Consider the following 131,073-nt stretch of genomic DNA (forward strand, 5'->3'; position numbering starts at 1 on the left):
GCAATCTGTCTCCTGCCTTCTCCACTCGAGGTTACACAGGATGAGCTGTGCTTTCTGTTCAATTCAACTCCAGACCAAGATATAACAGTACAAGCAAATTACGTTAAAACTGAAATTCCGGAAAAGGAGCCTAGAGCAGCAGTCACAGGGGGAGAAGCTCCTTTCAACCATCTCCTCCCCGCCTCCATGGCTGGACTGTGGCCGCCCCTCACATTCTAAACTGAGGTGCAGACTTGGGTGCCTAAAGGCCACTTGCAGGACACCTCCCTGCTCCCCACCTTGGCTGATGGCAACTCCAGCCTTCCAGTAGCTCAGGCCAGAACCTGGGAGTCCCATTCACTTTCTTCCACATCCCATCAGCAAGTCATAGGGACCCCTTACGGCCTCACTGCTGCTTGGACAGTCACGGTGCCTGTCCATCCACTGGGGCATCTGCCATCTCTCCCATCGTGAAGGAAACAAGATCTGACGAGGAAGACTTAGGGAACACGGTGGAGACCCCACCCACAGGACACCCCAGGAAGGCTCAATCCAAGGCTCGGGGCCCCGGGGTTACTGTGGTTTTCGGAAGCTGATCAGGAGCACAGGGAGAGCCAAGAGGAGGCACCGATGCAGGCAGCGCAGGCCCCCGGACATCCCGGGACTTAGCACAGAGCCCAACCCACCCGTTCCCTAGCCTCAGCCTACCCGAGGGGCTGTGTCTACAGCAGGAAACCCAGGGCCACACGCTGTCCAACAATGGCCCGTGACCCACCTGAGCCTCCAGGTTTTGTGACCAGGCCCCTTCCCTGGGGGGTGGACCGGAAGCACCACACGTGGGAAGGACTGGTCGCACTCGGGACTAGACAAGTCTCTACCTTTATTGGCCAGCAGGCTATTTAAGGGGGATGAAGCGGGAGGAGTGGGTGGCCCCAATGCCGGGCCGGCCGTGCTTCACAGGCTTGTAGGTGATGGAGAACTCGCCTAGGTAGTGGCCGATCATCTCAGGCTGAGGAGGAAGGGAGCAGGGTGGTCAGGTGGGCGTGGGTGGCCACGCCCCGCCCACCCCGGCCCAGCACAGCCCACACGCACCTTGATTTCCACCTGGTTGAAAGTCTTGCCATTGTAGACGCCCACCATGCTGCCCACCATCTCGGGCAGGATGATCATGTCGCGCAGGTGCGTCTTCACCACCTCCGGCTTCTCCATGGGCGGCGCCTCCTTCTTGGCCTTGCGCAGCCGCTTCAGTAGCGAGTGCTGCTTCCTCCGGAGGCCGCGGTTCAGCCGCCGCCGCTGCCGCGCGCTGTATAGCTGCATCAGCTGCTCACTGCAGGCACAGCGCACAGAGCGGGAGGCCTGAGACCCGGCTCACCCCCACCGCCCGCCCACTGACACGCCCGCTTCCCGTAGGGCCCCCAAAGCAACACTCGCAGCCCGGCCAGGGCCCACGGCACCCGCGCCGAATGTTCGGGATAAAGCCCTCCGGTTCAAGAACCGCCTCCCCGCCCCCCGCTGTCTACGAACAAGGAAGCCGAGTCAGGAAAAGAGGTAGCTCAGGTGAGGCGGCGGAGCCGCCGAACTTCACGGGCAAACTGCTCTGCCCCGAAGGCCTCAAAAACCCAGGAGCGGGGCCACCCTGAGAAACCCACAGCCAACGAGGACCCTGTGCTGTGCCCCCAGGAAGCCGGCCCCCTCCGAACCAGACCCGCGTACACCTCCAGGAAAAAAGGCGTCCCTGGCTGTCCGCAAGCCTCTCTCCCCATCTGGGGGCCAGGTCGTCGCACCCACCCTGCCTAAAAGCTTCCAGCTCCTCCAACCAAACCTTAGACCAGGGATCGGCAAACTCCCGCCCACGTACCAAATCCCAGCCTGCAGCTGCCCGATCTCAAGAGGCTCGCGAGCTAGGACAGCATTTACATTTCCGAGTGGACGAAAACACGTCCAAAGAGGACGCGTAGAAATCCTTTTAAATTCGATCCTCAACGTCTCCACGTGGAGTTTTATCCGCACGCAGCCCCGCCCTCTCCTTTACACACGGTCTACGGCCGCAGCCGCAGATCAGGCTGCAGCCCCCAGCCCTCGGGCACCCCCGCCGCCGCCATCCCCCTCCCCTGCCCGGCCGCCACTTACTAGGACATGTCCAGCAGCTGGTCGAGGTCCACGCCGCGGTAGGTGAACTTGCGGAAGGTCCGCTTCTTCTTCTGCTCCACTTCCGCCTGCGCGGGCCGGGATACTGGTGAGCGGGGACCCCGAGACCCATCTCCCAGCCTGCGGCGGCATAACCGGGCCCGCGGCTCCCGCCGAGAAACGTGCGGCCCTCCCGGGCACGGAAGCCCACGGGGCGCACCACCTCGGGCCCGTCCTGGGGCGGCCCGGGGCTACGGGGGCTCGGCTGGGACAAGCGGGCCGACACAGGCCTTCCCTGCCCCGGGTCGTTCCGACACCCAGCAGGCCCGCCCCGCGCCCCCATGTCCGGAGGCGGTTCCAGAGGCCTGCAGGAGGCTGCCGCAGCCGCGCGGCCTGACCCCGGCCTCCACTGCGCGGCCAGAGCTCGGATGGCGCCGGATGGGCCCGGAACAGACACACTAACCGTGACACTCACCATCTGGTCGGGTCTTCAGAAAGGATCGTCCTTTCTGCGCCTGCGCAGTTATCTCGCGGCCTCTCACGTGCCCCGCCCCCGGGCTGCGCGCGCGCGCGCTTCCGCTTTCCCAACGGAGGACGCGCGCCCTCTGCTGTCCGGAGGCCAGAGTGCTGGCTGCGAGGAATAAAGGAGCCTCTGCCAACCTTGGGTGCTCGGACCCCTCAGGCTGGAGCCGGCCGCCTAGTATTTGGGAGCCCCTTCCTCAACTGGGGGACGTGAGACGCGTCGCCGCCCGTTTTGGAAACTCATATTCGTGCTCCTTAATCTCCATAATGAAATCCACGTAAAAAAGTGTTTATGGAGTGCCTGTTTGCAGTAAGCGCGCTGTCTGGGTTCGGGACTGGCCCTCCCCTAGGGAGCTCGCGTCCCAGCGGGCGAGACAGACCCGTAAGAAACAAGGTCATACAGATATCTTATCCAAAAGGAAACTCGGGGGGTTGGGACACAGGCTTTGCACAGATGGTCAGAAACGGCTTCCCTGATAGGGACCAGCCAGCCTTTAACAGACGAACTTATATCGATATAAAGTAACAACTGCAACATTGCAGTGCTAGGTTTGCAACACATAACATGTGATATGCCTAACAAGAAGAGCAAGGACGGGCCGAGGGATGAGAGCTATATAGGAGTACGCTTCCAATAGTCACTGGAACAAGTGTCCATCTGAAGGCAATTCTGGTACATTAAGTTGTATGTGGTACCATGTGGCCCAGCAGTCCCACTCCTGCGTGCATACCCCAAAGAACTGAAAGCAGGGACTCCAACAGATTTGCACACCCATGTTCACAGCAGCATGATTCACAGTAGCCAAAAGGTGGAAACAACCCAAGTGTCCATCCATGAATGAGGGATAAACACAATGAGGTCCACCCACACAGTGAAATATAATTGAGCCTTAAAAAGGAAGGAAATTTTGACACATGCTACAATGTGGATGGAACTTGAGGACATCAGTGAGAGAATCCAGACACAGAAGGACAAAATACTGTATATTCCCACCCATGTGAGGTCCCCAGAGGACCCAAATCCATAGAGGCAGGAAGTAGATGGTGGGGGTCAGGGGCTAGGAGAGGAGGATGGGGAGTTAAGAGTTTCAGTTTGGGAAGAGAAAGTTCTGGAGATGGATGCGGGGGCGGGGATGGTTGCACAACAATGTGCATGTACTTAAGGCCACTGAGCTGTGCACTTAACAAGTAGTTTAAAATGGCCAATCTTGTATTTTTTTAATTTTTTTTTTTTGGCTGCGTGGCATGTGGATCTTAGTTCCCTGACCAGGGATCAAACCTGTGCCCCCTGCAGTGAAAGTGTGGAGTCTTAGCCACTGGACCACCAGGGAAGTTCCCTACCAATCTTATATTTTGTCACAGTAAAAAGCAACCCAACAGATGTGTGTGGTAAACTATAGAACAACCCCTAAAAAACTCAAAAAGCACGATGAAAAAAATTAAAAGAATTAATTTTCTAGCTACACTAGAAAATAGTCACTGAATGCAAAAGAAAGCCGTAACAGAGGCATACAAGAACAAAAAGACGTGATACATAGAAAACAGTTAAACATTTGGCAGGAGTAAGCCCCATGAATAGAGGATGCAATCAGCCCTGCAGGGAGACTGAGGTCCTGGAAGAGGGAGTGAATGTGCAAAGGCCCTGAGGTAGGAATGAGAAGATAAAACAAGAGAAAAGGCCAATGCCCTCCCCTCCCCCCGCCACATGACTCCACCGCGCCTCACTCAGTTTGCCCTCACTCAGTTTGCGTGTGGGGCACGAGGTGATTGTCTCCGGCCCCCTACCGACCAAGTGGCTTTGGGGGGAGCTGGGGCTGGCCTGGAGGGGACGGGAAGTCTGAGCCCTCCTCAGCCATTTCCACAACGGGGCGGGGCGGGAGGGGCAGTAACCAATTAGGCTTCACGCGAAGGAGGGGACGTCCCTCCGTGCCCCAGTGGGGTACAATCACTGTGTTTGGGACTGCAGGAAGTGTCAATCAGGGTGTGAAGGTGCGAAGCGGGCTTGCCCAAGTTTACGGAGGCAAACGTGGTCCTGGGAGCTCCTGGCTGGCTGGAAGCCCCTTAAATGATTGCACGGCACCCTTTGGCCAAGAGACTGTAATTTTGCAGAGAATTCATCTTGCTGATGTAAGGAGCTAACTTTTAACAATGCAACGACACGCGGTGGGGACTGGAGGGTGCGGGCACGAGGCCCCCCACTCTGCCTGACCCTGCTGCTTCTGTGAACCGGAGGGATGGGAGGAGGAGGGGTGCAGTCTTGGAGGGTCGTCTTGGGTCTGGGGGAGAAGATGCCCGTTTCACTGGCTTTCTGGGCTGAGCCAAGCTTCCCTTTCCCCGCAAAGTGCACTGGGCTGGGGCTCTCCGGCTGTCTAGTTCACCGCATTCTCAAGCCTGGCACACTGGAGCCATCCAGGATTTATGTTCTGAAATCTTGTTTTTATGACAACGGAACGGCCCCGTCACTTCACGTGGCAGAGGAGACTCTGCAGGTGGGAACTCGTCCCACCCCGCCTCCCTGGCCCCCAGGTTCCCTCTGCATCTCTGGGATCCCCCTTGGCTAGGACTCGAGCTGCTCCACTGCCCAGGCCTGGCCCTGCCTCTGGGGCCCTGTGAACAACAGCTGGGCCCCACCAAGTGCCCACCATGACGACCTTCAGCTCCCTGAGCTGCACCCCACCGGCCCTGAACTGGGGGTGCCGACAGCCCCAACCCATGTCCACGGCCCACTTCATGGAAAGATGAGCGGCCCGCCCAAGGCCACAGTCCAGGTGTCACTCCCGCAGGGGCGGGGGTGGCCTGGCCAGCCCCACCCACGTGTGTGCAGGCGTCTCTTCCTCGGAGCCCGGCAAGTGGCCTCTGAACCCTGGGACCCAGGGTCCCTCACAGTGCGTCTGCAGCTCTGACCAGGCCCCCCACCACCACCAGACCAGATCCCCCAAAGCCCCAGACCTGCCGAAGAGGGCCCGGGCTCCCCACACGGAAAGGGGCTCCTCTAAGCAGAGGGAATAACAGACACAGCGTGGGTTTCTAATCCAAACGCACTTTCTTTATTCAAACCGGTCAGCGGGGACGCCCTAAAGCCCCAAGCGCGGGAGATGGGCTGGCCCGGCCTCCTCCTGGTCCTTGACGCCAGAGCGGACGCAGGCGAGCGCGGCCCCACGGCGCACCTGCAGACATGGCCAGGCACGCCAGTCGACAAAAGCAAAGAATAAACAAAAAACAAAACACACTCAGTAGATTTCTTCTTTAAGCTCCCAGAGTTTCTGGACCAACGAGTCCCAACCCTCAAAGCCAGGAGTGAGGGACTAAAAACGCCCCTCACCTCCACCAGTGCCGACAGAAACCCTGTTTTAAATTAAAAAATAAGCGAGTATACATTGTAGAAAATTTCTCTTAAAAATCTCACAATTTGTAAATGTATATTTTTTTCTTTAACATAAAAGTTTACAATATACGGTAAAATAAAGGCTCAGGAAAATAATTGCAAAAAAAAGGAAGAAAAAGAAACCTGAAGTTTTGAATTAAAGCTGAAGAATTTTTTTAACCCTGTTGTTGAACCAGTGACTTTTTTATTGAGCTGATGGGTTAGAGAAATAATACGTTTAAAAACTTCGGTCCAGATGCCCACAGCCACCGCCAGAAGCCCCCCACGCTCCAGTTGGTATTTTCCCCAAGTTTGTGATTGTCACGAGTTCACAAGTTTGAATCCTGGCCTCAGCCGCCCGACATCCTCAAGGTGCTGCGGCTAGCGTCGGTAGGGGTGGAATCCTTGTACGTTGTGGTTCTGACCGCGTCCAAAGCCACTTCCGCCGGCGGGGGGACCCCCCGAGCCGGGCACCGAGGGGCCCCCATAGGAGGGGGGCTGCTGGCTGGGGTCTGAGAAGCCCTGTCCGAAGCCCGCCAAGTCCTGTCCGTAACCTGCGGGGAAGGGCTCAGTGAGTTGGGACCACTTCCGCTCCCACTGGCACCCACGACCAGGGCCCTGCGCGGGGCAAGGCATGGACCCGGAGGGTGGAGGGCCCACCTGGGGGCCTCGGCAGGACCCTGGGCAGCTGTCTTGCACAGAAAGAAAAGCAGCTCTGAGACCCCTCGGACCCCTCGTCTGTCCCGTCTGCTCTCAGCCCCTTTCCCCACTCACTGCCCTGCCCTCACGGCTGGAGAGGCCCTTGAGCCTGGAGACACAGATGATCTGGCCTGCCTTGGTGGACCACAGGCTTCTAGAAAGTTTGTCCTCAGGTGGACCACAGGGTGGACCACAGGGTGGACTCAGCACAGATTTCAGGATGGGAGGAAACGTGGCAGGCCAGCCTGAGGTACAGGTGCAGAGCTTGGCCCTGACGGTGCTGCCTGCACAGCCCCTCCAGGTTGGGCCGTCCCTCCTCCAAGCAGGAGCAGACCCACACCATGCGCGGCGGAGGGGCCGTCCCGGGGGCCCAGACGCCCACCGTGCTGCCCCATGGAAGGAGAGCTCGGGGCTAGCGGGGCGGTGGCCGGACGAGATCCTTGCCCCGGCAAGGGCCCGTCCCCGAGGGCACCGCCGAGTCCACCCCCGCCCAGGATGGCAGAGGAGGCGACATCGTGGCCCGGGCGCAGGCAGTGGGGACCGTGGAGGAGGAGGCGCCACCTACCTAGGCCACATCACTGCTCAGCCTGACCATAAGAGTGTAAACAAAGTGAGGGCCGAAGCCTGGCGGCTCTGGAGAAGAGGTACCCAGGCCTGGCAAGAGACGAGACCAGGCTGACTGCCCCAGGCGGCCTCGGCAGAGGAGCAGGGGCGGGGAGGGGCACACGCGCTGTCGCTCGCACACCCCCACCGGGGGCCGGCGACCCCACACCCGCCACCACCGCCACGTCCTGCTCCGGGTGAGGTGAGAACCCACATGCTCAGGGACCGCGGCCGGGCAAGGCCCCCAGGGGAACAAGAGCGTGCGGTGTAGGGGTGCTGGGGGCGTCTGTTCAGCGCCAGCAGAGCCCCAGGCCCACCCTGTCCCCACAGGAGCTCCTCTGATGGGTGCGGACCCCGGGCTCCAGCATCCACCTGGCAAGCACCCTTGGGGACACACAATGTTGACGTCGCACGGCCCTCACACCCGCCCTGCGCCCTACAAACCCAGACACCCAAGGCGGCAGGGCCCACCGGGGCGCCCCCAGGCACAAGGCCCCGGACGTCTGCCAGCCGCGGATGCTCCTCCGCGCCAGCGCCCTGGCTGAGACCCCAGAAACCAAGCGCCTGCATAAGGCCCGCTCGAGCCTGGGTCTCTTGAGCTCTCCCCGCGGCGCGTGGATGTGGGGAGCGAGGCACTCACCGTACTGACTGTACGGGAAGTCGGGCTGCGCCGACGGCGGTTTGCTCATGTCCGGAGCGGCCTGAGACGGAGGCGGCGGGAAGGCCAGAGGTGCAGCCCCCGGAGTGGCCGGTGGTGGGGGAACCCCTGGGGGGGCGAACTGATCCGGTGGGGGAGGTGGAGGCCCGTAGCCAAAACCTGCAGGCAGACAGGAAAGACAAACACAGACGCGGTGCTCACCCTCAGGAAGCCGCCCAGACCACCTCCACCCAGCAGCCAGGCCTCGAGGACGCCCACAGGCCGGGCCCACAGCCGAGGAAACGACCCCCACCGGGCAGAGCCCGACCAGCGGCCAGCCTGGCAGCACACGCCTAGCCGGGCGGGGCCGCAGCCCGGGTGGCCTTGGGAAGGCGGGAAGTTGTGAGCCGTCCATGAAGGGCGCCCCGCTCTTCCTCATCAGAAATGAAACTGGCCGGGGGCTGGGCCGGGAGCAGGCGCCCCTCCTGTAAGGACACGCGGTCATCAGGTGGCCCGCAGGCCCTGGTCCGGGCTACAGGGCTGCACTGCCCGGTCCCGGGTCCCGGGTCCCTGGCCACAGGGGGCCGCTGAGCACGCCGCCCCAAGGAACACGAGGGAAGGAAGGCAGAAGACACTTCCTGCCGGCCGAACGATACACTCAGGTGGCTGCTTGTCGGCCCTACAGGATCAGGTGAGGCACTTCTCTTTCCTGATGGACACACGGTCACCACGTGTGGCCACACCCCCTCTACCCACGGTGCTGGGGGACGGAAGGCCCGCCCCAGCCCTCCAGGGGCGCCTCTTCAATTACAGCTGGGCACAAAGCAAGTGAATCAAGTCCCCTCAAGTGAAGCACGGAGAGCAGGTCCCTAGGGATCAAGGTGAGCAAGAGGGTGGGGGAGGGAGAGGGTCTCTGTGTCCGACAGGGCCCGCGGCCACTTACTGAACTGCGGGGGCGCGCCGTAGCCCTGGGGGAAGCCCTGGGGAGGGGGGAACCCTCCAGGAGGGGTAGACACGATGTAAGAGGTGAAGGGTGGAGGCGGCGGGGGGGCTCCTCTTCCTGCGGGGGGCGGTCCGTAGCCACCTGGAACACAGAGAGCAGGATGAGGGCGGGCAGAAGCCCCCAGCCCCATCCACCAGTTTCACACCCTGTTCTCTCCATCTCCTCCCAACAGGGACTCACCGATCGCCTGTCCTGCTGGCACCCACATCCCTGCAGGGAAAACAGAGAGGGGTGGGTGCTGCGTCAGCGCCATGGCGTGGACTGGGGACCCCCGCCCCCCGCGGGACCTGGTGTCCTGACGCATCACGGGTGCAGGGGAGACGTCAGAGGGGAGCCTTCCTTGGGTCGCACGGCCCCAGCCCTTCCAAGCAGCCCCTCGGTCGGGAGGGCGGGGACGCCCACAGAGCAGGGACTCAGTCGCATGTGTGGGACTCAGGCTGGGAGGCAGGAAGCCAGGGCGGCCTCCGGCCAAGCGCTGGTTCTTCCCCTGCTTGTGGGTGTGAGGGCATCTGGTCTCACTAGATGGTCCCCTACAGCCGTGGCTTGTTTTGCAATAAAAACCATTCTAAAAGCCAGCCCTGGAGAGACCAGGAATAAAGCCTGGAGCCATGCAGAAACAGTCTATGAGCTTGGGGGCGCCCGGTGCCCTTCCCTGGACAGTGTTCCTTCCCTAGGTTTCTAAAAGGAATGGAGGCTCCTGGATCCTGGCTCGGGGCCCCTGGCCACCCCAAGCCTCCCCGCAAAGCTGTCCGTAAAAGCTCTGCCAGCCCCACACGGAGGGCCCACAGCCCAGGGAGCTGGAATAGACCCAAAGGGCTCAAGAGGCAGGACACCATGCTTCCTCCCCGCTGGGTGGAAACCCCACTCTCCCCAGAGCCTCCGACCAGAGCCTGCGAGACAGTCAGCCACGTCCATCTCCCACTCCGGCCTCGTGGCACCTGCCCTTGGAGACACATCTCCGACCTCCGCCGGAGGCACCAGCCCAGCACTCCCAGCGCCCGTGGGCGGCAGACGGGACAGACCCACCCAGCCCTGGACAGGGAGGGGCCCTGGCGCAGTTCCGGCCCCCACAGCCCGCACGCGTGGCAGTGGGCGCGTCCCAGCTGTGGATGGGCCCGTCGGGAGGGACGCCAGCCTTACCTTGCGGGCCATACCCCTGCTGCCACGTGGGCGGGGGCTGACCTGCCCAGCCGTTGGCGGCACTGGGCACGACCCGGCTGCCCCACTGGCTGGCCCCCGGCTGGCCTGGCGCTTGGCTTTTGCTGTCCCGTGGCTCGGCCCGTTTAACTTCCACCTAGACAAATCGAGCTCTGGTTTAGGGAGATGCTGAGGGTCTCAGACCCCCTTCCCTTCAGACACACCCTCAGATAACTTACAACTACACTTAGCATCTTATTATGACTTAAAACTAAATACTTAACTATAAACCTTATTTAGGCCAGTAACTTTTTTTCTTAAAAAAGTTTTTAAAATTCTTTTGTCTAAAAAATGTTTCTCAGGTACAACAGATCCAACTGTAAGTCACATGAAGCCCCACCCACTGCAGAGCAGGGCTGAGGGCCAAGAGTCCGCAGAGAGTTCTGTGCGTGACAGGGGCCTTTCAGTCAAGTTAAGGGGCAGTGTCAACCCAGGGTCACGCAGGTCAGGCTCAGGCCAACCATCGTGGCCCTCCTCTTGGCCCCGCTGGCCAGCTGTGCAGGCCCTCTCCAAAGCCCCCGCCCTGCCTTCGCCCTTCAGCTCATACCTGAGAAACACAGTTGGTTTACTTAGGTTTTTTATTTAAAATGTCTAATGGAAGATAAAGACTTACCTTCCCCAGGCTAACGCTTAAAGAATCTCAATTAACTCAAAATAATGTCAGAGGGAATGGATGTGATAAGAGAATCTTACATTACATCTAACAAAAAAAGTAAACAAACATGCAATAAAATGGACATTTGAATCAGTAAGCAATCTTCATACTGTGTTAGGTCAGCAGCCCAGGACCCTTCCGCTTTTGGACGTGCCAGGAGCCACAGCATGTGGAGGGTGGGACAAGGGGACCGAGGTACCCATCCCACCAGGCCTAGCCCCGCCTACACAGCCTTTCCAATGTGGGCCGACTGACAGCAAGGACCCCCGATTCCAGGGCTGCGTTAGCATTCTAGAATCCCCAGTTATTCTTGTTTGTAGGATAAATTTTAGCAAGGAGAAAGAGACAATGAATTCACTTGGAGTTGTCCTTGGGGTCTCACAGCCTGGTGCGCCAAGCATCCTGTATTCAGAATCCCATCAATTCTGCCTAAAGGCATTCCTGGGAGAGGACAGACAGGCGGGGGACAGAGGCACAAAGATGCCACCTTCCGATGCCCCGAGGATGCTCCATGGACAGGAACAAAATCCCCAGTAGCTCAGGGCGGTGCGAAAGCAGGACCAGAGGACCCATTTCAAAGAACTCAGATTAATGAGTCTTCACACTTTCCTTAAGGGAATTTGGTTCCTGCTTACAAAGCAAAGCAGCCCTGTGATCTAAGAAGTATATATATTCTTTTAGTCTTCCTATTCTGCCCTTAGCTTTTAATTACAAGTGGGCCCCAGCCCTTCGAGACAGGGCTGGAGCTGGACTCTGCCCCTGGGAGCAGATCCGTGCACTGAGCGGGCCTCTCTGTCCCTGAAGGAGGACCTCACTTCTCCCCAGTTGTAAACGCCACAGGACCTTAAAACATGGGACACGGGCTCTTCTGAACGTGTGTTCATAACAGCGCACACCCTTGGAATCTGCAAGCTAACCTTAAACTAGAAGCATCAATGAACGTCTCAAACTGAGAGCATGACTGTGTCTCCTGCACAGTCAGGTTCGCGTGGAACTGAGTCAGCCGCCCATCTGTAAAGCGAAGGGGCGGGGGGGGGGGTACCCCTGGGGCCAGACTCCCTCCACGTCTCAGCCGACGCAGGGCTCCGGCAGAAGGGCTGGGCTTGCCGAGGGGACGAGGACAAGCCGAGGGCCTGGGAGGGGCGGCAGCCTGGGCGACTGCACAGCCCCCCACCAGCTACTCAGGTGAGAGCCGAGTTCTCAGCAAGCTCAGGGCCGGAAAATGAGGGGTCGGGCCACCTCCCGAGAGGCTCCCTCCGTGGCAGCAACACAGTATGAAGATGAAACACCAGAGGTCACTTGACTGCATGGAGTTAAGAACTATCAGGAGCATGTGGCCGGTACCGAGTTCACAGTAAGTGACCCAATTTGAAAACCAATCCTTCAGGATGTTTACGTTGCCTTCAGTTTTACACGGAACCTGTTCTCAAAGGTTCACGGCCCGGCACTTTACGGGCCGGCGTGGGACAGGAGGGGAGGGGAGGGGACACACATCTGAAGGAGTGGTCACTGAAACCAAGCCTGAGGCAACCCGTGACTTCACTGGACGCCAGCCTGCCCGCCCCGCCGGCCGCCCCCCAGGGGCTCTAGAGCCAGGGGCTCCCAGAACCGGGTCCGACCCCCAGCTGGGGGTCCTGGGATGACTAGCCCGGCCCTCCTCCTGTCAAGGGATTTCCTCTCCAGTGAAATCCCTAGGTTGCCTAAGACTTAGTTTGGTCTTAAGGTAAAATAAAACTACAACTACACACTTTTTTGCCCATGATGTCGTGAAAATGCATGTTGACAGCCTGGTCCACTGATTGTTCGTCCTCGAAAGTAATAAATCCAAAACCTAGCCAACGACGAAGAGTGAATCAAGGTAGCAGGGTGTTGTGACACAAAACAGGATGATGAACAGTATTAGGGACGGGCCGAGGGATCGACCGAGGGTTTCAGCGAAGCAAGTGTGCGAGGCTGTGGGGCATGAGCACGTCTCAGCCCAGACGCCGCCTCCTCCACAGAGATGACCTTGGAATCACAGGGGCGCATCTTAGCAGCAGCCCGGACAGCAGGGCGGTGAGGGCCCGGCTGGCGGGCAGCCCCAGGTGTGTCGTGGGTGCGCTTCTGCTTTTCTGAAACCCAGGGTCCTCCCCCTCGGCTGGCAGTCGCTTTGCAGCTAGTGCTGACAGCAGCCGTACATTGTTCTAGCGCCTTAACAGAGGTACGTCTCTACCAGTTAGAGCCTCGCCAAGCTTGCCCAACGCTGTTGGGTAAGCCCGAGGAGTCCTGCCAAGGTAACGTACGTATGTATACAGGTGTCTATCTATACGTAGCTGCATAAATACACAGAGATACAGGCCACAGTGGGTTCCAGCAGGTCAAACACTGCTGTCGGCAGCAAGAGCAAGAGGCACCATGTCATCAAAAGGACAATTTCAAAGGGAAAAACAATTTAGCGTTTCCCAAACACAAGAAAGTGCAGTATAAACGAAGTTTGCTGGTCTGGTGAGCGCGGCTGCCTGGCTAGCGTGGAGTGTCCAGCCCTCAGGCTGCTGCTCTGGCTCCCCAGGGCCCATCTGCGCTGAGCACTACAGGCCCCCCACGGCAGCCAGCTGCCGGAAGACCCCGAACAACAAAGGACAGGCCAGGGGAAGGGCCAGGGCCCAGAAGGGGCGGAAGATGGGTGTGGGGGGAGGGGCACGGAGCACCGTGGGAGGTGGATGCAGGGGGTGGGGGCAGCCCCTGGCGGCAGGGGAGGGAGCGCCCAGGAAGGAGGCCTCTCGAGCTGAGCAAAGAAGGATGCGGGAGCACAGCTGTGTGGACCGTGTGGAAAGACTCCTGGCAGAACTGTGGTGGGAGAAGGATGGAGGAGGGAAGGCAGCTCAGAACGGTAGGCGGCAGCCTCTCCGGGAGGCCCGTCCTCTCCGCACACGCGCCTGCCTGAGCGTGACACACGCACACAGGACCTGCACACGGCGTGGGGAGGAACTGTGAACAGACCGGAGGAGACAGGCCGCAGTGGCGGGCACGCGGGAGGGCATGAGGGAGCAAAGGCAGCGGCTGAGGTGTGTGGGGACTGAGCCCCGGGGCGGGGATGGGGAGCCTCAGATGGACCAAGGGACAGGGAGGGAGGGAGGGAGGGAGCGAGGGAGGGAGGCTTCGGAGAAGACTCAGGAAGGAGAGAAAGTAGGGACGAGCTCTCGGGGAGCCCGCTGACCAACTGCTGGCTCTGGCTCGGCTCCCACCCTCCACCCGCCTAGCACTGGGGGCCGCGCAGGGACTCGCCAAGCCCCACGGCGGAGGATGATGGCAGGAGCTACATGGGAACAGGGCCGAGGGGCGAGCCCCGAACACTCTCCCACAGCCCCTCCTGCCCAGACCCCGCGCCGGCCGCCTGGCGCCCCCGGGCCCGGGCTGAGGACCACAGGCGGCCCACGGGGTGACTAAGAGCAGCCTCGGGACCCCCGCGTCCCAAGGCGTCCCAAGATCGGAGGCAAATGGTGGAACACAACATGGGTGATGAACGGCATGTGAGAAAGTGAACGTTTTCTCCAAGTGCAGGAGTGTCTGAAGCCACAGGGCTCGCGGTCCTTAGAGTGCAAGAGGCGGTGAGTCGTGGGGAAGGAGCCCCGGGGCAGGGCTTCTAGGGACGCGTCTGTCTGTCAAGAGGCGACATCACCGCTGAGGAAGCGGAACAGAAACACACTGAAACTTCGTTTACACCCCACTGGAGCAAAGCCCGCTCCCTCCTCTGACTGCGGGACTGGCCTGTACCTGTGTGATATAATTTAGCACCTGGAGAAGAGAAATCTAAAGAGATATCGTTAATCACAAACAATTCACAGAGAGAAAAGGAAAAACAACTTACTTAACATTACTGTACTTTACTATGAAACACTTAAGTATGTCACTAAGCATGTACGTCTACATTAAAATTAAGACTAAAACTTAACAGCTTAATCGACATGAAGTGAGGATACGTTACTTAATCATGGAGGAAGAGGAGGATGAGGTTCAAATGGCAAACTATTCTCCAGCATGGCGGGCGCATGCTGTGGGCGGCGCCGGCCACGCTTGGATGCCTCGAGGGGCTGGGCAGGGGCCGCGGGGCCTGGCGCACCTAGCTCACAAGGCCGGCCCAAAAGCGGTTCAGGAACCAAAACAGGGACAGAGGCAGGGACAAATAGCAGCAGCCAGGGGGAAAAAAAAAAAAAGAAAGAAAAACAAAGGGCATGGAAATTGGGCGCCCAGTGTCCCAGCCCCGCAAACCACAGTGGACGTGCAGGTGGCGGCGGGGGAGGCTGATGCGGGCGCGCTGGGGCGGCTCCTTGCCCTCCTCCCACCCGCCCCGCCGACTTAGGGGACTTACGGAAAAAAGAACAAGAAAAGAAAAAAAAGCATGGGATGGATCAAGGGAACTCCACGTTCAAGCCGAGCTGGGGCAGACCTAGCCTGACGACATGAAATGAGACTCCTGACTTCGCTGGAGTGAACTTAAAACAGGAGACGGTCGTAATTGAGCAAGTTCACAATTTAAAAGAAAGACTAATCTTTCAGGACACCCTTAAAAACATAAACCATGTTGAAATTCATGCCAAGTTGTAAAAACTTCAAAAGAACGAGCTTAAAAAAAAAAAAAAAAAAAAAAGGTTGTACCGCCTGCCCTTGGGAAGCAGACAGGCTGGGGCTGCGTGGGAAGGGACTTCAGTCTCCAAACCACCCTCTCCTGAGGCAAGGCTCGCTACAACCACCACCTAATTGTGAGATAGTTTGCCATCTGAGGGGAAGGCCAGGGACAAACTCCATCTCTTTTACCTCGAGGCCTCTGCTTTTCCGCGTCGTAGATCATGACCACTTCCGTGACCTGGAAGGGAGATGGGCGTCTGAGGGCCCAGGTCTGCAGGTGGCACAGGCACATCTGCCTACAACACTCCCGGCCCCCGCTGCCTGGGACTGCCTGCCGAGTGCAGGAAGTTCCGAGGCAAAAGGCCGGCTTCCTGGGCTCTGAGACCCATGGGGCCGAGAGCAGGCCGAGGGGTGCTCACGGGGCAGGGTAGGTGGCGGGTCACCAGGGGCCCAGGCCCCACGCTCCAGTGGGGAGACGAGAGCCAGGACCTCCCAACCGGGATCAGAGTCCCCGGCCTGGCTGGGCCACCACGTTCCCTTCCTCGTCCACTCCGCACAAGTTCCTGCCAGGCCCTGGGTACAAACAGGTACCACCAGGCAAGCACGCTGCAGCCGGGGCACGCGTGGCCGGTGGAAGCCTGGGGGGACTTCGTGTCTCTGCTTCGGATGAGGGGACAGCCTCCCAGCCCACTGGCCCCCTAAGCCCTGCCTGTGTCCTGTCTGCCCCGCTAGAACTCAGCTCCCCAAAGTTTTTTAGCCTCTTCCAGAAAACAAACCCACCCGCCCCCCATCCTAGGGGAGGGGGCGGAAGCCTCACCCAAGCCCAGCCCCTTCTTCCTGACACCATCTAGCGCTTTCCACCACAGTGGCTACAACCGACCCGAGGGCCTTCCAGGAGGTCAGTCTGCCCCATTTACAGTAAGTCCTCTCCTGGGATGGTAACTGGCCACGCAGGGAATGGATGGGGCTTTGGTCTGCTTTGTGCCAGGCTCAGCCTCCCCAGGACACAGGGCTGCGCCACTCCCGCCCTGACCGACCTGCTGCTGGCGCGGGGAGAACTCACCACTCCGAATTTCTTGAAGTATTCCCTGAGCTCTGTCTCACCACAATTGTGAGGAATTCCACCGACAAATATCTTATTTGATTTACTGTTATCACTCCTGGGTCCTTTCTGCTGTTTCAAGGAGGAGAAGATGGTTAGTTCACGTGGGGAAACTTCCTAACACTCCCCGCTATTGTGCACGGTGTGGCCTCTGAAGGTCAGACCAGAACCCCAGGAGCCCAGTGAGTCCAGAAAACCGCAACGGCCGCTGTACGAATGAACGCGTCCACCCGCCGACAGAGGATGGGGCGCCCCAAGCACGCCCACCCATGGCGCCTGCCAGCTCTGCGGTGTGGAACCCAGGGCTTTAGGAGAGGAGAACGAGTACCAGGGTGGCCTGCACAAACCAAACTGGCAGACCAGGCTCGCTTCCAGGGGCAGTGTGTAAGCTGGTGACGCACAGACGGTGGAAAGCTCTGGTAACTGAGGCTCAGTTGCCACCTCTTCCGCCTTCTGGTCTGGACCCCGCTCTCTGTGGACACCCCGCGCTGCCACCCCCCAGACACCAGCAGCTGGGGACGCAGAGGCTGCACTTTTGGGCGTGGGGGCAGGGTGCCAGCGGCAGGGGCAGGCACAGAGGTGGGTACACATACGGCCGGCCTCCGCAGCCACGGGTTCTGTGTCCTTGGATTCCACCAACCGTGGATCAAAAATATTCAGAAAAAAAAATTCCACAAAGTTCCACAAAGCAAAACTTGAATTTGCCGCACACCAGCCAACTATTTACACTGTATCAGGTATCATGAGTCATCCAGAGATGGTTTAAAGTGCACAGGAGGACGTGCGTAGGTTACAGGCCATTTTACATAGGGGACTTAAGCGTCTGTGGATTCTGGTCACCTCGGGGGTCCTGGAAGCAGTCCCCGCAGATCCCACCGAGGGACGGCTGTGTAGATCACTGATGCTGACCACTGATGAATCTGGGCAGTGTTTTATTTAGGTGTTCACTGTACCACTCTTTTTCTGTATTTGATATTTCCTAACAGAAAGCGGGAAAAATACGCCCTTGGTCTGAGGCCCCTGATGGAAATGCAGGTGCCCAGGCCCCAGCCCCGCACAGCCCCCAGCAGGGCTTTCCTCGAGGACAGGGCACTCTGGGTGACGGCTGGCCTGGTGCCGGGGGGCACACGCGGCTCAGAGTCCCAAGGTGGGTTCTGAACTCAGCAGGCCTCCTCCCTGGAGAGGAGCAGTCAGCAGAGCACTGAGCGGTGGGGGGCCAGGAGCAGTCGGCGCGGATACAACGGAAGGTTCCTAACGACAGATGGCTGTGAGCCGTCGTTTGCAAGGTAGACTAATAAGAAACTTCTCGGCTACGAGATAAAAAACTTCCAACACCGAATCGAGCCGAGCCGTTCTCAGCTGCTCAACCTCATGCTGGAAGCCCTCCTGCTGCTCAGTCTGAGTGAGCAAGGACCCAGGTCGGAGACACGGCTCCCCTCGCATCAGCGGCTGCGGGACACCCAGCAGGAGCCCCCAACCCCTTACCCAGCCTTCCTTCGGCCGCGTCCTCTCCGGCTGCATCCCCCGAGGCGTACAGGGCTTTGGGTCGATCTGTTGGAAGTTTCAAAGGAGCAGTGGTGAACAGGAGGCTTGCTTCCCCCAGAGAGAAGGTGTGAGCAGCAGGGCCAGGGGCACAGGGCCCATCAGGTGGCCCGGGCCGCATCCTGGCCCAGCGCCCAGTCTAAGCTCAGAGCCTTAACCCTTCAAACCAACCCCACGGGAAAGCAGTCCTCGACACACACACACACCACAGCTTGGGCACAGAGGCACGCCCAGGAACCACACACAACAAGACAGAGAGTTTTCTTCGGGGACCAGCACTCACGTTTCGACCATCGAGGGTGTGTGGTCTGCTGGCCAGCACTGTGCCCACGCAGTTTGGGTCTTTGAATTTGACGAACCCAAAGCCTCGAGACTGGTTGGTTGTCTTGTCTTTCATGATCACGCAGTCCACAACCTCTCCATACTGGGAAAAGTAGCTGCGCAGTGTCTCTGCTCAAAGATCGAGACATACGCACATGCACAGCAGGGCATTAGGCAGGTCACACACTCCCAGCCCATCAGCCTGACCTGTAAAGTGTGCAGCTAGGAACCTTTAAACTGGCTGATCCACTGACATGGGGGCAGCGGAGAGGGTGAAGGACGGGGCGCCAGGGAAGGGAAGGTGCACCCCATCTCCGCGGGAAGAAAAAAGGCCACAGCTAAGTAGGCAGAGCCAGCGGATCCCTAGCCCTCCTGGCTCCACCTCCACACGCCAACAGCCTCTGCCTTCAGAGCTGGCCACCCTCCCCGACTGTGACCATGACCATGACCATGAAGCATCAGGACGAGATCAAGTTCCAAAGCCCACGATCATTCACCTCTGCCCCCATCAACTCCTGATCAAGTGCCCCTTCCCAGAAACCAAGACAATAAATAAGTCAGGAATTAAAGACAATTCACACAATCCAAAGACCGAGGTCCATTCGCACCTACCTTGGGTGGTGCTCCAGTCAAGACCGCCCACGAAGAGCTTCCTGCAATGCAACGAGAAAACATTCAGGGTCAAGAGGGTTCTGCCCTGGGAACTCCCCGGTGATCCAGTGGTTAGGACTCGGCGCTCACTGTCGTGGCCTGGGTTCAAGCCCTGGACAGGGAACTAAGATCCCGCAGGCTGCATGGCACAGCGCCCCCCGCAAAAAAAGAGGGTTCTGCCCAAGATGCCGACCATCTGGCCTACCCTAAGGTGGTAACCCGGGGCATGGCCGTGGCCCAGCCTCATCAGTCAAAGGCATGAAAGAGGCCTCCAAGATCTGCCCACGGGGCTGGAGTGAGTTAGAACATCCCAAGTCGCATGTACACGCTGACCTCAACCACAGTAAGAAAAGAGAGATCGACGGCACCCCCTACCGTGCCAGTTTGGGAGCAGGATCACGGGGCAGCTTCCCAACTGCTCAGCAAACACCAAAGGTTTCCAAGTCCAGAGCTGAGATCCCACGCAACAAACTCGGACGACAGCGGGGATGAGGGCTTTAGGACAAAGCTGGGATATGCAGCACGTGGTCACAAGTAAGGACCCACAAATCACTGGGGAGGTCCCTGGAGCTCAGACGTGGCAGGGTGGCCCGGGCTGTCCTTTTGGACAGGTGCCCTAGAATGTTTGAGAGGAAAACTTCCGGTGGTCTCCCTGCCTAGTGTCCACATAGTCCCGGGGCGGGTCCAGACCCAGGAACCTTCCACTGCCCGCCACTTTCAGGCTGGCTGGGCCTAAGTGAACGGAGAGGTGCCCTGTGCTGCAGGCTCCCAACCCGATCCGGGGCAGGTGTGATAGGGCAGGCAGGGGACGGGGCTCTCCATCCCACCTGCTGCCATGGGGAAAGGAATGACACCGTCACCCTCGGAAGAGCACCCAGGCACTGTCCCCATCCACAGCCAACCCCACCTTGCTTGGCGTGAAGACAAAACAGCCCCCCGAGGCTGAGCGCGCTGAGCCTCCGAGCGCCCGAAAACCGGCAGCTGGGATGCAAGGACAGACCCTTGCAGGGCAGTGGCCCTAGCCGCACTCAGGGGTCCCTCCCACTGCGGCTTTCTGCCTGGGGGAGAGAAACTCAGTGTGGAAGAAACAATTTCCCCACCCCAGACAGGTGGCCCCTGCCATCCTCAACATGCCCCCGTCCCCCGACACAGAGCGCGTTTCTGGATCGGGAGGCCAGCTCACACCCGGGCCTCGTGACCTTCCTGTCCTGTCCCCTACGCATCCCTGCGAGGTCAGACCAGGCTCCTCCTGCCTCCCAGAGACCCTGGGGAGTACAGCCCGCAGCTGTGCCCCACTGCCCCAGGGCCTGGCACCCAGGCAGGCAATGACCGAAGGGCCCTGAGGCTGGCAATGGACCGCCTCTGTGCCCAGGCGTTGGGCACAAGCACAAACGGGTTTGCTGTGGAAAAGCAGCTTGAAGAAACAAAGGAGCTGGAGCATTCTCAAAAAACCTGAGACAAACGCCAACTCACTTAGAGGAATACCCACCTCTGTTTAGCCTGCATGTGATCAGGACAGGAAGGTTGTCAGCCAGTCCCTCCAAGCAACCCAACCCCCATGCCGCTGAGGAGGAAGGAACTGGTCTGACCAGTCCAGGTTCCAGCCCTCATTTAAATTTCAAAATCAGACGTTAAGGGGAAAAGAGAGAGAAAGGCCATCACCTGTGCAAATTGACAAAACCGGAATCTGCCCTGTGTATTAGATGATGATATGGTGTTGATATGTGCTTCCTGATTTTATCACTGTGCTGTATTTAGAAAACGTTTCTGTTCTTGGAAAACAGGACACACAGGAGCGTCCAGAGGCGCACAGGGCTGGAACGTGGCATGGAAAGCATGCAGTGGGGCCGGCGTGAGGAGATCGTGGCGACTGTGCCCCCGTTCCTGCCACTGCTCTGTGAGTCCCAAGTTATATGAACTAGGAGGCGAAAGCTGCTCACCCCTGAGAAGATGCCAGGAGCACAGCTGGCACAGGAGAGAGCTCTTTGTGACCGGAGACCCCATGCCAACGCTGTGCTGGGTGCTTTATATATTTCCTTTCCTCCTGCTCCCTGTCTGCAGATGGAAGTTCCGGAAGGCCCAGGGAGACCTCGCTGACTCGCGGTGGCAGGGACTCGGGGGCTCTAGGCAGACTTGGCGCCATCGCCGGTATCACAGCCAACACACCTGCACAGGGCGCCGGGCTCTGCCCACCCTGCTGCTGTCGTGGGGTGGCCCAGACAGACTTGCTTGGCACCAGATGACCTCAGGCCTTTCTGGGCGTTTACACACAACTCAGCAGATGAAGGGTCAGCTGACCCTGCGTGGCAGTCTCTCTCCAGCCCTTCCCTGCTATGAAGGGTGCCAGAGTCATCACTCAGCTGAAGCTGGAAACTGGGGGGCCCTCCCACAGACCCCACCCTGCCCCCAGGGGACCTCCTGGCTCTGTCACACCCTTCCATCCCTGGAGACCCGAGAAGAGGTCTGCAGTCAGCGCTGGCTGCCGGGGTATGCACCCCAACTGCCGGGATGGGATCGCTGCCTTCCTCCAGGAAGGGGTTTGGCACAAGTGACCAGGTGCTGGGGTCTGGGAAACACTCACCCTCTTCCGGCTGCTGAATGGAAACCTGCTCTGGATGACTCCCCTGTCCTTGCTCTGGGTACTTTAGGGCAACTGTGTGGTATGTACACCAGAAAGTCAGGCTCCGGTGGCTTCCCCGGCCCAGGCTGCCCATGGCAGGCACCACATGCTGCGCCCAGGAGGACAGGGGGCCAAGGCCAGGACCCCTCACACGGTCCGGCAGGCGGCCCTCTCCTCGACAGCCTGTGTTCACGCCTTTCTGCAGCCAGGGAGCCACCCCACTTCCAGCCCTTCTGCTGTGACAGACTGGACACCCCAAAGACAGTGGTCGGGGCAGGGATCTCACTCCGCAGGCTGGGCTTCCCTCCACCGGCCGGTGAGATCACCTCTCACAAACTATGGGGCCGCACAACACATGGAAAGCCTGGGTTGACCTTCGCTGAGCACGTGGGAGGCACGCCAGCTCCCAACCACACCACAGCCCACCAACCCCCGCTGGCCGGAGCCCCCCAGACAGCGACCTCCGCCGAAACACAGCCGCGCTCCCCTGCAGGGGTGCCCCCAATTCTAGCCTGGCCACCCTGGGAGTGATCTTGACCGAGTCCCCTGACCCTTCTAAGCCTCGGTGTGCCCTGCCAAGGGAGGAGTCAGAGCTGAAGCTACAGAGGTCCAGCGCAACCCAGGGCAGGGGTTCTGAGGAGGGGCCCCGCACAGAGGGCAGCACGCCACCAAGTCCAGGTGCTGGGCCCACTGCAACGGCCAGAACCAGAAGGGAGTCAAGCGGAGCAGCCCCCAGCATCACAGCCAACTGTACAGGCGTCCAAACAGCCCTGGGACACACGTCCTAACCCACGGAAGCGAGTGGCATGGACACACTGGGAACCAGGCCTCAAAGAGCAAATGCTCCCAAACAGGGGTCTCACCTGGACAATCCTGCCCCCAGGGGACACTGGACCACGTCTGGGGACATCTGTGGCTTCTGGCATCGAGGGGGTGGGGGCCAGGGATGCTGTTCCACACCCTGCAGAGCCCAAGACAGCTCCAAAATGCAAGAGAGAAGCCCCAGAGAAAAGGCCCTCCACCCCCACCCCTACAGGGCAGGACACCTCTTGCCCCACCACACAGCGGCCCCCCGAAAGGGTGCTCACGCCCACAGGCCTCAGGAATCTCGGCCCTGCATGCTCCCGGTCTACACCCACGGGGCCAGCCAGAGCTCAACGGAAGGCTCTCTGCGTTCAAAGCCTCCACAAGTAGCCATTCCAGAAAGAGCCACGCCCATGAGGGACCCACAGGCTCCACCCCAGGACCCCTCCAGTGCTAAGTCACCTGAGCCCTCATGTGCCCCCCTCATCACCCACCTCCCGCGTTTCTGTCCTGAGCAGCCGTGCCCACACCTCTCTCCAGAGACCCAGTGCTGCTTTCCCTCCCCTCCCCCAGGTCCCTCCTCGCCCTGGGACCCTCCCTTCCCTTCAGTCACATCCAAGGGTCCCTGTCTCACCAGCCCGGGGGAACGCCAGCAGAACCACATCTGCCAGATAAAACCCCCCTCAAACTCCTCTCCGGCTCCATGACACATCAGCCCCCAGAACCTCAGTCCGGGGACCCCTCTTAAGCTGACTCTCCAAGGCCACGGAGGAGACCGGGACACAACCCTGACCGCTCCCCGGCCCTCAGCAAGGTGAGCACCTGTCCCGCTGGGCGGCCCAGGAGGGAGGACATCTGCTCGCCCGTGGCACCTGGCTCCACGAGGCCACACGTGACACCTGCTGCTCCTATTGGACCTCTGCCCTCAAGACCCGCCCCGGCTCTGCTCGGGCCACTGTGACAGCCAAGATGACGAAAACATGAACTAAAAGCCGTGGCCTCACCAGCCCCTGTACAGTCCAGACGCAGGGAAGCTTTGCCTTCAAAGGCTCAAACTCAAAAGTGCAGATCCCCGATGGGGCGGCACCCCAGGCATCCACCCACTTCCTGAGGACGCAGGTACCCTCGACAGTGGAGCCGCCCCTCTGGCCTGGGAGCCGCTCGGGAGGGGCTGACCAGACACCAAAGCGAAGGAGGTCTGAGGGGAGGGTGGGTGTCGTCAGCGATCAGTGAGACTGTCACATCCCCATAACATAACTACCACATGGTCTGAGCATGACGCACACTCCCACACGGTGACCACCCCAAGTGGGCAACGGTGGTCCCCCCCCACGGGAAACTCCAAGAGGGCCCATCACCAGGGAGCCGGATGAGGTCACGAGCACTGAACTAGAACAGCCACACAGATAAGGAAGTCAAGGTGGACCCGGACTTCCAACAGCAATCGGAAACAAGCCTCCCACAGCAAACAGAAACTGACCAATGCTTTGGGGCAAAGCAATAAAGTTTCTGGGACACCTGACATCTACAACTTTAGAACTCAGGTAACCTGGGTGCATTCACCAGGGTGGCGAGGGGAACGCGGCCAGGCAGGTCCCTGATCCTGATCCTGGTTCTGCTACTTGCTCTGCAGCCTCCCCAAGCTGCCTATGGGTCTGGGGTGGGTCTGCGGTGCCAAGGGTGGGACCCTTCAGACCCAGCCTTGGATCCTTGCTCCACCATCTCCCAGGGGTTGGTACAAGCTGTAGGGGTGAACCGCCAGGGACCCCTGTCTGGCCGTCTCCTCGAGAGCACACCGAGGGGCAGGCCTCTTGGATCTGGAGGCTCCCTGCCTTCCCAGGCGAGAGAAAAGGCAGCCCAGGCCTAAAGAAGTCAGCCTCTTGGCCGCAGAAGGCTTGGCTCTCAGGAAAAGAGGCCCATGTGGCTGTGGAAGACCTGCTGCCGCTCCCTCAGGTCCTGCCCCTTTCGCCGCAACTTTCTTGCTGCCCACATCCTAGTTTCCCAGCGGAAGCGCTGCAACTTTTCACTTACCCGACACACAGCTCAGACTTCCAGTGCCTGTACGTCTTTCCTAAACAAAGCAGGCTAGGAGCTACACGCCTTCTTTCTGGTCCTCTAAATGCTGTGGGGTTCTGGAGGGGGGAGCCCACAAAACACACTTTATGTCCTATGGTGTAACGTGCTGCTGGAACCTGGCAGGGGCTCAGTGAGGCCAGCCACCCACCAGCCAACAATGACTTACTCACCAAATCAAGCGTTTTGTAAACACCACATCTGTTCAACACTAAGTGCACGGAGAAATGTACACAAGGCCTCGGAAACCCAGCCCAGGCTGTTTTGCCATCTCCGCAAAAAGAATTTAACTGTAAAATTACGCTGATGCTGTAGAAACCAGTCTCTGCAAAGAAAACTAGACCAAACCCCTAGACTAGGGCAGAATGGGATTTCCTAGCTCCTGTGGGATCACTCTCCTCTCCAGCTCGTTTAGCATTAGGCAAGATTATAATTAAAAGGGAAACTTAGCTATAACAAACCTTCTCTCACTAACAGTTGCACCAAGGAGAAAGACCTCAGGAGCAAGCCTGTCTGTCCACCTCCCAAGTTTTTCTTTCTCTTTATCTTAAACCCGCCCATGGGGGTTAGGTGGGGGCTGAGCAGGAAGGGGCTCCAGCAACATAAAAACAACAGTTGCAGACACCCCATCAGGTGGCGCGGAGGCGCTGAGATGGTGGACACTGCGGGGTGCGCTGCTTGCAGACCGGGGACGGCCCCCCATGACCTTGGCCCTCGGGCCTTCGGTTTGCGAAACTACACTTGGGGAGGAGAGTAGATGGTGGAGTGGGCACTCGCTGAGTCCCGAGTGGGATAAGCTGGGCGGCGGCAGAACTGGAACCCCCCCCACCGACCGGGCCGCCACGTGCGCTGACCCGCCAAGTTCGTACACGGGCTGGGGGCTCCCTGGACCCCACAGGTTCCTGTTCGAGGTCCCCGAGGAAAAGCACGAGCACGGGGACGGTTCCGCCCCCCCCCCCGCCCAGCGAGAAATCCAGGCGCGGGGGCAGACAGGGTGCCCCGGACCCCCCCACACCCCGGGTTCCCGATAGAGGGTCTCCCTGCGGTAAACTCCGGCTCGGCGGCGGGGTCTCCCCCAGTCAGGAAACAGCAGGGACCCCCAGGTGAGGCTCGGGGTTCCTGGCCAGGAAGCGACGGGGCGTCCGGACCTCCAGGACTCCCCGGATCCCCCGGTGGAGGTTCGGGGTCCCCGACCACGAGGCGGTGGGACACCCGGACCTCCAGGACTCCCCGGATCCCCCCGTTGAGGCTCGGGGTCCCCGGCCACGAGACGGCGAGGCGCCCGGACCCACAGAACTCCCCGGACCCCCGGTTCCCGCTCGGGGTCCCCGGCCACGAGGCGGCGGGGCGTTCGGACCCCCAGGTCCCCCCAGGGGCCCCCGGTCCATCGCGCCCCCGGGCTCCCGGCCGCCGGCTCGGCACGGCCCCGCGGCGTGACCTTGACGGGCCGGGCGGGTCTGGGCGGGGGCCGGCCGAGGCGGCGGCGCGGGCCGGCGCGTCCTCACCCGATCTCGTCGGCGCCCGAGTTGTTCATGGCGGCGGCGGCGGCGGCGAAGGCGCTCGGCGTCCGGGCCCCCTGGCTCGCTCCCGCCTCCGGAAGGTCACTGGCCCCGGCGCCCTCCCCACAGCCGCGGCCCGGATCTGCGCAACGGCGGCGGCCGCGCTGCCTCCTCCCCTCAGCGCCAACGGTCACCGCGCGTCCCCGCGCCCGCGCCGCCGCCCTGCGCTCGCCCGGGCGCGCTCCCGCACGGGGCCTCCGGGGGCGGAGCCAGGGGTGCGCCCCGTGTGCGTGCGTGCGTGCGTGCGGCGGGGCCTGCGCCGCCGCCGCTAGGCCGCCGCGCGTCGGCCTTCCTCCTCGGCGACTACAAGCGCCGCCGCGGGGCACGTTGGGAAGTGGAGTCCCGCGCGCCGGCGCCGGCCCCGCCCCGAGGAGGAGAGCGCTCGGATCGAGCCGCGTGCGTGCGCGTGCTGCGAGCGTGCGTGCGTGCGCGGCGGCGCGGGGCGCGTGCGCGGCCGGGCGCTCGGGGCTAGGCACCGCGGGGCGCAGGCGCGGCTGCGGCTTCCTTGTTCAGTCTCGAGTGCGGGGCGGGGCCACGCATGGGGTCAGCCGTGGGAAGAGGCCACGCCCGCACCCCGCCGGGCCGCGGGACGCTTCGGGGCCACGTTCAGTTCCTGCGCCTCGACTGCTCCCGCTGCCCCCAGAAGACGATACCGACGGTCAGAGAGGCTCATTCACCTGCCCAAGGTCACTTAAGGGAAGAACTGGAATCAAATCCAACAGTTGGCTGTAGATGCAATGATTATGAAAACACATTGAGTCCCTGCCATGTGCCAAGGATTGTCCTGCCCTCATTTGTCCACACCGGTGGTTTTCACCCAGGGTGATTCAGCCTCCTTCTCCCCTCGGGGGACAATGAGCCATGTCTGGAGATGCGGTTTTGGTTGTCACCACCGGAGGTGGGTGCTACTGGCATCTAGTGGGTGGAGGCTGGGGATGCTGCTAAATATCCTACAATGGGCAGGACGGTCCCTCCAGCAAAGAATAATCTGCCCAACACGTCAACACGGAAGGTGGAGAAACCCAGGTCTACACGGACCATAATAAAAGCTGACCTGAATGATGTTGTCAGATGGTGGTTTGTGCTGCGTGGTGACTTTCCACTCACTTTCTCAGCCTCTTGGTGGCCTGACAATATAACTGATTCACCATAAAATGAAACAAATGTGAGGAATCAAGGAACCAGGTCACAGGCAAACAGTATAACATAAAACATTTAAAATACACCTCACTTTGGCCACTTTACAGTTTGCAAAGCACATTGGCATCATCAGATCCACCAGAGGAGAGTAACTTATTAGTCCCCATTCACAGGTGAGAAGCAGAGGCTCAGCAGAGGGGAAAGGAGTGGCCTCAGGTGGCATTGGGCAGGTGTTCTGTCTTCCCCCTGGGGGCTCTGTGAAGTTTCTCTGGTCGGAAGAAAGCAGTAACACTTGCGGGGGGTGGGGGGGCTGGCTCCCCACTGGGGGGGGCGGGGGAGCACGGCCCAAGTGCTCAGTCAGACAGACACGCCCTAGGTTGCTCACACTTCACTATTAGAAGAGCAGAAAATTGGAAGCAACCCCCATGTCCATCCACTGGTGACAGGATAAATAAACCACGAAGGGCGTGAATGACATGCACAGGATGTGGTCAAATGAAGGAAGGCAGACACAAACTGTTAAAAAGAAAATACTTTTAGGGCTTCCTGGTGGTGCAGTGGTTGAGAGTCCGCCTGCCGATGCAGGGTACACGGGTTCGTGCCCCAAGTCCGGTAAGATCCCACATGCCGCGGAGCGGCTGGGCCCGTGAGCCATGGCCGCTGAGCCTGCGCGTCTGGAGCCTGTGCTCCGCAACGGGAGAGGCCACAACAGTGAGAGGCCCGCGTACCGCAAAAAAGAAAGAAAGAAAGAAAGAAAATACTTTCAAAAATACAGACACCTACCAGGGCTAAAACAACAAGCAGCTATGTACCTGCCACTGAAACAAACACATGTTATTAGCGTTTTTGTCACGTTTGCTTCAGATCTTTTTAAAAAAATGAACTTGACGGTTTGCTTTTCCCTCCTCCCCGTTCACTTCCTTCCTCCCACCCCAGGGCAAACGGTGGGACAAAAACGGGTATGTGCACACTTTCCTGAATTTACTCCTAACGTGGGTTCAGGCATACCCAATACACAGAATATAGTTTTGGCTCTTTTTTTCATTGTGGTAAAATACACGTAACATACAAGTTATCGTATCCCTTTATAAATGCACAGCTTGGTGGCATTAAGCACATTCACATTGCTGTGCAACCATCCCCACCATCATCTCCAGAACTTTCTCATCTTCCCAAACTGAAACTTGGGAAGTTTCAGTTTGACTCCCCAGCCCCTCCCCCAGCCCCTGGCCCCCACCATCTACTTCCTGCCTCTGTGGATGTGACTCCTCCAGGGACCCCCTGTGAGTGGAATCAGACAGTATTTGTCATTTTTCATCTAGTTGATTTCACTGAGCATCGTGTTCTCAAGGTCCATGCACGTTGTAGCGAGTATCAGTGCTTCACCCCTTTTCATGGCTGAGTGATGGTCCCCTGCGTGGAGGGGCCACATAGCGTTTATTCATCATCTGTTGATAGACACTTTGGTTGTTTCTACCCTTTGACTATTGTGCATAATACTGCTAAGAACGTGGATGTACAAATAAATGCCCATTTGGTCCCTTTTACTTTAAAACATAACTACATGTAACACTGTATACACAGAAAACATACAGCTATGTGGACATTGCCTGGTAGAGGGGAGACCTGGGCAGAGGGTAGGGATCATGGGGACCTTGTTCTGTCATTGCTGCCATGTGACTTGTAATTATGTCATGTACTTATTACTTATTCTTGTCCATCCCCCCAGTAGGCTATGAGCTCCAGAGGAGTCAGGGCTGGGCCCCCTGAGGTGAGGAATTCAGTATGTGCTGAATAAATGGGTGACTTTCACTTCCCAGGAAAGAGCTGCGGGCTGCTCTGTAAGGGGGGCTGACAAGCTTTCTGCTCAGGGCCACACAGTAAATATGTTTGGCTTTGCCAGCCTTCAGGTCTCTGTGGCAATGACTCTGTGCTGTTGTAAATTGGAAAGTGCCAGAGTCCATATGTTAACAAGTGGTCCTGACTATAAACTTTATTTACAGACATGCCAGTGTGACTGTTGTATAATTTTCACGTGTCTGGAAATAGTCTTTTGATGTTTTTCAACCATTTAAAAATGTAAAAAGCAGGACTTCCCTGGTGGCCCAGTGGTTAAGACTTCCTGCTTCCCCTGCAGGAGACATGGGTTCAATCCCTGGTCAGGGAACTAAGATCCCACAAGCCTCGCAGCATGGCCAATAAATAAATAAATAAATAAAAATGTAAAAAACATTCTTAGCTCACAGGCTGTATCAAAACCACAGAAGGGGGCTTCCCTGGTGGCGCGGTGGTTGAGAGTCCGCCTGCCGATGCAGGGGACACGGGTTCGTGTCCCGGTCCAGGAAGATCCCACATGCCGTGGAGCGGCTGGGCCCGTGAGCCATGGCCGCTGAGCCTGCGCGTCCGGAGCCTCTGCTCCGCACCGGGAGAGGCCACAACACTGAGAGGCCCGTGTACCGAAAAAAAAAAAAAAAAAAAAAAACACAGAAGGGGGATGTGACCTGCAGGCCAGAGTTTGCCAACTCTATAATGTTAGAATGTTTTGATCAACTGTGTCCCTTTTCTAATCAGAAAATAAATATTTTCCTTCTTTTAAAACATCTTTTAAGACTGTGGTCTGGAGTCAGGCACACCCCTGTTCCCATCCCCTCTGCCACCGATTTGCTGTGTGTCCTTGAGAAAGCCAGCTTCCCTCTCTGAGTCCGGGTCTGCAAACTGCAGATAACAGCAGCACACGCACGCTAGACTCTCTTGAGAAAAGTGGACACAATGAATGACCACGTGTCGGTAATTCATTTGAAGACATCAGCTGGGCAAGAGTGGTCACTCCATTGAGAGAAGAGGACCCCAGCCAAGGCTGGAACAGAGACCCCTTGGCTGAGTCGCCAGCCAGATTGTGCCATGCCATCAGCCACTCTTGGAGATAGAGTCCAGGCTGCATGTAGGTGACCACTGGGAGGTGGCAGCTTGGCCAGACATGGGCGGTTCCTTATTTCCTGGGCACCAAAGCTGCAGGAAAGGATCCCAGTTGACCACCGCCTCGGCTTCCTCTTAGTGTCTGTGTGGGCAGTAGCCTCTGAGACTGACCCCTACTTCTTGATATTCATAGCCTCCTGGGATTCCCTACCCTTGTGTACCTGGCTTCTAACCTGTAGGATAATACGGCCAGGGTGAGGGGATGTCCTTCTGTGATCAGATGGCAAACGGTCTGACTTCCGTCTTGCTAGAAGCAAGTTGTCACTTCAGGGAGCCCCACATGGCCAGGGACTGAATGGAGTCAACAGCCAGTGAACAAGCCTGGAAGCGGATGCCTTCCCCAGCTCTGGGCGACACCTTGACTGCAGCCTTGCCAGAGGTTGTGAAACACAGGACCCGGCTAGGCTAAGCTGCACCTGGATTCCTGACCCACCGAAAAATGATAAACATGTGTTGCTTTAAGTGGCTACATTTGGGGCAATTTGTTACATAGCAGTAGCTAATGAATACAGCCTGCCTTCTGTCTCCGGCCGGGCATTCCAGGGCATTGTTTGAGTTGGGTGCCAGTAGTGAGTGCCACCTGTTTACGTGGGTGGCCCAACGATACTGGCATAAGGATGCCTGCAAAGCCCCCGCCACAGTAACCAGGACAGCTGTAAGGAAACTAGACAACACAAATTCACATGGGCTCACGAATTCAGCGTGAGCCCAGCCCTGGTGCCTGGTGACATCTACTCATCCTGCCTCCGCCTGAGGGTCTCATGGAATCCGTGCTGTCCCATCCAGACCACATTAGACCCAATGTGCCCTCAGGAGTCATCAAGCATTTTCTGTGTGCCAGACGGGTCGGACAGACGATATAACCATGAAGAAATACCTTCCCTGAGCGAAATACCAAAGAGAGGTACTGAGAGATGAAACAGTTTCAAATGGGCCATAAGCAGCCTGGGGGGACCCGGGGGGCCTCCCAGAGGAGGTGTGGGCTCGGGCATGAAGCAGAAAGAGAAGGAGACCAGGCCAGGAGAGAGGGGAAGCTGTCCAGGCAGAGGGGAGAGCGTGTGCAAAGGCCCAGGGGCAGCAGGGACACAGGAGCTCTGCAGGGAGTGGGAAGGGCCACGGGGAGGACTCTGGAGCCACGTTAAGGCTGTGAGCAGCCATCCAGAGGTGGACGCAGAAGGGCAGGGCTGCCTGGGTTCAAACTCTGTGACCTCAGCCTCTCGGGGCCTCAGTTTCCCCACGTGTTCACTGGGATGTGCAAAACACTTGGCCCAGATGGGGTGTTCCAGGCTCACAGCCGGTGGCCCCGTGTGCAGATAGATGGGAAGGGGAAGTCATGTTTCAGAACCTAGAGGAAACCCCAGCTTACCTTGGGGGCTGGTCTCAGCGTGGCCGGCAGAGGACAGAGCTGACCCCCAGGACTGCCCTGGGGCAAGGCTTTAAGGGTGGGCGCTGCAGGGCTGCCCCGCCTGCCGTCATGGGCTGGAGGGCCCGGGGACCGCTGGGGTGGGCATTTCAGTCCCAGCACTGGAGGCCCCTGTGCGCTAAGCCCCTCATCAGGCCCCGCCCCTGGGGTCTGAGGTGACCTGGGAGAGCGAGGTGAGCTCAGGAAAGGGGAGAGGCAGCCCCGCACAGGAGTCAGAGTGGGGTTCATCAGGGGTTCCCACACCCCACCCTCCCGGCCATGAGATTACCCGTTTTGCCTCTGGAGCCTCAGTTTCCCCACCTGTAAAATAAGGACGATAGAAGAAACCACTGCAGCGCCTCTGAAGATTAAGTGATTGTATTTATTTATTCTATTTATTTTGGCCGCGCCATGCAGCTTGTGGCATCTTAGATGCCGCACCCGCGTCCTGGGCGGTAAAAGCGCAGCGTCCTAACCACTGGACCGCCAGGGAATTCCCTAAGTGATTTTATATACTTAAGGCACTTCCAACCGTGTCTGGAAAATCCTTAGACCCTCACACCCCGGCAAGGAGGGGGCTATTGACGCGGTGGTGACAGACAAGGAAACCGAGGCAGGAAAGCGACTGGGTGAGGACTCCGAGGGCTCGCTGCTCTGGTGCCGAGTCCGCCCGCCAGGCGCTGGCGGCCCGGGAGGCGGGGGCGTCGCGGGGGTCCGGGAGTCAGTGGAGGCCGCCTTCCCCGCCGCGGCCGCTAGGGGCCGCGCGGGCCACTGGGCAGTGCAGTCGCGCCCCGCCCCCGCCCCGCCTCCCGTCCGCCCCCTGCCCAGAAGGCCCTGCAGGGACGCGGCCGTTCCCCTCCCCAGCTCCCGGGGCGCGCCGTCCAGCCCGCAGCATGAGCGCCCCCGCCGCGACCCCTATCTTCGCACCCGGAGAGAACTGCAGCTCCGCGTGGCGGGCGGCGCCCGCAGCTTACGACGCGTCGGACACGCACCTGCAGATCCTGGGCAAGCCGGTGATGGAGCGCTGGGAGACCCCGTACATGCACGCGCTGGCGGCCGCCGCCGCCTCCAGAGGTAGCCCCCGCCGGGCGCGCGGGGTCGACCGAGGCCGGGGCCGCTGGGACCCGGCGCCCGCCCGCTCTCCAGCGACGTGGCGGAACCTCTGCGCTCCTCTCTTTCCTCGCCTGGAAAACGGGGCCGCTCGCGAGGGCAGCGGGGTAGTCCTGGGGCGTTGCGGGCGCCCTGAGTTCCGGGAACCCTCTCTCCGGGGAGCACCGAGGCCCCGACCCCGGCAAGGGGTCGGGGTGGGCCGGGGGATGGGTTCTCAGCCGCGGAACTCAGCCGCCGGACCCCACCCGAGGTCGAGGACAGGGGAGTGGCGGCCTGGCGAGGTGCTGCCCAGGCCCACGTGGGTAATGCTCCTGCCCAGGAGTCGCGGGAGGCCCTGCCCTGGCTAAGAATAGCTCTGGTAACGCTGAGGCCTGGAGACAGCTGTCGGGGGTGGCCCTGCACCTGGTGTCAGAGCCCGCGGGGTGCCGAGGGCTCCCCACGACCCCCAGAGGCCGGGTGCACCAGCTCTGGGCCTGTGTTCCCATCTGGCAAATGGACACAGCCAGTGTCCCTGCATGGTTAGGGCGTTTCTCCCCTCCTCTTTGACCCAAAGGGGTTCGACCCCCGCCCCTCACTGTTCCAGGTCTGGGCCTTGAATCCTGGTCCTCCCTTGCCCTTACTTAGTAGACTTCATTGTTTGTTGTGGGGGGGGGGCAGGGGACGCTGCCCAAATCAGGAGATAAGCGCCCTCAGTGCAAACAGCATGGGCCGGGGCTCAAAGTCCAGGGTCTGCCCTGCCCCGTGGGCCAGACCAGAGCCGCTGTCTGTGGCCTCCCCGGCAGGCCACCCTCTCTGGCTACTGGCCCCGGGCCCACGCTGTTCCCTCTCAGGGCTGCTGTGTTCTGTCCCACCCCCCACCTTTGCTCTGCAACCTGTCGCTCCTAGTAGCAGTCGTTTCTCTCTGCCAAGGCCCCGCCCCCGCGCCCCCTCCTCCAGCTAGCCTCCCCAGCCCCACCCAGTGTGTAAGGCGTGGGCTCTCTGTCTGCCCAGGGGGCCGGGTGTTGGAGGTGGGCTTTGGCATGGCCATCGCAGCTACGAAGGTGCAGGAGGCCCCCATCGACGAGCACTGGGTCATCGAGTGCAATGAGGGCGTCTTCCAGCGGCTCCAGGACTGGGCCCCGCGGCAGCCACACAAGGTGCCTGCCTCTGCCCGAGGTCCCGCTCCTCACGCTCCTTAGGGGGAAGACCCTGCCCACGGAGTGGGCTGGGGACCTGGGGTGGCCGCAGACTTGGGGGAGGTGGTCTTCTCTCTTGGGAGTTCCTCTGCCCCCTCCCTTGCAACAGGTGGAGAAGTCTTGGGCCCCCTTTGACCCTCAGCCTTATCTTTCTTTCTCCCCTGCACCAAGGTGGTTCCCTTGAAAGGCCTGTGGGAGGAGGTGGCACCCACCCTGCCAGACAGTCACTTCGATGGTGAGGGGCTCTGGGCACTGGGCGGGGGGCCTCTGCCTGGTTTGCCAGCCCCTCCTTTGCCTGCTTCTGAGGCACACATGCCTTGATGTGTCACTGGGGTGGCAGAGCCCGGGGGGCAGGCACAGACACACATACAGGAGCCTGGCACTCAGGTGCGTGGACATCTCAAGAACGACCGGATGGGACACAATTCGTAGGGGCAGCTGCAGCATAGCGAACTCTGGGTTCCCAGCCGCCTCAACTTGCAGCCAGGGTCCTGACCACGTGGCTTCTGTCCTCCCGAGCAGGGATCCTGTACGACACGTACCCGCTGTCTGAGGAGACCTGGCACACGCACCAGTTCAACTTCATTCGGGTAGGATCGCTTGCGGTGGGACGGGGTCTGCCAGCCCTAAGGTGGGGGTCAGCCCAGTGGGTGCGCCTGCTGTCCCCACAGGAGGCACCTCTCCTTCCGGCGTTCGTCTGGCCTGGCGGGAGGCCCGCTGGGAACGCCTCTGCCCATCCCCACCCCCTCCTGACCACTGTCCCCCCAACCCCGGCCAGGACCATGCCTTCCGCCTGCTGAAGCCAGGGGGCATCCTTACCTACTGCAACCTCACCTCCTGGGGGAAGCTGATGAAGTCCAAGTACTCGGACATCACCACCATGTTCGAGGTACTGCAGCCTGGGCACTCCCTGCCCCGCCCCACACCCCACCCCTGGCAGCAACTTTGGGTGGGGAGGCAGATGGGGTCACCTGAGACCTGGGGAGGGCCCCTTGCCTCTGGCCCTGGGGGCTCATCTCTTGGGTGGACTCTGAGCCTCCACTTGTAAGTCAGGAGAGGTTTCTCCCTAGCTCAAGGACCTTAGATGGCTCCCAAGTGCCCTCAGGATACAGGGATTCAGCCCAAGGTCCCCAGCGGCATCCCCTTACTCTGCCCTTGTCCACTCAGGGTGCATCTTTATGGGTCTAGCCACCCCTTGTCTTGGGCCTTTGCCCACTCGGTTCCCTCTGCCTGCGAGGACGTGTGGGTGAGCAGCCTGGTGATACCCCATGACAGCCAGGAAGCTGTGTGTGGACACCTGGAGATTCCCACCCAGACCTGGGCTCCAGCATTTTCTTAGCAGCCCCGCCCTGCCCCCAAGGGCCTTGGCACTTGTAGGGGTGGCTGGCAGGGTGCCTCCTGAGGCCCCAGGGCCCTGGAGGTGACTCGGCACCTCCCTCTGGCCAGGAGACACAGGTGCCAGCCCTGCTGGAAGCAGGCTTCCGGCCGGAGAACATCCACACACAGGTCATGGAGCTGGTCCCACCGGCCGACTGCCGCTATTACGCCTTCCCGCAGATGATCACGCCCCTGGTCACCAAGCACTGAGCCCACTGGGCCCACCGGCTCAGCTGCCCACGCCACCCTGGGGGCTCTGGGCTTCAGGAACCCCTAACCCCCAAGACCCCTACTGAGCGCCTTCGTGGCCGGGAGTGCAGGCTCTGGCCCCTCAGCCCTGGTCCAGACCCACACCAGCCACATGACATCAACAAGCTTCCCTAACCTTCTCTGCAAGGGGACGGCCACTACCTTCCTACCATAGTCCTGAGAATGAAATAAACACTAACACTGGGTTTAGCCAATCAGCACGAGGACACAAACGTGTGCTTGCTTTACTCTTCCTGCCCCTCCAGAAAAGAGTGAAAGGAAAGAAACCTGTTAAATTGACCACCACCGAGGCAGTGGCTCTACCACTCCAAAGTTTCTGATCCTGCCTCTGAGCCCCCCGCTGTGCCCCCTGAAGACATTGCCAATTAGTCACACATGGCCCCTCCCTCCCGCCCGCCCTCTGGTGGGCAGCTGGGGTCCCCAGAGGAGGTGGAACTAGGTCAGGACCTCATAGCAGGTGGCAGCCCCAAGGCCCAGACCCTCTGGTCCCACCCAGTCAGGCTGCACCACGATGCCTCGCTCTGAGTCGACGCCCCTCCAGCCCCGGCACAGGGACACCATGGATCTGTCTGCCCTGGACCCTGGTGCCCAGCTGGTCGCCGCGGTGTCGTCTGCTTCACCCCGACCCGCTCTTGGACGTGTCCACTCCCCTCCTTCGTGGGTGGGGCCTCCCACTGGGCCACGCTGGGCCCGGCTGTCCACTCCAGGGGCCTCGGCATCTCCATGCACAAGAGACAGGCCTGACCCCGCCCACCTCCCAGGCCCCCACCCCGGCCCCCACACCACGTGGAGCAGGGCAGCCAGGCGGATTTATGGGCTTTATTGACCGCCTCTGGGGGAACGGCGCAGACGCCGCAGGGCGGCCAGGCGGCGGCACTACCTGCGGTACCAGATCTGGAGCCTCTTCTCGCGCTTGATCTTCTTCTGCAGCTGCAGGATGCCATAGAGCAGGGCCTCGGCTGTGGGCGGGCAGCCTGGGGGGCGGGTGGCACCTCAGTCTTCCTGCCCTTCCCCCTCCCCTCCGCTCTGCTCCAGGTGGGGGCAACCAGGCCACTTCCCAGGATGGGGAGGGGCAAGACAGGGCTCTGCACCAAGAGAGCTGGGGGGCTTGGCCCATCACGGGAAAGGAGCCAGAGAGGGGCAGGGTGGGCAGCTGCTGATCCCAGGGCCGACCTCCCAGCCAGGATGAGGGAGGCCTGGGCTACCCCTCCCAGGCCGAGCTGCCCTGGCCCTGGCCCTCCCGCCACGTGACCCGGCTCGGTACCCGGGAGGACAATGTGGGCTGCCTGCCAACCCCCAGGCCACGCCAGCGTCCGGTGAGGACCCTTGGAAAGGAATGGGGGCAGACTCTTCAGACTGGGAGACCCTCCAGAGACAGCGAGGGGGAAAGGCTGCGGTGTCACTCTTATTCTTGGACCCAAATCTGCTTATTCTTAAAAGGGGGCAAGCTGTCTCAGTGGGGCTGTGGGGGTTCTGTGAATCGGGTGAGGGCCGCGTGGACGCCACCTGGGGGCTCACCTGGGACGTAGATGTCCACGGGCACAATACGGTCGCAGCCTCGCACCACAGAGTAGGAGTAGTGGTAGTAGCCACCTCCGTTGGCGCAGCTGGTGGGGAGGGGAGCGCCAGCCGTGAGAGTCTCTCCAGCGACCCCGGCCTCCATCCCTCCTCACAGCCCCCAACCCGCACCCCCTTCCAACCTCAAGCAGGTGCCAGGCGGTCAGGAAAAGGGCAAGACTGGGACACAAGTCACAGGAAAGACAGCGGCCACCTGAGACCTTCCGTGGGACCGGGTAGGACAGAAACAAACGGTGGGACTATGAACAGATGACCCTCAGTGAGAGAAGCCAGATGTGAAAGGACACAGCGTGTGATTCCATTGATGGGCAACGTCCAGAACAGGCCAGTCCACAGACAGAGAGTGGGTTCCTGGTTGTCAGGGGCTGGGGGAGGGGGTGGGGAGTGACTGCTGATGGGGACAGGGCTTCTATTGGGGTGATGGAATGCTCTGGAATTAGATAGAGGTGATGCTTACACAACACTAAGAATGCATTAAAATCCACAAAATTGTACGTTTTGAAAGGGTGAACTTTGTAGTATGTGAACTCTGCCTCAACCAAAAAAGCCAGGTGACTAAATGGCTTTTAATGATATGGAGAAATGAGGTGCTGGCTAGACGGTGAGGAGGCTGCAACGCCCCCCCGAGCAGGACGTCCTTCCTGTGGTCATAACACAGAGAAACAGAATGAAACTGGACAGGCTGTTGGGGTGGGGGAGCGACTGTAACAGGACAGAAGGGGACGTCCTGGACAACCCCGATCAGAAAGCAGCACAGAAACGAGACTGGAAGAGACAAGCCAGCGTGTCACCGGCGTGTCTGCTGCTGGAGCCCCCGCCCCGCCGGGCACTCACCTCCCCATAGACACGACGTAGCGAGGCTCTGGCATCTGGTCATAGACCTGGAAGAGACAGGGGTCTGCGTGCAGCTCAAGCCTGGGCGGGGGGGGGTTGGGGGAGGGGGAGGGGAGGGGGCTTGATGGTGAGGCCCACCTTGCGGAGCGCGGGGGCCATCTTGTTGGTGAGCGTCCCAGCCACGATCATCACGTCGGACTGGCGGGGGCTGGCGCGGAAGACCACGCCGAAGCGGTCCATGTCGTAGCGCGGCGCTGCCATATGCATCATCTCCACGGCGCAGCAGGCCAGGCCAAAGGTCATGGGCCACAGGGAGCTCTGCAGGGCGGGCAGTCAGTCCGTAAGTGGACGAGTGGCCCACTGTGTTTAAAGAAATCGGACGATTTCACATAGAAAAATCTGTTTCTAGCCTTTTCTGGGCCCTGCCCACAGCAACCATGTGACCTCCAGACCCCGAAGGCCGCCCTGGACACTGGTCATCGGCCTGAGCCTGATGCCCCAGCCCAGGACTATGTGACAGGAGGGCCAATTGAGTTAGGCCCATGGGTCTACACTTCCCAGCAGCCACATTACCAAAAGGTAAAACAGACAAAAATAAAACCAAGTGCAATTAGCTTTAATAATATAGTCCACATAACCCAGCATATCCTAAATCCCGGCCTCCAACATGGGCACTTGCTGCTCTGAGTGCCCAGTGGCCACACACGGCACAGGTCTAGACCCCGGGGCTCAGCACCCTGGAGGGTCTTGTTCCCAACACCGCCTGGACTCAAAGTGCCAATTCCTCCAGGAAGCCCTCCTGGTTGCCCTCTGACTTCTCTCCATCCTTTGGTGCCCGATATCACCCCTGCCCCCACCTACAAGCTGTTCTCCACCAGAGCTTTCTCTGCTTGTCTGTGTCCAGTCTGGGATCTGGCCAAGGTCCCTGCTGCCCTGTGGATGTCCTAATTCAGGTGACAGGGCTCGGGTCACACAGCAGGCAAGGGCTGCCCAACACGGCAGGGCCATGACTCCACAGCACACGGCCACAGCGACCATCGCCGCCCTGGAGCTGTGGGCCTGGAGGGACACTCGCTGTGGACTCGCTGGTCACACACAGACACCAGGACAGCACCAGCCCGCCCGTCAATGGGGGATTGTTACCCAGCTGGGCGCCCCGAGAGCACTGAAAGGAACCACTGTCCTGGGACAGAGGACACATGTCCGGGGGGAGACACGGACAAGCACGTGAGCAAGCAGACTGTCCCACGGCGAACGTGGGGGTGGGGTGGGGGATTAGGATATTTGCTGAGAAGGAACTACTGTTTCCATCGTGTATTTCCAGTTAAAAACATGGGTTTTACGTTAAGAGAGAAAAGAGAGGAATGAACAGAAAATGGAAGGAGAAGAACAGGAAGGAGGTGGCTCATCTTCTCTGGGGACCGATGCGGGGGGCAGGGAGCACCGAGGGAAGTCAGGCCAGGAACTGCTGGGGGCAGGGCAGGGGTCCTGAGACAGAATCAAAGCCACAGGTCCCCACACGGAGGGGCCCTGGGGGAGTCCGGCCCACTCCATAGCCATGGGAGTGTGGCTGAGCAGCCAGAGGGGGCCCCACGGACGCAGACGAGGAGGGGCTCACCCGGCGGGCCCAGTTGATGAGGTCGTCCAGCTTGGCCACCACATACTCGCCCCGGCTGCTGGGAAGGGCGGCGGATTTGGGGACCACGGCTCCGGCCTGGGACACGGCGGGGTGGGTGCTGGGCACGGGACACAAAGCAAGGGGAGGCATCAGCCAGGCAGGTATCCTGGCCGGGCCCAGCCCACAGCAGCCTCTCCGAGGGCAGGACAAAGCCGTGGTCACGGCGGGTCCCCAGAGCAGCACTGGGAGTAGCCGTGAGGCCAGGTCTGCAGCATCCCTGCGCCCGGGCCTGGGGCAGGACATGCCTGCTCAACAACGGAGTGAAAGATGGTGTGGACGGGCCTCCACCGCCTCACTGAGGCCCAGCAGGACCCTGTCCTCTCGGGACTGTCTCCCCATCTGGAAAACAGGCTCGGCCGACACACTCTTTAGCGAGAGCCCTCCTGGTCTGGAGTTGTGCAGCCATTGGCCTGCGCGCACAGGAGCGGGCTGGGCAGAACTCTGAGGGCAGGGACCCCCTCACATACCCCGCTGGGTGGTGGGAGTGCCCCGGAGTTGCCACAGGCTGCTGCTGTGCTGGGGTAGGGGGATGTGGAGACTTCAGGGTGTGTGGGCTCCCGGGAAGGCCGACCTCACCTGCTCGGGCTGTCAGCAGCCAAGCTGGGATGGACCCCGCGCACCTGCAGAGCTGCGCCCACGCCAGAGCTGCGGGGAGACAGACTGCCCATGACTAGCAGCCCAGGGCGCCCCAACACGCTGTGACAGGGTTACCCCGGGGCCAGGATGGGGAAACTGACCAGGGGGTCTAACCCAGCCCACTGCCGGCTTTTGTAAATAAAGTTTTATTGACACATAACCACACCTATTCACTTCCTTGGTGTCTGGGACTGTTTTTACAGAGGCAGAGCCAAAAACGTTTACCATTTGGCCCTTTAAGGAAAAAAAAAAATCTGCTGATCCCTGGTCTAGAGAGTGCCTGGTTTTCATTTGATACTTCCCTCATTCTCCCCGTCTTCCCTTTGCTTTGCAGTGAGTGTGTATTTTATCTGTAGGAAAAAGGCCGTATCAAAACAAACTCAGCCCAAATCTGAGGGCCTGGCAGCCACCTGCCTTCCTGCCCCAAGGAGGCCTACACGGGGCTGCCATCAGAGCAAACGTGCTGAATGCCTTTCGTGCGCCAGGTAGCGACTGGGCTCTGAGGGTACTAGGGCAGGCAGACGTGGGGCTGGATGCCAGGCGGCCCCTGGCCTGGTGCTGATGGAGGGCCCGCCCGGATCTGAGGCCCCCTGACAGCCCCCTCTGAGCCCCTCCCTGCCAGGGCCTCACTGCGGGGTGTCAGGATCAGAGATGCAGACACACAGGCAGGCAGGCAGGCAGGCACTCACCGAAGAGCAAGGATCCCACGGAGCAGGCCAGGAGCTGCAGAAAGAACCACAGGGTGGGGGCAGTGAGTTGTGGCAGCACCAGAGGCCACGAACAGCCCAGACGGTCCAGCCTCCAGGTGTTTGCCCATCAGGCCCCCCACGTGGTGCACCCGCCCTCTCACCCTCAGTCTATCTACATTCCATTTAACAATTGATAAAGAGCAATCTTTCAGGGGAATTCCCTGGTGGTCCGGTGGTTAGGACTCCACGCTTCCACTGCAGGGGGCCCGGGTTCGATCCCTGGTCGGGGAGCTAAGATCCCGCAAACCGCAAGGTGTAGCCAAAAAAAAAAACCAGTGATCTTTCAGAATGTGAACCAGACAGTGTCATTCCCCTGCTTCCAACCCCACACTCCACGTCAGAGCCACCTTCCCTTTCCTCAGGAATGTCAGTGTCCCTCCTGTCTCAGAGCCTTTGCACTTGCTGTCCCCTCTGCCTGGAGCACCACTCTCGTGGGGCAGCTTTCAGCTCAAATGCCTGGGTCTACACTAGCTCCGCAGGCCCTCTAGATCCTGTCACTCTGTTCTAACTCTATCCACATGTCCTCCTGTGGCGCCTGCCTCCCCCTGATGCTAGGGCTTCCCTGGGTTCCCCAGTGTCTGTCTCGGCCTTGGCTCAGCCTGACAGGCTGTCAACAAACCCATAGACATCAGCGAGGCTCCAAGCCCTGGGCTGGGAGTTCCGGGGTTTCAGAGGCTGGGCAAGGAGTCCAGGCCAACGGCCCAGCCCCGGATTCTTGTGCAAGCTGTTCCTCTCTGAGCCTCAGCTCCCCCATCTGAAAATGTAGGGCTTTGGGTAATCTCACAGCACAGTAAATGCCCTTCACCTCCAAGGTGAGGGGATTCCAGCCTCTGGACCAGACATTCTTAGCAAGGGGCCGCTGGTGAGGATTCAGCAGACCAGTGAGCTTGCACGGGAAAGAAAAATACCCTCTCTATTGTCACCAACGTCTTACTGAAAATTGGCCTTTCCTTAAAATCTGAGTATAGCCAAAACCACACCAGTATTAGCGAGACCTAGGCTTTTCAACAACAGAAATGACAGTGGTTTCCTAACCCCGACATAGAGGCTGCAGCCAACCCTGTGTAAAGGAACGTGTCCACTTCTCACTCCTTCAAAGTCACAGCAGTAGGCAGATCTGCCACTAAACCTCGGCTTTCCAGGCATGAATAATGAAGCACCCGGGCTGCGAACTGACCCCCGGTTCCCAGACAGAATCCTGGCAACTGTCAGTATAACCGCTTTTCTTTGCAACCCTGTGAATCCATCCTATGCGTTTAATCGCTAATCGGAGGAAAGGTCCGCGGAGCAGCCAGGGTTTGGACGCCTTCTCTGCGGGTGACCGTCCCCTTCCCGGGGTGGCAGGGTGCCCCGGGGTCGCGTCCCTGCCCGGACAGGCCGCGTGACCACCAGCGGTTCCAGCCGCTCTCTGAGCCTCAGTTTCCTCGGATGTCGGGGCTGCTGCCCCCTCGCCGCCTCCTCCCGGAAACTTCAAGGGCAGCATCCCGGGCCGAGCCTGGGTCCCTCCGGCTCCCGCCCCGGCCCCCTCCGAGGCTGGGAGTCTGCGTCGCCCTCGGCATCCGCTTCCCCATGCGGCCGGGCGGAAAGGCGCCCGGAGCGACCCAAGCCCCGACCCCGCTCCCGCCCTCGGCCCCGCCGCCCCGACCTGCTCACCCGCCAGCGCCGCCATCTTGGCCTCGGCCTTCAGACAACCTCTATGGTCCGTCCTCTTCAGAGCTCCGGGTCCCCGGGGCCGTCGCCCAAAGTGCCTCGGCTCGTGCTCGGAAACCGGAACTCGGGCGGGGACGTTCCGCCTCTGTGGAATCCCCAGCACCGCGCGCCGCCGGACGCCCCACGCGGGATAGAAGGATACGGAGGTGCGCGGGGAGGGTCGTGGCAAAAGAAGGCGAGCCGTCCCCTCTCTTCTTAGCCGGGGAAGGAAAAGCGAAAGCACGTCCCTGGGTGGGCTCGAACCACCAACCTTTCGGTTAACAGCCGAACGCGCTAACCGATTGCGCCACAGAGACGGTGCTAAGGCCTGCTTCCAGGCGCCACCCTACGAGGCATGCGCGGCCCGCAGGGGCGGCCCGAGCTGCGCCTTCACGCAAGCGGCTCAGCGTGGGGCGGAGTCGGGGGTGGGGGCAACCCCCTGCTGCGCAGCCGAAATAGCTCAGTTGGGAGAGCGTTAGACTGAAGATCTAAAGGTCCCTGGTTCGATCCCGGGTTTCGGCAGACGTTTTGGTGCCCCCAGCGAACAGCGTTCTGTTTTGCTCCAAGCTGATCCAGCTTCTCCCAGCACTTTTACCCAGAATGTGTCGGTTTTGACCTTTCCTCCCCAGAATACTCTCCATTCTTCAGATGAGGAGCTGGGCTGCTGGCTCATGCCAATGCGGGAGGGCTTAGAACAAGGCCTCATCCCCATCCACCCCGGTCCACCCCCAAAACTATGATCCCAGCCCGAATGACCCCCTTTTACAATATTTTTTAAGTGGCAGGATCAGAACGAATGTAATTGTCAAAAGAAACACTACTGAATACCAAAAGGGAGTTTGCAGAGACACCTTCTGCTCGGATGTCGTTTAACTGTGACAGTCCTGCTGGGTACCTATTCTGCCCATTTTACAATACATATGGGGAAACTGAGGTTCCCCCGTTCCCAACGGGGGAACGCAGGTGAGGAGCAGGGCTGGCTCCTGGCGAGGGAGGACCACCCCAGGTGTGTCCTGGAGCCCGACTGCGCGGTCGCGGGAAGGGGAGGCGGGGCGCCGGTAGGTGTCACCATCCCGGTGGTGACACACAGGAGAAAAGAGAGGAGCTGGGCCGAGGGCTGGGTCTGTTGGGAATCCTACACCTCCTTGCCCTCAGTTCCCACAGCTGGCCAGGCTGTGGAGCTGGAATTTTTTAATTAAAATAAACCTTGTACTTCTAAATAGTTTGATTCAAAGAAAAGTTGCAAACCTAGTACCAGAGTTCGCTGTACTCATCACCCAGTCTCTCCTGCTGCTAACATTTTACACTGACGTTAACAATTCATGACCCAATGTATATACATCGCCAGCTCATGTCCAGGCATTATTCAGGCTCCTGTTTTCTCCTAACGTTCCTTGTCCTGTGAGCCAGGCACCTGGGAGCCGAGCCCCCAGCCTCGCTCGAGCCTTCAGACACCTGACTGCGACCTCCTGAGACCACAACCCAGTCAAGAGAGAATGTTGCTTCCAGCCGCCAGGGGCCGGTACACTGCTAAGGCAGGGATGGATAACTAATACAGGAGGGGCCATCGGCTGTCAGGGTGATGGATTGGATGGGGAGCGGGGGGGGGGGGGGTGGGGGGTGGGGTGGGGGTGGGGTGGGGTGGATAGGGGAGGTAAGAGCCTGCATCAGGAAACTGGGACTGTCAAGGGCAAGCCCTGAAACGGAGAAGCAGGTCTGACAGGGCAGGGAGTTAACAGAGGGTTCACCATAATTCCAGGAACACTGAGGGTGAGGGGGTGAGGGCAGATGGGTAGGTGGGGAGGAGGTGGGGGGGGGAGAGGAGGGGGAGCCAGGGCTGGAGGAGATGGGGAGCAGGACCTGGAAGGGACGGAGCAGGGGCAGGAGGATGGGGGGTGCAGGGGCTGAGAGGGGAGCCGGGACAGGAAAGCCTGGCCATAGAAGCCATGCATTGGGGGGAGGGCCACTGACCACACTGCATAGACGTGCCTGTCTGATTTGAGATTCTGTGTGTGTGTGCATCCCTCGTCTTAATCAGCTTCCTAGATAAATGATAGACTTAAAGAGGTGCTCAAGTGAACACAAGGAGAACTCCTCCTTCCAGGAAGTGGTTTTGTTGATGCACTGCTCCTCACACCGGGGGGTCTGATCGTCCCCTCATGCCATCTGGGCTGGAGCGAGAAAGGTACAGCGACTGTAGGACAAGCATCGCAGGGTCTGGGGTCAGGGGTCTGGCTGAAAAAGGTTCAGGAAGGGTGGCTGTGAGTGGTGGGAGGTGACCGGGGCAGGGGTGGACGCCTGGGGAGGGGACGGGACACAGTGGGGGAGCAGGGTGGCCGTGCAGAAGTGTGGGCTGCTGAGACGCCAGCTGGCCGGAGCCCAGACAGCTGAGGGGGGACACCGGGTGAGGGTGGGTGCAGGAAAGCTGGGGCTGTGGTGGACGGGGGTGCAGGAGGCCACGGGCCGGCCGGTGGGGGCCCTGGCTGCACCCCGTGTTGTGCTGGGTCTCTCTTCTTGATGCAGAAGCAGCCCAGTGCGCTGGCTTCCCGGGGGCCAGGGCCACCTCACTGCTCCTCCTGGAACATTCCTCACTTGGTCGGCTGGCTCTGCCTTCCTAACTACTACCCAGCGCCAATTTGGGGCATCAACAGACGCCCACCCAGCACTGCCTGCCCCAGTGGCCCTGGGACAAAGTTTCAAGACGAACAAAAACATAATACAGTGGGAGTGAGGAACTGAAGACACCTGCTGGGGCACAGGACCGGGATGGGGCTGGGCGCCGAGCAGCGGAAGCCTCCAGCACTTCTGGTCAGCACCCGGCACACCTGAAACACCGGCTCGGCTGGGCTGACATGGGACCCGCCCCCCCAGCCAGGCTGGGGAAGGAGCCTCCAGAAGCAGCCATCGGGGACAGCGTGGCCGGCCCGAGTGCCCGAGGTGGGCTGCGCGTGGGGCCCAGGAAAGAACAGGCAGGGCTGCAAAACGGCATTTAATTCCAGTCTGAATAGTTCAATTCCACAACCAGAGCTCAGAACACAGATATATAAAAATACTTCACGATAACGGAATAGTCCACGTGGATGCCTCACCCACAAGAGCACCCTGTTCTCCATCCTGACCCACTTCAAGGAGGCTTGCTGTCTACACCTTTCTAGAAGGGAGCGAGGCCACGGTGGAGATGCTAGCGGGGCCATTCTCCCAAGCCTGGCCCACACGGGATGCCCCTCCGACCGCCCTGGGGGGCAGCTCAGCGGGACCTCCAGGGCCGTGTCTGCACCTCTGCTTGGGTTTCAGCAAAACCAGCAGAGACACCACACGCAGGTCCCCGCAGTGATCTCTGCACCTCCTTCCCGCAGGGACCCAGCCTCCCGTCAGGATCAGGGCCCGTGTCCCCGGCGCCTGCGAGAATCTCTCCCCAACTGTCCTCTGCAGCGGCCGCTCGCTGGCCGGTGCCGGCTTCAGGGAGGACTGGCCGAGCTCAGATGCCGCGGCGCAGCCATCATGGTGGGGACTTGGCTGTTTCCTTCCACAGGCAGCCTCGCGTCAGCTTAGAATAAATAATCCACCGTGTGTCGCTTTAAACCAGAACAGAATTTCTGTGACCACGTCAAGGACCGGGCCTTCACACAACTCTCTCCAAAGGTGGGGGGGGGGCCCTGAGCCTGGAACCCTCAGGCATCGGGGGACCCATCTGTGCTTCGGGCTTCCAGACAAAGGACTGGTTTCCACTGGTGCCGGGCCGCGACCCCACGGCCCAGGCCCAGGCCGTGCACACAATGACCTTGGCCGGGCTGGGGGGCGCAGCAGCCCGGTGGGATCGTCACAGCTATCTGGGCAGTTGGCTGTGCGGTGACAAGGCCGGGCGGGGAAACCCACATGGAGGCCGGGCGGAAAGAGGCTGGAAAGACTGCCGGTCCGTCTGCTCTCCTGCACGAGTCCCAGCAGAGGCTAGAGCACGGGAAAGCAGTGGCTCTCGGGTCCTGCCTCTTACAAACACGGGTTTGCCTCAAAAACACGTAACAGAGGCACAGCAAACTCAGGAGCCGTCATAAGAGGAGCCACACACAGGAGGGAAACAAACGGAAAAATACACTGATGTTGCGGGAGCCGTACGTTCGTATCAGAGTCTTTAAAGCTCCTGTTTAATGTTGGGTACAGTGCTTTTCAACACAAAACACAAACGTGCACCTTCTGTGAACCTACACGGTACAGTCACAGGTAATGACGTAAAGTTAAAAAAAAAAAAATGCCTCTGTCCTTTCAAACCCTTTCAGTAGCTGTACCTTCCACAAGAGCCAGGAAAACAGAGGCAGCAGCCGTCAGGAAGGCCAACGGCCCGCCTGTGCTCCAGAGCGCAGGGCCTTGCCTCCACCGGCCTCAGCTTCGCCGGCTCCTTTCTTCCAGGAGCTGCGTATCAAATATTTCTTTTTCCCTGCAAAACCAAAAGGAGATCACTTCGTTTTAGTCAGCAATTCCCTCTCCCAAGGCAAGAGAAATCAAAGAAAAATAAACAAATGGGATCCTAACCAAACTTATAAGCCCTTGCACAGCAAAGGAAACCATCAACCTATGGACTGGGAGAAAATATTTACAAATGATGTGACTGAAGAGGGCTTGATTTCCTAAATATACAAACAGCTCATACAACTCAATAACAGAAAACAAACAACCCAATCGAAAAACGGGAAGACCTAAATCCAAATTTCCCCAAAGACATACAGATGGCCAACAGGCACGTGAAAAGATGCTCAACATCACTAATTATTACAGAAATGCAAACCAAAACTACAGTGAGGTATCACTCACACTGGTCGGAATGGCCATTGTTATGAAGACGACAAGTAACGGGGGATTTCCCTGGTAGCGCAGTGGTTAAGATTCCGTGCTCCCAATGCAGGGGGTATCACCTGATCCCTGGTCAGGGAACTAGATCCCACATGCATGCCACAACTAAGACCCGGTACAACCAAATAAATATTAAAAAAAAAAGAAGTCTACAAATAACAAATGCTGGAGAGGATGTGGAGAAGAGGGAACCCTCCACCCTCCTCCTACACTGTTGGTGGGAATGTTAAGTTGGTGCAGCCAGTATGGAAAACAGTACGGAGATGCCTCAAAAAAGTAAAAACAGAATTACCATATGATCCAGCAATCCCACTCCTGGCATATACCCAGACAAAACTCTAATTCGAAAAGACAGGTACTTCCCTAGCGGTCCAGTGGTTAGGACTTCACCTTCCAATGCAGGGGGTGTGGGTTCCGTCCCTGGTCAGGGAGCTAAGATCCCACATGCATCATGGCCAAAAAAACAAAACACAAAACAGAAGCAATACTGTAACAAATTTAATGAAGACTTTAAAAATGGTCCACATCAAAAAAATCTTTAAAAAAAAAAAGAACAGATACATGCACCCCAACATGCATTGCGGCACTCTTCACAACAGCCAAGACATGGAAACAACCTAAATGTCCATCGATGAATAGATAAAGAAGATGTGGTACACATATACAATAGAATACTACTCAGCCATAAAAAAGAACAAAATAATGCCATTTGCAGCAACACAGCTGGACCTAGAGATTATCATACTAAGTGAATTATTGTAGTTTTTTTTTTGCCACGCCACACAGCTTGTGGGATCTTAGTTCCCCAACCAGGGATGGAACCTGGCTGCGGCAGTGAGAGCACCAACTCCTAACCACTGGACCGCCAGGGAAATCCCCATACTAAGTGAAGTAAATCAGGCAGAAAAGGAGAAATACCATACGACGTCACTTATATGTGGAATCTAAAATATGACACAAATGAACTTCTTTACAAAACAGACACAGACTCACAGACATAAACAAACTTATGGTTGCCAAAGGGGAAGGGTGGGAAGGGATAAAGTGGGAGTTTGAGATTAACAGATGCACGCTGGTATATATAAAAAAGATGAACATCAAGGATTTACTATATAGCACAGGGAGCTATACTCCGTATCTTGTAACAAACTGTAGTGAAAAAAATCTAAAAAAAAGAACACAGACACACACACGTGTACACATGTAACTGAGTCACTTTGCCGTACACCTGAAAGTAACATAATATTGTAAATCAATTATACTTCAATTAAAAACAAACAAACAGGGCTTCCCTGGTGCACAGTGGTTGAGAGTCCGCCTGCCGATGCAGGGGACACGGGTTCGTGCCCCGGTCCGGGAAGATCCCACATGTCGCGGAGCGGCTGGGCCCGTGAGCCATGGCCGCTGAGCCTGCGCGTCCGGAGCCTGTGCTCCGCGACGGGAGAGGCCACAACAGTGAGAGGCCCGTGTACCGCTAAAAACAAACAAACAAAAAAACCAACCAAACAAAAAAAAAAAAAACCATAAACAGAGAAGTGAGTGTTTCATAGGGACCAAGTTTCAGTTTGGGAAGATGAGAAAGTTCTGGAAATGATGGTGGGGATGGTTGCCCGACAGTGTCAATGTGCTCAATGCCACTGAGCTGTGCGCTTAAAAGGGTTAAGACGTTGAATTTTACGTTATGGGTATTTCACCACAATGAAGAAAAATAAACTACAAAGAAAAATTGGTGAAACAGCAAATTGTCCTTTAAAATGGCTATCTGTTAACAAAAAATTACATGATCAGTTAGTTGACTGGCTGCCCCTCTCAGGATCAACAAGGAATATGATCCTGAGGGGGACGACCCAAAGGTAAACGGAACACAGCAGCCTAAGAACCCCAAGAGGAGACCCAAACCCTGTCGTGGTGCCGAGGCTCGATGGTTTGTGCACAAGAACCTAAACGCAACTACGGTGTGAAAAGAAGCGGGAGGTGGATGCACCAGGACAGACCCACTGCCCGACTGACACCCGGCCCAAGGGACCCCTGGCTGCCCAGGCTCGGCGCCTGAGGCGGCAGGGCGCGGCCGGGGCACAGCCCATGGCCCTCCATAGGCATCTGGGGCGCCTGCAGCCGGTTGAGGCTGCGGGAAACTCAGGACGCCCTCCGACCGGCAGCCCGAGCGGGAGGGTGGTGCCAGCTGGAGATGGGCCGCTCAGACCTCACTCTCCCGGGAGCACCGTCTCTTTACCGGGTGTGCAGGGCAGCCGCTGAGGCTGGGGACAGTCTGTACCACGAGACCCTAGTTGAGTCTTCAGCCTGTCACCGCCACGCGGCCCCGCCTGCTCCCAGCGAGGCCTGGCAGCCCGCCCAGAGACAGGATTAGGGGCTCCAGACCGCCAGTCCAGGGCGCTAACCACAGCAACGTGAGAGGAACATCTTGATCACCGCATTCTTCCCGCCAGCCAGGGACGTCCGGGCAGCGGCTGCTGCTTAATCTCACTGTTTCCTCAAATAGCCGTGGCATCGAGGCAACGGGGAAGAACGCTGGGGAGGCAAACATCAGCCCCACGAAGGACGCAGGGCGTGGCGGGCCCAGCTCTGCCCGCTCGGACCAGGGCCCCTCAGCCCAGCCACCGCAGCCACCGGCGCGTGGAGACGAAGCCCTTCGGGACGCAGCGCGGCCTGCCTACCGGTAGCTGAGTGAAGGTCCTCGTATGTACTTCTCCTCAGCCGTCTTGTAGTCCACAGCATCCACAGCGGCAATCGCGCAGATGATGGCCTGCAAGAGGGCAGCACACGTCAGGCTCGGGCCAGGCCCGGCGGCTCGCACGGAGCTTGGAGGAGGCCGCGTGGGCGGGTGGTCCAGCCACGCCCCGGCCGCCAGGGCCCTCCCAGCTCAACACTCGTGCAGTCTGCAAAATCTCTGCTCCTGGTGTTTCCTAATTAAATCTACAATGCTCTCTTTTGGATGAGACGAAACTTCATGTCACTAAAAGCAGCGAAAGGCAGAACCTGGGGACTTCCCTAGCGGTCCAGTGGTTAGGACTCCATGCTTTCACTGCCAGGCCTGGGTTCAATCCCTGGTTGGGAAACTAATAAGATCCCACAGGCCGTGTGGTGTGGCCATAAAAAAAGAAAAAAAAAGGAAAAAAACAAGAAAACACAAAGAAGTAATCTGAATATACAATAGATGTCTGATATCAAAAGATCACTGTTACTTTTTGGAGTGAAATCATAGTATCGTAGCTATTTATTTTTGAAGAGTTCCTCTGGTTCAGAGCAGGGTCTCTCTCCCCTCGGCACAGCTGACACAGGGGCCGTCCGGGACTGTGGAGCAGCATCCTGGTCCCCACCCACAGGATGGCAGAAGCCCCCCACTCGTGACGACCAGAGACAACCCCAGACATCCCCCAGTGTCCCCAGGGGGCAGGATCACCTTTTGTAGAGACACACATGAAAGTATGCACGGATAAAAAACAATCCAGAAGGAGGGACTAGAGGTGCAAGTGGAGCAAGGCCACACTATTCCAGCTGGTGACGGACACGTGAGGGTTCACGGCGCTACTTAATTTTTCTTAACGTATTTGAAACCTCCACAACGATAAAGCTCAACACTTTAGAGCCTGGTGACATTTTCCCACACATTCATTCATGGCCAGCAGCATCCTCCCTGAACTGAAGAACGGCCGAGGGGCCGTGCACCAGCTCCTCGACCGCCCGCGCCCCAGCTGAAGCGCGTTCGCAAAGCTTAAGCTCCCCTTCCCCTAGGCCAGGGACCAGCCGAGGGGCCCAGGCCGCAGCACCCAGCCCACAGCACCTCGGGGAGACGGCTCAGGCGGCACCGCCCCGGGAAGGCTTCTGGAGAACGATGCCCAGGCCCCGGCACCCCAGGGTGCCGCAGGGTCCGCCGGCGCTCACCTCGGGCAGAAGCACGTCCAGGACGAAGCGGATGCCGTCCGCGTGCCCGCGTGCCAGCAGCCTGCTGCCCGCCTCCTGGTACACCCCCTGCAGGTACTTCACCACCAGGTCCAGCTGCTCCTCGTCCTCCAGGTAGGTCTCCACACAGGTCACGTACTGACCCGAGCTCAGGAACGTCTTTAGCCACCTGGACGGCTTCCTGTTCTTCAGGATGGCCCGCAGGTGCCTCTCGGCACCCCGCGCCTTCACGATGTACTCCACCAGCTTCTGGTTGGCCCGGTCCCGGGCGGCCCGCGAGCGATCAGGGAGCACCTTCCTGCAGGCCGGCCTCCTGCCCCGCGGGTTCCCTGCCAAGGCCTCCTCGGGGCCCACCCCGCTCAGCGGGGGAAACCTGGTCCCCTGGACGTCCCGCTGGATGGACTTGCGGACGGGGGAGCCTGCGGAGGAAGCGCACTCCCGTGACTGGGCGCCCTCGGCTGTGCCGGGACGGTCCCCGAGGGCTCTCCCCCCAGTAGGACCCCCGCCCCTCGTCCCAGCTCTGCCCTCCACCCTGCTTCAGCGGCACCCTGCAGAGAACAGTGACAGGAGGGCAGGGAAAGGGCCACGCAGATGCCCCGGCGCCAGGCGGGTGACCTGGGCGCTGGCGGCAGGTGTGGGTGTGCAGCCGCCCTCCCGGCCCCACGGCAGAGGGAAGCAAGGGGACCCCGTGGACCCAGGCATGGCTGGACCGTAGGCCTCAGGCTTGGGGCGCGCTGCCCGCCACACACACCCCTCCAGAGCTCAAAGAAGACTGCCGCTCCTAACGGGCAAAAGAGCGGGTCCCACCTTAAAGGAGCTGCTGGTGAACTTACTTATATCAGCCGCGTAGTATTCCAGGAAAGAGCCTGCGAAGGAACCACAGCCTGCACAGGGGCAGAAGGGAAGTCAGGTCACACACAGGACTGGACTCTGCGGGGTCATCCAGCCGGTGTGCACCCTGACCTCAAGCCCGAGGACCCCCCATGGCCGGACCTGGGACAGATGGAAACCAACCCCGATTCAAAGAAAACTGTTCTGTTCAGACCCAGGATGAGCCTCCACCAGGCGCCTGCCCATCCGCAGGGATGGGGAGAAAGCCTGCTCGGGGCAGGGCTAGACAGCTATGGGGACCGGGCCACCCTCCGCCCTCGGGGGCCCTCAGGGGAGGCCCCGCACTGCTGCCCCCCGTCACTTCGTGCAGGAGCACCGGAGCCCCACGTACCCAGTCGGACCCTGTAGTCGGTGATGAGGGAGACGCACCAGCCGATGGCCTGGTCGAAATCCTCCTTGGCCTCGTCCTGCAACAAAAGCCAGACGGCGGGCGTCAGCCGGGAGCACCTCCGAGGTCCTGCGTCCTCAGTCCCCTCGTCCAGGAAGGGGCCTGCAGACGCCCCCACACAGGGCTCCCTGCGAGGCATGTCTGGGGCTGGGGCTGCTCAGAAAACGGTCACCTGTGTGCCAAGCCCTCGGGGCCGAGAGAGACACCACAGACCCTGAGAGCAGGAGGGCGAAAACCCACCGCAGGGCAGCTGACAGGCCATCAGATTGACAAGACGTGAGGTTGCAGGAGATGAACCCCGTGGAAGACGCCTCTGGGCCCGTGGCCCTCGACTGTACACGGTCAGTGGGAAGAAGTGCTGCCCCGGGGGAGGGACCCCTGGCCTGTGATCCTCACAACAACCCAAGGCCGTCACCCCCGGTGAGAACCCTTAAGCTGGGATGACCAGCGAGACCAGCCTGAGACCCACAGGCGTGTGATGGGAGGGGCAGGCAGCTCCAGAGGAGGAGGGTGCTTGGGCCGTGGCCAGGCCCGCTGACCAGCACCTGCGACAGCAGGGTGGCGCCGGCACATGCCTGAGCTCCCACGGCCCGTTTCCAGGGGACGTGCCCAGGCATCCGGGTCCCGCAAGACCCACGTGCCATCTTCTTGAACCCAGGCGTCCTTGCGATAAAACCCATTCCTCAGGTATTTGAGGCACACGAATCTCAAACTCGATTCCCCTCCCTCTGCCCCCGCCCTCCGGTCCCAAGAGCCCAAGGCTGGGTCCAGCGTGGGTGCCTACCTTCCGAGCAGTGCCCGCACTCAAGGCCCGTGGCCTGCTGCCCTCAGAGAACAGATGGTCGGCGGGAGACGCCCCGACAGCCCTACCGCATCCCACTCACCCTGGGAACCAGCTCAGACGCTGCTTCCCACACGGGAAGGCATCACCCCATGCCGAGCGCAGAGCCCGCTGACCGGGGGCCAAGCAGACACCCACGTTGGAGCGGGGCTCACGGGCCCCACTGCCCGACCCAGTCGCAGTCTGTGTTTTTGAAAGTTGGGACAACGAAGTGGTGGGTGTTTCAGAGTTAACAGACAGCACCGTGTGGACCAGCTCCTGGGGACTCGGGCTGGGCCAGTCACAGGGCCACGGCGATGGTGTTCCCTGACGTATGTGGCACTCAGGCTCAAGGCCTCGGGGTCTATGGTGCCCTTCCCGGGGGCGGCTCAGACACAGCCGCAACTTGTGGGCCTTGGCCCTGGGCTCGCCCACCTCCCTTCTGCGCAGGGCGCCCTGTCCTCCACGCCAAACCTGCTCAGTGGGGAACGGCCAGCAGCCGCCCGAGGGGCAGTGACCCCCAGCGGAGCAGCCGAGGCCAGGCGCCACTCCCACAACTACCGCTGTCTGAAGGGCCTCGTGGTGGTTACCAGCCACCAAGCCAGCCCTTCAAAGCAGCGCAAACCACCATCCACGTACCAGAAGCGCCTGCTTTTCTTTACAATCAAAGTGCTTCAGTCGCCGGAGAGACACCGTGATGCTGGAAGCAGAGAGAGCAGAGGTTCACGGGAACCAGCCCCATCTCGCGACCCAAAAGCGTCCTTCCTCTGGGAAAGCGTCGGGCCTCTGCCAGCGCCGGCTCGTCGGTGGAGGGAGCCCCTCGGAGCCGGGCCCAGGTGTGCCCACACTTCCAGGCCGGCTCCGGGCAGACGGTGCTCCTGCCCTCAGTCAAGGACTAGGGGGGTGACTGGGCAGGGGGCTGCTCACGGCCCCTGCAGGGAGCCAACTCTGCTGCAGTTTGTGGGAAACGGGGGCCCAAGGAGCGTCCGGCAGGGCTGACTCTGGAAGCCGACAAGCAGTCTGGAAAACCCGACCATCTGGCCGCGTCCCTGAACACCACCTTCACAGGGATCCTCATCTGGGGCTCTGGACCCCACCCCGGCCCCCTTCGCCAGCCTCCACCCAGAAGCACTCGGCAAGAGCAGAGAACAGTGGGTTTACCCTCTCCCTTTGGGGTTCATGTTTCCTTCAATGAAAAGCACACTCGCTTTCTTATCTCTTCGCCTGACGCTTTTGACCTGTTGGCAGATCCAAGAAAACCAGGTGTCAAGGACCCAGAAGGTCGTGGGTTTTCGACACTTTCCTGATGTCACCTCGTCAAGCATGTGACGAGGAACGCAGCCGGCTTGGACTGACAGCCGACACCGGGGAACGCTCAGAAAGCGTCGCATGGCCCTCAGCGCCGCTCCGACCGAGCAGAGCCAGGGCTCTACAAGAGGAATCATGGCCGCTGCCTTCAGCACTTCCGCTCGGCTCAGGGCGCGATCCTCCTCACTCTGGGGGATGGGCAAAGCGAGCTCCGGGAGGCCCCGCCGGGCCCAGCAGAGGTCAGGCGGGAGGCGGCAGGCTGTGGACCCCGGAGGGGCCCCCCCTCCGTGTCACCAGCGCCGTGGGTGAGGCTGGAGCCCGCATACCACTGACACCCATGAACCAGCAGGGCCCCCGGAAACTGGGGAAAGCGGAATGGCGGGGAGAAGGCTGCCAACCGCAGGGGGACACGGCACCTCGGGAAGCGAGGGTCCCCGATAATCAGCCCCCCAAACCCTGCCACGGAGCTGCACGGCAACCCCGGCTCAACTGCACGTCTGCGCTCTATCTACAGGTGCCGCAAAGATTTCATTCTGCCCTTCCCGGGACGGTCTGTCACGTGTCAGGAGGCCATGCTGACCTGGACGAGCTCAGACTCATTGCGACAACAAAAGCCGCTCCACTGTGGCAGCTATCTTTCGGATTTACACGCCACTGCCTCTTCCTAGAAGTTAAAGGACTACAGCTAGAACCATCAGGACCCTGTCCCTGCCAGAAGACAAAGCAGGGGGGAAATTAAGGTGGAAATGGCAGGAGCGAGGGCAACCGGGTGGTGCCCCTGCCTCACAAATTCTCCAACTGACCATGGGCACCGTCCAAGCAGGCGGAGGAGGCACAGCCAGGACGTCAGCCACACTTAAGGGTGTCCCCTGCACTGGGGGCGCAGCCAGGACCTCAAACACCTGCTGTGCAACCGATGCCCACCCTAATCTGCTCGCTAAAAAGCTGAAATGTAGAATATTGAAAATGAGCAAACTGTGGGCATTTTTTGGAGGCGGGCTTTCTAAGCCTGCTTGATAAAAACCTGACCTATAAGCCTCACAATCCTTTGTGCCAGAAGGCTGAGACCCCCTTTCCTTAGGGAAACGTGTCCACGTCGATGCTCATGTACCCAGCGTTTCCCCAGTAACAACAGAACAGTGAACCAGCTGCCCGGGTCCTGGTGTCAAGAATGGAGGACGCTGGACCTCAGGCTCGGGGGACCAACTGAGCAAGCAGGGAGCAGAGAAGGATTCTTACCACTGCGGGCCAGAAGGGGTATTTTTGGTATTTAAGCCAGACTAGCATTCCTACTTCAAACGAACGTGGTTCTAGAATTGAAAGAAAGAAAGGAAAACAAAAAGAGACAAGTTAGATCCATACCAGGCACGAAAAGCGACCGCTGGAGAAAACACAACCACGGAGACACTGTTCAAGCCCAGCGTCGACCCGAGAGTCTGAGGGGCAGGTTTGTAACTCCTGCCCCTGGAACCCAAATGCCGACCACAAGCGCGGCCAGGGCGACAGCTGGTTTCCTAGCAGTGACCGTGTGCCGTGCTCGTGGGGACAGGGGCGGGCGGGGGCTCGGTGCCACCTCTGCCGCTGCTCTGCAAGCCTCAGGTTACTCCAGGATAGAGCACTTTTTAAAGAGCTTGGCACATAAACAGAAAGGAGACCACAGCACACAATGAAGACCCCATATGGGGACTGGATTTCTGAGAAGCTCATCTGTCTGGGAAACTGGGGGCTTTAAAGGGTTAAAATAAAGAGAACTATTCAAGCAATTGTAAGATAACTACAAGTAACTTCTCAACAAAATTTAACTGCATCCTCAACCAAAAAAGTTCCAGAATGTGTAAATAACTCAAATATTCAAGAACCGGCCGCGCTGTGGTGTCTGACAGGAGGAAGGGCTGTGAGAGAAAGGGGACCTGGGGCACAGGGAGCCGCCTGGGGCACACACAGAGCGCTGGTCACCCGCGAGAGGAGCGTCGTGGCCCCCAGGACGACGGGTCACGGGTGCAGACAGCCAACCCGGGCCGACCGGCCAAAACACCAGCAAACCAAAACCAAATGGAAGACAAAACCGGGAGAAAAGAGCCAACGCCCGGGTTTCTGGGGCTGTAACTGACCCCCATGTGGAGATGGGGACGGAAACGCCCTCTGCAAGAAGGCACAGCGGTCCCCCTGCGCCCAGCGAGCCCGCGGGGAGCTGACCCCAGTGACTCCCCAGGAGCCCAGGCACTGCAGCCCAGGCGGAAGCATCCAGACACCCCAGTAACCAGCCGCCACCAGGAACAATCGGCAGAGCCCGCGGGAAACGCCCGAGACTCGCGTACACAGAAAGGGCAGGGAGCCTGCTGCGTGGGGACGACGGGGGGATGGGGTGGGGTGGCTCCAGGCCAGCCCCCCGGCCGTGCAGGAGAAGCCCCCAGGCCTCCCGTGCTGCTCGTGCTGCAGCCTGTGCACGCGTAAATGTTTCACAATAAAGAGATCCAAAACCACCCCCAGACCACGTTAAGACTAACGGTTAACGGGCGAGTCTAATACTGAAACCGGTCCTCAGTTATTTAGTTGAAAGCAAACTAGCTTTCCGTTCCTGGCCGGTTCTGACCTTGGGGCCTGTGTCTGACCCCCTTCCGGGGAGGACAGGGGCAGCTGACCTGTGCCCGGGGGCGGGGGCACTGTGCACACATGGGGGCGCCAAGCCCCTGCTTCTCCGGACGCCACCCGGGAAGGCTGCGAGGCAGCACCAGGCCACACCCAAGTGGTGGCGACAGAGCCCATCTATTCACTTGGCTGCCGTCCTCCGTCCCCTCTGAGGGGACAGCAGGGAGGCTGGGCTGTCGCACCCCAGGGAGCCCCCCTCACGTGGCTGTCCTGGACAGCGGACCCCGGACTCCCTGTCTGTAAGCCCTCGGCTCAGGACGAAACCCAGGCAGCGCCGCGAGAGACCTTCCCCGGACGTCAGGCACCGCAGGCCTCCCCCAAGGAAGGCGCCGCCCACTCACCACGGTATAGGAGGATTCTCGGGGGCTCCTCGTCCTCCTCGTCCTCTGCCAGGAGAGAGTTCACGGCGTCCAACTCCACTGACTCTTCAGAAGGTGGACGGGCTGCCAACAAGGGTAGATCAGACTTTCCCCGTCACAGTCCTGGGGACTCAGCCCGGGAACAACACCTCCTGATACATGGGCATCGGCGCAGAGAGCAAAGCTGCCGCGACGCAGACTTCCTCGCGGCCTCGCTCAGGCAGGGCACGTCGGTTAAAGCACATTCAACAGAATAAGAGAGAAAGGAGGGCAGGAGAGACCGCGAGCGCAAGCAGGGAAGGTGGAGGAACTGGGCAAGTGGTCCTCGCGTGCGGCTTGTCCCTTCACGCAGGCGCCCTCGGACACGCGGGGAGGGGGTGGCCCTGGGGCCAGGCCCCTTGGGAAACCATCCCCGCGCCTCCAGCGCTGGGGAGAAGGCCCCTTTCAGGGGCCGAAGAAAGGCAGAAACCCAGGAGTGACTGCGGGGCAGGCAGAGCGCAAGGTATCAGCCGTGCAGAAATGAAGATTTGCAAATTAGCATTTCAAAACTAAGTGGGATGCTACAAGGTCCAAACGGAGGGAATCATAGCGCCTGGCTGCAGCCACACAAAAATACACGACACGGGAATCCTTAAAAAGTCAGGAGCCTTTCAAGTGAGTTAATCACTTCTGAGATTCCTGCCAATTTAACGGGAGTGCATCATGGCTTCTGCCACGGGAAGAAGAAAGGAATTAATCCTCGGGGAGCAGATGCAGCATTATCACAGCCACATGCTTCCGCCCCGCGCCCCTCCACTCCCTCCCTCCGCTTCAAAACAAAAATAAAAACACGCAAGTATTTGGGAGCAGTTGAGGTAATTATAGCCCAGTGGGAGAGACAGACGAAAAGGACTTAGGAGATCTCTGCTTGGGATCTATCTTGGTAACAATCTAATTCAGGATCTGGTTAAAAATACACGGGTGGGGCTTCCCTGGTGGCGCCGTGGTTGAGAGTCTGCCTGCCGATGCAGGGGACGCGGAGCGGCTGGGCCCGTGAGCCATGGCTGCTCAGCCTGCGCGTCCGGAGCCTGTGCTCCGCAACGGGAGAGGCCACAACCGTGAGAGGCCCGCGTAACGCAAAAAAAAAAAACCACGGGTGTCTGGCTCCGGATGGGCCACAGGAGAAGCAGACGCCGCCCCCTCCCCGGCACACGCCTCCTCCTCTCCGGGGCTTTTACCTCCCTCCAGGAGCCAGGCGTCTCTGGTCTCCTCTGCGGGGCCGAGCTGAGTGGGGCTGCGCGGAGCCATGCGGGGCCCCGGCCTCTGGCCGCTGTCCGGGCACAGGTGCTGGGCAGGGTGGCCACGGGCACTGGGGCCGCCCCGAGGACCCTCGGCCCCACCTCCGGGAGAGGAGCGCAGGGCTGCCAGGCCGGCCACCATCTCACTCTCTTCCTCCCGAGCTCCCTCTGAGGACGGAGGCGCTTCCTGACCCCAGCTGGGCCCCCGTGCTAGGTTCCTCTCCCGTTTACTCGGTGTCGTTGTCCGGTTCACCGTCCGGTTTGCCCGGTGTTTTCTGGATCCCCGTCCGTCCTGAGCACCACTGCCGGCCAAGGAGACAGCTCGGGCGCGCAGGCCTCCGCTTCTCCCGAGCCCCTTCTTGTGGTCCACTCTGCACCCGGGGTCCTCCTTGCGAGCGGGCAGGCCGGACAGCCTCTGGGGCGCACGTTCCCTCCTCGTGTGCCCAGGACTGCCCGACGCATCTTCGTGGAGCAAAGGCGAAGGGCTGGAGTGGCAGAGCGAGGAGGCCGGTTCCGTGGGCTTCACTCTCAGAGACTGAGTGGTCCTCTCTTCCCTGGAAGAGCGTCCTTGACGCGGACGGGTCCTCTCATTCAAAACATCCAGAGCCACGCGGAGCGACCGCCTGTAGGCCAGCTCCTCCAGGGGCGTGGCAGCAACCTCGTTCTGCAAGGCTGAAGGACAGAAAAGGAGCAAAGCCTGGTGATGGGCCCTCCACCGGCTGGGGCGTCTCATTGGGATCGCTGGTCTCGGCACCTGAAGGGAGGCTGATGCTTCTCACCTACATCTTCCCAAAGGAGGGACCCGGACGACAAAACAACAGTTGAGGGCTGCAAGGTTTCCCTTTCCCAAAAGCAAACTGACTGACCCTACCCTGATTGGGTTACAGAGATACATTCCTCCAGGTTACAAAACAATGCCGCCGGCAAAACCTATTCAGAGTTTGTCCAATCCTCTCTCAGCCTCACAGTTTCAAATTCAATCAGGGTCAACAGAAACCCACACCAACTAAATAAGAACTCTGTGGGCAGTGCACTCTGGGGTGGGGGTGACGAACAGACAGCTACGAGGCTCCTCTGCAAGGGCGTTTACAAGCCAGCAAGCGGCACCAGGGGCCTGGGAACTTCAGCCTGAACAGCCTTCCTCGTTCACTCTGACGCGCAGGCGCCGTGCTCTTTATCTGAACGAGGGGACAGAGGCGACGCCACAGCTCAGCAGGCATAGATTACGCCTCCATCAACACAGTGTTTGCCCGTCTAAAGGCAAAGGCATCCACAAGCAAGTGGCCCCCCAACACGGGCTGCACGGACAGTCACGGCATCCGAGAGGTGCTGGTCGTTGCCGCCCGAGGTGGGCATCGTGCTCTGAACGAGAGCTGTTTCCCCAGAGACGCAGGAACATGGACCCTACGTCACAGTCACCTCTGGAAGATACCCTGGGTAACCTTTATGCAAGACAGAAAGCTCTCCGCACGTGAAGTAAGCACTCCCAGTCTCAGCAGGGAGAACGCTTCCGCGTCTGGGCCTGCGGAAGGGCGCGCCTAGGCCGGTGCCCGGTCTGTCTCCCCCAGGGTGTGTGCACCTTGGGCAGAGCTGGGCCGGGCTCAGGCCAAGTCTGTCTGACCTGCGACGAGACGCCAAGGAGGCCGGAGTCTGGGCTCCACTTCCAGCCCGCCTCACGCCGCCCCCCGCCCCGACAGCCCGCAGACACCGTGGCAGCAAGGCTGGTGCCAGTCACACCCTTTTTTCTCCCCTGGGCTCAGCGATAGAATTTAAATACACATCCAACTGCTTCTCAGACCTTGGGCGGAGGCCAGACCAGCAACAGAAGCACCTCACTCTTGCTACGCGATAAGCAAAAAACATAAAAAGAGGAAAAGCCTCTCCCTTTCTTCAGGGAGGCGCCCCCCTTCTGCACGGCCTGCAGGGCCGCGGATGTGGCCTGTGGACCCTGACGCCACCACTGGCCATCCTGGGAGTCAAGAACAGGATGGGCTCGAGGGGCAAATTCTAGAAAGGGTGAAGAAAACAGACCCATCTCCTCCAGCTCAGGGAAATCACGTTCCCTTGTATGAAGGGGAAACCCTGAACAGGGTCGCTTTGCAGACCCGAGTTTCCATCTTCTCCCAAACTGCCTCTTACTTCATTAAAACCTCAGAGTTACTCAAAAACATGGTCTTACCTAACGAGGAAGCGATGCCTTCGATGTGAGACTTCTTCAGGATCTGGGCTCCCGTGCTTTTCACCTTAATTCTGCAGGGACAGGAACGGCCGTTATACGCCACCAGCCATGCCACCAAGACGTTTTCAAACATGTTTTGCTTTAAACGACAAAAGAATTAGATTCATTTTCTTCCTTTGCACCCTTCCACTCAAACCAAAAGTCAGGGCCAACTGGGAATTCATGCACCTGAGGTGAGAGGCAGCAAGGACCCTGGTGAATGTTTTTTTGTTTTTTCCTTTCCCCTTTTAAGACAGAAAAGGTTGGCTGGATTTAAGAGCAAAAATAAATTCAGGGCTTCCCTGGTGGCGCAGTGGTTGAGAGTCCGCCTGCCGATGCAGGGGACGCGGGTTCGTGCCCCGGTCCGGGAGGATCCCACATGCCGCGGAGCGGCTGGGCCTGTGAGCCATGGCCGCTGAGCCTGCGCGTCCGGAGCCTGTGCTCCACAACGGGAGAGGCCACAACAGTGAGAGGCCCGCATACCGCAAAAAAAAAAAAAAAAAAAAAAGAATTCAAATTGTGACTTTTATGCGGCAAATCCCACTTTCAACTGCACAAATAACTCCTTTGTTAGATTCTCAGGGTAGAGGATAATGTCACTAAAAGCTGTTTACAGACCAGCAGGTGTGTTTTAGTTTAAAAGGATGGGCTTTCCTTTCAAACTCGAGTATTCAATTACCTTCCCAGCTTCAGGGAAAGTGTGAGCTGTGGACTAAGCAGGCTTAGGAGCGGCTCTGAAGAAAGAGGGATGGGGACGCAGGGAGGCAGGGGCAGGAGCTGACTTGGTTTCATTCTCTATTTAGAATTGGGAATTCTCCCGTCAGACACACATGACCTGGGCATTTTAATCCTTCCCGGTCATCTACGTCCTTCCACCACGGACGATCAAGAACACAACGTAACGTGCTTCCCCCACACCCATGTGTTTGCCTTCTGAACGCTAAACGACAGTTTCTTATGAGAGGCACAGGCTCAAACATCAAATACCCCCAAACTCAGGGGACTGTTACATAAGTTTCTGAAAAAAAGACACACAAATACATCTGTGGGAAGGAAACAGCCCTACTTGAACCCCAACGAGCGTTTACCTCCCGTTTAATTTACATTCGTTCCATTTTTGTACTGATCTCGCTGGACATCAGTACCTCGTATGCATCTTCAATTTCCAAACTTTCGTGAAATAAAACCAGTTGTTTTCCTCTTTGGGTTATTTTGACCCCATTTATAACTAAAAAAATAAGAAGCCCTTAAGAGTGCTCTTCGCTTTTTTGGGGAAGGAGTGGTGGTATCCGAAATCCCATATGGAAAAAAGATAATATCACAAAAACACAACACTTAACTTTTTGTCTAGGGAAAGTATCTGAACGTGTAGAAAAAATTCCTTTTTTCTCTTATTTTTGGCTGACTTCTCAGTTCCGGCCAAGACCTACATTAGAAAAAAAGAAGAAGGAAAACAAAGCCTTGTTACTAAGACACAACAAACAGCTAACACAATGTAAGAAGCCGTGGCGACCCATAAATACAAATGCAGCAGATGATTCTTAAAGGAGCAAAGGACTCCAGAGGCAGGGAAACCGAGGCACAAGGTGCAGCAGCAGATCCAGACCAGTACCAGGGTTTTATCTGGCCCTCTTCCCACTATGCTGCTGGGAAGTCTCCCCGAGATACTCCTGTTATTTACTATCAGGGCTCCCGGCCAGCTATTTCCTTGAGTTACAGCCTTACATGCCTTTTTATGGCTGACTCTGTTAAATTTGTTTTTTTTTTTTCCCCAGTGTGAGGAAAAAAAAAGACACTTTCGGAAGCATAACCTTGTAAGCACTCAACCAAAACCCCATTAGACGGGGAAGGAGGGAGAATCGGTGCCAACGGAGAGGAGCGCCAACTGTTCAGACTCAATTATTTCGCTGAAGCAGCTCCTAGGTATCTCCTGATAAAGATTTTACTTGTCACCCGAAAGTCATTTCTAATTCCTGAAATTACAGAAGAATGGCTGTCACCTTTGCAGGCCATAATCGCTTTTTCCATCTGCAGAGGACATACTTGGCATCCATCGTGATTTAGACTCATGTGGTAAGCAATAATGATTTGGCACAAACAAAGTACTTGAAGGTCTGACGCGACGTGCCCTGCAACAAAATTTGCACGGTGGTTTATAACATCGTTCGCTTCCCATTTCAGCGCAGACACAACCCTCAAGGGCAAAGGTTAGCGGGGCTGATCCTCAAGGAGATGGTTCAATTCCATCATCCTGCAATGAGTGGGCTCAATGCCAAAAAGAAGTGACTGGCCTCAGTGCCTAGGGAGACGCCTGGATGATTTTCATAAATAAAATACAGCCAAAGTCCCTCCCAAAGGTTCTGTCTAGATTACTTTTAAAAGGCTCCTGAATAAATCAGCCTGCCTCCAACGTCGGCGGGAGAGGCGTTGTAAACAATCAAAGCTTAAAAACAATCAAAGCTTACAACCCTCCCATGTTTGGGGAGTTAACAGTTGACCACAGCGCAAAAAAATAAAATCAGAGGAAAATGACTGCTCTTTTGGCTGCCGTGTCCCTGAAAGGACTGGACAGCTGCAGACCGTTGATTACATCAATGGGGAAGGCTGGTCTGGCGGTGACAGTAAAGAAAAGGACGTGGGGGGGGTTCGTTTGTGCAAAGAGGGGTTCACCCCGGCAGGAGAGGGTGGGTCCAGTTAGCAGAGGATGGGGGCTTCAGGGAGCGGGGGGGCTTCAGGGAGCAGAGATAGGGGTTCAGGCAGCAAACGAGGGGCTTCAGGGAGCAGAGGTAGGGGTTCGGGGAGCAGAGATGGGGGTTCAGAATGCAGAAGTGGGGTCCAGGCAGAAAAGGGGTTTAGAGAGCAAAGGGGTTCAATGAACAGAGACGGGGGCTCCCGCGGCAGGGCGGGTTACCGCCCTGGGAAGCCTCTTTCGGGGTTCGCCCCTCCCCCAGGCCCGCCCCGCCGCCTCAGCCCCCGCCCGGACGACCCGAGGGGCGCAGCCCGCCGGGCTCACCCAGCGCCCCGCCTCCCCAGCACGGCGTCCCCGAGCCCGGTGCGGAGGGCGAGGTGGCCGCGGCGGTCCAACAGCGGTTGCACCCGCGCCGCCCCACGCGCAGCCGTCCGCGCCCGCGCTCACCGCCTCCGCCGCCGCCGCCGCCGTCGCCACCTCCGCCGCCGCCGCTCCCGCGGGCCGGGGGCAGGGCCAGCCTGGCGGCGGTACTAAGCCCCACCCCCCGCCGCCGACCAATGGGGAGCCCGCGTTCGCGCCACGGCCCCGCCCCTTCCGCCCGGATGGGCGCAGAGAGACAGGCGGGCGCGCGCTAGGCTGACTGAAGGGCGCGGGCGGGCCTGCGGGCTCGAGGTGGGCGGCGACGGCGGCGACTTCCATCTTCTGGCCCGTGCTCCCGCCTCCTCTTGCCTGCGCCTGTCAGGCCCCCTTGGCTCTCGAGGCCCCTCCCCGCCGAGGCCCTGAGGAAAGCCTCGAGAGCCTTCCAGAACCTTCCATGGCCTGAGGCGCCTGCGGTGAGGCGTCGCGGCGGTTCCGACCCGCGCCCACCAGAGGGGTGGTCGTGCGTTTCGCACATGACCCACTTGTGTGGGCGGTGACCCGGGAAGCAGGTACCCCGCCGGCCGCGTCAGTGCGGTGGTCGCCGTGGGGTCGGTGTGAAGACACAGTGTGGGGTTCAGGTGTGTGAAGTGGCGACCCCACAGACGGCCGCACACGCTAGTGTGTCCCCTCCGCCCGGACCCAGAGTGTCTGTTGGGTCGAAGGCAGAATTCGGGGTTCGGCGTCTCGTGGCGCCGCGTTCGGGAGCCGGTTCTGCTCGGCCCGCTTCGTTTGGGGAAGTTTTGTGTCAAACGCGGCGGGTCGCGAGGGGGCCGTGGACACCGGTGCAGCCCACGCAGGGCCAGGTGGCCGCTCGCCCCGGTCATGCGGCGGTCGGAGTCCCTGTTCACAAGATCAAGGTGTTGAGCGGGGTCCCTTCGTGGCCTCCTTAGGGCCCCGAATGCATGGAAACACGGCCGGGCGTCTCAGTCCACAGGCCATTTGGATGCTCTTTGAGAAAATACAGATTCCGCCGTGGTGCGGCTGGGTCGCTGGGGGTGGGGGGGGTGGGGGGGGGTGGGGTGTGTGTGTGTGTGTGTGTGTGTGTGTGTGTGTGTGTGTAAACACGTCTTCATCTTTGACGTGGTTCATGGTTCAGTAACCAACATAATACGTTTTTTCTGCCATCATCCAATTAGCAAAGGTGAGAGAAATCCTCAGGCCCGGGCCCAGCGCGGGATGTGAGATGGGCAGCCGTAATTCGGGTCTGCTGAGACGTGTGAATTGGTACCTTTCTGGAAAACGACTTGACGTTATCTGTCAAATGCCTCGAAAACGTTGCAGACCCTCCAACCCTGCAATTTCCACTTCCAGAGATTTATCGTAAAGATATAATCAGATGTGCACAAAGATGGGTGTGCAGTGATGTTTTCTGCAGCGTTACCTATATCGTGGAAAAAATCAGGAGGCCCTGAGATGTCCAACAGTAGAGGTGTGGTTAGCTAAAACATGATCGAAGTTATTTTTTGAAATGTCTTCGGTAACAAGAAATATTTATGATGCATTTCCAGTAGAAGGGGAAAAACTTTTAATGAAAGCCAAACAGACTCTGAGAAGGGTGGATCTTGTCAAAGGATGTTCCCTCACTGACTCTGCCAGTCATTCGTGCTGCTTCAGAAGTAGACCCTTTGGTGCAGCTGTGAGTCTCGATGATTTGGGGTGTGTGCTTATTCTTTAAACGAATGTTTGAGAGACTACTTGGTGACAGGAACTGGCCATACAGTGGTGAGGAAAATAGCACTCAGGGAACTCAGCCTGATGGAGAAGACATTTAATAAAATCACAACTAAGACTGAAACACTTTATGCTGGCACTACTATATGCACTTTGCAATTATTAATTTTATTTAACGCAAGAACCCTAAAATGTTAGTATAATAATCGGCCCCGGGACTCCCCTGGTGACGCAGTGGTTAAGAATCTGCCTGCCGGGCTTCCCTGGTGGCGCAGTGGTTGGGAGTCCGCCAGCCGATGCAGGGGACACGGGTTTGTGCCCCGGTCTGGGAAGATCCCACATGCCGTGGAGCGGCTAGGCCCGTGAGCCGTGGCCGCTGAGCCTGCGCGTCCGGAACCTGTGTTCCGCAACGGGAGAGGCCACAGCAGTGAGAGGCCCGCGTACCGGAAAAAAAAAAAAACAGAATCCGCCTGCCAATGCAGGGGACAAGGGTTCGAACCCTGGTCCGGGAAGATCCCACTTGCCGTGGAGCAGCTAAGCCCGTGCGCCACAACTATTGAGCCCACGTGCCTAGAGCCCGTGCTCCACAACAAGAGAAGCCACCACAATGAGAAGCCCGCGGACCGCAATGAAGAGTAGCCCCTGCTCGCTGCAACTAGAGAAAGCCCGTGGGCATCAACGAAGCCCCAAGGCAGCCATAAACAAACAAATAAATAAATAAAAAGAATTATACCGTTACTATGATGCATTTAAAGATAAAAAATAATAATCAGCCCCGTTGTTTTGGTTATCACTGTACAGCAAAGGACCATGAAGCCCATTAGCTGAAAGAACCGAGTTGTTTGCTCACAGTTGTGCAGTCTGGCCTGGGTTCAGCTGCGTGGTTCTTCTGCTGGTCTCGCCAGTGGCCACATGGGTGCTTGTGTTCACCTGGCAAGTCAGCCAGAGCCTGGGCCTGTCGGGTTTGTCTCTCCACATGCTCTCAGGGCCTGGCCCCTCCACATGCTCGCTTCAGCAGGGAAGCAGACTTGTTGCCTACACGGCTGCTCAGGGTTCCCAAGAGTACAACGGTGGACACTGCCAGTCCTTCTTAAGGTGTAGGCTTGGAGCTGGCACGGTCTCGCTTCCACCATGTTCTCTTGGTGAAAGCAACTCACAGGGCCAGTTCAGATATAAGGGGAGAGGATTATACCAGCAGATGTGATTCACTGGGAACTTTCAAGGAAACTAAGATAGAAAGAGGTTAAGTCACCTGTCTAAGGCAGAGCTAAGACTTGAAACAGGAAGTCCCACTCCAGAGTCCAGATTGGTAACCACTGTACCAAAAAATAAATAGACGTTCTGAAGAAGTTAATACAGGAGAAGCGCAGGGAACTTTGAGAATTACAGAGACAACCTTGTCTGGAGCAGGGGTGTGGGTGGGGATCAAGGAAATAACGTTTAACCCTGAAACCTGATGTCTGATTGGGTTGGGAGAGAGCTTTCAGAGCTTAGGGAACTGTTTAAAGGCTCTGGGGTGGCAGAAGGCCCAACTCGTCAGAGGAACTAAGTGAAGCCTAGTGAGGCCAGGACCAAGGTGGAGGTGGAGTGACACAGAGGAGTCCCTCGAGGCTTGGATGTGCCCTAGGAAGATTTTTTTTCTATCTTATTATTTTTAAAATAATTATAGATTCATAGAAATTTGCAAAAGTAGTACAGAGAGGTCCCTTGTACCTGTCACCCAGCTTCCTCCAAAGGTTATCTTATGTAACTATAATATAGTATCAAAACCAGGACGGTGACATGGGGACAGTGCGTGTAGACTTCTGAGTCATTGTATCTCTTGTGTGGATTTGTGTAACCACCAGTCAAGATACAGGGCATTTCTCTCCCCACAGAGAGCTCCCTCCAGCTACCCTGGGTAGACCCCCACCTCGCCGCCACGCCTAACCCCGGGCACCAGGACTCTTCTCCATCTTTGTCATCCTGAGAATGTTCTACAGAAGCGACAGTGCAGCACGGAACCTTTGGAGGTGTGTTTCTCTTACTCAGTGCAACACCCGGGCGATGCCTCCAAGCCCTCGAGTGTATCAGGACTGCCTTCCTTTTTGTTATCGAGCAGTATTCCATGCTGTGTGTGTGCCGGATAATCTCCCTATCTTAAGGTCCCTAACCTCAGTCCCATCTGCAGAGTCCCCTTTGCCATCTCACATGATACATACAGAGTTTCCAGAGATGAGGGTGTGGACATCTTTGAGGCCCATCTGCCCACTGCAGGGATCGAGGGGCAGTGGGGGGGTCTGAGTCACCTAGGCCTTGGATGTACCATGTCTGCCCCACATCCCACGGGTCCAAACATACCCACCCAGCTATGCCTAGGTGCAGGCCGGCTGGGAGAGTTGTCCTTATTCTGGGGGCCACATGCCTAATCAAGAATGGGGTTCTTCTATTTGAGGGAGAAGGGATATTGGAGGGCAGCTGACAAACTGTCACAGCAGAAGCCATCCACACCTCACCCCTGTGTAACTCAGAGCAGCATTTTTGTTACTTGGGACCCTTACCATAGCATGTAAAATAGAGGGGAGGCTGGTGCTGTGACTCTGGGGGGCCAAGAACAAACCCCAATGAGAAAGGCACCTACGTGTCCTGAATCGCTCCTGCCGAGACCCCAGGTGCCAATGGCCACACCTCAAGCTCTTGTGCCAGCGGCCTCCTGTTGGCCGTTCTCCACCCAGTCTCCCCCCTGCTGTCAGTGTCTTTAACTGGGTGGCAGGCAGGATCCTGAGCTGGTCCCCAATGGCTCACGCCCTTGAGCATGGGTAGAACCTGCGATGTGATGAGCACCACATCCTGATCATATGATACTCTGGCAAAGGCAAAGGGATTTTCCCAATGGAATGAAGGTCCCTAATCAGTTGACCTGTAGTTAATTAAAAGGGAGATTATCCTGGCTGGGCCGGGCCAGATCGAAGGAGCCATTTAGAAGAGAAAGAAGACTGGGTTCTCCTGGAGGCTGCAGAGGCTCTCCTGTGGTCCATGGGGAAGGGAGATGCCATGCGTTATGCAGCTCCCAGGAAAGGAACTCAGCCAACAACCTGTGAACTTGGAAGAGGCCCCAGCCTCGTATGCAACACAGTCCCAGGTGACACCTGGATCACCACTAGGGGACCCTAGCAGAACACCCAGCCACACGTGCCCGGGCTCCTGACCCACAGAAACTTTCAGATGGTGTTGTTTTAAGCTGCCATTTGTGGTAACCTGCTGCAGTGCAGGCGTCCCTTGGTCCACTGAGGCAGAGTTCCCAAGTTCCCTCTCCCGCCTTCCTCCGTTTCTGTTCTCTCCAGGGCCACCTCCCCCTCCAGTCCCAGCTCAAGTTTCGTGAAACCCTCCCTGGGAGCCCAGCCCAGGGAGCAGGTTCTCCCTCTGAGCCCACGGCCGGTCTGAACCTAAAGCATGGTGGTCACTGGCACTGCTCCCTTCTGTTTGGTTCTCTCTCCTCCGTAGGGCGCATCCTGCCCACTTGATGCAGACGTGGTCAGGGCACTTGCTTTGGCTGATGAAGTGTGAGCAGAGCACCGTGGCCAGCATGCATGTCCCCTCATCCCCTTTCTGTCCACCCTGGGGACCGGCTCTGCCCCTGATGCTGGCTGCCCCGCCAGCCGGGCCCGGGAGTAAGGAGGATGGTGATACACGAGCGCCACCAGCTCTGGTGGACAGCTGGTGGATGAGTTCCCGTGGCTGCAAACAATGACATCCCTGACCCCACACTTCCGGAGACATCTGAGATCGAGGTGTGGGCTGCGCTGGTTCTTTCTGGGGGCTTGAGGGAGAATCTGCCCCACACCCCTCTCCCCGCTGCTGGGGGCTCTGACAATCCTTGACTTGTAGACCCATCCTTCCCCTCCCTGCCTCCATCTTCACATGGCTTTTTCTCCCTGCCAGGTGTCCCTGTGTCTCCTCTTATATGGACACCAGTTGTTGGATTTAGGGCCCACCCTAATCCAGTACGGCTTCATCTCAACTAATTACGTCAGCACAGACCCTATGTCCAAATAAGATCACATTCTGAGGTTCTGGGTGGACCTGAATTTGCGGCGGGGGGGGGGGGGGGGTGATGTTCAACCAAGTCCCACTAGTGTCTGTGAGAAATGAACCTTAGTTGTTTATAGATGCTGAGCTGCGGGGTGTTTGTCACTGCAGCACCACCGTGCGAAGCCTCGCTGATTTATGCCGTAATGTAATTATTTGTCTACATACTCATCTACCCGAGACGCTGACCTCCTACTGACAAGAGACAGTGTGTCTTTCGTTACTGTATCGTAGAGGGTGGTTGGGGAAAAGATTAATTTTACCAGCTGGTATCAGAACTCATTTTAGAGACCAACTGGGCTTGTTTAGGAAAATACCGTAATTAGTACTAGGGGACGGTGAGCGAGGCCCTGAGGACGTGAGATGAAAGGGCCCACAGGGAGACAGCTAAACTCTGCATGAGAAAATAGCTGCATTCTGGAGGAGAGGGAAAGGAGCCACGAGAGGTGGGGACCCATGGAGATCAAGAGACAGAGAGACGGCGGGAGACGGCGGAGCAGGTGGGGGTCAGGGACCTCCAACATCCCATTCGCGGGCCTCGAGCCACGAGGCGGGATTGGCCCGAGCCTTGAGGAGCTGGAGCAGCTAAGCTAAAGCAGAGAACTGGCCTGCACGGCCCAGCCCAGCAGCCCGCTGGGGCCCAGCAGCCAGGCACCCCGTGCAGCACCTGGTAGGCGTGCAGCACAACCGTGTCCAGCAAAGATGAATGCTAGCGTGGTTGCTGGAAGGCGCCCGCGATTCACAAGAAACCCAAGGAGAACCAAGCTACTAATTAAAACAAGGAAACCCTAATGTGCCCAGGTCCCCACAGAGCCGAGGCCCAGCTCACCTGGTACTGACGTCAGCCAGACGTGGGCGCAGGGCCGAACTGGAGGGATGGCACGCGGGCTTCCGTCATGTTCTTTGGCCTTGTCTGGCTGCCTTAGGCCTGTATTCTGTATTGTTCTGTTTTTTTTAAAAAAAAAGTAAAAAATTTTAAGACCACCAACATAATGCTAGCTCTTCTGTGATCTGTGTCCGCCTCTGTCTAGGCCCCAAGGGGTCGTCAAGTGCTGCTGAGCTAACTGCTCTTTGCCGTACTGTGTTGACCCCCATCCCCACAGCCGCCCCACTGCCAGCTGTCCCGGGAGCCCAGACTCCTCACTTGGCCTTCAGGCCTCATCCATGGCTCCACTGACCACTGTGAAGGAGCCGTGTGCCCTTCTCAGCACTGACCCCATTGTGCAGTGGCCGGCTTTAACGCCAGGGTAGGGTCTCCCCCTGCGACTGCTGATGCTGAGGCCAGTCGTTTTCGGGGGGGGGCGGGGCGGGGCGCAGGCACTGTGGGGTGTAGAGCAGCATCCGTGGCCCCCATCCACTCGATGCCAGGGGCACCCTCAGTCGTGACAACCACATATGTCCCCAGACATGGCCCAGTGTCCCAGGGGAGCAGAATCCCCCTCGGGTGAGGCCCACGGCCACAGACTAATTGCATCACTGCCAGCAGTCCTGGAAGTAGCCGTGCCTGGGTCAGCTTGCTCCCTGCAGTGTCCTCAGGACGAGCCCTGCACCTGCACCCAGGGTATGCTTGACTACTGGGGTCTGAACAAATGAAGGGAAAGGCAACCCTCACAGCAGGCAGATTTCCTCCAGAACTTCCCTGTGTAGGTCAGCCCTGCCCTTTGGGCGGGGGCCACAGCAGGAGGAGGGGAGAGCCCAGGGGTCAGGCGGCCTGTCCCGGGACGTCCCTCACCAGGTCCCAATGTCAGCCCACCCCATCTTTCTCCCTCCGCCATCTCCTGGCATTCCCAACCTGATTTTGGCAAATGGAACTTGGTTTTCCTCTTCACGCAAAACCTTCCTGCCTGAGACCCGAGACAGTCCAGCCACGCACCTCAGTAACCAGCCGTGTGCATTTGGCACATGGTTATGCTCGGGGCTCAGGACTTGGTGCCATCCACGGGGGCTGTGCTGGCAGGGGACTAGCACCTCAGATGAAATGCTAACGGGGCAGCAGCTGGAGTGCCTGGCCCGGGAATCCCAACACAACATAGATCCTGTCTGTAGAGCGCTCCAGCTACCCCCGGCCTTGGAGAGAAAAGTGTGTCACCAGACAAGGATGCAGCCCCTCCAGAATCTGGAAAAGGCAGGAACCAGAGTCTCCCCTGTAGCCTCAAGAAAGAAATGCAGCCCTGCCCACACCTGGATTTTAGCCCGTGAGACCCATGTTAGACTCCTGATTTCCAGGACTGTGAGAGAATCAACGTGTGTAGTTTTAAGCCTTTGAAAAAAATTGCAGTTGTGGACAATAGAATAAGAAGAAATTTACCCATGCTTTCTAATCCTCATTTTATGTATTTCCAACCCACCTTTATAAATACCAAAAATATTAAGCATGGTGATATTACTAAGAACACAGTTCAAAAACACATACCATCTCACACCCATTAGGATGGCAAATACTAAACAACAACAAAAACACAGGAAATAACGAATTGGTGAGGATGTGGGGAAATTGGAACCCTCTTGTGTGGCTGGGGGGAATGAAAAAAGTACAGCTGCTGTGGAAAGTCTGCAGGGTCCTCAAAAATTTAAACATAGAATCACGGTATGCTCCAGCAATCCCACTCCTCGGTACATACCCAAAAGAAGGGAAATTAGGGACTCAGAGATATTTGCATACGCATGTTCATAGCAGCATGACTCACAGCAGCTAAAAGGTAGAAACAACGCACGTGTCCATGGACGGATGATGGATAAACACAGTGTGGTCCATCTACACACCGGCATGTTATTCCGCCTTAAAAGAGGAGTGACTTCCCTGGTGGCGCAGTGGTTAAGAATCCACCTGCCAATGCAGGGGACATGGGTTCGATCCCTGGTCCAGGAAGATCCCACATGCCGCAGAGCAACTAAGCCCATACGCCACAACTACTGAGCCTGCGCTCTAGAGCCCGACAGCCACAAGTACTGAAGCCCGCTCGCCTAGAGTCAGTGCTTCACGAGAAGCCACCGCAATGAGAAGCCCACGCACCACAACGAAGAGTAGCCCCCGCTCGCCACAACTAGATAAAGCCCGCATGCAGCAACAAAGACCCAGTGCGGCCAAAAATAAAAATAAATTTAAATAAAAAGAGGAGATTCTGACACCTGCTACAACGTGGATGAACCCTGAGAACGTGATGCTCAGAGAGGCGCGCTGACACAGAAGGACAAATACTGTCTGGTTCCACTCACATGAGGTCCCTGGAGGAGTCAGATCCACAGAGACAGGAAGTAGATGGTGGGGGCCAGGGGCTGGGGGAGGGGTGGGGAGTCAGTGTTTCATGGGGACAGAGCTTCAGTTTGGGAAGATGGAAGACTCCAGGAGATGGATGGTGGGGACAGTCGCACGACAATGTGAATGTGCTTAATGCCACCGAGCTGTGCACTTAAAAATGATACATTTTATATTTTACCACATAAAATTGTTTTTCTCTCTAAATTCATCCCTACAAGCAAGCATTTCCTGTACCGTGTGGGATGCTTCCTGGTGTGTTCACTGTTCGCATCAGAGGGCGACCGACACCCCGCCTGGAACATGACCCCGTCGTGGCCCCCCTTCAGTTCTCCTGTCGCTGCGTCCTCCACTCCACGGAGATCCCCGGCGTCCCCAGACCAGGAAAGGGCAGTGCGCTGCAGTGTCTCTTCAACAAAGAGTCAAGGATTAGGCCCCGTTGAGTTTCCATCCTGTTTGCCTTTGATTTTTTTTAAAAAGCCTTTCATTTTACCTATTAGGCATTTCAGGGCAGGCTGCACAGTGTCATCTGCATTTCAAAAAAGCGCCGCTGTGAGGATTTGTTTTCTTCCTTTTTTCTGTTTCCTTGTTCTTCTCCCTGACGTCGGTAATCTACAACCGTCTTTTGTCTTCTTCAAGGTCCTCTATCATATTATCTCACATTGTTCCAGGCAGTAACTTTCTTCTTTGTCTGCAACTCGTCCACAGGACACAGCGCTGACCGCCCCCGTCCAGTCCCCCCAGGGTCCAAGCCAGCACTCAATGTGGCACCGAGAACGCAAATTTCTCAGGGTCACCCCAGCCCCGTTTCGGTTCCACCCAAGACACACTGAGAGGAAATAAGGATTCTGCCTTTCTAAGTCCCCGAGAAGCTCGGCGGCCACTCTCGGCCGCCAGCTGCAGGAGGACCCCAGAACTGAAGCACCGGGCTGGCTCCTGGCTTCAGGCTGGGCCCCAGCGGGAATCGGGCTGCACACCAGAGGCACCGTGACTGTCGCCTGCGTCTCACTGGGCGGGTGCCCCTCAGTTCCACCGTGTGGATTCGAAGGATTGTTTATTTCTGTGTCTAATTGTCACACGGGGGCAGTTTTCAAAAATTGTGGTAAAACACACATAATCTAAAATTACCATCTAAGCGCACAGCTCAGTGGCACGAAGCACATTCACACTGTCGTGCAGCCATCCCCACCCTCCATCCCCAGAACGTTCCTTCTTCCCAAACTGAAAGCCTGTCCCCATGAAACCCTGACTGCCGTCCCCCACCCCCGCCGGCGACACTGGGGCCGTTTTGAAGCTTGGGTTCAACTTTCCGTGTCCATACACGTCTGTCGTTGGACAGAATAGGCCGTCATGGATCTGGTTAAGAGATAAGAACTGCAAGCACGTAGTGTTTTAGTTGAGGCATATTTTATATTCGCCACGGTTCACGGGTCAGCTTACGACACGCACCGTGGTATATTTAGGCTTTTAATTCTTTTGATAAGGAGCAGACGACTTCACTGTACAATCTTACTAAAACAAAGTGGGACGACGCCGGGAGGTGCCGGTCTCCCTACCATCCAGAATTCCATTCTCTAGAATGTGAAACTGATCAATAAAAATTGAAAACCCCACGACTGCATGTCAGAGCGACAAGAGCTGGAGAATGGTCGAGTTTCCAGCTGATGACGAGCACATCTGGAAGACGGACACGCTGCTGCCCTGTTCACGCCCCTGGGTGCACCCCTCTCCCAGGCCCCCCAGGTCTGTGTGTCCCCCACCGTTTGGGACATCAATTGCCGACGCCCTCGGCCTGGCCGCTGAACGGCCCCACGTCACCCATCAGCGCTCACCAGGACGCACTGCCTCGGTGGTACAATATAGCTGTGAACGTTTCCGTAAACAGTCCCTTTTGTTCTTTCTTTTCTTTTTTTTCTTTTTGTATGAAAATCCTAGGCTCTGATACCTGCTTTCAACAGCGCCATACATCAGAATATAAGGGAGTGAGGGAAACAGAGGAAAGATAATAAAAATAAACTTTTGTTTGGATACAGAGTGCGTTTGCTGTATTCGCGATCATGCTGCCGCTGGCTCAGTGATTTGCCTCGTCCTCGGGGGCGCGCGAAGTGGCAGAAGTAGCTCTCAGGATGGAGACACGGCCTGGCGAGGGCGGGCCTGTGGTGGGGGCCTGTGGTGGGGGCCTGTGTCCTTCTGTAACTTGACTGCAGGAGCCATGATTCACATCTGCACATGTAACCGAATGGCAGGGAAACACAGACAGATGCACACGTGGAACTGGCAGGATCCGAATGGGCTCCTGGGTTGTGCCGGCAGCAGTGGCCTGGATTTGATGCTCTGCTGTCTGGTTACCCTAGTGTCTGGGATCTAGCTGCTCTCTGGTATCTAGGTGCTGTATTATCTCGGTGCCATGGTTACAAGATGTCACCGCTGGGGAGGCTGGAGCAAGGGTGCTCTAGTACCTACAGAACTGCCTGTACATTTCTTTGCACCTTTCTGTGACTCTAGAATTACTTCAAGTAAAAAGTTTGAAACTGCATTTAAAAAAAATGAAGGCAGTGCTCCAGAAATCAGTTCTCTCCCCAGGCCGGCGGGGCTGCAGGTAGACAGAGGCGAGTGGACACCTGTGTGACCACACGCCATGGAGAAGGCCTTTGAGCCCGCACGGCGGGGCGGGGAGCGGGAGGCCTGGGGATATGGGCAGGTCCTTCCTCTTGGGGGCTGCACTGTCCTGATTCTGCGTCCCCCTCACACTCAAGTCAGGAACGGTTCCCATCTGTTCAGGAGACTTGGGGGCCTCTGAGCAGCCCTGGCTACCCCCCGCCCCAGGTTCCTCCCGACCTCAGCGTTCGCAGGATGTCCGCCTGTGCCCCGACCCGCGAGCGGGCAGCTCAGAGGGCCTGGACTGTGGGGTGTCCCTGATGGAGCCCAGCTCCGTGGGGACAGAGCCCTGTAACGCATCTAACACCCTGCAGCACGTTGTGTTTCTGCAAACCCGTGTCAAGGTCGGCGTCCCCTACTTGGAGACAGTGCGCGTGTCCTCGTTAGGATAAAGGAGGGCGTTAACATTCTACTAGCAACCGGAGGTTCTGGAAGCAACAGGAAAGCGCCGTCCTGAAAACGCAGCCATGGTGGAACCCACAGGACTCCAGGTGAGAGGGAGGCCACCGCTGTGCCCCTCAGGAGGGCAGTGGCTTAAAATGAAGTGCCCCACCGCCACAGTGACCCCGACACCCCCATGCTGGCTCTGGGTGCCTGGAAATTGCAAGGACTCCCTGAAAGCACCTGTCCCATCGGGGCACCGTCTCTGAAATCGGGGAGGCTGTCGCGGCGGGACGGTGCCCTCAGAGCTCTCCAAAAACAGTGCCTGTCCCCAGGATGGAGGTGGCGAGTTGAAAGGAAGCTTTTAAGTGCTGCTCCCATCTCCTGAAGCCAACGGTCCCAACACAAAGGTGCCGGCAAGGACAGGACTGGAATCCCAACGACCTTGACAAGATAAAGACACCCTTCAGCAGTGGCGAGTCCAGTGTACAAAGAGAAAGTGGGTGTGGGGCTTGAATCGGACCTCCAAGTCCACGTGTGAAGACCTGAGCCTCAGGACCTCAGACCGAGACCTTGTTTGGATATAAGGTCGTTGCAGGTGTAATCAGGGGGCCCTGATCCAACACGATGGTGTCCTTACAAAAAGGGAACATGTGAACACAGATGGGCACAGGGGAGCGCTCTGTCAGCCTAGGGCAGGGTCTCCCCCCCCCCCCGCTGCTGCATCTGCGGTCATCCTCTTTGGGGACCGTCCTGGCCACTGTGGGGTGTGGGGCAGCCTCCCTGACCTCCACCCACTCGATGCCAGGCGCCCCCCAGTGTGACAGCCACAGATGTCCCCAGACGTCGCGCAGTGTCCCCTGGGGGCAGGACTGCCCCAGTGAGACCCATGACTGTGGGTAAATCTCTATTAAAGGTGTCTCAGGTGATGTGCCGCCTTGTTCAGTTTAAAAGAACGTACAGTTTCCTTTAAAATGGTCCTAGAGAGACGCCACCAGCGATTAAAAGAAGTATTTCCTTCTGAAATCCAAGGAAGGGCGCATACTTTTTTTTTTTAATATGAATGACCAAACATTTGAGTATTTTTTTTAAGGACACAGAAATGTTACTTTTTGTTTTCAGATTCTGAGATCTGAGGTTTTCCTTTATTTATTTATTTTTTTTCAGAGTATGATTCCCGTTGAAGTTCAAACACAGGACAAAGTAGACATTTCCTTTAGGATTGCAGATACAAGTGGTATCCTTTCATTTTCAAAGGTCATCAAATATGAGTAAAACATACATAACGCCAAAACGAAATAATTTTAGAAAACAGAAGAGCCCGGTTATCAATGATGTGAAATATACCAGAGGTGCTGACCCGAGGAGATCTGAACAAAGCATGGGTGTCAGTTCATCACGTCTCGAGTTCGTTGTTTGTGACAAATGTTCTGCACAAGGGGAACCAGGTGTGGGGCTCCCAGTTCCTATCATTATTTTATCGTAAATCTAAAACCCCTCTGAAATCTACAACTTATTCCGAAGCGACAAGGAAAGTGAGTTTGGTTTTGAGAAATGGGCGCAGAGGTGCGGGGACAGTGGGCCCAAGGGGAGACTGGGTGGCCATGGGCCGATGGACGGTGTCCAGGTGCCCTGTGTGCGAGGGCAGAGCACCGGGGAGAGGCCGGGGTCAGCTCTCCGTTCCAGGACCCACTCAAGCCGGCGCCTGGTCCTTCCGAGGGTGGTGGCCTTTACGATGCCTCGTGACTGCGGCGGAGGGAGCCATTGCTCCCAGGGCGGGTTTAGCGCCCGCAGGGCAGGGACAAGGCCCGACTGTGGGGAGTGGGGGGAGGAGCCAGCAGCAGGCATGGGGTCGGCCAGGTCCCAGCCCCCGTGCAGCCCAGCCCCGTGGCCACCTGGGGAAGGCACACACCGAGCCGATGACAGTGCCCACCCCGGGCTCTCCCCTGACCCGGTGAGGGAGGGACGTGGACAACGGGCATGTCTTCTGCAATAATAGTAAAAATCAATGCCTGTGTTCGGTTAAAGGGCAGCCGTAACAAAGGAGGTTCGCACCACGAACAGGGAGGCTTAAACAACACCTGAGATCAGGGGTCCCAGGATGGCTCCCGCCGAGGGACCACCTGCACCCCACCCCCATCCCCGCTCTCTCCCAGCTTCCGGGGGACAAGGTGCCTCCCAGTGTGTCTGTGTCCAAACGTCCCCCCTCATAAGGACACCAGTCCTGCTGCGTTAGGACCACCTGCTTCCGTGTGACCTCCCCTTAACTAACTACTCCTGCAAAGACCGCGTTCCCACACACGTCCCACTCTGAGGTGCCGAGTCAGGACTCCAACTTCTGAGTTTTTTGGGGGGGCACAGTTCAATCGATAACAAAACCCGAACTCTAAGGACGTAAGTCCACATGCAGCCGAAGCCAGCGCCGGCGCCCAGACCGTTCTCTCCCCTCCTTCCTGGGCACGCGGCACGAGGCCCCGTTGTCCTGGCAGCCCCACGTGGCCACGTGACCTCTCACATCGGGAGGAGGCACAAGGGCATCTCGCTTGGGATCTCAAGGGCCGGCCGGGCACCTGCGCGCTCCTTCCCACTGCCTGGACCTGGCCCGGCGCCCATCCTCACCTCCCGTGCTGGGACACCTGCTCTACGCCTGCTCCCCCGCAGCTGCCCTGTGAGCTCCGCCGTGGGATTTGAGGGCACTGCTGGGCAGCTTTGCTCTCCCATGGGGGCCCCACCCCTGGCTGTGCGCACGACAGTGATGCTGAGGCCACGGGTCCACCTTGACCCCCAGAGCCCAGCCAGGGGTCCCGCCCCTTGGTTGTCAGCTTCTGTGGCAACGACCCCATTTCCAAACAGCATAGAGGCTGGGGCAGCTCAAAGATCAACCTGAAACCACATGCCAGGACCAGGAGAGAAGCTTGCGTGGGCCCAGAGGCTCCCAAACCCCAGGCCCTGCACTGCAGGGACTGACACCGCTGCAGTGCCCACTCCCCGGTCCTCCAACTCGGGCACCGGGATGCAGCCCCTCTCTCGGCAGGATTCTCAGAGGCAGCCTGCAGGGGCCCAGGTGGCTCCCTGCCCCATCTAGTCTCCCAGGGCCCACGCTCTGAGGCCCGGGCCTCGGTCTGGGTCCCTGGGGGAGGCTTAGGGGTGGAGGGGCTCTCTGTGTCTGCCCCCTGGCCACGCCCAGCATTCCCCAGCTCACAAAAGCTCTGTATACAGTTTGTCTCAAGGCCACGGGGATGGCCGCTGAGAGCCCAGACAGAACATTCACAATTTCCAGAGCAGGTGTTAGAACACAGCTCCCAGAGGTGTCCCTACCCTGGTTCCAGGACCTGTGGACATGTCATCTCACACGGTGAGGGTCCTCATAAGAGGGAAGAAGGAGGGTCTGAGGCCGAGAGAGACGGGAGATGCTGCGCTGCTGGCTGTGAGGATGCAGGAGGGGCCGTGAGCCAGGGATGCGGCGCCTCTAGAAGCTGGAAAAGGCGGGAACCGATGCTGCCCTGGAGCCTTGGGAAGGACCAGCCCTGCCCACGCCTGCATTCAGCCCCGTGAGACCCCAGTCGGACTCCCGATGTCAGCACTGTGAGAGAACCAAGCTGCGTGGTTTTCAGCCACCAAGACTGTGGTGACTTGTTCCAGCCGCCATCGGAAATGCCCTACAGTGAGAAGCCCCAGAAAATCAGCCTCAGGGTCACGCAGAGCTCCCTCTGGCTCCAAGGACCTAACGCTTCAATGACAGCCTGTCCTAAACAATAAAAACACAGTCTGCTTATCGAAACGCTTTACATGTTCCTGCCCGAGTGGGGGCACCAGGAGGTGCTGCAAAAGTGCCGAGCAGACATTTGAGGAGGACGCCACGAGTGCAGGACCCCGGGTGGGGGACTGAGAACCACCAGCCGGCCGGTTCCCACGCGGCCGCCGCACACAAGCCGGTGTAGCTCTCAGCCCAACAGGAAACTAACAATGCTTCTTGTCCAAGCGTTCCCAAGTTGTTCTGTTAACCATCCTCTCAACAGCTCCCAGAGTACTTGGAAGTAGACCATGAACTGAAACCCTGACCTACTTCCCAGGACCGGGAGCCAGGTTGCAGTGCAGAGGACGGAGACACAGGCAGTGCTGTCGCCCAGGAAGGGTGTTTGCAGAGCTTTGCTGGGAAAGGGCATCATCACCCTATTGCAGAGAATCATCAGGTCCCCAAGAAAAAGGGGCGTTCCGTAAAGATGAGCGGGAGGCCGATGAGAAAAGAATTACAAATGGCCAATAAACTCGCGAGAAAGGTATTGTTACCCTGCGTGGGAAATTAAAAATAGGGACTAACTCCAAATAGTCAATTTTCAAAAATAATACCAAGAATTGGTGCCGACGCAAGTGGTTAAAATGGCATTTTATGTTCAATATATTTGACACGCTTTTTAAAAATATTGATAATGTAATATTCCAGAAACCATTGAATCGTAGGCTCTAAATACGTGAATTGTATATGTGAATTATGTCTCAGCAAAGCTGTTTTGTTTTGTTTTAAAAGCAGTATTATGCTATGGCCTCAACCTTTTAATTTATATATTTTATTCTTAAAATATATACATATACATTTTATATTTACACATGTTTGTATATGTGTAATTAGTTTAGTGAATATTTTCTGCTCTCTTTTCTGAGTTTTCTCCAAAATTTCTACCACTTAAAAACTTTGTAATTTAGAAAGTGATTTTATGAAACCTACAATAACAAATGCTGGAGAAGGTGTGGATGGAAGGGAACCCTCCTACACTGTTGGTGGGAATGTAAGTTGGAGAAAACTCTAATTCAAAAAGATATATGGAGGTTTCCCTGGTGGCGCAGTGGTTAAGAATCCACCTGTCAATGCAGGGTACACGGGTTTGAGCCCTGGTCCGGGAAGATCCCACATGCCACGGAGCAACTAAGCCCATGCGCCACAACTACTGAGCCTGCGCTCTAGAGCCCATGAGCCACAACTACTGAGCCCGCATAATACAACTGCTGAAGCCCGCGCACATAGAGCCCGTGCTCTGCAACAAGAGAAGCCACTGCAATGAGAAGCCTGCGCACCGCTACAAAGAGTAGCCCCCACTCGCCGCAACTAGAGGAAGCCCATGTGCAGCAACGAAGACCCAACACAGCCAAAAATAAATAAATAAAAAATTTTTTAAAAAGATACATGCACCCCTATGTTCACAGCAGCACTATTTACAGTAGGCAAGCCAGGGAAACAACCCAAATGTCCATCGACAGATGAATAAAGAAGATGTGGTACATATACACAATGGAATACTACTCAGCCATAAAAATGAACAAAATAAGGCCATTTGCAGAAACATGGATGGACCTAGAGATTATCACTAAGTGAAGTAAGTCAGACAGAGAAAGACAATTACCATATGATGTCACTTATACGTGGTATCTAAAATATGATACAAATGAACGTATTTACAACAGAGAAATAGACTCACAGACATGGAGAACAGATTTGTCGTTGCCAAGGGGGAGGGGTGTGGGGGAGGGATGGATTGGGAGTTTGGGGTTAGCAGATGCAAACTATTATGCATAGGATGGATAAACAACAAGGTCTTACTGTAGAGCACAGGGAACTATATTCAATATCCTGTGATAGAATATATAAAAGAATATAAAGAAAAGAATATAAAAAAGAATGTATATATGTGTATAAATGAATGACTTTGCTGTACAGCAGAAATTAACACAACATTGTAAATCAACTATACTTCAATAAAAAATAAATTTAAAAAAAAATTGCTTTTATGGACCCTTGGTACGTATGATGCGTTGATCTTCCTCCCAAAAAGCCATCACCCCAGTCTGACCGTGAAAAACATACCAGCAAACCCCAAGAGAGGGGCGTCCACATAACTCCTGACCCGTTCCCCTCACGAATGCCCAGGGCTCCAAAGAAGGCACATCTGAGAAACTGTCACAGCCCAGAGGGGCCCAGGAGACGGGAGGCCTGGGCGTCTCGGGGGACCCTGCAGGGTCCTGGGGCAGAGAGCATGTGGGCTTCCACGAACCCTGACACAGCAGTCAGTGTGGGATTGTTAGTTGTGAGCGACGGACGTACCAGGACACGGTAAGATGCTGTCTACAAATGGGGGGCACTGGGGGCAGGGCACATGGCAACTGTGCGCTGTCTTTGCAACTTTTCTGTGACTCTAAGACTGTCTGAAAAAATAAAGTCTATTAATAACAGTAAGAACAATAATAAAAGGTCCAGAAAATTCTTTACAAGCATGGCGTTCCTTGTCCTGTGAAGCAGTCAGCCCGGTTTGTCCTGGGGGCGGCCAAGGGGTCATTCTCTCATGGGCAGTGGGCGCCCGGCTAAGGCCTGCGCTGCACGCTGCACATCCGGTCCCCTAGAGCCACTAATCCTTCCACCCTGGACCAGGGCCCGCCCTGACCTGGGGCTGGGAGTCGGGGGTCCCTCTGTACCCGTAGGCATCCACACGCCCCCACTCCCACCCCGCCGGAGCCCCAGGCGGCACACGGAGGCGTTTGTCTCCCGCAGTTTTGAAACTATTTACATTTTCACCTCCAGGCAGATGATGGGTTTCACTCGTGTTTGGAAGCAGATTTCTGTGATGCAATTTGCGTACCTGGTGCGCTCCTGGGGGCCAGGAGCCTGGTCCTTCCTGCCCAGGCCTGTGCAAAAGCTCTGCTGTACGTCCCGAGATTCCCACGCCCGCAGCAGCTCCAAGGTCCGGCCTCCCGGGCTCAGGGTCTCCCGGTGCGGTGGGCCCTCCCGCGTGCGCACCGCGGCCTCACCTGCGCCTCTTCGCTGGGCCCTGCAGGAGTGCAGATGACCCCCTGCAGCTGGCAGTGCTGCACACAGATGTGTGTGTGTGTCAGAGGGGCTCTGTCCGGAGAGGCTGCAGGTGCAGCGAGTAGGAACCCAGGCTGTCGGCCGAAAGGGGGTTTCAGAGAGACGACCGGTAACTCTAGTGAAAGCGTGAGCCGCAGCACCTGGGGCCTGCTTACCAAGAATCTGCAGCCATCCAGCGTGCGACCCCACTGATGGGAGACGTCCAGGACAGGCAGAGCCACAGGGACAGGGAGCGGTTCCTGGTTGTCAGGGGCTGGGGAGGGGGTGGGGGTCACTGCTGATGGGGACGTGGCGGGGGCCTTCCTTTGGGGTGATGGAATGTTCTGGAATTAGATAGAGGTGATAGTTGTACAACAAATGCCACTGAACTGTTCACTTGAAAATGGTTACTTTCACTTTATGCAAGTTTCACTTCAATGGAAAAAAAAGAACTTCAGGCACCACTTCGGGGGGGGGGGGGAATTTGTCCTGTAAGCCGGGCATCCGACGGGCCCTGGCCTGCTCTGCTGGTCGGAAGATATTCTCCATAGGCGGGGCCATGACATCCCCACCCAGGGCTTCACAGAGACAGGGACCCCCCCCCCCGCCCCCCAGTGGGAACAGCCACCACCTCTCAGCCCAGAAAGCCGTTCTGTGTGCAAACGGGGCCCAGACATCCAGCTTCTTCCCCCACCTGCAGCCCCAGTTAAGGAAATACAGACCCCGGGTGGGGGTGAGGATATATTAGGAGACTGGGATTGACATACACACACAGCTATGCATAAAATAGATAACCTGCTGTAGAGCACAGGGAACTGTACCGAGTACTCTGTAATGACCCATGTGGGAAAAGAATCTTAAAAAGACTGGATATATGGATATATGTATAACATTATTTTTGCTGCACACCTGAAACTAACACAACACTGTAAATCAACTATACTGCAATAAAAGTTAATTAAGAAAAAAAAAAGGAATACAGACCACAGTGAGGAAGGGGGCGCAGCCTGGCCCTGAGGGGGCACATGGTGGCCAGGTGCCTAATGCACACCTCGGACCCCCGGTCCCCAGGGGTGCACCAGAGCAAGGACCAGCCGGCGAGGCAATCAGCCCTCTGGTGTGAATCATTGCCAGCCGCTGGGGCGCGGCCCCTCCACGCACAGCCCCACGTCCCTGCTGTTTTGCACTAATTATGCATTCGCCGGAGGAGAGGAAACGCCAACGCCCGGCCTCGTGTTTTATTCATAGTTCCTGGCTCTGTGTAACCATTACAGGATTTTAGCAGGGAGGCCAGGCCAGCACAAGGAGCTGTGGTCCCCACGCCGCCAGGCTTCTCTGGAGGTCAGGGGAGGGACAGCTGGCACCTCCAGGCTGCAACCCCACCGCGGGTTCTGCCCCGACACCTGGAAGCTCTGGTTGGAAATGTGCAGTGCCTGGTAACTTCTGGAACAGGCTGATGGGGGACAGAGGGCTGCTTATTAAAAAAAAAATAAGACTCACCGCTTCCTGTGAGTCTGCTCTCTAAGCATCTCGGAAGTTGGGTCTGCCCTCATTTCTTTTCAGCGCCTTTCTGTAATTTTGCATTTTCTATAATTTTGCACCAGGCAGCTCGGAGGGTTGGCCTGAGCTGGACTGGGGGTTCCAGAGCCCCCCTCCCACCTGGTCCCCCAGATTGGAGCCACGATCCTTGGTGGTCAGACAATCGCCCCCTGCCCTCAGCCCAAGCCCACCCTGCTGCCAGCCCCTGTCACAGCTGGTCACTGCCTGCACCGTCCCTGTCACTGTGCATGGAGGGAGACCCCGTGCCCCCGAGGGAAACACACCAATCAAGGGTCAGGACGCTGCTGGGCAGGGGTGTGGCCGGCACCCGCAGAGCTGACCGGAGGGGCTGCGAGGACCCCTCCCCCGCTGCTCCCCTGAGAGCCCCCCAGTGCCCGGACGACGAGGCTCTCACTGTAACCACCATCGGCCAAGAGCTGTCACCCCGCCTTGTTCAGAGGGTGGAAAGGAAGGTGTCCCATATTGTCTCCCCCAAGGGACGCACAGATCAGCGACAAAGACAGCCAGCCAGGAAGGGCCCTGGGTCCCTGCTTTCCGCAGCGGCTGCAGGGATGGCAGACAGCAGGCGGGGACGGCAGAAAACTCGGGACGACAGTCCGCATTGTGCGCCCTTCTCCTCACCGCGCCACAGGCCGCAGCTTTCCGCAACCGTGTCCATCCGATTTCGCGAGAACCGGACCCCGGGGGAGGGTTCAGCGGCCCATTGTGCCCCCGCCTCCCCCTCCACGCCCCCCCACGCCTGGGGTCCCGCTGAGCATTGGCCCGCACGGCGTGTCCGGGGTTGGACGCCGAGGCCTGGGCCTTGTCCCCTTGTCATACGACAAGCTGAGCAGTGGCAGGTCACCCCCTCCCCCCAGTAGGTCACTCGGTCCCTCCCGGCCCACCTCATCCCCTCTCAGCCCACCAGGGTCCCCCTCCAGGTGCCAGTCTGCCCTCCCTTCCACATCGGATCAGGGAGCTCTGCCTGCTTGCTGTGGGTCAATGTTCAGAGGCTGTTCAGGGAGGATTGAATGTAATCTGCAGGAAAATTTCCAGAAGGTTAAAGGAAGCAACATTCTGCTTGCAGCCAAAGGGAAACAAACTCAGAACCCGGCACGGAATTTCCTGCCTGGAGCAGTGGGCAGGGGGGCTGGGGTGGGGGTGGGGGGGCAGCGGCTCTCCGGCCTGCACATGGGGCTTCCTGGGCAGGGGAACGGGGTGGGCAGCCAACCTGCACAGCCCCATTCATTCGTCCCCTCCACTTTGCAGATACGGACCACCTCTGCCCCCAGGGCCATGCTGGGGCCATCGAGAAAGGAGACAGAATGTCCCGCCAACCCCAAACCACACCGCTCAGCACCGCCACACCTCTCTCCCACCATCCAAGCCAGACGGGAGAGCTAAGCCCTGCCAGAAGGAAGGAGACAAAGACCCAGAGGAAAAAATGGACCAGAGACAAGGCAGCAGGTGTCAAAAGACACAACCACTAAAGATACCCCGGGGCAGGGGGGGGGGAGAAAAAAGGATCGCATCGCCTGTGATCGCACACAAGTTAGAGTAACCACCTACCTCTGGGGCTTTTAAAATAGGCCAAGATGAAAAAGGAGGTCCACCCAGCCTTGCCCGGCCAGCAGGCGTGCGGACCTGAGCCGCCCTCCTGGAGGGCAATTAGGTGACATCTGTCCAGAGCCCTCAGGGGGCGGGGGCTGCCCCCTGGGAAAAGTCCCAGCGAGCGTCAAGCCACGGCCCTGACCGGAAGGAGGACGGTGCAGACACCTGAAGTTCTGTCCCAGGAGAACAATCCACGTGGGGAAAGGGCCACGATGGTGAAACACTGTTAGGCTTTAAACGGGTTACAGATGAGCAGGCGAAACACCTCTGATCGGGAAAAGAAAAGTGGATGAGCACGTGCGCACAGGCGCTCAGATACACACACACGCGCACACACACACACACACGCACACGCACACACACACACACGGACATGGTGGGGCCAGGGGCTCACACCCCACGGTGCCAGTGTGGGTCCTGGTAGGAGAACTTTGGGTGAGTGTGTGGCTTGGTCTGGAGTGCTTTTCTGTGCTTTGCACGCCTTCTCCGATGCTGGTGCGCCATTGTCACAAGCAGTAAGAAGACAAGAAGTGTCTGTAATGGGCAACGCGCCACAGGGAGACCCAGGAGTTGGCCAGCCCGCAGGCGAAAGGGCAGGCATCCAGGAGCCGGCTTTGCACCCCGGCCCGGCACTGACACTCATTCCCTGTCGGAGCAGGGGTTATCACTGCCCTTGCACGACCCTCCCCTGGGAAACGGTGACAACTGGAAAATCACAGACTGTCGGGTCTGCGGAGACCACGTACAACGACGGCTTCCAGTCATCCATCCGGGCGCTGAAGGACGTGACACACACGCACAGGCTGCCCAAAATATAGGCGTGTATTTTCCAAAAATTAAAAACTGCTTTTTTTGTTGTTTGTTGGTTTGTATGGTAAAAATACCTCCTTGTGTAAAAACTTTGTAAACATTCAGAAAAAGGAGAAAGGAGACACTCCCCCAGACCGGATGGATGTCACCATCCCGGGAACACCCCATCAGGGAGTCTGTGTGTTTTTATATGAACAGGATCATATTTTTTATGCTGCTTTATTTTTTTTTTCTACTGTTTATTTGGAGCTAATGACAATCACATCAACGTGCACAGACAGCACGGAGAGGCCCGTCTACCCATCACCCAGCTTCCCTCCAAGGTCAAAACCAGGAATCTGATGCTAAGATGCTACATAATGTCGAGCGTGTGTAGACTTCTTTGTATCGGTTGTATCACTGCATCTCCTGTGTGGATTCCTGTAACCGTCACCCCAGTCAAGATCCATGCCTCACCCCCCGCCCCCAGCACCACGATCGTTCTCTGTCTCTGTCATCCTGAGAATGTTTATAGATGCAACCATGCAGCTTGGAGCCTTTGGAACTTAGCACAGTACCCAGGAGAGGCCTGCACCCAGCCCCATGGCCGAGGAACATTCCATGGCGTGCACGTCCCAGCCGGCACGGCCGGTCACTTCTTTAGGGCATCTGGGTTGGTTCCCACTGGGGGCTTTCGAAAATAAGCTGCCCTGCACATCTGTACACAGATAGTGTGCGGGACGTGAATGTTCATTTCTCTGGGATGCACGCCAGGGATAAACACAGCAATTGCTGGGGCGCATCCTAAGTGTTTTCCATGCTGTTTGGCGAGCTCGACACCAGCATATCAAGGACACTATCCCTCACCGCTGGATACGCTCGTTTACAGCGGCTGCTCGGGGTGCCCTCCACACAGAGGGGAGCCCCTGGGTTCCTTGGAGATGAACGTGCAGGTCGCTGGCGGGGACGCAGCCCCAGACACACGGTGCCCACTGACTGCTGTGACTCTCGGACTACGCTTTTCTAGAAGTGGAACCACTGGGTCAAGGACTCGTGCTCGTGTTGATATGTGGGGCCGCGTGCCCTCCAGTGCATTGAAACTTTTTCTGTGTTGCCTTTTTTTTTTTTTTGGTAAATTGAGATATAATTGACGTATAACATTGTGCTAATTTCAGATGTACAACCTAATGGTTCCATAAATATTTGTGCATATTACGAAATGATCACCACGATGTCTAGTTCACCTCCTTCCACACTTGGTTACAAATTATTTTTTCTGGCTTTTTTTGGCCATGCTGTGCCGCATGCAGGATCTTAGTTCCCCCTACCAGGGATTTAAGTCTCGCCCCCTGCAGTGGAAGCTTGGAGTCTTAACCACTGGACTACCAGGGAAGTCCCAAATTATTTTTTTCTTGTGATGAGAACTTTAAATATCTCTATCAGCAACTTGCAAACACAGGATACAGTGTTAACTATAGTCAGCAAGCTGTAAGTTACCTATCTTGTTTGTACTTTCTGACTCCCTTCACCCAATTCTCCACCACACCCCCTCTGACACCCACCCATCGGTTCTCTGCATCTATGAGCTTGGGGTTTTTTTTAAATTTATTTATTTATTTATGGCTGTGGTGTGTCTTCGTTGCTGCACGTGGGCTTTCTCCAGTTGAGGTGAGCGGGGGCTACTCTTTGTTGCAGTGCACAGGCTTCTCATTGCGGTGGCTTTTCCTGTCGCGGAGCACGGGCCCTAGGCGTGTGGGCTTCAGTAGTTGTGTCATGCAGGCTCAGCAGTTGTGGCGCACAGGCTTAGTTGCTCCGTGGCATGTGGGATCTTCCTGGACCAGGGCTTGAACCCATGTCCCCTGCATCGGCAGGCGGATTCTCAACCACTGCGCCACCAGGGAAGCCCTAAATCCTATTGTTTGAAGCCACCCAGTTTGTGGTCATTTGCCACGGCTGCCCCGGAAAACCATATACCCAGTCACCTGCAGAGCTCTGGGCGCACAGCGCAGGAGGACAACCGGGCCAGGGCCCGGGGACGCTGAGTGGCTGCAGCACGTGGGGGCACCCTCTAAAATGCCGCTTCGGAGCTCCCCCCGACGGGGAGCCCGCACGCAGGCCTCTCTCCAAACCGGCTCTCCTACAGAGGGAGACACCACAGAGGCCGGTGCCCCACATCTGCATTTATTATGAAAACAGCAGGTAAAATCTCAGTGATCAAATGTAGCATCTCTGCCACAACGCAGGGCAGCCAGGCTGGCTGGGTGCTGGTGCACGGCTGGTGGAGCATGACACAGGCAGCCGCTGTGCAAAACAGGATGGCGGGCCCCCAAAATTAAACATTGACGCACCACGTGAACCAGCAATCCCACTTCTGGGTCACCTTTGGGTGTATGCCCAATAGAACCGCAAGCAGGGTCTCAAAAAGATATCTGCACACCCATGTTCACAACAGCGTGCTTTACGACAACCAAGAGGTGGAAAGAACCCAAGTGTTCATCAATGGATGACGGATAAACAAATGTGGTCCATACACACAGTGGAATATTATTCAGCCTTAAAAAGGATGGAGATTCTGGGGACTTCCCTGGTGGTCCAGTGGGTAAGACTCCATGCTCCCAATGCAGGGGGCCTGGGTTCGATCTCTGGTCAGGGAACTAGATCCCACATGCATGCTGCAACTAAGGAGCCCGCCTGCAACAACTAAAGGAGCTGGTGAGCCACAACTAAGGAGCACGGCTGCCTCGACTAAGATCTGACACAACTAAATAAATTTAAGAAAAAAAAAAAGGAAAAAAAAAAGATGGCGATTCTGACACTCGCTACAACGTGGATGGACCCTGAGAACACGATGCTCAGTGAGAGAAGCCAGACACAGAAGGACACACAGTGTGTGATTCCACTGATGGGAAACGTCCAGAACAGGCAGATCCACAGAGACAGGGAGTGGGTTCCTGGTTGTCAGGGGCTGGGGAGGGGTTGGGGGGTTGACTGCTCATGAGGACAGGCTTCCTTTCGGGGTGATGGAATGTTCTGGAGTTAGAGGTGATGGTTGCACAACCTTGTGAATGTCCAAAATCCCACTGAATTTTTTGCCTTAAAATGATTAATTTTATGTTGTGTGAAGTTCATCTCAATTAAAAGGTTGCCTTCCTAATTTCTGTTCTTTGTATCGCAGAAGTCAGGCACGGTCACTGCTAACTAAAGCCATCGTAAAAGTCTGTAGCCCGCCAGGAAGCTCGCACCTGTGTTCAAAGTTCTCTCCGGGGAGAGAGGTCTGTGCAGACAATGCTGTTTTTTTGTGCTTTTTTTTTTGTTTTTGCGGTACGCGGGCCTCTCACTGCTGCGGCCTCTCCCGTTGCGGAGCACAGGCTCCAGACGCGCAGGCTCAGCGGCCATGGCTCACGGGCCCAGCCGCTCTGCAGCATGTGGGATCTTCCCGGACCGGGGCACGAACCCGCGTGCCCTGCATCGGCAGGCGGACTCTCAACCACTGCGCCGCCAGGGAAGCCCGACAATGCCGTTTTTATGTGACAGTGAAAAAGTAATGTCAGTCACGGCTGTGGTCCCCAAGCTGAGGGCAGCTCACGTCCACCCCTGCTGGCTGCGAAGGACCTCAGAGCCCACAGAGTCAGAAGTGGCTGCTGATGAGGGTCCCACGCCCACCCATCCTGCTGGGGGGCCTTCTCCAGCGGCATCGCTGCTCTCGCGTTTGCAAATCTTCGCCTCGCATCTGCTTCAGACCCAGAGGGGCTGCTGGGTCCCTGCCCCAGGCCCGGGAAGGGGAGAAGGAGACCCGTGGCCTCTCCCAAGCCCCAGCTCATCCCCCTGGGCACCGCCCAGACATGATGCACTCGTGGGAGACTGGGACGTCAGCCAAGCCCCAGGCCCTGACTGCTGTGTCTGAGCCGCTGCAGGGCTCGGGACTCTGCAAGTGACTCCATACCAGACCAGGCCGGGGAGGGGGTGTGTGTCCCACTTCACAGCCAAGAACACCGAGGCTCACGGAGGTCTCAGCAGGCCCCAGCCAGGGCGGGGCTGAGATCTTCTCTGTCCCCACGTTCCTCCCAGGGCCCCCATGCCCCACCTCGCTGTGCTCAAGCCCCCAGCCTCCCGAGGCCCCCTGCCCCCAGAGCTCGCAGCCAGGGCCCTCGCACGGGGCACCTCGGGGAGGGGAATCGTCTGTTCTCCTTAAGCCTCCATCTTTAAGCCGGCCGTTGCCTTGGCAACGGTCTGTGGCTGACCTTTGTGCAGGAAGAAAGGGTGACCCTCCCAATGCAGCCCCCCTCCCTGCCATCCCCACCTCCCGCCCCGCCATGGTTTAAAGGCATCTGTCTAAACAATACATTATGGATTTCTCTGCCGGTGCTCACGGCCTGAGAATTTCAATCTAGGTGCTCCACCGTGTCCCAGACTTGAGGAGGGAACGGTGTCCTGGGAGAGGGTGTTAGAAATGCATGCTCTGGGCTGGGGTGGGCCTGGGAATCAGCAAACGCTGCCCGGCCGGCCCAAAACACAGTTGGGCCAAGATCGGCGCCCCAGCCTCAGTCTCCCCGTCTGTACACTGGACACAGCAGGACCCAGCAGGTGGAGGTGACTGGCTGGCCGTGCTGGAGCCCGTAAGGGGCAGTTCCCCGAGCAGAGCCACTGCCACGCCAGGCACAGGGAGGCGCTGGTCAGTGTGCAAACCAGGCCCCCCTCTATTGCCCAGGACGGGGCTGCAGCCGGTCAAGGCCCGGGGTCATCACTGGGCCCGGTGCTCCCTCAGCGGTCACACAAGGGCTGAGGGCGGGAAGGGGCGGCTGGCTCAGCTGGGCCACCCCCACACACAATGGAGAGTGGCTTCGGGTACCAGGACCCTCGCCACCAGACACAGGAACCAAACCCCAGGCCCCTCCCTCCAATTCCTTAAACAGTGAGGGAAACAAGGAAACGAGGTCCGGGAGGAGAACTTTTCCTCCAAGTTCCTGTTGGCAGGATTTCTGCCCTGGGCTCCTGCCCCCAGCTCCAGGCAGCCCTGTGTGCCTGGCCCTCCTGATGGGCCCACCATCGGATCACGTCCCTCCCCTGCTCCAAACTCTGCCATGGCTCCCCAGGGACCTCGGGGGGAAACCAAACTCCTCCCTGAGGTCCCCCAAGCCCTCACTGGCCTCCCCACACCAGCCTCCCCCGCTGCCCATCACACCAGCTGCCCAGAAGACCTGCAAACACACCTGGCTGTCCCCCACCTCAGGGCCTTTGCACTTGCTGTATCTTCTGCCTAAAGTCACCTCAAGACACTCCTCTCCTTTCAGCTCAAATGACACTTCCTCTCAGAAGGCCTCCCGTTCCTTCCCTTAGAGCTTGTTGAGACAGACAGGGAGCGATTGAGGCAGAGAGAGATCCAGGCAGCTTTTGGAGCTCACAGACTGCCGGCTCCCTGAGGACAGGCACCAGCTCTGTCTTCATTTTTATTGTATTATCTTTTAAAATTTCATTTCATGTTCAGACACGATGCACGTGGATTCTGTGCCACACACTGTTCCAGGCGCTTTACAAATACAGACTCACTGGACCCATAACCACCCAGTTACCCCAATGTCTGAAGGTGGAAACTGAGGCCAAGGGAACAGGTCTCTCTTTTCCTGCCGCTCCCCTACACCCAGAGCACACAGTCGGCGCTCAATGAATGCACACGTATTATGCGTTATGATACCAGTCACTGGATGAGGGTTCACTCTATTGACCTCATCTTCACTTGATCACATCTGCAAGGACCCTATTTCCATACACGGTTCCATTCCAGGGGGTGGGACTTGGACACATCTCTCTGGGGACACGATTCCACGCATAACAGCACGTCAGTAGGTGTGGGCCCTCCCTCCTCCGCCCCACTCTGCACCGAACCCTCAGCCTCTCACCCTTCCCTGCGAGGTCTGGGGAGATGCCGTGAGCGTGCCGAGGGCAGTGCCTGAGGCTCCACCGTCTGAAATATTGGGACCTGACGTTAAGAGGGGCCCCTCTTAGGGACTACCCTGGCGGTCCAGTGGTGAGGACTCCTCACTTTCACTGCCGAGGGCACAGGTTCAATCCCTGGTCGGGGAGCTAAGATCCCGCATGGTGCAGCCCAAAAACAAAATAGAAGGCCCCCCCTTAGATCCAGAGTCAGACCAGGAGGCCCTTCCTGGGGGCCTGGGACACCTGGGGCCAGCAGAACCCAAGGGTGTCTGAGCCCTTTCCTGAGTCCCTACGGCCGCTCCTGGCATATGGCAGGTGCTCACAGATGGGGCCACCCCAGAGCTTCGGGACACTGGGAGCGGACATGAGGCAGCCCCTAGGCCCCCGGGGGTCCTGATCCGGCAGCATCAGCTCACCCTCAACCCCAGACTCAGAGGAGTCATGCGGCTGCCCGCCCAAGGCCACAGAACGGAGCCATCCGAACAGCCAGGGCGTGGGGTTCGGGCAGCTGCTGGGCTCAGGGGGCCCGGGAGTGAGGCCGCTGGCCTGGCAACATCGTCCCCAGCCCTGGCTCCTCCTGTGTCCCTCTGTGTCTGTCCCTCTCTGGGTCTCTGTGTCTCCCACCCATTGTGTGGCCTTTGGCCCCCGTCCTCTCTGGCCTCTGTCCAGCAGTCTCCACTCTGTCTCTGAGATCTCCTTCAGGAAAAGAAGGAGATGGATGCAAGGGCAGGGACTTATGCAACCCCTCCTCCTTGAGGACTGGAACGCAGGTCGCCTGGCGCCCCAGGCAGAGCGGGGCAGCTTCCAGGGAGGGCCCGGAACCTGCCAGCTGCCTAGCCAGCGGACAATGGGGCTTTAGTGGCCCCACCTTTAGGCATCAGGTGGGTGCTACCCACCCCCAGGCCGGGCTCAGGGACTCCATCCCCTGCCATCCCCACCTCTGAACAGCAGGTGCGAACTCACTCCTCTGGGACCACCCCTCCAAGGTCGGGGACCAGAGGAGGAAAGTGGCATTCCTGGATTTCTGGACAGAAAACCGAGGGGTCGTGGACGCTGGGACATCCCCTCCACATGCCCAGATTGCCCTCCAACAAGAGCGGTGGTGAGACCCCCATCTGCGGGAGCATGCAAGCCAGGACCCCCTGCGCAGTTGCCTTTAAGTGAAAAGCAGGTCCGGGCACAGGCGCTGTCCCGGTGTAACGTGAACACATTAGGTGCTGTTAAAGCCCTTTGGCCAATGGAGACACCGGGGTCAGGGCAGGGTCACCCGGAGATACTCGGGGTCCATGCCCCTGACCCCGCATGAGGCTTTTTCCCGGAGCTGCAGATGCCCTGACCCACACTATACTTTTGGCCTTGGTGGGCCTTGACGTTGTGTGAGGGTTTCATGCACAAGGCAAGGGATGATTAAAGGGTTTTCAAGAACAGCATCCCCTTGGGCTTCCCTGGTGGCGCAGCGGTTAAGAGTCCGCCTGCCGATGCAGGGGACGCGGGTTCGTGCCCCGGTCCGGGAAGATCCCACATGCCGCAGAGCGGCTGGGCCCATGAGCCATGGCCGCTGAGCCCGCACGTCCGGAGCCTGTGCTCCACAACGGGAGAGGCCACAACAGTGAGAGGCCTGCGTACCGCAAAAAAAAAAAGAACAGCATCCCCTAGGGCTTCCCTGGTGGCGCAGTGGTTAAGAATCCGCCTGCTGATGCAGGGGACACGGGTTCATGCCCCGGTCCGGGAAGATCCCACATGCCGCGGAGCAACTAAGCCCATGCGCCACAACTACTGAGCCTGCGCTCTAGAGCCCGCGAGCCACAACTACTGAGCCCACGTGCCACAGCTACTGAAGCCCAGGCACCTAGAGCCCGTGCTCTGCAACAAGAGAAGCCACCGCAATGAGAAGCCCACGCACCGCAAAGAAGAGTAGCCCCCACTCGCCGCAACTAGAGAAAGCCCGTGCATAGCAACAAGGACCCAACGCAGCCAAAAATAAATAAATAGATAAATAAATAAAATTAAAAAAAAAAAAAGAACAGTATCCCTGTCATGAACTCCAACAGAGTGGGAAACAGCCCAAGTGTCTCTCAGTGGTGAAGAGATAAACACCACGTGGTCCCTCCACACACGGGAACATCACTCAGCCACATAAAGGAGAGAAGCCCTGACACTCGCTACCACGTGGACGGACCTTGAGAACACGATGCTGTGAGAGAGGCCAGACACAGAAGGACACACAGTGTGTGATACCACTGACTGGTGGGAAACGTCCAGAACAGGCAAATCCACAGAGACAGAGAGTGGGTTTCTGGCTGTCAGGGGCTGTGGTGACTGCTGGTGGGGACGGGGCTTCTTTTAGGAAGGATGAAAATGTTCTAGAATCGACTGTGCTGATGGACACATAACCTTGTGAATACAGTAAAACAAATGAGTCATACACTTTAAATGAATGAACTGTAAGGTATGTATCTCAATAATGTTGTTAAAACCATGACATGCCCTCCTGCCCTGTGTCCCATTCCTCCCTGACTTTGGAAGTCCACCCCAGGTAAGGCACAACTTCGCCCTCACCCAGGGCCACATGCAAGGAGGCCTTGTCTGGAAGCCTTGCGAGGTAGTGAGCTTCCCATCTCCAGAGGCATGCAAGCAGGGAGCAGCAAGCTGCGGGCAGGGCTCCCTGCCCTTGGTGATGAATGGCCTCTGACTCAGGCCCAGCACTGAAAACCCTGGAACTCCTAGCTGCTAAAACTCCCTGGTATCTCAGACACTGTGCCTGGTGCAGGGGCCCCAGGGGTGAGCCCTCTGCTGAGACGGCACCTCAGGGACGCAGCCTCAGGGCCTGGTGGGGCCGCTGCCGTTGCACATACATACATGTACGTTCACATGCACACGTATAACTGTTTGGGGATTTTTCCCTTCTTTTCTTCAAGTAAAGGAGCCTGTCATGGTCACGGGGCAATGGTGACACCACGGATTTCACGGTGCTTTCATCATCGCCGGCCTGGCTCACAAAGGCCCCTCTAAGCCCTCTCCTCTATTCTCTACGTGGGAGCCTCCTCGTTCCCTATTAACTACAAAAGTCTCAATCCCACTAGGGTGGGGGCAGAGGGACAGCAGGCCGGCCGGGGGCCCTGGGGACCCTCATTAGGCCAGCGGTGTTCCCGCAGGTCTGAGGGTCTCCGACAACCCCCCTCCCCACCTCAGCACCTCCGGAAGCAGCAGTAGGATGCTCAGCCACCCATAAGGGCCACTCCTTCCGGGCAGGAGTGCCGGGCAGGGGGCAGTGGGTTCTGGGCATCTAGGGGTTCAGCTGACAGCATTTCGTGCAGCTGAGAAGCGTCTCTGGACCCTGACTTATGCCGCATCCCCTGAACCTCCGTCTCCTTACTCGGAAAATGGGGCCAATGCCACATCCCCCAGCTGTCACCCACCCTACCCTTCCTATCCGCGCCGGGACCCTCCTGAGGATCAACTGGCCTCGCCGTGTGGCCGCGGGAATGTCCGGCCATGCCCTGGAATTCAGATTAACCCTGAGGGCAGTGGGGAGCCTTGGATATAGGCAGGGGAGGGTCACGGTTTGACTTGGGGTTTTGAAAAGTGCCCTGGTTGCCCCAGGAAGCAGGCAGTGTTGGGTAGTTAACTGCCCTGACCCAGAGCAGAGTCGTGGATGAGGGAAGGGGCAGATGCCATGTGTGTTGTACAAGATGGGGACAGAGACGGGGGTCAGGGAGGAGGCGGATCCCTGTGGGACCCCGGCCTGGGTGTGCTGGCCCACAGGGAGCAAGGAACGAATCGGGCTGCCTACATACGATGTTCAGACACGAATCTCATCGGAACCCTGACCAACACGGAGAAAAGGACAGGACAAAATGGGAATACCCACGCACGGGAGCATCACTCAGCCACAAAAAGGGGTGAAGCCCTGACACTCGCTACAGCGTGGATGGGCCCTGAGACCACGATGCTCAGTGAGAGAAGCCAGACACAGAAGGACCCACAGGGTGTGATTCCACTGACGGGAAACGTCCAGAACGGGCCAATCCACAGACACAGAGCGTGGGTTCCTGGTTGTCAGGGGCTGGGGGAGGGTGGGGGGTGACTGCTTATGCGGACAGGGTTTCTTTTGGGGTGATGGAATTTTCTGGAATTAGACAGAAGTCATGGTTGCACCACACTGTGAATGGACTTGAAAACACTGAACTGCACACTTTGAATGGATGAAGTATGTGGTATGTGAATCGCACCTCAATTAGAAACGAGAGAATCACTGGGTCTTCTGGGTAGAATGTACCGCTCACTCCATCAGTGTATGAAGCCGTCCTTTTTCAAACACATTTGCCTCCTGTACTCGACCGTAACTTTCTGGAGGCAGTGGGGCACAGTCCCCCAGCCTCTTTGTAATAAATATTGTTGAACTGAAAGTGAGAATGGGGTCGACACATGGGGGAGGGTGTGCCCAGTGGGGCTGCCCTTCACCTGATTGGCCAAGGGTTGTCACACACGGGAAGGGAACAGGCCTGTGCAAAGGCCCTGAGGCAGGCACAAGATTCATTTGTTCCAAAGAACAACAGGATGGCTGGGTCGGAGTGAGCAAGGAGGAGGGGCGGCCTATGGGGCCGGATTCCTTACTCTCAGTGCCGTGAACCCGTATAGAGAAGCGCCTGGGAGAAGGTTCAGGGGCGGAGCAGGGCGGCTGAAAGACGCTGGAACCCCAGTGCCACCCCACAGCAGATGGCATGCTGGGGAAGGATAGAAGCCAGTGCTTTGGGGGGGACACCTCCCCACAATGAAAACAAGAAGGCTGCCAGGGCAACGTGGCCTTCCTGGGGCCCAGGACATGAGAAATGGCCACTAGATAGGCTAATCATACCGAAGGAGGGACCCAGGTGTGCTCATTACACAGAAGGGGACCACAATGTGCTAACCGCACAGAGGAAGCACCGCAAATGTGCCAATTGTACAGAAGAGGAATCCCAGATGTGCTAATTACACAGAGGGAGCGCCATATGTGCTAATTACACAGAAGGGGATTCACATGTGCTAATTACATAAAAGGGGTCGCAAAAGTGCTAATTACACAAAAGCGGGTCCCATATGAGCTAATCACGCAGAGGGAGCCCCACATATGCTGTGAATGACCAAACCCTCTGTGCCTCAGTTTCCTTTTCTGAGAGATGGGTCTTCCAAGAGGATGAAGCCATACAGCAGAAACTAACAACAACGTAAACAACATCGTAAAGCAACTATACTCCAAAAAAAAAAAAAAAGAGGGATGAAGCCAGAAGCCACTCCTCAGGCGGCAGGTGGAGCTGGCAGAGGCAGGAGGGGGGCACGGGGCAGGCTTGGGGTTCCAGTCGAGGGTCAGATACGACCCTGAGGCTCTGGCAGACAGGGGACAGCCTGGGGCCGGTGGCTGACACCTGAGCCCACTCTGGTTGTCCACAGCTTGAACCCTGCGGCTCCGTCCCTGCCAGGCCCCACCTGGACCCCACCCAGGGCCCCCTGGCCCTGCTGGGCCCCCACTCCTGCCTGTGCCCAGGCAGCTGGAGGGAACTGGGAAACAAAGTAACTTAGACCATATCACCCTCCCGTCCTCACCCACCATGGCTCCCCAGTGCTCTCTGCACAGAATTCAAGTCCCTCCTACCCTTCGTAGCCTACAAAGGCCTGGGGTGGAGGCAGCCCCGCTCCGCCTCTGCCGCCCAGCCTGTGGTCCACCTTGGGGCGGGGAGAAGCTGCCCGCTCTGTGCAGGACACTCACTCTGCCCAGTATCCCTCATGCCCCAGGTTTCAGCTGCAACGCCACCTCCTCAGAGAAGCCAACCTGGGTCCTCGCCTGGGGGTGAGGAGGGGGTCCTGAGGACCTGAGAAGACCCACCCAGCCTCAGCAGCGCCCTAACTCAAAAGGACCCTCGCAGCCCCTGCACGCTGACGGGCACCCAGCCTCAGCCTCCCCAGCCGGCTACTCGCGCCGCTGCCAGGCTGCGGGCGTTAGCTGTGAGCTGCCGAGTCTGAACTGTGCGCCGGTTTACACAGCGGCATCCCGCGCGGCGGCCGGGTCAGGGGGTCAGGGGTCAAGGTCGGACGGGTCCTCACCGCGTGCGCGCTCTGGACCCCGCCCCTTCTGCTCCCGCGCTTACCCCTCGCAGGGTGTCCGGGCCGCGGGCGGCGCTTCCCTCTCAGGGCCTCTGTTTGCAGGGCAGGGGGCTCGAGCGCGGAGTGGTCGCGGGCGTCCACCCAGCAGCGTCCGCTCAGGGCCTCCGCAGCTCCGGACCGCGTGTCCGCCCGCGCCGCGTCTCCACCGGCCTCCTTGCTCCACCTAGCGGCGGCCGGAGCCGGAGCCACGCGGGGGCCCAGGGAGGGCGCGGGCCGCCAGGCGCACAGCCGGGGTCGGGGCCCACGGGGCGCGCGGGGCCCCGGGTGCACAGCTGGTGTCGGGGCCCAGGGAGGGCGTGGGGCCGCCAGATGCACAGCAGGGTCGGGGCCCGGGGTGGGGGTCCCCGGGGCGCACAGTGGGGGTCGCCCCCTGCCAGGTGCACAGGCCGGAGCAGGACTGCGAGGGTGGGGGGCGGGGTTCACAGCCAGGAGAGGTGGAGCTTCATACCCCACCCCTTACTCTGAGAGGGAAGAGTCTCCCACGGTCTCTTGTTACAAGGTGGGGAAACCGAGGCACGAAAGGGACAGGCATGCCCCAAGGTCACCCAGACCTTTGGTTCAAACCAAAGTCCACCGACTCTGGACCCCATTTATGTCCTTCCTCACCCCAGAAATTGTGGGGGCCCTGGAGTCCCCAAATAGTGGGGTGAGGAGAGGGGTACGTGGATGGGGGTGCGGAGGTGGTGGCTGAGAGTCCACTGCACAGGGACGGACGATCCCCACCACCGTCCTGCCTGGGACTGTAGGACAGATCTGAGCTGGGACCAAACCCCAGCTCTGCGCCGTCAGTAAACTTGGCCAGCAGCCCCCGCCTCTCATGGCCTCAGTTTCCGGATCATAGGGTAGTTGATCATGGTGTAGTTGTGAGGGAGATGAGGCATACAGTAGGCACTAAATAAATGTTGGCTGTTGATTAGCATTGAGTCGTATTGTCACCAGGCTCATCCACGCTCCCTCTGCTCCCCGCTCCTTACCTGCTCCTGCCACACGGGTCTCCTCGTGCTCTTCCAAGGCCCTATGCTCCTGCTGCCTCAGGGCCTTTGCACGTGCTCACCCCCACCCCCCCCCCCCCCCGCCCAATGCCTGAGAGTCCCCTTACGCTGATTAACTCCAGCTCAGTTTTGTCTACTTTGGTTCCCACTATGTCCCCAGTGTTCCGCCTGGGATCAGGTGCACAGCTGGCACTCAAGAAATGCAGGAGGTCTGATGAAACAGGTCTGGCCCCAGGCTCCCTCCCCCCATTTCATTATTCCCGGGAAACCGAGGCCCAGAAAGGGGCAGCAACGGCAGAGTCCTCTTGGCACCAGGCGCAGGTGCCCGGGACCTGGTGGGGCAGGCTGAGGAAGCCACCACGTCCCCCACCCCGACCCCAGCCCCCGAGGAGGGCCAGGCTGCAGAGGCAGAGACCAGGCCAAATTGAAATTGATTGTGGGGAACAGCTCGGCAGGGTGGAACAGACACGCGGCCACTGGGGAGCCCAGGGGCGCCCGGGCGTGCGAATGCATCCCAGCCAGCAGTGGAGAATCGTTTAATCTTCACTGAAGGCTCCTAGCGGCGGCCTCCAAGGAGCCGGAAGGCTAAGTCGCCACAGCTGCCAGAAGCGGGGACACCCCCCCTCTCCTCATGCCTTCACCCCGTTCTTCCTCAAGCATTTAATAAGCATCTGGTTATTCAGTGTCTTAGTTTCTCCTCAGCCAGCCCTGCCGGGTCGGTAGAAGCAGAAAGAGGCAAAATGCTCCTCCATGGTGGCCCAAGGTCAGGACTGGAGCCAGGGCTGAAGTCAGCAACGTCCTGAGCTGCATCTATTGAGCGCCTGCTGTATGCCTAGCCCTGGGCTCAGCCTGATTAGTGCGGTTCCTCATTTTATCTTCACAACAACCCTGGTGTTACTATCCCCCGTAACCACCGGGGGAGGCCCAGAAAGGAAGACGGCTCACCCACACCCACGCCAATGGAGTGGGACTCACCCTGGGGGGTGGGGAACTGATATTTGAACCCAGGTCACAGAGCTCAATGGCCAAAGCGTTTGCCACTGTTTCTGAGGCCCTTGTCCAGGTGGGGAAACTGTCTTGAAGACAGTGGGAGTTATGGAGGAGTCTAGAGCAGGGTACGGCAGTCCGGTCAGAAAGTCCCTCCCACACTCCAGGCCAGGGTCTCCTGGGGCCTTCCCAGAGGGGACACGGGAGCCATCCTTAGCCATCCCCCAGCCCAGAGGGGTACACTGAGGCACAGAGCCAGTTAGGAGCCCAACACCCAGCATGGCTGTGGGATGCCTTCCAATACGCCCGAGCTGCCTGTGACCTTCCTATTTTCAGGCTCAGAGAGGGCAGCTGCTGGCCTCTGGTCACCAGCCTGGAGGTGGCAGGGCCTGGAGGCTTCCAAGGGCTCTGCCTGCCCTCAGTTTCTCCCACGGGCCTCTGCGGGGTGGTGACCAGACACGTGGCCAATGGGGCAGCCGTGTTCCCTGAAGCCCCTGTGACCCCGACCCGGAAGCCCCCCCTTGGTGCCTGGGGCGGGGGTCACACCCTGGCCCATCTCTCAGGGTCGCTCCCAGTGAGGGCCTCAACCCCGGGATTAGGGGGCCGGGGTCAGGGGTCAACAGCATTTGCCTCAGCCCCTTTCAGGCCTCGAGCAGATCCGTTCTCCCTGCCACCTCGAATTTCCTGGACAAAGGCTCTGTGGAGGGACTGGCCAGAGGGCCGGGCCGAGCACCCCTGGGAAAACTGCGGCAGCTCAGGGAGGGTGTCTGCCCCCCAGCTGCCTCTGCCCACACGGCCCCCGTCAATCCCCAAATGACCCATGGGGAGCCCCGGCAGGCGCGCCCATGCTACAGATGAGGAAACTGAGGCTGGGAAGGGACTCAGCTGGGCCACTGGGCCGGAAGCCTCTCTGCTGAGGGTCTGGTGGGGTTTTGTGCCGGCCTTACCCGGCAGGGGCCACAGCTGAGTGTGCGGCACTAGAGACGGCGTCCGGCCGGCACGCGGGCGGGGCCTGCGGCAGACAAAGGCCGGCAGGCTGGGCCCGCGGGGGCGCGTTCCGCTCGTCAGCGTCGGTTCCACTTGAGTCCATCCTGGACAGGCTGGAATAATCCCTCCCGCGACCGCTGCTGGGCCGTGAAGACTTGAAGGGGCCCCGCGGGCCTGACTGACGGCCAGGCCGGTGCGGGGGGGCGCCGGGAGCCCGCCAACAGCCCCCAGTGCTGGGAACAGCACCGAACCACCACTGATGACGATGTGGGGAAACTGAGTCACAGGAGGCGCACACACCTCTCACATCACGCAGCCTCGCCGGGACCTCCCCGCCCCCACCAGCAACACAGCCTCACCTGTGACCTGGAGGAATTTGGGGGCCTGGGCCCTGCTGAGTCATGGGAACCACCCACCTCCTGTTCATTCCCGAGCACCTGGGTGGCAGGTACACACAGGTGGCTGGACTGGAGCCAGGCCAGGGTACCAGGGAAGGCCCCTCTGGCTGCTGCCAAGGCCGGTAGACAAGGCTACCTGCCACGTGCCTCCGACTCTCTGGCTCAGGCCTGGAAGGGTTTCTGCAGGAGGGGACAGATCCTGGGAGGAGGAAGCAGCTGGAGGAAGGCCCAGGGGCAGGATAATTAGCAGACTCGTGGAGCGTGAGGGTCGGATGGGGTCTGCGGGAGTGTGGGGACCCGGCTGGGGAAACTGAGCCCCAGGGGGAGGTGTCCTTGGGGGTCAAGTTTCCGCAAAGAATGCTGGGAGGGGGATGGGGACCAGTTGGGCTAAAATCCCTCACGGGGCTCCCTTGTCACCCTCAGAAGGAAAGATGAGCTCCCTTTCTGCCAACCTCCTGCCACACCACCCTCGGGCCTTCCTGGGCTCCAGCCTTTACTGCTTCTACCCAGAGTGCCTTCCGCATTGGCCTCCTCCCTCTTTGGTCCCCAGAGCTGCTCCCCAGTGGGCATTTCTCTCCCACCAGACCACGGGCTGCACGGGCCCCAGTCTCCCTCCCTCCTGTTCACTCTTTGGCCTCAGCACTGGGCTTGGCAAACAGTAGGTGCTCAATAAAGCCATTCTGAAACCACAAAGGAATAGGAGCCGCTTAAAAAGGCCTGGGTTCCAGGGACCCTGGACTCATAGCCCTGGGATCCGGCTCCTCCCCTTATGCCCTGAGAGGCCCCCTTCGCTCTGGGTCTCTGGTCTATCTGGGCCTCAGTTTCCCTCGCTGAAAATGGGTCCTGGCTTCTGCAGAGGAAGACCTCTCTCTCTCTGCCTGCCCCGCCCCCCGCCCCCCAGGGATAGCTCCCTTGCAACCCTCGAGGGGCCTCGCTCCGCTAATCCACCAGCCAGCCTGCGCCTCGGTTTCCCCTCCCGGCTGCCTAATCCCAGGATTGTCGGAGGCCGGTTTTACATACATTTAGAGGCTTTTCATAATAGATTTACTGGGCCCCAGAACGGCCCTCGCTGGGTGATTAGCTTCTCCTTAATTGAAAACTCCCTTCCCACTCCCCCTGCCCCTTTGGGCCGAGCTCAGGCAGAGGGGTGGGGCCAGGGGGCACCCCACAGCTGTGCGGGCCCCACGGGGGCCTCCCCCTGTGCTCAAATGGGGTCTCCCTGGTATCCACCTTGACGGGGGCTGCCAGTACTGCTGCCACCCCCGCCCAGGAGGGGCTGAGCCTGGATTCAAACCTGTTCTGTCCCAGCCCCACGTCCATTGCTACCATGGCTTGCGGGGGGTGGTCTCCCCAGTGCGGATGGGGGGGTCTCACTCAAACCTGGGCCTGTAGGACCAGGTCGTGGGCGCCAACCCTAGGGCTCAGAATTCAGGTCTTGGACCCAGATCTCGCTCCCTGAGGTTCCCAGGATGCGCCCCCCCCACCCCCACCCCGCCCAGGTCCGCAGCAGGCTCCAGCGGTGCCAGAATGTTCGCAGATAGAATGAGGGATGGTCAAGGGGCAGAGCCAGTGACGCATCCCCACCCACCACCCCAGCCGGGCGACTTAATGCTGCCTGTCACGAGGCTGTGCGCCGGGTTATTTATCTGGTGTATATACGCATTTTAATGTAAAGATCTGCCAGCCAGCACAGCTGACTCCTGCGGTGCCCCCACTGCCCCCCTCATCCAAGAGAGGCTGTTCCCCAACACCTCCCCAAACCCGGGCTTCCCCCAAGGAACAAACGCTGGAGGAGGCCGGCACCTGCATCACTGTTGGAGCAAGAGCGCTCGATTTGGAGTCCATGTACAAAACACACTCAGTAAGGGCTTCCCTGGTGGCGCAGTGGTTGAGCGTCCGCCTGCCGGTGTAGGGGACACGGGTTCATGCCCCGGTCCGGGGAGATCCCACGTGCCGCGGAGCGGCTGGGCCCGTGAGCCATGGCCGCTGAGCCTGCGCGTCCGGAGCCTGTGCTCCGCGACGGGAGAGGCCACAGCAGTGAGAGGCCCGCGTACCGCCAAAAAAAAAAAAAACACACTCAGTAAGTCATTCAACAAATATTCGCTGAGGGCTGGCTGACATTGTGCCAGATGCTGGGGCCATGGTGGGAGGGGAGAACCAGAGGTCCTGCCCTTAAGGGTCATCAAGAACCCCCAGGCAGAGTCCCCTCTGTGTGCCAATACAGCTCCATTTTCCAGACTAGCAAACTGAGGCTCTGAGAACAGCGGTGGTTCATCCGCGGTGGGTGGCGGGCTGCCTCCCTCCCCACCCACCTCGTGCTGACGGCAGGGTCCCAGCTGTAGGGCCCGGGGCTGGCCCGCCCCTCCTCTGGCCTCAGCACCTCATCTGTAAAATGGGTCTCAGCTGGGTCTCATCTGCTCGCAGAGAGGTCAACTGAGGCCCAGAAAGGAAAACGCCCCCTCCCTCAGGGGGTCCCAGTGGAGAGAGAGGGTGAGTGGAGGCTGGGACCCAGACCTTGCACCACACCACACAGCTGGGGAAACTGAGTCCCAGGGGAGGAGGCAGCTTAGCCAAAGCTCTCACACCGGGCCTGTCCTCCCTACTCCAGACCGGAGCTCACACCCCGACTTTGTAAACAGGGAAACTGAGGCCCAGAGCTGGCCCTCCAGGGTGAGATGAGCGCAGGGAACCGCGCCGCTGGTTTCGGGGTCCATCTGCGGGGAGGAAAGGAGGGAGGGGGGAGCACAGTGGGCAGGGCCTCACGGGAGGAGTGGGGCCTCGTCCTGGGTACCTGGGGGCCAAGCAGGGATTTGAGCAGGGGAAGGAGTGTGGGGTCCAGGACCTCGGCCTCTGCGGCGTTGGAGGCGGGGGAGGGGGCAGACGTGCCAGGATGCACCGTCTGTCTCAGGGGCTAGGACTTTTCCGGTGGGGGCACCCCCAGCCTCAGCCCCTGCTGCCCTTCCCCCGCCTGCCCGCCTGCCTGCGGGTCCCAGAGGCCGCAGGAGGCTTTTAAGCACTTAGAGCTGGAAACCCATGTGAGCGAAGCAGCTGGTCCTCTGGCCTATCCCAGCCCGGCCCGAGGGCCCCCAGGGATCCAGCACCACATCTCTAGCCTCTTCCTCCCCGCAGGAACCCCGCCAGGGCTGGGGCAACTCCCCTGAGGCCTGCCTCAGATTCCCGGGGAGGGATCAGTGGATGGTGCAAACAAATCCTGGAAGCCACGGAGGAGAGTGGCCCGGCGGGTGCGGGGATCCGGGTGCCATAGACAATACCCCCCACGTCCCTGCACCGGGAGGCCACGGGGGTGCCATAGACAATACCCCCCGCGCCTCCCTGCACTGGGAGGCCACACGACCTGGTGTTTCCTGGGGGAGGGGCTTGCAGGGCGGCCCCGACCCTGGCTGCTGTCGGGGGACCCAGGCCTCCCCCATCACCGGCTGCCCCCCCTTCCCCAGGGATTGCATTGTCCATTAGGGCCCATCGATCACCTCCGGGCCTCAGCCTCCATTTCCGGATCAATGGGGCAGGTGAGGGGCTGTCAGGTGGGCGGCCCCAGAGGGAGGGGGGAGGGGTCCCGCCCCGCACACCCCTGCCTCCACCCCAAGTTTCCGGGCTCCCATAAGTGAGCCGGGAAGCGTGGAGAGGATGGATACGGTGGGCTTTCTTCTCCAGCAGAGAAGGCACAGAAGGGTCAGTGGCCCCTTGGACACCTCCCTGAAGGGAAGCCGGGGTCCTCGGGCTCAGCAGTTCCCCACCCAGAGTCCTCTCCTCCTCCCTGGCCTCCAGTCCTGCCCCAAAGCCTCCCGTGGCCCCCCCTGCCCATCTCCTTTGCCCCTGCCCCCCGCCCCACCCAGGCTCCATCAAGATCAGGCGAAGAAATGCCTCAATCGCCCAGCAGTCCGTCTGTGTCCTGCACCTGCCCCGTGCCCAGCATTTGAGGCCCCTCCCTGTCCCAGGTCCACACCCAGCCCCAGCCCTAATCATCCCCACAAGTATTGTTTCAGTAAGGACCACCGCCAGCAGCTCCAGGGAGAGGAAACTGAAGGTGGGAGGGGCTCCTGGCTCCCCCCGCCCCCACCTGTCTCAGCCACACCAGCCACACCAGCCCAGCCGCAGCCACTTGATTTCCGACTTGTGTGTCATCGCATGTGATTTATGGCTCCTCAGGGGCTCCCGGGCTGTGAACCGGCTTTTTATTTGTCTGTCAGTGGCCGCCTGGCCACCTGCACCCTGGTCCACACTTCCCCATTACCGAGGCCTCCTCCCGTGTCCCATAAGCCCACCAAATATGGGGCCCGGGGCCCACCGGGGCTGGCCCCACTGTCCTCGCCCTGATGCCACAGGCAGAGGGAGGGCCCTGCCCTGGCTGCACACAGTAGGTGCTCACTGTTTGCTGGGGGGCGCTGGCATTGACATGGGAAGTGGGGGTGGGGTGGGGCGGCAGCACCTAGACTGGGGACGTGAGCCCCAGAGCCCCCGGGATGGTGGCCTTTCCTCCGAGTGACATGACCCACTGCGTGACTGTGGTCAAGGGACTTGATCGGACCCCTGAAAGCCAGGGTGGTCCCCATCAGTCCAGAGGGCAAGGCGTGAGCCCCCTCGTCACGGTCACGGCGGGGGGGGGGGGGGGGGTGGTCGGGGATCCAGGGTGTGGCCTGGGGCTTCTCCTGAGACAGCGGCATAGATTAGATAGGGACTCAGGGGCCCAGAGGGGAAGGGCTGTGGGGTGCTCTCCTGTGACTGTGGGCATTGATGCCCCCAAGCCAGGGCGGCCATGAATCTGAGGGGGCCCCGACCGGGAGGCCTGGCTCCACCCGACAGCGACCGTCAGGATGTGGGGGAAACCTCAGGACCCCCCCCTTCCCACTTCCCTGACCCCCCGCCCTTGGGGATCCTCTGGGTATGCACAGGACCCCTTTACCGATGGCTGCCCTGGGGGTACCCCACTGTGCCCAGTGCAGCCCCAGGAGTGAGGGGCCACTCTGCACCTCGGTGGTGGCCCCCGAGGCCATGGCTGGTGACCAGTGATGGACAGCATGGCCCCTGAGAGATCCAGGCCCCAAACGCAAGCATGTGTCGGTACAGGGGTGCGCACAGGTGGGCGCGGCCATGGGGTTCCTCCACACAGGTGTGTGCACGCGTGTCTGTGCAGGTGGCAGATGACAAGTCCCCTGATGGTGGGACTCTGGGGACTCCCAGCCGGTGGGGAAGACGGACAAGTAAAGAATCAGAGATTTGCGTTGTATGAAAGGAGAGAAGGTCAGCACTCCCCTCGACCAGGATGGAAGAGGCCCTTGGGCCTGACAACACGCATACGGTTAAGGCATTGCCACCTACTTCGTGGCATCTAACCACTGTTTTTGACGTGTACCATAATGTTCATTGCAGCACTAGTTACAATAGCCAGGACGTGGAACCAACCTCAATGTCCATCGACAGATGAGTGGATGAAGAAGATGTGGCACATATATACCATGGAACATTACTCAGCCATAAAAAGAAACGAAATTGAGTTATTTGTAATGAGGTGGATGGACCTAGAGTCTGTTATACAGCGTGAAGGAAGTCAGAAAGAGAAAAACAAATACCGTATGCTAACACATGTATATGGAATCTAAATTTAAAAAAAAAATGGTACTGATGAACCTAGTTGCGGGGCAGGAATAAAGAGGTAGACATAGAAAATGGACTTGAGGACATGGGGTGGGAGGGGGAAGCTGGGGCGAAGTGAGAGAAGCATCGACGTATATACACTACCGAGTGTAAAATACTTGGCTGGTGGGAAGCAGCCGCACAGCACAGGGAGATCAGCTCAGTGCTTTGTGACCGCCTAGAGGGGTGGGATAGGGAGGGTGGGAGGGAGACGCAAGAGGGAGGGGATGTGGGGACATGTGTATGCACATGGCTGATTTGCTTTGTTGTACAACAGAAACTAACATAGTATCGTGAAGCAATTATACTCCAATAAAGATCTAATAAAAAAAGAAAACATGTGGTAAATTAGATGTAAATAATGCCTGGTAAATAAATACACATTATTGTGAAAAAGAAAAAGAAGAATCAGAGATTTGACAGCAGGGGGATGGGGTGAGGGCCACTTGGCCAGGGAGGTCTAGAAGGGACATGTACCCCTTATGAAAGGGCTGAGGGAGAGAGTCAAGCAGTGGTCTGCAGAAAGGGCACACCAGATAGGGGGGAACAGCATGTGCAAAGGCCCCGCGGTGGGAATAGAGCTATTTTTATACTTACCCATCCAAGGTCACCTTTTTGTGTTAAAATTTTGTCTCAAAAGTCCTCAGAATAGCTAAAAGGAAAAAACCCAAATGTCCATAAAAGAGTGAATGGGCAGAAAGTCATCCCTCCACACACGGGAACATCACTCAGCCATGAAAAGGACAGAAGCCCTGACGTTCCTACAACGTGGGCGGACCCTGAGAACACGATGCTCAGTGAGAGAAGCCAGACACAGAAGGACACGCAGTGTGTGATTCCATTGATGAGAGACGTCCAGAACAGGCTGATCCAGAGGTACAGAGAGTGGCTTCCTAGTTGTCAGGCAGTGGGGAGGGGGAGGGGGCTTCTTTTTGGGGTGATGGAATGTTCTGGAATTAGATAGTGGTGATGGTTGCACACCCTGTGAATGGATAAAAATTGTGGAATCGTACTTTAAACGGATGGATTGTGTGGTATGTGAACTATATCTCAATAACATTTTTTTAAATAACAAAATCAAAGTTAGCTGCTACGATTCTGCCCCACGACCCCTGCATTTAATCCTCGCCTTCCAGTTTCCTCTGTCCCCGTGGTCGAGTTGGGGTGTTCGAGCAAGGGGTCTCAGGGGGGTGGACATAGGGGGGCCTCCTCCCTCTCTGAGCCTCGGGGTCCTCTCCACAGAGTGGGGGGATCCCTCGGCTCTCCCTCCGTGGTGCTCGGCAGTGGCCACCCTCCGTCCCACTGCTGCTGGGCAGGGCAGGCGGGGCGCACACAGGGGTCTTTGTGCCGCTTCCTGGCCTCATTAAGAGGCAGCCCCCGTCGCTGGACCCAGCACGACCGAATTAATTAGCTGAGAGCCTTCCCTCTCAGCTAATTGTGCCCGGGACACCGCAGTCCCTGCGGGTGGCACTGAGGCAAGGAGCAGCCCCGAGGCCCGAGTCTCTCCGCCCTGTTCTGTGCCTCTCCGGGGCCAGGCTGGGGTGAAGGCCCCTGGGAGCCCAGAAGACTCTGACACGTGTCTTTTGGAAAGCCAGGAGGGAATTCGAGATGACAAACCCCCACCCTTGCCTGGAGCAGTTGGAGAAACTGAGTCACCCCTCCACAGAGCTTGGCGACCAAGATGGCACCGAACTTGGTTGGATCCTAAAAGACCTGTCATAGAACCCAAGGACCGCCCCCAAGTGAGGACAAGGGTACAGGAGGTCTTGACTGGCCCTGGGGTCCAGGGATTCCCACCTGCTCAGGTGCATCGGGTGACACACACTTAACAAGCCCCTGCTGTGTATTCAGAAGCCAGCCCCCATCTCTTCCCTCCACCCTCCCAGCTGCCCCAGGGGAGAGGGGCTTGTTCCCCTCTCCTAGGGGTGGTATGAAGGGCACAGCACCCCATAAGATGCTCAGTTCGGGACCAGGCACCCCAACGATACACAAAACCAAAGGATCACAACCGGCCCCGGGGTCTCCAGACATTCCTTAAAGACACCCCTCCCCAGCAGATTCCAGACCCGACCTGCGGCCCCAACACAGACACGCGGCCTGGATGCTTACGCTTATTTTATTATAAAAAAATACAGAATCCAAAGTTGATTGTGATGGGGGGGCGGGGCCCGTCGCCAGCTCCAGGCGTGGCAATGCCGCACGCCCACGACCCCTACAAAAGTCCCCCACTGGCGTGCCCGAGCCATCTCCCGGCGGCCACACGCCATATATATTTATATATAATATATATAAAACACAGATCAGGAAAGGCGGGTAGAAATATGAAATCTGTATAAATGCGCTGTTTACTTCATTAGAGTGTTTTGGGGAGGGGGTATCTCTTTTTTGGTGGTGATGTTCCCCGCCCCCCCCATTTTGTTTTGTCCTGTTTTCCCTTTTCTTACAAACATTATTAGTCATACGGTAGAGGGAAGGGGGTCTCACAGACAGAGGAGCTTATTTTGAAGTGCGGCTTCTACACTAAAAAGTCTACCCCAACCCCCCCATCAAAATAAAAGCCCCCCCCCCATGAAGGGGTGAGAGAAAAAGAAACATTCCAGTCCATCCTCAGGAATACAGTAAAAATAAATCACAGTATATACTTGCTGGCTCTATTTACAGAAATATAATGTCTTCTCGGTCTCGGGGGCGACTGTGTGAGGCTGGGGGGACAGGTGGGGCCTACGTCATCTCTAAGACGTTGTAATGCTATGATTTTGAGGGTGCCGGGGCTCCATGGTGGCTGCTGGTGAAACCCCGTGGTTTTCTGCTCTAGGAGACAATCACCAGGAGGGAGGAGGGTAGAGCTGGCAGGACAGGGGTCTGAGGGCCCCGGACCAGAATCGGGGGGACTCACCACCCACCCCTTCTGCCTCAGGCCAGCCTGTCCCATGGCACCTGGGGTTCCATTCCATGGTTGCCTCCACCCAGGACCCAATAAATGGAGTGACCAGGCCAGGGGTGCCCCAATCCCCCTCCCCTCAAGGGGGCCAGGGACCCCTGCCCCGTCTGTCTATTCTGTTTCCTTCCCAAAGTCACAGATGACAGCAAGGAATAAATTAAATTAAAAGCTCAAGTCTTTCTGATGCAACCATGAAAAATACACTTAAAAAGCAAAAACAGAAACCAACGTCACCAAGAGATCCCAGGGTTCAGCAGGTCCCCCGGACAAGACAGCATGGCCAGCTGAGCAGACACCCCGCCCCTCTGGCACGGGGTGGGGGGACCTCGGCTGCCCTCACCCCCCTCCAGCCCTGGGGCGGGTGGACGGCCCCCTGCCCGGCGAAGCAGCACCAGTCGTGGGAGAAGCGGCGTCTCTATTTGGTCTCGGAGGCGGGCCATCAGGGCGGGGCCAACGTCCCATTGGGCACTAGGAGCCCAGGAGGGTCCACAGCACGGGGACGGTGCTGAGGAAGAGCTGGCAGCTGCGCAGGCCGCTGCATGAGTTATTGCTGGTGAAGATGGGCTCGGGGGCCTCATACAGGGTCTCATCTGGGGGGACAGGGAGACAGGGGGGTCAGTGACAGGCCTCCCACCCCCCACCCTGCTTCCTAGACCTCACCACGACCTGACATTGTTAAACATCTCCATTACGGGACTTCCCTGGCGGTCCAGTGGTTAAGACTCCACACTCCCAATGCAGGGGGCACGGGTTCCACCCTTGGTCAGGGAGCTAAGATCCCATATGCACTGAGCAGCCAAAAAAAAAAAAAAATCTCCATGTCACTGCACCTCCAAGGGCACAGAGATCTCTCTCCAGCTCGGCGGAGGCTGTGCCTCCAATGCAGAGCATGGCAAACAGAAGGCTCCAGGCGAAGTGGCGAGGCTGCAGGACCCCCCTTCCCTATGTTTCAGGAGCTCAGAACACAAACCCGTTGGTCCATCTCAGAGAACTTCCGTGATACCCGCTCACTGGGTGAAGGGGGCTTCGGCCTCAGTGAAGCCCAGCCATGGACTTCAACCCTCATTCTTGAAGGTCTGAAATGGCCCCATTTGCAGATGGAAAAACAGAGGCTCAGGCAGGGCCTGTCCCAGCCATCGCTGAGGTTGTGGGACTCCCCAGGCTATGCCATGACCGCCTCCTAACTCCGCTGATGACTCACTGGGTTCTGTGAGTTAAGGACCCTACATGAACCCCCACCAAGAACTTACTGGTCGGTCGCACGTAAACCTTCAGCCGCAGGCAGGGTCGGTCCACAGCATTGGGGGGCGTGGCAGCTGGAAGAGAGGGGTTGGGGGTTAGTAGGGCAGGAGGCTCTTGGTGCCTGAGACCTCTTGGGGCTGTATGCCCTTCCCTACGCCCGTAACCCAACCCTGACCCCAGGTTGGGGAAGCCACCCATAAAACTCCTCATCATACATCAAAGCCCCAGACACAATGCCCATGATTTCCCAGAAGTCCTCTTGCACTCTTCCCCTACCTCTCACTTTGCTGAATCCTAACCCCAGAGACGGGGGTCAGGTGAGGTGTCAATGTCACCCCAGGGCTCCATCTCACCCCAGGGCATCACAGGGCAAAGTTCAAAGGTGATGAATAAAAATAGGTGTGTTTCCAATCAGCAAAAAAAGGGAATTCCCTGGCGGTCCAGTGGTTAGGACTCTGAGCTTTCACTGCCAGGGGCACGGTTTCCATCCTTGGTCGGGGAACTAAGATCCCGCATGCCGTGCAGCACGGCCAAAAACAAAACAAAACAAAAATCAAACAGCCAAAAAAAAAAATCAGTGTAACCAAATGATTGACCAGGGATCAAAGCCCTGCTCTCAGGGTGCCTGTCGGCAAGTCACCCCCTATGTGGACCTCATCTGGCCCATGGAAGTTGCTTTGGAAATCATTCTTTCCATCTGGGTGACGCCGGAAACCCAGTTACCCCTGGGAAGGAGGCAGCTTCCGGCCTCACCTGGAGAGCGACCCACACCGCCGAGTCATGTGCAGGCCGAAGTGCATTGGGTCCTCACACCTAAAATTCCACCATAGGGCTCCCAGCTTCTTGGCCCACTTGGCGGGCGGGGGAGGTACCAGAGCATCAGCCATGAGTCAGGAGGGAGGAGCTCAGGGACCAGGACAGGGGCAGGGAGGGAGGCCTGAGGCCCTGCGGATGGCGGGGCTCACACACGTGAACAGGCACGGGCACCCACACGGCTGCGGCTGGGCCTGCCCCCGCCTGTGCTCTCGGCCGGTCCTCTCTGCGGCCATCACCTCTGCCCGCCCCCCAGAAGCCCCTTGTGCTGGGAGATGAAGATAAAAAGCACGTAATAAAAGTAACATTCATCACAGAGATAGGACGAATAATTACAATAATTATCTTTATGAAACTCCCGTCTCGGAAAGAAAAATGTAATTTTTCTTATATTACGGAGACTTAATTTAAGCACCTTCTTCCCCTCCCCCACCCCCTTCTTCCCTGAATTAAAAAGAAAAAATCCAAATAGAGCAGAGAAAGGAGGAAATGGGAGCCTTGTAGAGTTTAATTTGACTCAGCAGGAACCGGGGTGGTGAGGCGCTGGGTTCCTCTCCAAAGCCCCGGGGGCAGACCCCCCTTCCCACCTGCTCCCCATCAGCCCCCAGGACGCCGAGAAATGGGACCCCACAATCCGTTGAAGTCTCACTGCCTCGGGAGAGGCATGAGTCCGATGGCAAGGTGGGCTCCCTGATACCCCCTCTCGGCAGGGGCGATGCCTGGACCCCAGTGTTCCTGGTTTAGGTTCTCAGACTACAGTCTGCCAAGGCCCCACTGAACGGGAACTTGAACCCAGCCCCGACTCTGCCGCCTCCCCAGACCCGGCCCTTGGCACTTGATGGGAAGGAAAAAGGGGCCCCTTGGGAACCCCTGATGCCCAGGACAGGTGGGGGCAGCCTAGCCGGCCCCCCCCCCCCCCCCGCAAGGCTCACAGCGGGGCACGCATGCGCAGTGTCCCAAGGCCGCCACCAGCCGACAGTGAAAAGCTCCTCGGGGAATCTGGGCGCGGGTGGGCCGCTGGGAGATGGGGGGGTGGGCCCGGGAGACCCCTGCCATGTCCAGGGTTGGTCGCCCTCACCCCCTCCCTCAAGATTCCACAGGCCTCAGTTTCCCACCTCCTGCAATGGGGGGATGGCACCCCTGGTCTCAGTGTGGGACAGGCTGACCACATGGTCCCAGTCCAGAGGCCCAGAGGCTTATCCAGAGGCCGAGGTCACAGGGGGGCTTGTGGGGAGGAGGGCGAGACCACCGGAGCGTCCGCCCGGAGACAGAGGCCAGCGCGGAGGAGGGCCCCCCACCCCCCGCGCCCCTGCCCCGCCCCCACTCACAGATGTAGTAGTACTCATGGCCCGGGCGGAACTCGAAGCCCAGCGAGAAGGGCGTGAAGAGCTGGAACTTCTCCGAGAACTTGAGCGGCCCCCCGGGCGCCGCGGGCCGGTTACACTCCCAGCGCTTGAAGCCGCGCTGCCGGTGGTCGCAGGAGGCGTGGCCCTCGCCGTTGACCATGTACAGCACGTAGTGCTCCATGCGCTCGGCCGGCGGCAGTGGCGCCCCGTAGTGCGGGCAGTAGATGTCCAGGTAGTCGTTGATGCTCACCTCCACCGTGTAGCCGCCGCCGTCGTCCGCCGCGCCCGCGTGGAACCTGGGGGCGGGGCCGGCGGTCAGCGCGGGGGTAGGGGCGGGGCCCGAGATGCGGATGATGGATCAGTGCAAGGGAGAAGGGGAGGGTCAGGGATGGGGTAAATGGAGAGGGGTCAGCGGTCAGCGCGTGGGAGGAGACGGGGTAGGGGACAGGAAGCACGAAGGCGGGTGGGGACGGGTCAGTGCAGGTAGAAAGGGGTAGGTCAGAGATGGGGAAGGGGGAGGGGTTCGGGGACCGATGGGCGGGCACCCTACCCACAGACAGGTGCCAGGGTCCGAGCCCACGGCCCCCTGCCTGGCACAACCCTGCCCCACCAAGGCCACAGCAGGCTCCTTGAGACTGGGACTAGCGCTGAGCCCACGAGGTGGGTGCTGGGGAAGAGGGGCTGCCGCCAGGCATTCTGGGTAACCACATGCAAACGAGCAGGCGCCACGTGACTCGGAGCCCCCCCAGTCTCTCCACCCGCTGCAGAATCCACATCTGGGCCCCTCAGCCGCAACAGGCCTGGCACAAGATGTCCGCCCCCCCACCAGGAAGCCCCTCTCCAAAAACCTTACTACTTGACTTCGATGCCCCCTCCTCCAGGCAGCCCCGCACGCCATCCCCAGATGCAGCCTCCTCAGCTTTCCTTTGCAGATTTGCCTGCCAAGAAGGCCGAGGGCAAGACTATACTTTCAGGAATCATTTCTATAGTTCGTTACTAGAAAGGTTTCAATATTACTCAGCCATAAAAAACAATGAAATTGAGTTATTTGTAGTGAGGTGGATGGACCGGGAGTCTGTCATACAGAGTGAAATAAGTCAGAAAGAGAAAAATAAATACCGTATGCTAACACATATATATGGAATCTAAAAAAAAAAAATGGTTCTGAATAACCTAGGGCCAGGACAGGAATAAAAACGCAGACATAGAGAATGGACTTGAGGACACAGGGAGGGGGAAGGGTAACCTGGGACGAAGTGAGAGAGTGGCATGGACTTATATACACCACCAAATGTAAAACAGATAGCTAGTGGGAAGCAGCTGCATAGCACAGGGAGATCAGCTCGGTGCTTTGTGACCACCTAGAGGGGTGGGATAGGGAAGGTAGGAGGGAGACGCAAGAGGGAGGGGATATGGGGATATATGTATATGTATAGCTGATTCACTTTGTTATAAAGCAGAAACTAACACGCCATTGTAAAGCAATTATACTCCAATAAAGATGTTTAAAAAAAAAAAAAGGGGGGCTTCCCTGGTGGCGCAGTGGTTGAGAGTCCGCCTGACGATGCAGGAGACACAGGTACGTGCCCCGGCCCAGGAAGATCCCACATGCTGCAGAGCGCCTGGGCCCGTGAGAGCCTGCGCGTCCGGAGCCTGTGCCCCGCAACAGGAGAGGCCACAACAGTGAGAGTCCCACGTACCGAAAAAAAAAAGAAGGCCGAGGGCAGTGTGGGACATAGGCCAAGTGTTCCCAGCCTCTCTGGGGCAAGCTCTGACCCTCCTCTAGCCTCAGTTTCCCCAGAGGGGGCAGGGTTTGGCATAAAGGATGCTCAGGCCCTCCCTCGCTCAGTCCAACTCAGGGGTGCCCTGGGTTCAAGACCCCCAGTTCCACCCCTTCCATCCTGTGTGACATCCTTCCTTCTTCCTCCAGAGCCTCCAACTTCCTGGTCACCCCACCAGCTTCCCCACCCCTGACACCTCCACCCCCAAGCCCTGCCTCCCAGGCTTTGCTCTGGAGGTCTCCCCACACTATCATGCAACCTGCACCCCTTTCTCTGGGGGGAGGCCCCTGACCCAGGCTCATCTGTCAAGGATAGAGGTCAGCTGAGCGAGGGACCAGCAGCTCCCCTTCCATCACTGCCTCGGGCTACAGCGCCAGGAGCCCCTAGACCTCCTGGACGTGGTGCCCCAGGCCCCTGTCATGTAAACGTGGCCTGGATCGAGGGGGGACAAGGGGGCCTCCCGAGAGGGGCTTATTAGCACATAAAAGGCCTGAGCATCAGAGGGTTGGGGGGCGGGCTCCCCCAGCCTCCTCTACTCCCTGTATCGGCCAGTAAACTGAGGCCCAGTGTGGGTCGGAGGCAGGGAGCGCTGCTAGGATCCCAGCCACGCCGCTGCCTCCGTGCCCGCCGTGCCAGCCGCCCCGGCCCATGGGAGGGAGCCAGGCAGCCTCCATGCCGGGTGCTGGCACCTGAGGGGGGCTGGATTATCAGATGGCATCGGCTGGCCCCCCGCCACCCATGAGACTGTGCCAGCTGGGGGCGAGGGGTCCTGGGAACTCAGAACTGGAATGACGGAGACAGGGGACCAGCTCACGGTGCCTGAGTCTCCCCCGCCGTCAGCAGGGACCCAGCATGATGATTCACGTCTGTGGCTGAGGTCAAGGGCCGCAGAATTTCAGCATGGGGAGCAGGGGGAGTGGATTCACCTCCAGCCCCTTCCCTGCTCCACTGGGTTCGTCCAGGGACGGGGAGGCCACCCCCTCTCGCAGAGGTGAGAAGGCGTTTGCAGAATAAGTGTGTCTGGTCTCGGGGGTCAGTTGGGAGCCGAGAAACCTCAAATGTGGTTCAGTCACAGGTTGGAACCCAGCTGGGTTCTCAGCTCCTCTTCTCAAAGCCTCAGATTCCAACTCTGTGCCATGGGGATGGTCCTCGAGGCTGATGGGAGAACTCCAGCTCTGTACACAGCAGGCACTACATAGATGCATGCGGGGCGGCCCTGGGTCGGGCTGGGACCCTGCCCGTCCCTCAGGCAGCTCCATGGCTGGCCAGGCACGGGCGTCTCATTGACCGGCCCGTCCTCCGGCCCCTTGGGCACAATCGATGCAGAAGCTGCTCCAGGCTTTTTGAAAAGTCATTTTCGCCCCTTGCCGGCCCCACTGAAAGCCCCATTGATCAGCCGATCGATGGCAGCTGTGGCCCGGCAGCCGCCCAGGGACCCAGCCTCACCCAGGTGGGCCCCGCAGGGGAGGCTGTGACGCGGAACCACGGGCCGTGGGGGGAGTCCTGGTCCTGCCCTCCAGCCCTCAGCGTTCCCTCTTGTCCCTGGCACGATGCCGAGGGGTGTATACTCAACCTGAAAGGGAACGTGACTCCACGCATGGTCTTTCTGGAGAGAACGGACTCCAGAAGGTGGGCTCCCCTTTCCTCCTGCCTGTCCCATCAGGCTTGCCTCCCTCCCCCCGTGACACCTGCACCATCAGGTCCCCCCAGCTCACTTTCTGAAGAACATCAGAGACTGAAGCTGCTTTGCTGCCTCAGAGGCTGGACGCCTGGGCCCCACTAGGGCGGCCAGACTCCTGGCCTCCCAAAATCCAGGGCTCACTTTTCTGAGTGTACATCAGACCCCGTGACCCACTGTCTCAAAGCCCTCCATTGGCTCCCCCCACACACAACAAAATCCATAGTTCTCCCAGGCCCACGAGGCCCCGTGTGGTCCCCATCCATCCCCAACCTCATCGCCCTCTGGCTCCCCCAGCTCACTCCCTTCCAGGCACACCAGCCTCCGGGCTGCCCCTGGTCCCACCCCAGGGCCTTTTCTTTCCGGCTGCGTTGGGTCTTCGTTGCTGTGCACGGGCTTTCTCTAGTTGTGGCGGGCGGGGGCTACTCTTTGTTGCCATGCGTGGGCTTCTCTTGTTGCAGTCGCAGAGCACGGGCTCTAGGCGCGCGGGCTTCAGTAGTTGTGGTGCCTGGGCTCAGTAGTTATGGCTCGCAGGCTCTAGAGTGCAGGCTCAGTAGTTGCGGAGCACGGGCTTAGCTGCTCCACAGCATGTGGGATCTTCCCGGACCAGGGCTCGAACCCGGGTCCCCTGCATTGGCAGGCGGACTCCTAACCACTGCGCCACCAGGGAAGCCCCCACCCCAGGGCCTTTGCACATGCTGTTCCCTCTGCCTGGCACATTTTTCCCTACTTTTCCCAACTCATCTCGTTTGGACATCATCATATTTATACCTTTAAGCAGCCCATTGTCTGCCTTCCTTGGATCCTGGGGGTTGGCCTCCTTCTCCGCCCTTTTCCCTGTAGCCCGCACAGGCCCTGTATACCGTGGTGCTCGATATATGTTTGCTAATCAAACAAAGGCCAAAGACTCGAGGTCTTTGAGGTGCTAGAGTCATGGGGAGCAGAAAGCTGCCCCCAGGTGGGGGCGTGAGGACCCCAGACAGGCGGGTCCCCAGGAGACGCCTACAGCCACACACACCTGAGCTCTGGCCGCCTAAATGGACCATTCTTCTCCCTTTCCTGCTCTAAAATAGTGGCGGCCTTGCTGCGTTGGCATTCCCGTTCCAAACTGGCGCCTCGCCCCTGCTCAGGGTGACGCTTATGCAGGGGAGTGGGCCCCCACCCCAGACGGAGCCTGGTGAGAGCAAGACAAAGCCTTCATTTCCTCCCTTAGCACCGAAGCCTGATATGCAAATGCTCCACTCGAGCGAGAGCGAGCGGCAGATAGAGATAGAAATTCTCACTAAGGGGTTAATGACTGACCTGGGATGGTTCCCAGACAGAGGGCTCCCCGCCCCCGCCCCGCCACACCTTCACCCCCAGCTGCTCACCCTGCTGGCCCCCTGCCAACGTCCACCCTGCAGGCAGCCCCCCCCAAAGCCCAGATGACCCTTACCCGCCACCGACCCACCCACCACCCCTTCCCCAGCAACACCCAGCCCGCAGCTAATCAGCTCCAGTCGGGCGACTGTCAAGTCATTAGATGCTAATAGCAAAAGCCACTAATTAGGGGTCTCACCCAAAATGGGGGTGGGGTGCTGTGCCACCTTCCCAGACTGGAAACTGAGGCACAGGCAAGGGGGGCAGGGGAGTCTGTGTCCCCCTCACTCCCTGTGGCTCTGCCTCTATCTCCCTGGTCTGAGTCCATGCACAGCTCCTACTAAAGGCGCTCAGACCTGCCAACAAAGATCCCAGCAAACAGCCCCAAGGCCCAGCGTGGGCCGAGCTCGCCCATCCCCGCCTGCCACCCCCAGCAAGACCCCTGCGGCCTCAGTGTCCTCCCCCAGCTTTTCTAGGGGCCAAAAGACATGTCCCCCATCCAAGGCCTGGCCTCCTTCCTCCTGCTGGCGGGACGTGGGGAGGACCTCCCAGAAAATTAGGGCCCCAAGGTGGTGCAGGATCAGCTGAGAAAGGACGATTATGGCCTTGTGTGTGGATGGGTAAACTGAGGCACGGGCCCCAGAGCTGAAGCAAGAGGTAAACAAATGGGGCTGGGTGGGCGGGAAAAGTAGGGTGAGGGCCTCAGGGCCACCCCACCCCTCAGGCCTTGGTCTGAGGCAGGAGGAGGCCCAGGTGCACGGTCCACGGGGCACACCTGCCTCGGTCACCCCACCCTCCTCTGCCCCCCGGTGTGCACGGTGTCCCTGATGCCCCTCGGCCAGCCCCAGACGTGGCTGCCTCTTGGAGGGGGTCACCCCACTGGACCCGGCTTCCTCATGACCACAGATGAGTCACTTTCTCTGGGTCCATGAAACGGAGGCCTAAGGGGGAGCCCGACCCACAGGGTGGGCAGATTAGGGGGTGCATGGATGGGTTGGGGCGGGCGAGGGGCAACGTGGCCCAGGCGGTGGAACGAGCCCCTCGAAGCCAGGGTCCCTGCGTGGGAGGGGGTGTGGGGACAGGCACCCCCCCCCCCAGGGCCGGCCGGAGCAGAGCTCGGACTCTGGCTTCTGTGCTCCCAGCCTTCAGCTGCGCGTCTGCCACGGGGCAGCCACAAAGGCGGCTCTGCCCCTTCCCCGCATGGCCCACCAGGTGGGGGACGCAGCCAAGCCCCCTCTGGACCCATCTTCCAAAGAGACAATTTCCCCAAAGCAGCACCTTGGGGGGGCAAGGCTGGCCGAGTGCCAGGTCCTGAGGAGGAAGAAAGGGGAAGGGGGGGTGTCCCAGAGTAAAGCTGCTGAGAGGCGGGACCCCCCAGCAGGCCCAGCTCGGGAGCGGCAGAACCAGCCGGCGGCCCTGCAAGAGGCCTGTCTTCCAGAGCCCCGTTCACGCACCTGCCGTCCCGAGGAAAACCACCTTTGAACCCATGACCTCAAGGGACCCGTGAACCTCACGGGACGTCTGCTGGGGGGTCCCGAGGTCAGAGACGGCCGCCCCTTCCCCGGCCCAGCTCCCAGGCAGGCTGGAGGGCCCCCCCGCATCGCCCTGCGTCCTGAGCTGGTCCCCAGCCTCGGGTCCTTCCTCTGCAAACTGAGCAGCCTGGGGAGGGGAGAGGCCCACTGCAGGGAGGGACCAGGGCTGAGGACAGGGAGCCTGTGGACCCCAGCTTCAGCGCCCAGGCCCCCCACAGGGTGGGGGCATCTCAGAACCAACCCCCAGCCCCGCACTGCAGTTCCCCCCTAACGTCGCGACTGCTGCAGATGTAAGGGCCTGGTCCCCGAGGCTCCCCTACTTGCCCACAGGGGCTGCGTCGGTTTCCTCTCCCCCTCGGGGGCCTCTGATTCCCTGGGGTCACGCCCATGTCTCGCCCGTCCACACCGCGCCCTGCTGCCATCCGCAGAGCTGCCATCCACAACCCACCGGCCCACTTCCTGGAGGAGGCGCGGGGGCTCCGAGCAGCCAAGCTGCCCACCCGAGGGCACAGCCGGGCTTCCCGGATCCCCGAGTCCGAGCCCCGGCCCCCTACGGCCCCCCAGACCCATGGATTCTCACTCTCCAAGCCACCCCCCACCCCACCCCGCAAGCCGGCTGGTCGAGCCTCTTCCAAAGGAAACAAAAAAGCCTCATGCGGCAAAATATGGCATCTCCCTCTTCAAAGCCGGTTCCCCGGAGGCCTGGGCGAGGCTGGCAAGGACAGGGTGCCTGACATTCCCCGCCATGGGGAAGATGCTGCCCCAGTCGCCATCTTCCCACCCGGTCGTTTGAGAGGGGAACGTGGCTGCTGTCCACACCCGAGGGCAATCAGAGCCTCCACCCGGGTCCGCACCGCTGGGTCCACCCGGGCTACGGGCCCCCAACCAGGTGGGGGCCCCGGGGACGGCGGGTGTCCTGCCGGTGCCAGCTCTGAACCTCGATGGCCCCTCTGCACCGAGGACGGCACGGTGCCCATGGGACCTGGCCGCGTCCCCCCAGCAGGAACCCACCGGGCTGGAGGAGGGGGCGGAGGAGGAGTGGCCGGGTGGGCAGGGAGGGCAAACTGTGTCCCCACTGGTGTGGAGTGTCTGCCCCCTCACCGGAGCCCCCGGGACAGCCAGAGCCGGGCCGCACACGCAGACGCTCTAAAGACATGCATGCATCCCACATACAGATGCACCTGCTCCCCAGGTGCCAATCTGCACACACGGATATACACACGCACCTCAGACACCACGTACATTCCACACCCAGACACACTGCTGCAAACATGCATGCACCCCGCACACGCGTGTACTCCAGGCACACTCACGTGGGCGCGTGCAAACGTCCAGGGCCAGGGTCGCTGTGCACACGTAGGCACACGAGCGTCTGTGTGGCAGGGTGACGCATGTGCTCCACACACACAGTTCTGCACCTCCCAGGGCCCCAGGACCCCCGAAAATCATGGGCAAGAACACGCAGCTACACGCAGTGACACATGCAGACACACCCTGCAGCCCAAAGAGACTCCTGGGTGCCCCCGGGTCCCCCACGTACACAGATGCACCCGCAGCCCCACGCTCGGCCCGTGAGCAGCCAGCCAGGACCCCCGGCCCAGTCCCACCCGGGCCGCAGACAGGTCCAGAGACAGCCGGCAGCCAGCCCGGGAGTGCCCGGCCCAGGCAGGGGCCGGCCGGAGAGACGGCTGGACAGCCGGCTGGTCGGGGTGCCGGGGCCAGGTGGCTGGACTGGGCTCCACCCTTTGGCTGCGGCGGAGGTGGGTGCAGGGCTCCCTGGCAACGTCCGCCAGCCTCACGTGTGCAGGAAATACACGGCACAGCAGGAGAACGCAACTGGGGAGACATAGCCACATACGCATTACCTCGGCGCGGGTACCAGGCCCGGCTGGGCGAGGGTGGCCGGCCTCACTGCGGCGCCACCTGGGCCTGGCGGTCCCCCACCTGAGCGCACTCATCCCCTCCCACCCCCACTCCTCTGCTGGCTGCCTGATCGCCCACCACCCGAGCCCGCCCAGCCCTGGCTCCGTCCCCGTCCCCACGGTGCCTTTTGTGTGCACCCCTGTCTCCGGCACGGCCCCCATCCCTGCGTTCCCCGTCACCTCCGCCTGCCGCCACCACCAGTCTCTCTGTTTCGACCCTATCCTCGTCTCTCCCCGCACAGGCCCGTCTCTGCCCGCGGGACCACCTCCTGCGTGGGGCCCGCTCAGTGACTCCACACCTCTCCCCGCACCCCCCGACCCTGGCAGCTGCCCCTGGGACTGGGCGCCCTCAGGAAATCTCCATTCCGGGTGCCCTCGGACCCCAAGGCCGGACAGCACCCCTCCTCCTGTGACTGACACATACCCTGTCACTGGACGCAGATTCCAGTCCAGACACCCCTGGACACGAAACCTCCTGAGGGGCCCCCGGGCCTCCAAGGCCCCCTTTGGAAGAGCCCCTGAACCTCAGCGATGGATGGAGCCCCAATTCTGGACCCCACCGGGCTTCTTGGTCAAGTGGCTCCCCAGGGCCCCAGACCCCATCGCAAGAGGTCGGGGAGGTCGTCTCCCACCAAGGATGCCCCAGGCAGAGAAGGGGGAGGAGAGGTAGGAGAGGAAGGCCCTGACAGCCAGGGTCTGCTCTGGACAGCAAGGCCGTCCCCTCGGACGGCTGGTCGGAGCGGGGCTATCAGGTCAGCAACAGGAGGCGGCCGAGTGGCCGGCCGGAGCCCGGCCCCAGGGGCTACCTCCTTCCCAGCCGAGATCCTGCCTGCGGCCCAGTGGCAGGTGGGGCAGCAGGCAGCCCCAACGACCCCTTTCTGTCCCCGTTCGAGGCTCCTCGCGTGTCTGGCGTTTGCTAGAACAAAGGACAGGCCATGCCGGGACGGAGATTCCGGAGCTGAAACCAAAAACTTGGGCCGGGGAAGTGCTGCCCGCTGGGCTCCCTGCTCGGCCGCAAGGAAGAGCCTTAATCAAACCCACATGTGACCAGTGGGGCGGGCCGCATGGGGGACCAGCTCCATGATGGCCCGGCCAACCCTCCTAGGCCCGGGGTCTCTGCCCTCGGCCCCGGGGCCCAACCCCACAGCCAGGCAACGGACGGGGGTGTCTGGGCGCACTCCCTGCCCCCACCCAGGACGCTGACTGCCCTGGTCCCAGGCCTGCCTCAAATATGGCCCTTTATGCAACTTTCCAGCGGAGGATGGAGAACGGTGGGGGACACTGAGGGGACGGCGGGCTGTGGAAGGCGGTGCGGCTGGCGCTTGAAAACCAAGAGAAGGTGACTGGTAGCAGAGGGTCATGGGGCCGGGAGGCCAGCGGCTCTGCCCCCAAGTGCAGCCCGGCTGGCCTCGATGTGACCGTGACCCCGACCGTGGGGCTGACCGGGAGCAGCAGGACCCCGAAGCCCCATCTCCCACGGATCCCTGGCCCGCTCCAGCCTCCCAGACCCTGGGTGGCCCGAGGCGTCTGCAGCTGTCCAGGATGTGGTCAGTCACCAGCAAACTTTTCTCACTCGACAAACAAGGGCTTCTGCTGCCCCCCAGATGGCACTCAGTGCCTGACACCGAGGAGGACTGCAGGCAGGCGGGCGTGGCAGGCTGGGCACAAGGCCACCTGGGTCCCTGCCCCAGCTCTGCTCCCCTGGCCGTGACCTTGAGCCAGCCGCTCGGCCCCTCTGTGCCTCAGTTTCCCCACCAGCGCCAGGACAGGAGAGGACGCCACCTGGTCAGGACTCCCGAGACAGACCCCCAACCCCCTTGGTGCCTCAGTCTCTCTGTCCCTGCAAAGCAGGAGCCAGGGACCCCCTGCAGCGAATGTGGACGCCGGGCCGTAGGGAGGGACATTCTAACTTCCCCAAGTTCATCTGGGGACCCGCCGGCAGAACGCACTCCTGGACCCCTCCCCCGAGGGGCCACGGTCCCCCATCTCCGGGCGCGGCTCAGTGACAAGGTTCCCGGGAATCCCCACCAACTCTAAAGCCAGCGGGGGTCCCTGGAGAGGCCAGAAGATGCGGTGCCCCAAGTCCGGGGAGGGAACTCAGGGCCGCACTGCATCTGAGGGTGCCAGAGGGGATCCCCAAACTCCAGGGCCGGCGGCGCGCCGGGGCACGCAGGGCGCCCAAATCTGCAGGCGGCGGGGCGCCCTGGGGGTAGATGCACACGGAGCGCGAGTCCCCCAAACTCTGGGGGCCGGAACTCCCTGGGGGCGCCCGTGGGAAGCGGGCGCCCCCACTCCGGGGGCAGCGCGCAGGGTCGCCCCGAGCCCGGGGCGGGAGACCAGGCTGGGATGGGGGCGTCCGGAGTCTCCCGGCGCCCGAGATCCCCGCCCGCGGCCACGCTCACCTGGGGTTGCTGCGGTTCCAGTAGACGGCGTAGCGGTCCGAGTTGGCGCGGGCGGCGTCCTCGGCGCGCGCGAAGGGCGGCGGCGGCGGCAGCGGCAGCAGCAGCAGCAGCAGCGGCAGCAGCGGGCGCTGCGCGGGCGCCATGGCCCCGGTCCGGCCGCCGCGCTCGCCTGGCCGCCGCCTGCCAGCCGTCTCCGCCTCCTCCGCCGCCGCCGAGCGGGCGGGCGCGGGGCGGGCGGGAGGAGGGAGCGCCGGCGCTTGGAGATCCCCAGCCGCCCCCGCCTGAGCGCGCGCGACCTCGGGCGCCGGAGAAGTCAGGCGGCGGCGGGCGGGGCGCCGGGGTCGCCCCGGGCGCCGGCCCGGCCGCTCGGACTCTGAGAGCGCGGGCCGTCGCCGCCGCACCGCCGGGGAGGGGCCGGGACTCCGGCCTTTGTCCCGCCCGAGCGCCGGGAGGGCCGCGGGCGCCCCCTCCTGCCGTGCCCCAGCCGCGCGGGGGCTGGGAGGGGGGCTCCAGCCCCCGCCGCGCCCCTACCTCTCCACCCCCCGCCCCGCCCCGACTTTCCGGGACGCGTCCCCCGCCGCCGTTGGGCTGCCTGCACCCCCGGGGTCCTGCCCCCTCCAGCCCCCCGGCCACCCCAACTCTGCGGGGCCCTGCATCTGTCCCTGTCATCACGAGACCAGGCCGGGGTCGCTGAGTTGCTCTCCTCGATCACCTCCATTCAAGCCACCAAGCGGGTCTCCAGAGCCTGGCCTGGAGCCAGAAGCAGAAGACACAGAGATTGCTCACCCCCATCTCCCCTCCCTCATTCAAACCCAGACCCCAAAATCCTAAACCAGGCCCAGCCAATGCCGTACCACCCCGCCCAGCCTGGTGGAGAGTTTTACAGTCAGGCTGACCAAAGTCCAAAGCCAGTGTCCACTGCTGCCACCCAGGGGGACCGCAGGGCAGTCACTTCTCCTCCTTGAGTCTCTGTTTGTTCACCTAGGAAACAAAATAGGAATCCTGATCTCAGCCCCTAAGGGTGCCAGGCATAGTAGGTGCCCAATACTCCCCGCAGCCCAGAGTTGGGTCCAGGCCAACAGCAGGTGGGAGCACGGGTGTCTGACCAGGGTGGAAGATAGGAAAGGCGTCAGGCGGAGGGTGCAGCTTCAGCAAAGGGCTAGAGTGCCTGATGGGTTCGGGGCACTCAGTGACCACTCCCGGAGGAAGGGGGCAAATTGCTGACTGTGGAACTGGGAGACTGTCCTTCAATTCTGTCCTCATTCATGCCATAGTCTCCCTCACCAGACTCTGAGTTTGTGGAGGTGTGCTGTCACCAAGTGCTGGCAGGAAAGTGCCAGAGGTGCCCAGCCAGATTCCACTTCTCTGGCTTTGTTTCACTCTCCCAGGCCTGGCGCAGGGTCTAGGAGCCAAGAGCTGGAAGGTCCCCATGTGAGGGATTATCCAAACTCCTCGCAAGAACCTTGAGAGGCCAGAGACCGGCAAACTAAGTTTCGCCCCAGCCAGGCGGGGATGGCAAATGCACCCGCCCCAGCTACACACTTCCGATATGCTGTGGCCATGTTCCACACGTGCCCTGAGCTTCCTGCTCTCCTACCGGCACTCACCCCTCTTTGCTTGGGCTGCACCGTGCCTGGGAGGCCTTCCCTGCTCTTCCTGTAAAATTCTGGTTCCTCCTTCAAGGCCCATCGTCCTCCCTGTACTTCAGTCACCCCCCAACCCCCACCCCCAAGGTTCTCTGTTCTCTGCCCTCCAGAGAGCTCTGCCCATCTGTTTGGGGTGTTCTGGCTTCTGGGTCTTGTGCATTGACTGCAGGTGCCCAAGTCTGAAGTCCCAGGGCTGGCTGAGGTGGCTCTACAGAGGAGGGTGGGAACCTGGCCCCAGGTGGTGGGTGGGGCAGGCCCGGGAGGCCGAGGGAGGACCAGAACTGGCCCAGGGTCACGTGGCAAGGCCCCAAACAGACCATGTGGACACCGCTGGAGTGAGGGCCTGGGGCTCCAGCCACACAGGCCAGGCTCGGCCCGGGATGGCTGGTCTGGCTCTTTGGGAAGTGATGGGACCACTCTGGAAGGCGTGGGGCCTGAGCCCAGGAAGAGGGGCTGCGAGCCCAGGGGTGCCAGGCCTGGCCGGCAAAGGGGTCCACCCAGAAGCTCTCTCTGCCCTGGGACGAGAGCACCCTCCATGGCATGGGACCTCATGGATGGGTGAGGGTCTCTCCTGTCACACCCAGCAGGACTTGGACCCGCAGGGTTGCAGGGGTGTGGGAGACAGAAGGGCACAGCAGGTGAGGGGACATCCAGCAAAGGCCCGGATGGGTCGGCTCATTTGCATGCAGGGGCCACCGAGGCGAGAGCCGCCGCCACCGCCGAGCGGATTTGAGCAGAAGCTCCGTTTTCCTTCTGTTCTTGTCTCTCTCTCAAGGTCAGAGCCCGAGCAGGGACAGGAACAAAGGCGCACGTCCCCCATTCAACCTCCCTGCGCCCGCCGTGCTCCCGGAGGAGGGGCCCTCGAGGAGGGGAGGGGAGGGCAGAGCTGCTCCACGGTCCGGCCCCGGGCAAGGCGGGGACGGGGGCGCGGGAACAGCTGCCCAGCTGCCCTCGCGGACCCCTGCCCGATGGGTCCCGCTGTGGGCCCCCAAGAGGCTCTGTCGCCTCCCAGAGTGGGTGGCCATCCCAGCCTCCAGGCTCTGCCGGCAGGGGGCGTCAGCTAAGGTCAGGGGTCGTTCTGGAGTGAGCTTCTGCTGGAATCAAGGGTCAGTGGTCAGGCTCACTTTGGGGACCGGGGTCAGTCTTAGGTTCAAGGCCCAATCAGGGTCAGGGGTCACTCAGAGTCGACTGTCAGCCCCAGGCCCAGACCCAGGGCAGGGTTTTTGATGGGGTCTGTCCCCGTCCACTGCAGTCTGCACTCCTGGGCTCAAAGGTCCACCTCAGACTCAGGGAGGGTTTTGTCCGAGGCAGGCCCAGACCTGCCCCTAGTCTGTGCCCAGCACCCCTGCTCCAGCACCCACTGCCCACCGCCCACCAACCCTGACTGATCACCCCTACCCGCTGTCCCCTGCCCACCCCCACTGGCTCCTGACCCACCACTGGTCACCCACCGCCCACAAGCTCCAACACATCACACAATACCCATCACCCTCTGCCCACTGACCCCTGGCCCAGTGCCCACCACCCATTACCTGTCGTCCCAGCCCATAGGGTGAATTCCCAGGACTTGGCATCAGCGACCACTGCCCCCTCAACCTTCAAAGGCCACAGCGCTTTGGAGAAAGCTAAAAATATGCGGGCAAAAATTTCTCATTACAGAAAATATTGGACCCAGTCCACCGCCCACTCCGGCTCGAGCGCTTTCCAAGAGGCGGGATGGGGTCGCAGGGGAGGGCGGGGGGCCTTGGCGGGTCTGGGGCTTCACTGAACCAGTTCAGAGCGGGTCTCAAGGAGAGTTCTCCAGGCTGTGACTGAGCATAAACAAACTAACCTGTCCCTTTCTCTTGCTGGTAAATTAAAATTCCCACCCTCGTGTCCAGTGTCCAGTCAGGCCCTTGAAACCTCAGATTCCTGCAAGCTCCACAGCCAGGCCAGCGCCGGACCAAGCAGGCGTCATCCCAGCTATTCCCCCCCTCCTCCCCCCTCCCCTCCCTCCTCTCCACCCTCCTCCCCCTCCCAGTCCCAGGGCCCTGGACACAGACCCCCTCCTCCCAGTGGTCACCTGACAGTCTGGGGGCTAGACCACCGCTGTCCAAAAGAACTTCCCACAAGGATGGACAAGTCCAACACAGGCACCACCAGCAGCTCCACATGGCTACTGGGCACATGAAATGTGGTCAGTGCGATTGAGGAACAAGACTTTAGACTTCACCTACGTTTAATTAACGTGGATATAAATAGCTAGTCATGGTCACCATACTTGTGGCACAGCTCTGGGTGGAGCCGTGCCCGAGTGGGCACCTGGACCGCCACTCTTGTCCGGGACCAGGACATCAAGGCCTGCGTGGAGAAGGGAGGTGGCGGCTCAGACAGCGCAGAGAGGAGACGTGGGCGGGGCTGAGCCCCCGGGTAGGATGGGGGATCAGGGGAGGGGTCCTGGGAACCCCAGGGAGGGCACAACTCCCTCGCCTGCTGACCCCAGGGGAGCGGGGGCCACGTCCGAGGGAGAGCACGTCAGAACCAGCAGAGGGGCTCCCACCTACAGGGAAGACGCCTGGCCTTGACCAGCTTCCCCGCCCCCTCCCGGCCCCAGTCCCCAGACGGAGAACCGAGGTTGGGGGCGAGGCCGTCTAGCCGCACAGCGACCCTCCCGGGAGCCAGAGACCCCAACGTGGCCCCCGGGCCGAGGGGGCTGCTTTGTTGCGTGTCCAGTGGGCACTCCCAGGGTGGGGGCTGGGGGATGGAGGTGGTGGGAGGGGCCTCGAGGGCGCCGGGCTGTTGGTCCGCGCGCCCTCACCCGGCGCGGGCTTGGGACCCGCTGCGGGCGACACCCGTGTGTGTGCGCGTGTGGACTTGTGCCCTGTGTCCGTCCCGCACGCCTGGCGGCCGTGTCGCCTGTCCTCGCAGCCGTGTCATGCCTGTGCCCGTGTGTGAGTGCGGAGAAGGTGCTGGAAGGCCTCCCGAGCCGGCATGCACACGCACACGCGGCCCTCCAACCATCCGGGCCCGGGGGCCTTTCATCTCGCGCTGACAGGCCCCTCTCCCGGCTCTTAGCCGCCGAGAACTTCCCGCTAATAGTGCATTAACCTTGGCGGGGGCTGCCAATTACTCGGCACTAACGCCGGGGGCGCGGTGCGCGCGCGGAAGGCGCTGACAGGCGCAGGGGCCGGGAAGCGGGCGGGGCGGGGCAGGAGGCGCGGGGCTGCGGGGGCACGCGGTGTGTTCCCGCCTCCGGATGGCAGAGCGCCGGGTCTCTCCTGACCTCATTATAGTAATTAATGTGCCTTTTGAAGCTCGAGAAATCGCTCAGAGCTGTGGGAAAGGGGCGCAGATCACGGGGTGGGGGGCTGGGGGCGGGCCGCGGACGGTGTCTGAGCGCCTGTTAAAAGCGTGTCCCAAAAAAAAAAAAAATTGTGTCCCAGCGGGTCAGACACGGAGAGAGAGTGACAGAGAGGGACAGACGGAAACCCAGGGAGGCTGAGTGAGAGGCGGTGCAGATGGAGAGAGACACCAACAGGGAGACGAGCAGAGGTTCAAAGACAGAGACGCAGAGACAAAAAGACAGAGATGCATAGAGAGAGACCCACAGGGGGAACAGGTGGGGAGAAAGGGCGGCCAGAGCCCGGGGGTCAGGGGGCATGACATCTCAGGGCCTCCCAGGGACTATGGCCTCACTTCCTCAACTCTCCCTGGCTTCTGGGGACCGGCTCGCCACTCCGTACAGGACCCTCCCAAAGAATGGGGGTGGCAGGGGCAGTGAGGACTTCCTGGAGGCGGCAGCTGGGCACCAGAGCGGGGAGAGGAAGTGTGAGCAGACTTGGAGCAGGGTCGGGGGCTGCCAACAGAGATGCCCAAGGAAGCCAACTGGGGGCCAAGGCAGAGGACCCCGGCTGGAGAGAGGGGTGGCCAGCTGACCATGACAGCTCTTCCGCAGGAACCCGGGCTCAGGCCGGGCCAGGAAGATCAGCAGGACTGCAAGGTAGACGGGCCACAGGGGCTGATGGGTCTTGAGTGGGCAGCAGGCTGGGACCATCCCATGGTGGCCAT

At 59.1% G+C, this 131,073-nt stretch overlaps 6 protein-coding genes across 11 annotated transcripts; 1 reads left to right on the forward strand and 5 right to left on the reverse strand.

Moving 5' to 3' along the window:
* Positions 1 to 842: 842 nt before the first annotated feature.
* On the reverse strand, positions 843 to 2,650 carry RPS15 (ribosomal protein S15). Its single transcript, XM_079917252.1, has 4 exons — positions 2,582 to 2,650; positions 2,110 to 2,195; positions 1,072 to 1,306; positions 843 to 988 (listed from the first exon to the last, which is right to left on the reverse strand). Exons 1-4 carry the CDS (start codon positions 2,582 to 2,584, stop codon positions 875 to 877), a joined length of 438 nt encoding a protein of 145 aa, XP_079773378.1. The 5' UTR covers positions 2,585 to 2,650; the 3' UTR covers positions 843 to 874.
* A 2,438-nt stretch (positions 2,651 to 5,088) lies between these two features.
* Positions 5,089 to 26,640, reverse strand: DAZAP1 (DAZ associated protein 1; the record flags this gene model as incomplete). Of its 4 annotated transcripts, none has more annotated exons than XM_079916757.1 (12): positions 26,010 to 26,640; positions 18,969 to 19,009; positions 18,319 to 18,485; positions 17,979 to 18,044; positions 16,455 to 16,562; positions 15,581 to 15,629; positions 12,535 to 12,617; positions 10,075 to 10,228; positions 9,115 to 9,144; positions 8,875 to 9,015; positions 7,935 to 8,111; positions 5,089 to 6,546 (listed from the first exon to the last, which is right to left on the reverse strand). In XM_079916757.1, exons 1-12 carry the CDS (start codon positions 26,036 to 26,038, stop codon positions 6,374 to 6,376), a joined length of 1,218 nt encoding a protein of 405 aa, XP_079772883.1. In that variant the 5' UTR covers positions 26,039 to 26,640. The 4 variants fall into 4 exon arrangements, with proteins under 4 accessions (XP_079772883.1, XP_079772882.1, XP_079772884.1 ...); XM_079916756.1 differs by having other exon boundaries at positions 16,455 to 16,565; positions 26,010 to 26,639; XM_079916758.1 differs by lacking the exon at positions 26,010 to 26,640 and adding an exon at positions 19,383 to 20,126 and having other exon boundaries at positions 16,455 to 16,565.
* A 5,390-nt stretch (positions 26,641 to 32,030) lies between these two features.
* On the forward strand, positions 32,031 to 36,054 carry GAMT (guanidinoacetate N-methyltransferase). Its single transcript, XM_079917558.1, has 6 exons — positions 32,031 to 32,655; positions 33,682 to 33,827; positions 34,038 to 34,101; positions 34,389 to 34,456; positions 34,645 to 34,755; positions 35,313 to 36,054. Exons 1-6 carry the CDS (start codon positions 32,475 to 32,477, stop codon positions 35,451 to 35,453), a joined length of 711 nt encoding a protein of 236 aa, XP_079773684.1. The 5' UTR covers positions 32,031 to 32,474; the 3' UTR covers positions 35,454 to 36,054.
* Positions 36,055 to 36,294: 240 nt separating this feature from the next.
* Positions 36,295 to 42,951, reverse strand: NDUFS7 (NADH:ubiquinone oxidoreductase core subunit S7). The gene is made up of 8 exons (XM_079917559.1): positions 42,642 to 42,951; positions 40,929 to 40,962; positions 40,180 to 40,248; positions 39,544 to 39,661; positions 38,064 to 38,243; positions 37,926 to 37,972; positions 37,032 to 37,120; positions 36,295 to 36,487 (listed from the first exon to the last, which is right to left on the reverse strand). The coding sequence occupies exons 1-8, from the start codon at positions 42,655 to 42,657 to the stop codon at positions 36,390 to 36,392; spliced, it is 651 nt and encodes a 216-aa protein (XP_079773685.1). The 5' UTR covers positions 42,658 to 42,951; the 3' UTR covers positions 36,295 to 36,389.
* Positions 42,952 to 45,666: 2,715 nt separating this feature from the next.
* PWWP3A (PWWP domain containing 3A, DNA repair factor) lies at positions 45,667 to 99,679 on the reverse strand. Of its 3 annotated transcripts, XM_079917188.1 has the most exons (15): positions 99,333 to 99,679; positions 71,031 to 71,146; positions 63,354 to 63,482; positions 62,694 to 62,779; positions 61,315 to 61,385; positions 59,076 to 59,807; positions 57,841 to 57,942; positions 56,090 to 56,160; positions 54,704 to 54,780; positions 54,182 to 54,242; positions 52,666 to 52,741; positions 52,277 to 52,327; positions 51,426 to 51,862; positions 50,198 to 50,286; positions 45,667 to 47,109 (listed from the first exon to the last, which is right to left on the reverse strand). In XM_079917188.1, exons 3-15 carry the CDS (start codon positions 63,405 to 63,407, stop codon positions 47,055 to 47,057), a joined length of 1,962 nt encoding a protein of 653 aa, XP_079773314.1. In that variant the 5' UTR covers positions 63,408 to 63,482; positions 71,031 to 71,146; positions 99,333 to 99,679; the 3' UTR covers positions 45,667 to 47,054. The 3 variants fall into 3 exon arrangements, with proteins under 3 accessions (XP_079773314.1, XP_079773315.1, XP_079773313.1); XM_079917189.1 differs by lacking the exons at positions 71,031 to 71,146; positions 99,333 to 99,679 and adding an exon at positions 64,490 to 64,547; XM_079917187.1 differs by lacking the exons at positions 71,031 to 71,146; positions 99,333 to 99,679 and adding an exon at positions 64,367 to 64,497.
* An 11,816-nt stretch (positions 99,680 to 111,495) lies between these two features.
* EFNA2 (ephrin A2) lies at positions 111,496 to 125,740 on the reverse strand. Its single transcript, XM_079917072.1, has 4 exons — positions 125,381 to 125,740; positions 114,689 to 115,002; positions 112,556 to 112,621; positions 111,496 to 111,895 (listed from the first exon to the last, which is right to left on the reverse strand). Exons 1-4 carry the CDS (start codon positions 125,521 to 125,523, stop codon positions 111,774 to 111,776), a joined length of 645 nt encoding a protein of 214 aa, XP_079773198.1. The 5' UTR covers positions 125,524 to 125,740; the 3' UTR covers positions 111,496 to 111,773.
* Positions 125,741 to 131,073: the final 5,333 nt, after the last annotated feature.

The sequence above is a fragment of the Stenella coeruleoalba genome (assembly GCF_951394435.1).
Source record: "Stenella coeruleoalba genome assembly, chromosome: 3".
NCBI lineage: Eukaryota > Metazoa > Chordata > Mammalia > Artiodactyla > Delphinidae > Stenella > Stenella coeruleoalba.

Coding starts and splice junctions, on each gene's coding strand:
- RPS15 (XM_079917252.1), bottom strand. Junction 1,307..2,109: donor CAGCTGCTGGACATGTCCTA/GTAAGTGGCGGC, acceptor CTGTGCCTGCAG/TGAGCAGCTGATGCAGCTAT. Junction 989..1,071: donor TCAACCAGGTGGAAATCAAG/GTGCGTGTGGGC, acceptor CTTCCTCCTCAG/CCTGAGATGATCGGCCACTA.
- GAMT (XM_079917558.1), top strand. CDS start 32,475: ATGAGCGCCCCCGCCGCGACCCCTATCTTCGCACCCGGAGAGAACTGC. Junction 34,457..34,644: donor ACCAGTTCAACTTCATTCGG/GTAGGATCGCTT, acceptor AACCCCGGCCAG/GACCATGCCTTCCGCCTGCT. Junction 34,756..35,312: donor ACATCACCACCATGTTCGAG/GTACTGCAGCCT, acceptor CCCTCTGGCCAG/GAGACACAGGTGCCAGCCCT.
- NDUFS7 (XM_079917559.1), bottom strand. Junction 39,662..40,179: donor GCTGCTGACAGCCCGAGCAG/GTGAGGTCGGCC, acceptor TCCCGTGCCCAG/CACCCACCCCGCCGTGTCCC. Junction 37,121..37,925: donor TACGTCGTGTCTATGGGGAG/GTGAGTGCCCGG, acceptor CCTCCCCACCAG/CTGCGCCAACGGAGGTGGCT.
- PWWP3A (XM_079917188.1), bottom strand. CDS start 63,407: ATGGATGCCAAGTATGTCCTCTGCAGATGGAAAAAGCGATTATGGCCT. Junction 61,386..62,693: donor ATACTTTCCCTAGACAAAAA/GTTAAGTGTTGT, acceptor CTGTCCCTGCAG/AATTAAGGTGAAAAGCACGG. Junction 50,287..51,425: donor TGGACGTGCTTCTGCCCGAG/GTGAGCGCCGGC, acceptor GCCCTCTTGCAG/GCCATCATCTGCGCGATTGC.
- EFNA2 (XM_079917072.1), bottom strand. CDS start 125,523: ATGGCGCCCGCGCAGCGCCCGCTGCTGCCGCTGCTGCTGCTGCTGCTG. Junction 112,622..114,688: donor CCATGAGTACTACTACATCT/GTGAGTGGGGGC, acceptor CCTCTCTTCCAG/CTGCCACGCCCCCCAATGCT. Junction 111,896..112,555: donor GGTTTACGTGCGACCGACCA/GTAAGTTCTTGG, acceptor CTGTCCCCCCAG/ATGAGACCCTGTATGAGGCC.